Source organism: Mustela putorius, unplaced genomic scaffold (genome assembly GCF_011764305.1).
Source record: "Mustela putorius furo isolate JIRA1106 unplaced genomic scaffold, ASM1176430v1.1 tig00000228_pilon_pilon_pilon, whole genome shotgun sequence".
Lineage (NCBI taxonomy): Eukaryota > Metazoa > Chordata > Mammalia > Carnivora > Mustelidae > Mustela > Mustela putorius.
Window position 1 is genome coordinate 19,164,193 of NW_025421322.1, and position 144,179 is coordinate 19,308,371.

At 37.8% G+C, this 144,179-nt stretch overlaps 2 protein-coding genes across 2 annotated transcripts; one reads left to right on the forward strand and one right to left on the reverse strand.

Annotated features, from left to right (window-relative positions):
* Positions 1-10,283: 10,283 nt before the first annotated feature.
* On the reverse strand, positions 10,284-108,654 carry EIF3H (eukaryotic translation initiation factor 3 subunit H). Its single transcript, XM_004743470.3, has 8 exons — positions 108,476-108,654; positions 80,751-80,907; positions 24,504-24,671; positions 22,870-22,969; positions 21,487-21,636; positions 14,089-14,209; positions 11,974-12,106; positions 10,284-10,510 (listed from the first exon to the last, which is right to left on the reverse strand). Exons 1-8 carry the CDS (start codon positions 108,605-108,607, stop codon positions 10,413-10,415), a joined length of 1,059 nt encoding a protein of 352 aa, XP_004743527.1. The 5' UTR covers positions 108,608-108,654; the 3' UTR covers positions 10,284-10,412.
* Positions 108,655-118,732: 10,078 nt separating this feature from the next.
* On the forward strand, positions 118,733-124,544 carry UTP23 (UTP23 small subunit processome component). The gene is made up of 3 exons (XM_004743471.3): positions 118,733-119,008; positions 122,733-122,907; positions 124,056-124,544. Exons 1-3 carry the CDS (start codon positions 118,821-118,823, stop codon positions 124,437-124,439), a joined length of 747 nt encoding a protein of 248 aa, XP_004743528.1. The 5' UTR covers positions 118,733-118,820; the 3' UTR covers positions 124,440-124,544.
* The last annotated feature ends 19,635 nt before the right edge of the window (positions 124,545-144,179 follow it).

The following is a 144,179-nucleotide window of genomic DNA, read 5'->3' on the forward strand; positions in this document are numbered from 1 at the left end:
TCTAATGCTGTTTAAGCAAGCTTTTCCCAAGTTAACGTAACCGGAAAAGTTCTCAGGATTTCCGCCCCAGGTAGCACCTATAAATATCCCACAAAACTAATCTTCCTTGGGACACATTAGGGAAACACCTCCAGTCCCAACATCCCCATCTAAGAGGCTGCAACATTTCACAGGCACTGCGGTCCCCCTCCCCCCCGCCCCAACACCCAATGCCACGGTCTCCTGCCCCCTTCAGCACGCCCACACAAGTGCTCTGGGCATGCCCGATTTGAGACACACTGCACCTTGCTCCACGGGCAAATGGAACTCTATTTTCACTAAAATAACCTGAATAGTCCATTCTGTTGCTGCAGGCTAATTCCATTTACAGGAATAATGAAACTCCATCCTTGTGTGGCTTCGGATGCTCATTTAATACATTTTACCCATCCCATACCTCCCATTTGTAATGCAAATAAACTGCATCTTCCATCAGAACTGCTCACTCTCCCTCTAAGTCCAAGTTCTTAGGATTTATGTGCCGAATCAGTCGCAGGCTTTTTTCCAAAGGTAGTATCCAAAATCCGAGGCTGCCTTTTAGTCCAGGTCAATTAAACAATGTGCTTGGCTGTTTTCCCCCCACTTTTTTAAAAGAGAGTAATTGCTAGTATATGTAAAGTTTACAGGCAGGGCCTAATTTATTACAAATTTTATCCAGGAAAAATATTTAAGTCCATAACTTATCATAAGCATCCTCCCCTACCCCCTCCTAAAATATTAACTTGGTAGGGAGCTTGGAAATCTATCATAACCAATGACAGACATCCATGCACAAAAATAGCAAGTCTCAAGTTTAATATTTTATTGCCATATTTTGAAACAACTGGTTAGGCAGCTGCTACCGTTATCTTCCAATTATTTCTCATTTTTCCAGAGTTTTAAATGCAAGCTGTAACAAATTAAATCTAAATTTCTATATGCTCCTTAAGGGGAAAAAAAAAAAAGACAGTTTCAGAAAACACTACAAAAAAAAGTTGAAGTGGAGAGAAGAAAGGGATATTGGCAGCAAGAGAGAGAACTCTATTTTTAATGTCTTCAGTGATTTGTTTCGATCGCCTCTAGGTATGTGGCTACGCCTTCCCCCAGGTGGTCCACGAAGCCTCCATTCTGAATAGGCTCTTGGGCTGAGACTTTGCAGTTTGCTAAAAATGCACTTTCCCCTGCCAGTTCCGTAAGTGCTTAAGAAATCCTTTCACTGAATGCTGAATATTTTGCATACTCTGGTGTAACACTACCAATGGTGCTCAAATACCCAAGAAATTTCTCCCAAGATTAAATGGGTCATGTTTTGGCGATATCAGGGCAAACAAAATTGCATGTGATTTTGACTGAACACAAACGCAGAGAACAGTGTGATTATTTTTTCTTCCAACATCAACATGCTTTCATCATAAATTACGGGATTTGGGTCTAACAATTACATTTTTGATAAAAAAAATAATTCATACCTATTTGAATTTTGTTTCTTTTTGAAAAAATCGGGCTCTTTGATCCTAATTAGGGGAAACCGAGGGTGAACACAGGAGGCAGACTGTCACAGTACCTCTCCCTCCCACTGCCAAGATTCAACCCAGATTTCATGTCACTGCAGCTTTGCTGGGCACGGGGCTGTGGAGCGGCACACACTTGCTGTCCTTCTTGCTGTCGCACATGACACAGCCACGTGCAGGTGGCCCCTGGGATCACCGTTGGGTAAACAAAGCCCTGCTATTGTAGCAGGGTCCTTGTGGCTTCCAATGCTGGTGATTCTCAGGGAAGGTCCCCAGGCACAGCTCGCAAGTCTCAGGACCGGTGACTCCTTCCAGCCTTTGTCTCCTCCCCCTCAGGCCTGAGTTCTTCCTGCCTGGCATCCTCTTCCTTCTCCGTGACCTGGCCCATTACCCTTCAATTCCAACAGAAGGGGCTACTCTCTACTTTATTGCAACGTTTTCCCCAAATCATCTCTGGCAACTTGAAAAAACAAAACAGAAAAATAAACAAAGATTCCCAGGCCTTATTTCAGGACCCGACTTTTATAAAACCCTGTGGGCATTTATGACACGAAGTCAGATTCAGGAACCCCTGTTCCACAGCAAACTCCAGCAAGCACCGGGATGACCCAGGGTGGCTGGGAAAGTGCAGGTTTGAGGCACAAGAAGGTGCATTTTGGACAAGCTCTGGGTGATGCTCCTTCAGGGGCCACACTTAGAGAACCACTTGCCCTTGGGTAAGCCCCCTGAGGGGCAGGACGCATAGGACCCTATCATTCCCAGCGCCGTATGAGTATCTGGCTCATTTGTCTGAATGAATGCCGGAAGCTGCTCTAACATTAATACAGAACACAGGAAAACCCAGGGAGGTCACCAATTTTTTTTAAGATTATTTATTTATTTATTTCACACACACACACACACACAGAGAGATCACAAGCAGGCAGAGAGGCAGGCAGAGAGAAGGGGAAGCAGGCTCACTGCTGAGCAGAGAGCCTGAGGCGGGGCTCGATCCCAGGACCCTGAGATCATGACCTGAGCCGAAGGCAGAGGCTTAACCCACTGAGCCACCCAGGCGCCCCAGGTCACCATTTTTTAAGTGTTAAGTCAATGATTCTACTTTCATCCCACAATGATGCTCCACTTGCAGAGCTAAAACCCAGCTGCCAATTTAGACATACATAGAGACTCAAAGGTGCTAACTGGTCAGGGTAAGCAACACTCGATTCTCTTTAAGGAGAAAAGCCACTCCTATTGGCGGGCTGGTAGGTTGGTTGACTTTTCTTCTGAGAGGTAATGAGAGGCAAGCATCTAGTACATGAGATCATCAGGAGAAAATAATCATTTTGTCCAAGTGTGCTTTAAATCGGAAGCAATGATCTACTGCTAACACTGAATTTATTCAGAATCCATGGAGGACGTGCATGGCCAGCCTCTAATCACCTTCAGCAGAGAGCCCCACGACTGCCACAGTCCGTTGACACAAGATGAGAGATTGTCATCTGAGATTTGCCACATCAGGGTCTCATGAAAATACAAAATCGACACCTTCCCTTTCTCCCTCTCCTACCCCAGATGAATTCTGAGTTTCCGTACGTTTGTGAATTCACAGAAGCATGAACAGAACGATGACGTGAACATCACAAATGCAAATGTCTTTGTTCCTAACAAACTGCTCTATCTTCCCTCCTTCCCTAAGTTCTGGAGTGGGAGGGAATGGACTCCACACAGCATTTCATCCTAAGTTCAGAAGGCAAAGGCAAAGTGAGTTCTACTTCTCCAACTGTTTTGTTAGGAGTAGTAACTCTTACACACACACACACACACCCTCAACTTATGCAATGCAGCTTTGTACTCGGGTAAAACTGACATCTGCATCTCTAAAGAAATCCTTTACTGTCAAAAGAATCTAGCTTAGTTTCATTTGCTTGAAATGTTTTCATCTCAGACCAAATTTAGAATACCCTACCACCTGTTTACACCACCAATCTCCAGCAAAGAAACAAGAATTCACCTCTCTTCCATCCACTTCCCAGATGACACAATCAAGGTGACCCAGATATCCAAGAGGTGTTTAATCAACCCCTAACTCCTTCTGGACAGTGTGCAACCTTTGTGCTCCAAACATTGCAGAAACACACATCAGCGCCTCACTGCATCAGAGAGCATTTCCCTAACGGAAAGAGTCAGCGTCTCCTGCGCAGCATGTGAGCTCTTTATGAAATGCCGATGGGGGGTGCACGTGAGCAAAATGGGCATAAGGGGTCAAAAGGTACAAACTTCCAGTTATAAAATAAGCCACGGGGATGACCCATATCGCACGGTGGCTATAGATCATACTATATTGCATATTTCAAAGATGCGGAGAGAACAGATCTTAAAAGTTCTCACCACAAGAGAAGAATTTTCTAACTATGTATGGTGACAAATGTTAACTAGACTTACTCATTTTGATCATCTGGCCATACATACAAATATCAAATCAATAAAAAGAAAAAAAAATACCAAGACACAGAATACTACTAAAAAAGAGCGCACAATCTAGGCTATTTTGGAAACCATATTTAACACTCTTGGTGCCTGTTTCCACATCTGTGAAGGGGAGGTTTGTAGTGGCCAAGAAATCTGGCTAGGTCCCTCCTGCTCTAAAATTCTATTAAAGTATTTGCAAAGTAACCTTTCTTCTCCTATTACCTCTTAAGGCTGCACCTTCTCAAATCTGTTAGGCCTCATAGCAAATAAGCCTTGGAATATGCACGAGTTGGGTGAGGTATTTTTGAGGTTGAAAGCAACAGAAACCAACTCAATGGTGCTGAAGGGGAAAAAAAAAGTGTTATTAAGAAAATTCAAATATGCTTTTATGAGAACCAAAGGCAGGAAGAGAAATGGACAGAATGGGACTAGAGATGGAAAATCCGGTGTAAAGAACCTGGATGCGGGCGCCTGGGTGGCTCAGTGGGTTGGGCCGCAGCCTTTGGCTCAGGTCATGATCTCAGGGTCCTGGGATCGAGTCCCGCATCAGGCTCTCTGCTCAGCGGGGAGCCTGTTTCTCTCTCTCTCTGCCTGCCTCTCTGCCTACTTGTGATCTCTCTGTGTCAAATAAATAAAATATTAAAAAAAAAAAAAAAAAAAAAAAAGAACCTGGATGCAGGGTTTCCTTTTCTCTGCTTCTTCCCCTGTTCTCCGCTGCGCTACTCAGCCCTGTTAGTGCGAATGGTTACGAGGTTAGATATTCATTCTCTACTCAAGATATGAGCCTGAATGGACACTAGCACCCCTGAATCTCATTCTTGTGCATCAATCAGCAAAGGGCCCCATGATACAGACCCTGGGAGCTCACCCCTGGGAGCCTATGAATTTAGAGGCTGCAGTCAATCACTGCAATGAAGAGGGTGAAGTGATTCCGAAATTGGTGAGGGACAGGAGAGAGTGGCTCACCACAGAGAAGATACAATGGGAATCTGTGTGGTGTGGCTTTTTTTTTTTTTTAAAGGATTTTACTTATTTGACAGAGACAGAGAAATCATAAGTAGGCAGAGAGGTAGGCAGAGTGGGGGGGGGGGGGGGTAGTAGGAGCAGGCTCTCCACCAAGCAGAGAGCCTGATGCAGGGCTCGATCCATGGACCCTGAGATCATGACCTGAGCCGAAGGCAGAGACTTGACCCACTGAGCCACCCAAGCGCCCCGAATCTACATTTAAATAAGAACTATTTTCCTCAAGCTGCTGTGTTGTGAAGGGAAGTTGTGCCAAGTCCTGGTAAGAGGACTCAAGACTTGAGCTCCAGTCCACGTCCAGCCACCTAGGAATATGTTTGCTTTCATCAATCACCTTCTTGAAGTCTCGTTTCATTATCTTTGAGCAGGAATTACATGTTTCTCACTCCCTTAGTATTCTTAGTACCAAGCACACTGGCTTCGTAATGTATTTGTCCTCCTTCCCGTTCTAAATGAGAAAATATACGAGCAAGGATTTGTAAAATAATATATTAATGTAGGAGATCATTCTTAAAAGTGGATTCAAGTGCATTATAACTAGTCTACTCACTTGTTTCAAGTATCTGGGTCTTTTGCCTCCATAATAAAGGTCCCCCTCAGCAGGTATGGAATACCAGAGACTATAAGCCAAAACAATACCACCCGGCCATTAAGACCAGACTAGATATTTTATGTAGGCAACACATGCATTCTGTATTTCTTTGGCCCATTGCCTCTTCAGAGTGCATTTCTGTTATAGTACAGTGGGCTAGAAGTGGAAATCATCAGCTGCAATTCCTCTCTGTATCTCATTAGAGGTCTAGTTTCCCCTTAATGCACATGAAGACCTTTCATTAGCAATAATGGGAGCTGCACGCATCAAAGAGAAAAATAGACCCTCACCATTGTGATCTAGGAGATGAGGTTACTGGGACACTTGCCTGCCTGATTGGAGAATTATGACATTCAGAGATGCATGATCAGATCAAGGAAAAATTCAAATCTTTGTGACTGTTTAAAAAAATAAAATGCAATTTAAAAAACCTCAAACTGGAGAAGGGCAACAATCAAAACTAAAAAAATCACAGGCAGATTGAATCTAGGAATGAGTTAAGCAAGTGGAAGCCAAATGACAAGATAAACAAAGGTGGGGAAAGATTACTCGGGGGATCTGACAAAATACAAGCTGTTTCCAATACACACAAAGTAAAACACTGGCAAGAGAGACTATGGTCCAAGAAGAAAATGCAAGGACCATTTACCGTCAGAAGCGGTAAACACTGCTGAAAAGTTAAACAAATCCTTTGCCTCCATGTCCACAAAGGAAGACGGAAGATGCCAGAAATGGCTGTGCCCTGGAGAAAGGTCAATGAAAAAGAATATTACTGAAGGAAACAGAAGTGACACCTCAGTTTATGTCCTGAGGTTGACACAAATGCCAGAAGCGGTATTTTCCTACTGCAATCAAATAAACTTTAAATAAGGAGAAATGGGCCACCCTGTACTGTTACAGGTCTGAGGAAGAAGTGGTAGAGCCCTTCACGTTTGTCCAAATGCAAAAATAATAAATTGGGGATTAGAAGAGAAAGTCATTTTTACCTTTCTTTGAAGTATAACACCAGTGGATTAGGATTTTTTTTATAGTTCCCCCCCCCCCCGAAGGGAAGATACTTATAGAAAGACTAAAGATGTATCTGCAACCTATTGAAAAAGGCTTCCAGCAAGTCCTACCATAAGCTCGGACTCAGTCAGTACCCTGTCCCCTAGGCCCTCACCTCATGAAGGCTCCAGGGAATACTTGAGTTAATACGACCCTGAGACGACATCCAATTTTTTCAATTAAAGAACTGAAAATGGGTTGCCTAAGTCACAGTTCTAAGAAAACGCAACTGATGTCAACATCAATCCTATGGAATCAAACTGACTCCGATAAACTGACCATATGGTGACGGATCTGAGAGCCTAGCAGCCTCTGAGAACAACGCAGGTTATCAAAGAATTCTCTGGGACAGACCAAAGCCCTATGGATCGGCCCAAACTTCCCAAGCTGGGGACGGTGGCTCCCGAGAACCATCTCTGCATCTATGGATTTTATCCCTAAAATCACTACTGAGGCTTCAGTATAGCCATTGTGGGTTCTACTCTAGGGCCAACCAGGCTTAAGGTACATTAGAGTCTTTTTTCTACATAAAAAGAAAGCTCAAGGCAATGGGTATTAGGTCACAGCTGTTTGCTCCAGCAAACAATAAATTCCCAGTGGCTCTGGCTCCCCAGCCCCTCCCTCCCTGTCTCAAGTAATCTGGCGCCAGATCAATCCGAGTTCCAAACCATGCAAAGAGGTTCAGACTCTAATTTGGGAGTCACCACACGGTAAGCCAGCTCTAAGTCCTCCGCTGCAGTCTTGGCTATGCGATGCAGAAACCACCCACTGCTTCTCTCCTCTTTGTAAACACTTAAGCAACTCAGGATCTTCATCCCTCCCCTCATTATTTATCTACTAACTGCTGTCACAACAGAAGGAATCCTTGGTTAGGACAGACCAAAGCAATGTCCAAGGCACAGGGGACTCGATCAGCTCTCTGCAGATGGGCACTGGAATCATTTGCTAAAAGAGAACCCAAAGGCCTTTGACTGGACCCAAGTTTAGTATTACCTCTTTAAATACCCTTGGCCCATTTCTATGCCTGGACTATCACAGAAAAAGTTGCCAATGAGAAGATTAGGGGAAAAATTAATAAATGTCATATACTTAACATGAATGAGAAATGTTTACTATAAAAATGGAGTTTAAAAATCAAATAGTTCTTTCATAACACACCAGAGTTCAATGCCTACAAGGTTTGGAAGTGAAGGATTCACTTGGGTTTTTCAAAGACTGTTACAAAAATACAGTGTGAACAATGTAGCAACATTTTAGAAGACACTAAAATTGGAAATTTCAAAGTAAGTAAGTTAATATTAGATAACCACATCTCAATTTCCAAGCTTCTAAAAATGGAGAAAAAAGTTCTTTTAGTTTACCTCAGTATTTAAAAATCAGATTATCTGGAGCAGCCTACAGATTCTCTCAGGTATTTTCAATTAAGAATAATGCTATGTCGTCCAGAACCTTATAAAGCATTACTAGTGATTACGGGGTCAATTTCAAGTATGTTTTACTGTTCCGGTTTGTCACATTTCATTTTCCATTAGATTAACATGTTAGCTTTTTCTGTGTTTTTGTTCTTGGATAAGTGAATGATTTATTAGACCCAGTACTCAGTTTATGAGCTTTTCTCATTTCAACTTGAAGAAACTGCAAATATTTATAGAAGATGAACCATACGTATTTGTTCCTGAAAAATGTCAGAATATAGCACTCAAATCAAATGCCGAACAGAAGCTATTCCCTAACACTACATACTGTGCATTTAATTTCCATTGACATGTTTCCCTAAACAGTTTTTCCCACTACAGTAATTCCTAACCCCAAAACTCCTGAAATCTTCCATTAAGTGTGCACTCGCATCTTACTCTGAATTACGGGTACCTCAACAGTCATATGGAACTTAATAAGTAACCACCACTTTAAAAAATATAATTGAATCCTGTTATATTCATCTTACACACCATGAGGAAATAGCAATTATGTTTGAACTAATTTCCTTTCTATTTTGCTCTTTGATACTTCAATGGTGTTTTGTTTAACTCACAATAGAATTCCAAATCCAGGCAATTAGAATGCAAGGAAATAAACCAACAGAGTATACAATCCACAAGGACAGAGACCAAGACTGGTTCTGTTTATCAATACATCTCATCGGTGTAACATAGTCACACTCAAATTTGTGTTGACTCAAATAAGGAAGCACTATGAATGGGAGTGCAAATCAGTGTAACCTTGAAGGCAACTTAGCAATAATGGTAAAAAGCCTTAGAACTTTATATACTCTTTGACTTCTATTTCTAGGAATTTATCCTAGAAAAATTAATTCATGTGAGTGAGTACCTGAATTCTAGAATGGTCAAAAGCCACAGCTTTTTAAAAGCAAACCCTACTAACAACCCAATATCCTGAATAAGAACTCAAGAGTGTACCTCTCACCGTAGTACGTACTGGGCATCTCTTACATATCAACCACTGTTCTAGTGCTTTACCCCAATCTTCAATAAACCGCAACACTCATACCCACCCTACAGGATAATACACTTGTCCCCTTCCCATCTCATTTGGAAGACGGAAGTGAAGCACGGGGAGGTTAAGCAACTAGTTTAAGGATACCCTAGAGGGAAAAGAGTCAGGTTTCAATCCAGATGCCTGATCCCAGAGCCCCTGTACTACTTCCAAAACAAGGTGTGTATGGGATGGGGGGGATTTCTCAACTCCCCGCACCCCTTATCCATTCCTTCTGATCTTCCTATGGGCCATGTCTTTAAGGTAAAAATCACAAAATAAAAGTCTCACAGCCATAATCCACAGCTACAGATCTCACTGATTCTGGTGTCAAAAGAGCAGGAATTTTTCATTAACTTTTTAAAAATTTTATTTATTTGAGGCAGAGACCAAGAGAGAGAACACAAGAAGGGAAGAAGCAGATTCTGCACTAAGCAGACATACACAGGACTCGGTCCCAGAACCCTGGGATCAAGACCTGAGCTAAAGGCAGATGCTCAAACAACTGAGCCACCCAGGGGCCCCTTGACTGCCTTTCAAATACGAAAAATTAAAAAGGTTTTTCTCCCTTCAGTGTAGCACTGCTCTTAAACTGTTCTTTCCCTAGTTACAAAACTTGATGTCAGAATTGTATTTCAGTGTATGGAAAAGATAAACTAGAAGTTCTAAATTAAAAGACACACACACACACAATTTCATTTTCAAATAAAATATGGCCTTTTTGATGAAAAAAAAATTTTTTTAAATTCTAGTGGCTGATTAATGACCTATGAGCTTGGGGACTGGCTGACCATCACCTGTGGAAACGAAAAGGCAGACAAGGAGCATGTTACATGATTCCAGGCCTGGGATGAGGGCTGCCTGGGCAAGTGCATGAAACTTGGGCTTCCACGGGCACTAATCTGGGAGCAATGAAGTAAAGAATTCCCTGTAGGTGCCAGGGCCATTCGATCCAGGGTTAGGACAAGCAGGACTGTATGCTGAAAAATGCGGCACCTCACAGGGAGCAGCAAAGGTGATGGAGCCTGCAGGTCTGATGTTGATGTAGCTTCTGGTCAAATCTGTTTAATCTTTTGTAGGTAAACAGTATAAGCAAAACAAAAATAAAAAGCTAGACACAATATGTATAAAATCAAATGAGCAAGCAGTCAAGGTTGTTTTATTTTTATTTCATTATTAGCTAGAAAGACTTTCCAATTGGCAAGTGTTTCTTCCAAGAATTGCCCCACTGTGATCTCAAAAGTCCATGTTAACTCCTTTCTGGAAACTTCCTTTTCTCAGTTGTTGTATTCCTGAAGAGCCTGGGCCATGAAGAGTTTGCCTAAGTTTTGGGCAGTGAACTCCTTGATGTTCTGGCAGTAAGTGTTAATCTGGCCTGTGCATTTGGGAAAGTGAGAAAGAGTCACAATGTTCCACAAATTATAAAATGACCTAGAACATTAGGCAAGCAAGAAAATCCGCATAATACACATTCACCAGAATTTTATTTTCTTTTGTTTTGAATCAAGAGTTTATAGGAGTCAATTCTGTTATCCATACCCTTATAATAAAGAATGCAAATTCTTTGGAAAATAAGCTATCTTCCGCTCTTGGATACATGGAGACAGAAGAAAAACAATAGCAGTTAATTACGTATTAGCTATCAATCAAAAGGTACTGGCCGTGGAGCTCAGACACACGCCGTACTAAGTGAGAAGCAGTGCTGGCTCTCTTCAGTCAGGTACAAAGGAGATAACCAAATCAAAGAACTGCAAACAAAATGACCCACTTGACCCTGATGTGCACCGCCCAGTAGTTTTCAGGCTGTGCTCTGGAGATATTAAAGGTTCCGGTTCCTTTTCTGACCCAAGACAGAGCAGAGGCAGAGAGTCCCCATGAAGAATGGCATCCATCACTGCTTTTTAAGTCTTAAAACTAATGATCTAACCTGATGCAACATTTATGCAAGGTATTTTGTATATATAATACAATTCTGCTTGAATTGGACCTTAAGTAAGGAATATGTCTCGGTTACCCAAATGTAATTGTTATGTTCTAGAATTTGTGTTAAGAATTTGGAATCTGACCCCTCTCCCCGCCCATACACACAACACACACACACACACACACACACACACACTGAAAATGTGTAAATAGAATTGAGAAATGATGGAATATTACCTTTTGTTTGAGTGGGATTTTCATTCTAAAAAATCTCTCACAGGCAACCAGCTGATTTAATCAAACAGTATTTAACATTTATAAAGAAATAAGGTTATCACAGCTAAATAAGAGCAAAATCAAGTCCTAGCATAGGAAACAAGACTCCACCACTGAAAGGCAGTGTTAAATGGCAGATACTCCCAGACAAAGTATATCCAGAACTGCATCCCTATTGCTATAATAGAAGTCAAAGTAAAGGAAATCCTTTTCCTCCAGTCAGAAAACCCAGTTCAATTCCAACACCCACATACAGACGTGGGCTCAGTGCTGGGCTGGAACACGAAAAGTACGCAGCTTGAGCTGAATGATCTTCTGCATTATGGAACGTAAACATTTCTCCCGGGCTTCTCTGAAAGATGACTCGAATAAAACCTTCCCACTTTAGAAAGTTTATGATGCCATCTCAAAAATGTTTAGATAAACACAGAGTGAAGAAGCACTGAAAGGACCTTAGAAATAACAAAGACTGACAAATTCTTAAATTTCAAAATTACAGGTGCTAGATTCAAATTCATCATTCAACCATTTTAAATACACTAGCTTTTATGATGTATTTTTCTGTTTATAAATCTCTCCTTGTCTTCTGCTTCCTACGGAACAGAGGAAACTAGCCACACTCGCACTGGCCAACGATACCTGCAATGAGCAGAGAATCCATCCTGGCAGGAGGCTGAGGGGGTTTGAAAAGTTTGGACAGATCCTCCTCAGGCAGCGGGGGCTCCCCTCGACTCTGGCGCTGCATGTTCTCCTGCTGGCGACGCTGCTGATACTAAGATTCAGAGAAGAAATGATTTGGTTATTTTTCCCTACCTGAAGAGAAAAAACAAGACCTCCATCAATTACGCAATCAGCAAAACCCCACTGCCCTGAATTCCAACAATTTTATTCCAACGATTTTATAAATGGTAATCCATGTAACTCCTCCTTCTAAGAAGTTAATAAATATGGCAACAAAAACCATTTCTTTGTTGGAAACTCAGTGTCACTCTGAGCTCTAAGATACGGAAAAAGCAAACTGGTTATGTGGGAAACTGAGGGCTTAAAGGGCAAAGAAGCTCCTGATTAGTGAGTGAAAGGGATGATTTTACCATTTATGACAACAGGGTAGATGACAACATTACAAGTATGACTCACCTGCACTGCAGTAAGGAAGTAATTAACCACCACACTGGTGAATTTTTTCAACTTTATCCCTACTGACCAAAATGACAATAATGCTGATCATGTTGATATTGTAACATCATCAACATCATCATCACTATCATTATTATAGTAGTAAATACTTCTAATCAGCAGTGCTATTAGCTCTATAGCTAAGAATGAATATTAGCTTAGATAATGCTTCAAAAACTGTCAAACTGTGGCTTCCTAGGATTCTCAGAAGAGAAGGTGGGGATACATCCATAGGTATGGATCAACTACAAACTTACTGAGCAAATTACAATCAAGAGGTAACACTTATGGGTCGCTTACAACGGCAGAGGGAAAATACCACACACAGAGCCTTAAAAAGTCAGGTAATGAGACGCCAAAGTAGGCTGTAAAAAATTTAAGTCCTTGGGTTCCAAAAGAAGGAGATTACCTTGCTTTTTGCAAAGATCTCTATACACATTATAGGGTTTGAGGGTAGAAGCTGGACATATCTAAAAAGGGTTATAAATGGTGTTGGTACATATAAACATCAAATGCAAAATTTTGAGACATGTAACACTAGTTTCCAGAAACAAATGTCTCACAGGTGACAGATTTTCAATTTGCTACTCCAGGCTGCACCCTTTCCCTATGGGAAGAACCAGCAGGAAAATGGAATCAAGCAAGGTCCTTCTGTCCTTTTCCCCACCACCCTTTGTAAGTCTTTCATTATTGCCATCTTTACCACCCATGCTCTTTTCAGTTAAAAAGTATATACTTTATAGATCTATATGTGTTTTTTAAATCCTAAGTATGGTAACAACGAAGTATTCTAAATGATGAACATTGATATTTAAAAAAAAGTTTAGATAGAATAGTCTCAGAGCCGCTTAAATTGTAGTTACACTGAGAACTGTAGAGTTAACACCACCTACTTTAAAGTACATTTTCATGAACACACAGTAGTCATATACAAATGCTTTCACAGGTAAACATTCTGGAATCAACCTATCTATGAATCAAATGCTGGAAGAACACTTTAGAGCAATGCAGTCCAAAAACAATATTCCAGGAACTGTGAAAATCATGTGGCCTTCAAGAAACATGAATAAAGAAAAGGTTAAATGGCCACAGCCGTATATATGTGCCTATGAGAATATTCAGGTAGTTCTAGGGTTTTTATCTGTATTATACTATCTATTTCACAGCAGTTGGTCTATTATTTCCTATCAAAATTGCTTGCTCTTAATCACAATTGCTCAGTTTTTCAAATGAACTGAAGATTGCTAACTACGCTGCAATGAGCCACTACCAAACCAATTATAGTTAGTAAAGAAATGAGCTGTGACACTCCAGAATCTCTTTTGCCCCTGATTTTCTCAATAAATGTATCTCTTATTTGCATAACACTGCCATCACAATCTGAGCTTAATATACTGGCTCTCTTTAAAAAAGGTATTTTTAAGTACAACTTAGAAAGAATATGTGGTAATAAATACGATAGAGTTACTAGTTAACAGTCAATGCTTTATCAAATAGGACTTTGATCATTTTGAAGAAAACTCTAGAAGCACCATACTTAGAAATGAATTCTCTGACAAATTTTCTGGTAACACAAACCTGATGTTTCTGCTGCTGCTGTTTACTCGTGTTCCTCATGTATGTGTTATATTTAACTATATCTTGGCTCATTTCATCCACTCTGTCCATCAGCAACTGTAGATTCTTCCCCAAATGGTTGCTGAAATGTAAAGTAAATATACTGACATGTCATACTTTAAAGCTATAGATCTGCCACTGCTCTAAACTCTTCTGAGATATTAAACTGATTTGCCATTGAGTACAAGAATGGGAGCACACGATCCACATAAATGCAAGGGGACAGGAAAGAATGTGAGTCAGCTTGTTATCAAACTTTTCATTCTGAACCCACACCTGTAGCCACCAGAGTATCCAAAAGAGCTGAGCTTCTTATTATCAGAGCACACATATATCGGAGTAGAAGCTGTTAAACATATCTAGCAGGTTTTCTGTAATGTGTATTTTCTCAACAACGAAGTTTCACCCCAGCTCGGTACTCTTGCACCCTTGTCCTTAGCACCATCCCCTCCCCAGCTGTGCTCAGAGTATTTAAATCAGGAGCTTCGGAAAGGAGGAACCATGCAAAGACACTAAGACTTCTGGTACCTGATTCCTCTATCCAGCAGTTTCTAAAAGAACAATAATAGCATTTTTTCTGCAAAGTCAAATGAAGAAAAAGAGAAAATAAAAAAATCTCCTTTCCTCTTGCCCTTCCTAGAATCTACAGTACAGTCATTCACACTTCTTTTCCTCTCCAGAAATTTCTCTTGCAACTCATTTACCAAAATCATTTTATAAAGGGATGTTCACAGGTAGTGCAATGACCACCATATTCATTGATTTCTGCCTGCAACTATCTCCTACCATGGTCAAACCTGCTACTACAAATATGTACTCTAAAAAGAACTAGTAAACAAACAGTATTCACTCATTCATTTCAAGTAAGTATTAAGCACCTCTTATGTTCTGACTTTAGTGATTAGCAAACAGAGAAACAATAATGAATGAGACATTCATAGCCTCTATCTTCACTGAGCTTACAAATGATCAGGAGTGGGGCACCTGGGTGGCTCAGTGGGTTAAGTCCCTGCCTTCGGCTCAGGTCATGATCTCAGGGTCCTGGGATCGAGTCCCGCATCGGGCTCTCTGTTCAGCAGGGAGCCTGCTTCTCCCTCTCTCTCTGCTTGCCTCTCTGCCTACTTGTGATCTCTCTCTCTGTGTTGAATAAATAAGTAAATAAAATCTTAAAAAAAAAAAAAAAGATTGGGAGTGGGGAGGAGAAAAAAGGTAGAAACACTTTAGGTAGTACAGCTGCCCTATCTCTTTCCCTTATGGAGAGGACAGGCTGAATGCAAATAATTAGAAGGAATCAGCCAAGCAAAAAAGTATTCTAGGCAGAAGACAGCATCAGCATCAGCGCTGAATGCCTGAGATGGGTAAGATAAAAAGAAAACGTCCGGTATGGCTGGAGCACAGTGATAGGTCACAGAAGTCAGACAAACACAGATGGCAAACCATTAGCTACACCACAAAATGCCCCAATAACAGTGTGAATGAGATCCCTCAACTCCAACATAAATGGTGTCTTTGAGTTGTATGTGTTTGTGATATATGTTGTCTTAAATTTTTAAAAAATGACCACTCTGGCTGCTACGCACAGAACAGACTGGAGAACAGAAACCAGGGGATTAGTTAAGAGTCTACTGTGAGTGCTGGCAAGGATGTGGAGAAACTGAACACCCAGACACTGTAGTGGGAATGTGAAATAATGGTTAAGATGGTAGACTTTATATTATGTAAATTTTAGCTCTACTTTAAAAACTACAGACACACACACATTCCCAAGCACACGGAATCTGCTGTGGTACTACAGAGAGAACAGCGGTGGCTTGGACGAGGACGGTGGCAGTCAGCATGGGAAAGCACGAGAAAAACGGGCAGAAAGGAGACAGAAATCAAGGCTGACTCCCACTTTCCTGGCTTGAGCATGCCAGCATGCCAGAAGTTGGTTCTGGCATTTACAGAGAAGGGACAGGCTGAGGAAGGAACAGACTGGGAACGTTGGGAATAATGAAAGTAAATCCAGTTAAGTATGATCCTAAATGGACAGTATCTGTAACCTGGAGAAAATTAGCAAGTTTTGGCTCTTTCTTAAATAGCAGAAGATACAGAAATGGGGTATGTGTGTAAATAAATGTACCCCCCAACCTCAGGTCTGGCACTATCTTTATAACCTTGGCCCAGTGATTTGGCCTAATTTTAATCTTTTCTTCAAATGTTTTACTTTTTTAAAAAAGTGTTGTTGTTTTTTTCTAATTCAGTTTTCATATTTTTCTTATTCCATTTTAATTTTGTGAATCATTTTTTAACTTCGAAATATTTCTTTTTCTTTGGAAACAAGATTAAGTATTGTTTCCGTTTTCTTCTAATTTCTTTTTTTTTTTTTCCCTCCTAATTTCTTAACAGCTTGATTTTAACTCACCTCTAATTAAGTGTCTGGGCCTATGGTAAAGGTAAGCAAATAAAATGATTCTTTCTACCAAGCAGCTAGTCAAATGTCCAGATCCACTGATTATATAGTGACACTGTGTTCTAAACACCTTCTACATTAACATTTAACAATACTCTGTGGTCTAAATGCACTCTTTCAATACACTCTATTGAGTACATACGTACTTTGCTAGTCACTGCATCTGACACTAAGGATTAAACTATGGGAGACATTGCTGCACTCCACCCGTCCTAGTGAGAAGACAGGAATGCACACAGATCAACACCACACAATGGTGTCACTGCTCTAACAGAATGGAAGCATGAAATATAATGTGGCAGAGCCAGATGAGTTTCCAGATTATCTGACTGCTGAATTTAGAGTTTCTGAAGAGAAGCTAGAGACAGGGAAGGTAGGAGGGACATTGCCAGACACTGGGTGAAGGCAGTGTGTTTGGACACTTTGGCATGAAAAGCATAATGCCTTTGAAGAATTGCACAGAAGGGCAGGACTGGGAAAAAAGAAAGCAGTGAAACTAAGAGGCAGACAACAGTCATAGCACAGAGAATCCTGGAAGCCAGGTCTAGAAGTTTGGATTCTATTCTAAGGCCAACGGGGAACCGGCCAAAAAGTTAAGCAAAGGAGTAATATGATCATACAATTTGCATTTAGCAAGATCACTATAACGAAAGAGGAAAAGGTTAAAAGCAGGAAGTAAGGAGACTGTGAAAGTAATCAGGAATATAAATAATGAAGCCCTTGCCCTAAGGTACCAAAAGACACAGAAATAAAATGAAATCACCCCAGAAATGTACACATGAGAAGACAGACACTGAGGAACACTGATCTTCAGGGATGAGCAAAGAGCAAAGAGGAACCTAACAGAGTTGCAGTTGCACAGACTCCAAAACAAGATATTTCAGAAAAAGAGTCATCAACATAACAAATGTTTAAGTGTCTACAATACCCAGTAACACAGTGATAAAGTCATCCTTTGTGACTTCAGTGAGAGCTCTCTAACAACACAGAGTAGATGAAACACTAGGAAGCCTGACTATAAAAACAGATAAATGCAGGGCGCCTGCAAGGCTCAGTCGGTTAGCCACCCAACACTTGATTTCTGCTCAGGTCATGGATCTCGGGGTTGTGAGACTGACTGGGTCCTGCATTACGCTCTGCCCTCAGTAAAGTCTGCTTAAGACTCTCTCTCCTTCTTCCTCTGCTCCATAACCCCATGCCACACTCACTCGCATGCACTCTCTCTCTCTCTCAAATAAATAAATGAATCTTTAAAAAAAAAAAAAAAGTGAATATGAACAAAAAAGGTGAGAGGAAATGGATAATAATGGCATGAGGTCAAAAAGTGCCTTTTTTGGTAACTTTGTTTTTTAAGATGAGGGAGACTTACATTTAAACATCCTCATTCTTGAGAGATGGGTGTTCAAATATTTAGGGGTTAAAAGTCATGTCAGGAATTTACTTTCAAATGCTTCAGGGAAAAAAAAAAAGTTACGCACTTATGTGCAAAGTTAGAGAGCAGGTACAAACGTGGCAAGACAGACCACTGGTGAATCTAGGCAAGAGGTTTATGTGTGTTCATCAGATTGTTCTCTTTCAACCTTTCTGAGGAGTTGAACATTTTCATTTTTTTTTTTAACGGGAAAAACAAGTCCAAAAACCTGCTCTCCAGTATGGAGAGCAAATGAAGGTATCTTAAGAAAGAGAGTGTAGAAGAAGCCAGCTGTATCCTAAGATGGCATGATGGACAGGAAAGGGACAGTCTTAAGGAGGGGCACCAACCCTTTCATTTCTACCAATGGAAGAACTGAGGACCAGAGAGCAAGCAAGAAATGCTATCATTACTAAGCAATTACTTGTTAAATAAGTCATTTATTTGCTTAAGTGCAGAAGGAATTCAGAGAAGAGAAAGAACACCACAAACCCTATAAATGCGCGATTGGGTTGGGGAGAGGGGAAGGTAGTGACACTGGAGAAAAATCACAAAGGCAAGTTAGTTACTCCATACACAAAAAGAGATCGATCTATTATTTGGTCCCACACCTTAACTCCTAGAGACTGACTACACTGATGACAGCAATGAGAAAGGCCTACTAGAATAGACCCTGTCGATCTATACCCAAAATGTCCTTAATATATAGTACTATCGTTATATATTATTAAATATATGTAATTAGTGAAAGAACACAAGCACAAGATAGGTGGCCTTTAAACATTTTGTAACATTTTTATTACTACAAAGTTCTTCAAAAATATACCCAATAAGGAATACTCAAAAATTTGTACAACAGATCTTGAAGGGCAAAAGGAATTAAAATAATACCTATTTCAGAGATAAGATTCATAAATGGACCAACTCTATGGGGATCTTTTCAGTGCCAATTCAGTCAGAATTCTGAACTAGGGAGTTACTATTAGGAGTCTCAATAACACAGCCTTTTCTTTTATTGTCAAGGAAACAAAGAACTGAAAAGCAGCTCACTAATACAGATGTGAATCAAGACATGCAGTGAGAAGTCTGCTCTGGCTGCAGTATCAATTTATCCTTAATGTAGAATGCCCACCCTCAGTTTACTTGTTTAAAGAGGAAATAAAAAGGAATTGTTTCTTCATGTGTGAAAAGCTGAAGGCTTGGATATAAACACTTTAAAAAATTGATAAAGCTGTTATGAAACAGCCATCGCTTAGAACTTCCATTCAATAAAATTAAAACTAAAAATTAAAATTTTTTTTAAATGAAAGGAAATGTAGTATGTTTTATTCACAGCCTAGAACAAATATATCAGGTAAACCAAAAAAGTGGTATCCACATACGGGTTATAAGAAGTAAAACCAAGCAAAACTTGAGGAGCTTCTTGGGCATGGTTTCTGATGTGGCTGCTTAGAAAAAATTTTATGGTGCCAGGCCTGACTACCATCATGCTATTGATGTAAGAATTTAAAATCTGAAGTGCGCCTGGGTGGCTCAGTGGGTTAAGCGTCTGCCTCCGGCTTGAGTCATGATCCCACCATCAGTGAGATGGAGCCCTGCGTCGGGCTCCACCCTCAGTGGGGAGTCTGCCTGAGGTTCTCTCCCTCCCCTGCTTCCTTAGCCCCCTCCCCCGCTTGCATGCTCGCTCGCTCACTAACAAATAAATAAATCTTAAAAATTAATTAAAATTTGAGATGTACAAAGGTGATATTTCCATCTTTTAGACGAGGGCTATCAGTCTGGATGAATGTAACAGCCCTTCAGTATGCGTACTGCTTCAGGGGCTGCTGCATTTTTTTCCTTCCAGCAGGAACACAAATTTACCTTTTAAATTTCACATGAAAAAGAAAGGGCCCCTCTTTCTGTTTCACAGAAAGTACAGAAGAATATAAAAACCGTAATAAAATATTTGTCTAAATCTTAATTGCTATCGCAAACTGGGAACATCTTCGTGGTTATTATAAATGATGTTTTGGACAAACAGACACTACAGACCAGCTCACTGGTAACTGAAAGCACAAAAGGGCTACACTTGTTTTGTATGCTCAATAAGCCTGGGAAAAGCTGAAGGCATAAATTATATAAGCAAATGCTTTCAGGTAGTAAATTTAAAATTATTGTATAACTATATATACTTAATATATCAAATTGTAACCTTGCGTGCTAAAGAATGTTCTTAGTGCAATGCTTTAAATACAGGTGTGCTGAGTGTTTGTAAAAGCAATAAAGAAAAGTATGACCTTCTAAGAGACAAATTAAAGGACTATTATGAATATATGTTTGCAGTCAACAGTACACTCTTCAGTGCCAAATTAGCCTCGCAAGCTGGCTGTATCACTTAGCACTCTGCTTACCATGCAGCTTCCGTCTCCTTCCTCTGCACAGACTTTCCAGCGGCCCTATGATGGAGTCATGCAATACAAAGGGGCACTTCAAGCACGGTCCTACCCATCCCAGAGCAGGGAGAACAATACTAGGCTCTCTGGTCTTCCTGGGTTTACCCTACTTGTCTTATAACAAAGAAGTACAAAGTCTGTATGTTCTTTTGTGCAAGCTTCTCTCTGCATTTAAAGAAATCTGATAAACAACTGAGCCTCTATTCCAAACTGGTTGCGTAAGAAAATATACCTTGTTTTTTTCAGTCATCCAAAAAATGCATATAGACTGACTACCTACTTCATTCTACAGGTCTGCTGCTAGCACTCTCCCACTACAAAGCAATCACTAAGATCAAGCTTAAAGGGCACTTAAGAAGAGCTATACAGATGATTCTGCCTACATTTTTATTAAGAGAAATAAATGCTAGGAAAGGAAACATTAATTCCATAAAGGAAATGATCTGTTTGGAACACCTCAGTCACTTTACCAATACAGTAAATAATACCCAGCAACAAGATAGCTAAAGCAGTCACAATGGACTAAGTTATGTCAGCCCTGTCTAAGATAGCAAAAGCCAGTGTCAGGTTCAGAAAATTCTGATTTCAGTTAAAAATCCACGCTGGAAATTCACTACTAATAGAATCTGCACCTGAACAAGGCAAATGCCACCAGTAAAACAAAGAAGCATTTTCGTATTTTTCCTGAGCATTACTAAATATCCGGACATGATACTATAAAGCTTCCAGGGACAGTATACAATAAATAAAGCTAAGCCCCCCATGAAAAAACCCTCCTCCATGGGCATTTGCCCTATCAAAGCAAAAAATAATACAGCAAAGACATCAGAGGGTTCTTATAACAGGAATTATTAGTATTCAAATACTGTTCCACTTTGTCAGTCTGGTCTTTTTCCTGGGATCTTAGCAGGGCTGGACAAATACTACATGTCATTATGTATGTCTAAAGAACCTAAAAATGTACTTGGGTAATTCTTTTCTTGATCTATGGGTTAAATTCTAAGTGAAAGAATCTTTTGCAGAAAGTGATTTAAAAAGGACTTTACATTAGGGCCACTTACCTGCTAGCAAGACTGAGCAATTCATGTTTATCTGCGACAGCTGACTTCTTCTCAAGCTCCCACATTAGGACGTTGATCAGATGTGAATTTTTAATTACAATCGGCACTTCTTCAAACATGTGCTCAAAGGTGATATTTCCCTTTTTCAATCTGTGAAGCATGTTAAAAATACTTTAGTCTGGTGGTCAGAAATAAGTGTTAAATGGACTATTTCATACATTTTCCCTAATTACAGGCCCTCTCCAGGATCTTTGTTTCAGTAGCACTCTTTAAAAAGGAGAAAGAAACTAGCTTTACAGAGTCAAGCATAAGTCGAATGATTTGAATAATACTGAAAACAATCCAAGTTTGAGCTATAAAGCCCAGAAAACAAGATTCTTGGCAGAAGAAACTATTCTTCCTTTCTAATCAGGTATCTTCAATATTTCCCTGATACTAAAATGTAAATGTCGTGGGAAGTTATGCTATATAATCTATTTCTAAAACATTTAAAGTAAAGAGCTATAACAGAGATGTACTTCGATTCTTGGAAAATTCATTTTAAAAGTCTACCAAATGAAAGAAATTAACAACTAGCAGAACACTCACAGGATATCCTATATACAATGGTTCGGAAGACAGCAAGAATGCAATTTCTCGTTAATTTAGTTGTAACTATCATACCCAGGAATTGTTCATGAGTTAGCATTTAAAATCTTTTGCACCTTAATTTCTTTAGAAGCTATTGGGAAACTAGCAAAAAACTGTCTGCCCTACCAACACCAAAGCCAATAACTTTAATTTAATAAGAAATCAAAATTCCCATAATTAACAGAAAATGAAAGAATTCTGAACTTTTAAAAATTTAATGTAAATATTCCAATGCCATCATGTAAGATCATAAAACAGCTTTACCAATTAATTCTCTGCATACCTATCACCCATAAAATTTCCAAAATGCCACATTCCTTACTGATACCTTAAAAGGTTTACCTCCTTCCCATCCCCACCCCCATGAAAACAGGCGCTCAGAAAGACAGACATACAGCTCACAATCATCCTGACACAGAGCTCTTACAGTCTGACAGCCGCCGGTCACTCATCCCACCTCCCTCTATCTGATCATTATTTTTCCCCCTCAAATTCAGCAGCTAATTAATTCCCACTCCAACTGAATTCAACCCTAGTGAGAACAACAGATGAGACATTCCATAAAGAACAGTTTAAACATGGAAAGGGAGAAATCAAGTGGCACTCAGCCATGCGAAAGACTTCTACCGTCCACATGGCAAAAGCATTACTACACCACCAGCACCAAGGATTCAATAAATGTGGCAAACTAAAATCTTAAAAGGAAAACAGTCAATGCATTACCATACGCCTCATAGGCCCCCAAACACTTACGCTTCAGGAGAAAAATCTTTCTCTTTACAAACTTCCATTAGTTTAGGAGTCAGTCTGTATGCTTTCAGCGAGAGAGACCCTTGAGCAGTTTTTATGGGATCTCAAATAAAGAAAAGAGAAAGAATTTACTAACAATTTGGTTACTGCCCATACTTTGCTTGAATGAGACTGGTTCTAGGCATACTGACACTTACCATACAATCGTTACAAAGTGAAGATCAAAATAAAAGATCAGAACTCAATTTGAAGCAGATTAAAACCAGTATAGCATATAGTTAACTAAGTGAAAATGTAGGAACCCTATCACCCTACTTGAAATTGATAGAATAACTTCCTCCCTAACATAAAAAAAGAAGATTCAAAATGCAGTTATTTTCAAATCTATTTGTCAGCCTGAACCAGAAATCTTGATGAAAATTAAATATCTCGTATGTTCTAAACACCTTATATTCATCTTGTATAATTAGAAAAAAAATACTAATGAATATTAAATGTGAAAATACACTGCATGCATTTGTGTAGTTCAGTCAGCTAATTTAAATAAATAGCCCTGCAAACAAAATTTACCCATCCTAGTAATCACTGTCCAAACTTTTTGGTTAAAACGGCTTCTACAAACGAAATGACTAAAAAGAGCTATCACAAAAGTGTCTTTTTCGTTTCAGAGAAATTCATTTTGTCAAAACTAGCTGCTTACACACTCCATGAGTAAGGGAGCTCAGCACTCGCGGCATGATAACGGCTCCGGCGTGCCAATACTCGCCTAAAACCTGTGTTAACATTCATGTTGTCTGAAACTTAACACAGTGAAACTTTTAGCAATAGGTGATAAAATGAAAACCAAAATAGATTGAAACAAGTGGAAAATTCATCAAGGTCTGATGATGCAATGTTTCCAGCCAATATAAGTACACTTTAACAACTTGTTCTTTACTGTAATCCAATTGTTAACATACTGAAACAATTTTGGGGCAGCTCATAAGATTGATCGTATTCATTAGTATTTTTTCTGACAGATACTCAGGACGTTACATTTACTTCTCAGCTGGAAACTATATGCGAGTCTGCCAGATATGGCAAACTGTGAGTGTTTGGGGAGGGGGAAGGCTATAAAGCTGTTAAATTGCCTACAGTTCTGATACAGCACAGAACATCTGGTCTGGAGAGCTTGAGGAAACACCATTAAACAGGCCGAAAAGAAAAAAATCTTTGTGCTAAGAAACAGTCCAGGTTTTGTACGCTGCTGTCAGAGGTACAAAAAAAAACTTGGCACACTGTGTTATGATTGGTCAGTCACGTACAGAGCCAGACACTCTAGCAATTGGGGTTTGTTAGACATCTGGTCTAGTTCCACCAGCCCCTTCAAATGAGGGAGGGGAGATGGAGGAATAAAAATGAAGCAGCTACTCCAGCATTCCAAAATGTACACATCAGGGCTCTGATAGCAAGAAAAATAAACAGAAAGAAGGAAACCCTGTCTAGACGTAGCTGCTGCGGAGGCTGCTGCAGAAACAGGGTTGGTATTTACTTGGAAAGGCCTGCCAGGCCGCTCGTAGAGGCAAAAAGACAGAAAGCAAAAATAGTAGTAATAACATTAAAGGAAGAAAAGAATAATAAAGGAAACTCCTACTAACCGTAAATGAGAACGACAGATTCTTCAATGGCATGCTGGTAACTGAACTGAGAATCCAGGAGGGCTCGGGTGACGAATGAGCCATAGTACGTGGACTGGTACCAGCCCACGTGGAGGTGGTCGATGTTGACATGGCGGAGGCTGCGCATCATTTCCATCTGATATTGAACTAGATGACAGGGAGGAGGGGGTAAAAGAAAAACTATTTAATGATGCCACAAATAGTAAAAGCGAGCCTTTTGGGAAACAACTTTTTACACAACTATTTATTAGCTAAAGGGAAGAGGTTTCCAAATTTAAAATTCATTCAGTTCACATGTACTGAAAACGAATTTAAGCTTTCAACTCATTTCAAATCACTGAAACTTTCCTTTATTCATTAATGAAATAACATACTGTAGAAAAGTTACTAAAAACACAGTAATAATCCCTGTTCTAAATAAGAAATTATTTATTAAATGTGGTTACCCTCCCTTCTTTATACTCTTAAAAATAGTAAGTGTTTAAGAAAAAATTTATATAATTGCTAAACTAGTTGCTTTTAGACATTTCATTTGAATTAAAAAAGTGAGAATACTTATCAATGTCTTCGTCAACAGTTTTTAGAACTAAGAAGTTAAAATCACCAAGAAAATGAATAGGAAAACAATTAACTACCACATTATTTAAATATGAACAGAATATAAGCTGTAGCTGATTTAAAACTTAAGAATTCATTTTTGCCTTCATCTGGTGCCCCCTGCTGCATATGCTAAATTTTAAAAAGAATTCTTTTTTCTTGTTTGTGTGCTCTTTTCTGTTAAGTAACAGATATTAATTTTTCATTGGAGTTATAGGTTAATCACCATGAAAAGGTTGAAAGACTTTTACTTTCATCAAGTTAATGACTACAATGTATATTAACTTAAAGCAATATTACTAGAATAGGTGCAAACTGAGACTATGATAAGTAAAAGATTTTAAAAAGCAATACAGCCCAATAATGAGTAGCAAATATGTAACAGAGGAGAAAATTCATAGTCAACATAATATCTGAATTATTTCTATTATAATGAATGTACAACTATGTGGAGTGAATATATTTGCTTAACTTGGAATCTAACCTTTCCTTTTTAAAACTCTTGATCAGGTTTTAGCAAAAGTAAAGTTATATGCCTGTCATTTCCTTGGTTGGTTATAGCACTATGGTTTTATAAAGCAAACAAGATTCAGGATCATAAAGCACAAAAGAACCTCACTCAAATGGTCACAATCTTATTTTAAAACATTTGTTACTAGGCAAAAATATTATAAATCTGCTTATTCCAAGGAAGGTTATATTTATCATAATAAATGTGATAGCCAACTTTTCAGATACTTAAGAATTTGTTTTTTTTTAATTTTTCTTCTTATATACAATATGATGGCCTCAAGAAGCAGCAGTAGAAAAATAGTATGATAATCTTTTATCAATTACATTTTATCTTGAATTTTTGTCTCTCTAGGACATAACAGACCTCCTTCCCACCTAGCTTAACAGATTCCTACATATCAACCACATAAATATAGTTTAAAACCATTGCTATGGCCTCTTTCTGCTTTAAAATTCCCTCTTTTAGTAAAATCACTCATTTGACTAATGGAATTTAATCAAATTTAACTTACAAAAAGTTCCAATATCACAAGTGAAAAAGGAGCTAGTACGATCTAGCACGATTCATTTTAAAGGAATAGGGAGAAGGAGATGGGGAGAGATTACCAAGCAACTGACAGTACAAACATGATTTTACAGAATGATTTTTTTTTTTAAATCAGTATTTCCAAACTATCTGCCAATGTACAATTTAGGTATAATATAAGCATAAGTTAGATTCAATTTGCAACAGTAGAAAAAAAAGAAGACTTGGAATCTTGAGATCTAGGTTCTCATACTAGCGCTTAAGATTTTCCCCATGAGGAATCTTGCTGTCCAGTTAATGATCCTTTTCTGATGCTCAGCCTTCCCATCTCCAGAAAGACCAGAGAGAACATCACAGTCAAAATGCTGTGACTCCACAGCGTTGATTAAATATGCTAATTATAAGTAATAATTTTTCTAGAGGCTAAAGTAGAGACTCTAGCATGCATTAATACTTAAAAAATGCATTTCTCTGGGAAAAAGACTGCAATCTTAATATGTCTCTCCCCAAACTGCCTGAACACAATAGATTTTATAATAGCATTTTCAGGATGCAAGAGGTAAAACAAACTCTATGAAAATGCTATTATAAAATCTATTATCACAAACTTATTTCTTATAATTATATAATTATGTTATATAATTATAATTTATATAATTATATGAAAAATTATTGTAGCAAACAAATTCCTTCTTTACCCAGAATCTTTTCTACTTTACAGCCCCTTAGATAAGAATGAAAATGAAGTATTCCTCTCAGCTAGAAAGAGGCTAAGGGATAGGAGGCTTGTCACTCTATGGGAAATACTACTGCTCCAATGTATTTACTTCTTAAGAACTGAGAAGTAGAGAGATAAGCTTGAAAGCCTTTAATAAAAATTAATTCTTAAGGTTATAAGAGTTTTCATATGACCTAAATATGGCAAATAAATACTTAAAATGTAAGGGGCAGGAATAAGACAGCTAAGTAGATAAATTGCTTCTAAAAAATCTGTAAGGCACTGGAATTTCACTATTACACAAAAATTATAGTCTGGGCCTATTCTATGTGAAATGTGCAGATCTTCTCTGTTTTGGTTTGGACTTACCACCCCAACTTTAAAAAATTCAAAAACACAACTTAACGAATGTCCTCTTGGAGGTATCACACACAGAAAGGAAGGATCTTAAAGGACTGCAAGTGATAGGGAGCCTGGGTAGTGCAGTCGGTTGACCATCCAACTGTTTGGTTTCACTTCAGGTAGTGACCTCAGGGTCCTGAGATCGAGCTCATGTCATCACGTCAGGCCCCATGTCAGCTGCTATGTGGAGTTCCATATAGGGCTCCCCACTTAGCACAGTGTCTGCTTAAGAGTCTCTCTTCCTTTCCCTCTGCCCCTCCCGCTCATGCTCTCTCTAAAACAAATCAATTTATCTTTAAAAAATAAAAAATAAAAGGATTGCAAGTGACCTGTTAAAAGATGAGCTTCAAAGTAAAGCTGGGGTGCACTGAGACCCAGTCCTCACCAGGACTATTCATATGAGCCTCCAGTAAGTGCACAGTTTGAAGAGTTAAGTTTAATTCAGTAACAACAACAACAACAACAACAAAACAAAACAAAAAATTAAGTGATATGTTTTTCTATTATATATATGCTGAGGAAGAAAAATAAAACCTCACAGCCTACCAAATAAATTGCTTTCTCTGTAAACTTTTCGGTCTGTGTCTTCCCTTTTAATGGTGACAAATATGTGTGACTTTTATCTCCCTTCACCCAGTGTTTCCTTTCTTCCTCCTCCCAAGTTTCCAAAAAACACAAAACCAGGGGCACCTGGGTGGCTCAGTGGGGTAAGCCTCTGCCTTTGGCTCAGTTCATGGAGCCCCTCATCTGGCTCTCTGCTCAGCAGGGAGCCTGCTTCCCTTCCCCCACCCCCTGCCACCTGCCTCTCTGCCTACTTGTGATCTCTGTCTGCCAAATAAATAAGTAAAATTTTTAAAAGAAAAAAAGAAAAAGAAAAACAAAATCAAACCCTGCAAAGGTGTCCTCACAAATCTAAGTAAGGATAAGAAATGCACCGCAGACTACCCTATTAAAACGGTCTCAAAACCACATGCTGGCAGCTACCACCAATCAAATGATATGAGCTGCCACACCAGCCACGCCTACTTATTTACCCTCTGGCCTATGGAAGACAAAAGGAAAAAATCAAGAAATGACGATGTCCCAGTAAATTTTACCGAGGAAATAAGGAACAAACCACTGCAGATTCTAATCTCCCAGGTGAATGCCATTGCTTTTGTGGCTATGCCAGTTTTTCTCAGGAGTTATACTGGGGGTGGGCACTTCAGGCACACAAAAGAGACCCAATTTAGCTACAACATTAATGTAACAGGGGAGGTGGGGAAGCTCATGCTTTCTGGAAGTAGCTATGAGGATTGAGGATGCCTTGTCCCAGTCCTTAGGTTCTGGGTGAGTGGGAGGTAGAGCCATATTTGCTTCTCCTGCTCAGCTGGACTCACTTGAATGGGCTGGAGTTTCATTCAACAGGACGTCACAGAAGATGTGCCTAGGCATCACCCTTGTCTAGGGAGTGCCTCGCACCTCAAAACTCACGAGAATCACAGCAAAAGAAACAAAAGGAAAAAAAGAGAAGGAAAAGAAAAAATAAGGCTCCCTGATATGAAATACCACAGTTCCCTACTGTTGAGTTAATGCAGGTCAATGAAGTAAGAAGCAAGCATTTCCTGGCATCTTTGTAGAGTTGATTCAGGGTTAGGCACACTTTACTTTTATTCTAAAGTTCTCATATTTAACAAAAAGAAGCCCAAAAGCAGCAATTTCAACCAACGATATTCATTTCTGAATTAATAACCAAATATTCCTGGGGGAGTTCCCAAGGATAAATAGCAAGAGGAAAACTGTTTTGGAGGGGGACTATTTTTAAATCATGGTCATATCCAACAGGGGGGCTCAGCTCAGAACTGTACAGTGAAAATTTCAGGGAATAACTTTCTAATTTTTAAGCATTCTTAGTCTAAAAAGCAAACATGCTACTGACTGAGGAGAAACAGTGCACAGCAAATCAGTATCAGGAACAAACTGGTAGTTACTATTAAGCCAACTCCAATTACTAACACAAAAGCAATACTTAACATGCAGCTGAGGTGGTGCTACAAAATTAGGAAGGATTATAAAAATGAGCTGAAGTTTCATAAATCTCTTCAAGCTCGACAATTGTCTTCATTGGTTAAGCCTCTCCCAAGCAAAGGAGAGGCTGCTTTACAACACTGAATAACTGTTCAAAGTTTGGCACCGGTATATTCATATTCACTTTTTCCAGATATCCTCTTTGCAAAACAGTCAATTTTAAATTGCCTAGAGCTAAAACTGTCTTAACTGAGGCAGGCTGCCCAATAACTATTCCTTTCAAAAATCCACCACAATTTGTTAGGTTTTCCCTTGTTTTTATCTCCAAATATGAAAACACTGAAAATAATATGTTGTTTTATATTTAAATACTGTATCTGGAGTTACACTGGCAAACAACAAAAAAGGCTTAAGAACTGAGTTCTCCTGAAGATCGCTGAGAAGGACAAGAAATTAGAAGCTTTTTAGTTCAGTAGAATGATTGACCAGCATTATTTCTTCTTCAATTCCTTACCCTCATCTTTAAAATCATCTTTTTTATTTTATTAAGTGAGCCTTACTGAAACAGAATTTCTCAGTGAAAAACAACAACAAGGAATTACCACAGTTGGCTAGGCTGAGATGAGCTGAAGGCAGAAAGTTAAAGCTGTAGCATAGTCGAAATCCCGAGATAATGTCTGTCAGATTAAAGGAGGGAAAAGTGTTTTATAGATGTATTCGGGAACTTTTAAAAAGACAAAGCAACCCAATTTAAATTTTAGAAATTAAAGACAATTTAATAGACATATGGTTTCATTTAATAACTTAATACTGTATCAAATAAATCCAAATTATTTTAAAATAAATTATGACAAAATTATATAAAAAATATACATATATATATAGCCTAGAGAGAAAGGGTAGAGCTAAACACCAGGAGAGAAGCTAGCACTTAATGAGCACTTATTATGTCAGACTTCCTGCGAAGTGGTCTACATATGTTATCTGACTATTTCTCACAATAACTCCAATGAGCTAATCACTGTTACTGAAAACCACTTAGAAAAACTGTTTACCACAGTTTGTAAAGTGGCAGGACTCAATCTGACTTCAGACACTCTGACCCCAAAGCCTAGGCAACTACCCACTTAAAGAATTTCACCTCTTCTTACTAGTAGAGTGTAAATTATTTCTGAGCCAATATAGCACAGCACACAACACAACAGAAATACACAATTTCTAGGTTTTGACATAACACAGCTTGTGCATGTCAGACCACTAAATCAACCAATAATTTAGCAATACCAGTAACAGTTTAAGTGATAAAGCTACCTTAAAAGATTTGTAAATGCTGAAGTGCATAGTTATCACAAATATGTAATCAAACTCCTAAAACACTGCTATGTTACTATTTGAAACTTATGCCAATACTACTTTGTAACTAAGAACTGGTTTAGATCACAGATGACTTGCACAAACACATCAAGGGAACAGAGACCAGATCTAGCAGAGGCTCTTTGCAGCAAAGAAACCTACTAAGTTCAATCAAGAGATGCAAACGGTTTTAAAAGCAAACAAACAAACAAAACCGACAACTCTGAAACAAATCAAAGATTTCAACCAATATGACAGGCAAGTGGAATATATCAAAATCTCCTGTTTCAGCTCGAGGGCTATCCTAAGTAAGACTTTTAAGTAAATAATTATAAGCCTCCTTCCCAGCAGCACCGTGGGACACCAGTGAACACTGACAGGCTATGAACTGTGAAGGCTTTGCCTCATTATTTAACAAGACAACTATTCTGTGCTTTCCTCTTCATATCAGACTTTCTGCCAAGCTGCACATACGTTTCAGGCAGTGTTCAAAGCTAGTAGCAGATGTAGATTTAAGCAAACAGAATGTGCATTTGAAAAAAGACTTAAATAAGAGTCTACTTTGGGTGGAGAGAACTATGGAATACACATTTCTTAAAACTTCTATATTTTCTTTACCCGGTCTGTACAATATATTCATTCTTTTTTCCAATTAATACATCTGTTATTAAGGCCACCCCTGTGAATGCTTAAGGATTTTGGTAACAGTTCATTTTTCACATTAAGTGGCTGATATATAGTCTACTCTACCTAAAAACTAATTTGTTTTATTTTAAAAGAAATAAGAAAAATACTGCCTTCCTTAATCTTACAGAAATATTTTTTAATAGTTCATTTGTCCTGAGTGGTTTAATTTCTTCTTTAAAGTGTTTATGAATTTTGACAAATTTCTTCTGAATGCCAAGCTGAAGATAAGGAAATGGGGGGGAGCAATGACTCTATCTTTTAAAACTAGTAAGAGCTTGAAAATTAGGGGAAATCAGTTTTTTTGAGGTTTTAATGTTTCTCAAAAAGTATTTTATGAAATAACTGGATTCTTTACAGAAAATAATATGTATATCCTGTAACAAATTCATATTGTTATCTTCTCAACCAAATCATGAAACATAGCCAAGAGATCCTATTTCTTTTGAGGTTATGAGATTTAAAATGTATGTAACATTAATGCCCTTGGTCATGAAAACACATGCAGGTAAGACATGTATTAGTTAGACAGTAACTAATAAGTTAACTATAGGTCATATGAAATCTGTTTAAACAAAGTGAATCTACCTGGACAGGACCAAAGGCTAGAGACCTCTGTAACCATCACCTTAAGAACTCTCTCCTGAAGAGCAGCCTACTGAGCACTGCTACCTCTTGCTACAATTAAGAGGATGATATGTTAGAAGATCAAAGGAGAACCTCTGGATTTAGAAATATCATTATTTCATACTTGGTTACAGGCTCTTTCCTGAGGACAAGTAATACCTCTGTCACATTTACAGCTATATATATCAGGTACTAGGTTAATACTGGCCCAAAATTAAGTACTGAAAGTATTCACGAAAGAAAAAAAAAAAAAAGAGGGTGCCTGGGTGGCTCAGAGGGTTAAGCCTCTGCCTTCGGCTCAGGTCATGATCTCAGGGTCCTGGGATCGAGTCCCGCATCGGGCTCTCTTCTCAGCAGGGAGCCTGCTTCCTCCTCTCTTTCTCTCTCTCTGCCTGCCTCTCTACCTGCTTGTGATCTTTGTCTGTCAAATAAATAAATAAAATCTTAAAAAAAAAAAAAACAGAATATTCAAAAACATGATTGTTGTTAATGTACTAGAAAAGTCACAATTACTAGTAAATTACATACATGTGTGTGTGTGTGTGTAATTTTATAAATATATGTATGTATCTCCATGTTACTATGTCCACAAAGGACATGAATTAGCTTGCTTTAAAACACACAAAAAAACCATCAGAAATCAAGATTAGGTAAAGAATAAATTAGAATACATAAAGCAGAAATTGCAGGTGAGGCAGAGACCTGAACAAAACAAAGTAAACCACAGATATTTTTATTAAAATACACAAATTTGGCTCTAGGCATTCTGGCAATCAGAGCATTAAGGGAACCCTGGTCATTTACATTATCCAAAGGGTATGAAAAACATCAGACCTCAAAGTCAGTAAGACTTCCCCCAGTACTTAACCCTAATATAAAATTTTCTTGTGGGGTTTCAAAGCAAAACTAGTATGCAATTTTTTGAGAAACAGAAGACATTTCTCTAACAGAATAATCACACTTGATTTACCTTTCCTATAAATCTTAAGTTTTTAATGTAAAACAAGGAAAGAATGGCCTCATGAGTACTTGTTATAACACACAAAATAGTCTATACAAGTTATGAAACAAGAAGAATTCGAAGAAAAGAAGAAGAAGAGGGGAGAGGGAGGAGGAAGAAGAAGAAAAAAATAATAAATGGCTGCCAAAATGAATTAATAGTTTCATCTCCGGGGCGCCTGGGTGGCACAATTTGTTGGGTGTCTGACTCTTGGTTTCCATTCAGATCATGATCTCAGGGTCTTGGGATCAAGCTCCGTTGGGCTCTGTGCTCAGCACAGTCTGCTTAGAGTCTCTCTCTCTCTCCCTCTCTGCCCCTCCACCTCGCACAGGCACTCTCTCTCTCTAATAAATAAATCTGGGGGGGGGGGGTTCAACCCCTATCAGTTCAAACCCCAGTAGAAAGAGATGCTTTAGCAGTGAGCAGGCAATATTCAATATAGAGAATAAATTATCACTTTGGGGGAGGGTACTGTTTGTAAAGTACAAACAAACTGTACTGAAACCATTTACTGAGCACCACCTGTGCTGGGAGCCTCATAAAATTATAGTGACACCATTTTCTAAAATGTACCCTCTTCAATATGACTGCCCAACAAGCTGGTGGTAGTTAATGCATATATCTCTCTGAGCTTTAATTTCTGCAGCTGGAAAATGGTGATTTCCACTTCCAACAGTATGATAATAGCAATTTAAAAAAATTATCTCCAGTCCACATGGCTTTGTGCTTACTGAGCCATTTTCAGGGGAAAGTCTCAGAGATACTACAGATTATAAACCTACATACTGACTTTATCTGTCCCACCTACAAACCCTACTACTTCTGTGTTTTGCCCCCCACTAAGGGTATTTTGAGTCATCAATCTTGACCACACTCAGCTCATATAGCCACTCACCTTCTGAACTGGTCTCAAATTTGTTTTCTCCAAGGCATTTAGAATGTTTCTAAAAAATTTACAAATGGCATGGGAATATGTTCATGAGATGATACTAGGAAACAAAGAATACAAAACTATAAACCATATAAATGCCAGTATGTAACCAACCTGGGTTGCTCCCTCCTTGAAAGGAGAAAGACTAGAAAGAAACGTGCTAAAATGGTAATGGCAGTAGTTCTCCAGGGAGTGATATCATATATGACTTTTGTTTTTACTTATTCTTGCCCCTATTTTCTATGTTTTTTGATAAAAGTGTGCAATATATATGACACGAAAGGTGTGTGTGCATACATTATCAACAGAACTTTCTACTGCTGGCTAACTTGCCTACATTTACCATGGTCATCAAATGACCTGAGTACTACACACTCCTAAACTGTGGGAGCAGGAAGAGAACAGGGTACCAGACTACTCAGAATCTGAAGTAGCCAACCTGGTCTAAATACCATCTGCTACAGACCCATACCAAGTTCTTATGTTAAAGCCCTAATACCCCAAGTTGACGGTATTTAGAGACAGGGTCTTTCGAAAGCAATCAGGTTGAGGTCATGAAAGTGGGACCCTCACAATGGGATCAGTGTCCTTTAGACACCACTAAGAAGAGACACCACGGAGTTTGATTCCTTCCTCCCGTCCCTCCCTCTCTCCCCATATCCATCCACAGGCAGGACTGGGGCCATGTGAAGTCACAGTGAATAATGCCAACCCTGTTGGCACCCTATCTTGGTCTTTCAGTCTCCAAAACTGTGAGAAATAAATTCCTGTTGTTTAGATCACCCAGTCTACTCTGCTTGTTATGGCAGACCAAGCCAAGATACCATCGTTAACACACATTAGTTGTGTAACCTACAACAAAATTATTTTGGTCCAGGTCTCCTCTGTTGTAAATTAAGAGGAAAAAACAATACCTACTTCAGAAAGTAGTTAAAAGAAGATTAAAAGAAATCCTTCACAGCAAGGGTGTGATGTACTAAATAACCTCAAGAAGAATTCAATACATCTTCACCATCACCTATTATTCAGAAGTGCTATGGAGAATTGAGAAGTCATGGCACTTATCTCGAGCAAAGGAAATGTTTTTGGAAAACTGGACTTGATTAACTTGGTCTCCAAGTATTGTATAAGCAAGCCCTCCTTTGCTCATCTCCATATCAGGAGTAGGGGGGAATCAGGAAAACAGAAGGGGATTAGAGGTTGTATGTGTGACTACAAAAATAAAATCTACGAATCTGTAACATCCATTTCATGAAACCAAATTTATACGTACGAATATGAATATAAAAAAACAATCTACCATGAAAAAGGATTACAAAGCAAAAAAATATATACTTCTTAGATACTAAAACTATAAGCTAATTATATTCTGTACAATAAAGAACAGATTCAATAAAGAAAGAGACAAGCTACAGAAATTAGATTTCAAGAAAAGGTAATCTTGGGTGTTCTATTATTACTGTGCATATAACAATATAATTGCATTGTACTATAGAAGTTTCTATCTCCTGATTCCATTTATAACTCTTCCAAAGAAGGAAAATAAGCTCTCCGCCCCTCCCAACAGGTCACTTTAAAAACAACCCTGAGAATGAGGTGGGGATGGACGGTGGAGTGAGCATTAATGCCAGCTTACACGGGGACTAGGTAAAAGCTACTAGAAACACTGCCACCCCAAGGAAAACAGTAAATTCAACCAGATACAGTAAACAGCTGTACAGTATCCCTCTACTGCTAGGGGAGATGATCCACTCCAGCAGCCTCAACTTTCCAAACATGGTTTCCTTTACCTTCCAACGTCAGGACAATCTGGACTAGACAATCAGTATTAAATATGCCATAAGAAGAAGCTCTAAGGGACATACCCTTTTTAGAATATCCTTAACTACATATTAAAGGGAAATCTGGCAAGAATAGCAAATGACCAGAGTTAAAGAAAACATTAGGAAGGGCAAACATTTCCTAGGCATTACTTAAATCAGAGAAAAAGAAGTCCTTATAGCCACACTTTCCATTTACCCCTTTTTTTGTCCCCCACCTATTTCTCTCTATGCTCTACTCCATCCAAATTTATTTTCATAGGGTAAGGAATACAGAGTTCTATGCTGAGAAAATGATCAAGCAGAAATTCTTATGGCAGCCACAATAAATCTGAGGTTAGTAAACCTGTGGCTTACTTTTAAGGAGGCCATGTTGCCTTTCCTGTTACACACTCGTTTTCCCAAAACCACATGCATATGCACTTTTGTGGAGAGTAGATGTAAAACTTTCATCAAGTTCTCAAAGGGACTCAAGATCCAAAAGATGAGTAACAAGTACTGAGGTGTAGTAGAAAACTAGCCAAATACGGTCCCACTTAGGGATTCCCATTTCTCTGTACGTACGGGGTGAGAGGAGAGGCTAGGTGTGAAGCAATAATCAATTCAATTCAGGGGGGAGCCAAACAATACAGACAGACAGCACTGAGATCACTAAAAATAACACTATCCAGAACAGTTAGAATGACAGGCCAAAGGACCAGAGAAAATCCTAGCTTTCAGCAAGATACCCAACAATGTCACTCTTACCCTTGTCCTACCAAGATCAGGAAGTCCATCATGGAGAAAGTCAGATGGAGGCTTCACCTAAACTACTCTGTGAGCAAGACTAGTAATTCCCAAAATGGACAAGAAAAAACACATGCCCTTATCCACACAGTGACAGTGGCTAGGGCTTATAAGCTAGTAAGACTGTTCTAAAGGCAGGGACGGAGCTGTGATCATAACAGAGAGATAAGCCTTCCCTATTTGAGAAGAAGAAATATTTTGGGGAAAGGTTGGTCTCTACCGAACATACTACATTATTAAAACATGTTTAGCACAAATCGTATTCTGTTATGTTACAAATATACCCTGGAGGTATACAGCTCTACAGACACACACTAACACTATCCTTGAGCAACTCAGTACTCCTGTTATCTTTTAGCGTTTTTACACAGAGATCTCTCCATGCCATTACTGAAACATGTCTAATCAGCTGTCACTAAGTAATCTGAAGCTTCTAAAGATGTTTTTCTAGGGATGGCCTCTTGGATTAGGGAAGAAGATGAAATACAGTGTGTAGGGAGAAGTAAAAAATCATTGAAAGGCAAGAAAATTACTACAGAAAGATGTTGGAAGGCTACAAAACAGACCAAATAATTCTCTTCCGCAATTGGCAGGCAAGATCCTGCCAGATGTTTGAAATAGAATTAACCTCTATGGGCTACACTGATAGAAATAAACTGTATAACTATAAATAAATAAATATCTAGGGAAGCATAAATAACTACCCAAGAAGGGCTTTCTTTGTTTTACTTTCCCTGAATTTACTTCAGATAGATTATTTCTCCCAACCCACCAAAAAATACAAAAAAATAAAAAATTTTGTCCCTTACACCAATGTCCACAGATAATGAGAGCCAATAGCTTAATGCCAAGGCTTTTGAAATTGTGCCAAAAGCAAACCAAACAGTGTCTCCTTAAAATGCTGAGTTTAATCAGAGTATTTACAATGTTTCAAAGCGTTTTCAAACCACGTAGTATCACCTTAACAACAACTTAATAACAACAACAACTCTCCTTTATCTCCCAAGGATAGATGGATAGATAGATATTTTTTTCCTTGCAGAAAAGATTACAATAGTCAGTTAGATAAAGGCATTACAAATGGCTTACAGATGCGTCCTCCTCATATTCTGGGGAAGAAAAATCTTTAACAGCAAATTCATGCATTCGTCCCTTCATATATTCATACAAACACATATTGAATCATAATGTGCCAGGGGTTTTTAGGTGCTGTCCAGCACTGGGTGAGGAAGACAGAAAAGGTTCCCACAGTTGACATTCTGGTAAAAAGAGCAGATACAACACACAAAGTGACAGCCAGCATTCCTGGCTCTACACAAATGCCTAAATATTCCCTAAAGAAAATAAATGGGCAATCCCAAATCATTTTCTACACATTTAAAATTAACAAACTTCCTCTGTTAATAACAATCAGGAAATCCAGTTTGGGAGTCAAAGACCTGGCTTGTTACCCTGCCAAATAATGCAGTGCAGGAGCACAGTCACTGGCTAAGAAGACACCTGAATTGCTATTTTGGCTTTGCCAGTCAATACAATAAAATAAAGCAGGGGAAAGCCTCCAAATAACCAAACTGCCCTTAAAGATAGAGTTTTAAATCCATCTAGACTTTATCTCAAATGAAAAAATTGATTTGGCTTAATACTTATCACGTGGTAATGATGACAAAGAGTTTTAACGCAAGGATCAGATAAATATCCTCCTAAGTAAAATTTCATTGGTTTCTTTGCTAAGCTTTGAAGTTGGAATCAATTATCTCTATAGTGCTTTTAGATGCTAATATTCCACAGAGATAAATGAAAAACAGTCTGTCTCACTAAAAAAATATGGTCTAGAAACCCTAAGGACAAGTGTGGTCAGAAGAACGGGACCAGTAACAAGGATCACAGCCTAAGAAGTGACAGGAGTTCTAGACTAACGAGTATATGTGGGTTCCCCATACAGAAAAAAGGGCCTTGGGCTAACCCTGAAGATGGAGTTTCCAAAGAGTCATCAGATTTTCTTCTGAACACTTACTTTATTTCAGACAAATAAGAACTGGAACAGTGTCTCTCAAACTTATAATCATCTGAAGACCACTTAATGGACATATGACCTCGTGAAAACCACTAATTTCAATCTTAAAAAAACTGTTATCCTAATTAACTTAATTATTTGTGTGTATCTGTGATAGAGAAGCTGTGCATGAGGCCCAGAGTTCAAACACACAACCTAGAGATAGAAGATGTGGACTATAGATAATGTGGGTTATAGACAGCAGCCAAGAGGCTGCTTTTCTTATTCTAAGTGTGCTAAATTAGAAGTTCCTTAAGCAGACTTACAGGTTAAAAAAAAATGCAACAAGCATTTTGTTACTATCAGATGATCCTACATATATATGTTTATATATATAAATCTCTGTCCAAGAATACATCATAAATAAAACTTAGTATTTCAATTAGGGGAATTCTGGAAACTAGATTTTAACCCTTGATTTTATAAGCTCTGGAACTATTCATGTCCTACTGACATATTTAGATGTAGTTTTGAAAATATGCACAGCAATCTCATCAACTTCTTCCTCAAATAAATTAAAATTATCAAGGCTTAGTAAAGTGGGAACACTTCATTCATCCCAGTATCACAATTTCAATGTTAAAAATTGTGATTTTTTTTATTTACAAGTAATACTATAAAGCTACTTAGAATATTACATGTTTAGCTAAAACATACTACTTTTAGCAAATAATTTGGAGGAATGGAAACAGCTTTTATTGGCACTGTGTCCGAAAGAAGGCATAAACTGTAATTTCTTCTCTGAAGTCAAAGATTCATTGCAGACATCCTTCTCCTTATAGGCAGTATTGAAAAAGCAGGGTCAGATTTTTCATTCAGCATATTCTCAAGACAAACACTCAGAGGCTGAAATTTTAATTTTATTATTTTCACTATTTTCCTCCATACCAAATTAAGATTAGAAAGGAATTAACATTATTTCATGAAATCTAAAATTCCAGTGAGTGTAGAAAAAGAAGGAAAGAAGGCTGGCAATTTTAATTGTAAGACACCATGGATTAAAAAGTGCAAACCCACTTTCATAGATGTTCAGGTAAAAGAAAGGAGGAAATGAAAGGAAAATTCTAGAGCCAATGAAGCTCTTCCCTGTAAACAAAGATGTATGGGTGAGCACTGTGGTAGCAATGCCCTTTTCCTGCTAAAAACACAATCGTACTCTATCCGTACTGATCCTAACACATTTTTTCTAGTCTATATCATAGCTCACAAAATAATTGTTTAATTAAAACTCTCTCCTCTTCAACCATGGATTTTCCATGATGAACAAGAAAATCACCTAGCACTTCTCTGTTATATAAGAATAACATATATGCTAAAGAAGGAATGCTTCTCTGCACATCGATTGCGAAGCTGAAGGAATATCTAGTAACATGGACACATTTAACGGTAAATGCATTTACATTCTGTATGCAGCTGATATTAGGCAATATTATTTAACAGTCATTTTGTAAAAGAAACAACACAGCTACTCTTGAGATCTCCCCAAACAGTATTTGTCATTAACTCTACAGCTGTTTTACAAGGTTCACTGCAATAGTGTGACTTCTGCTTGTTTGTGCTTTAAAAAAAAAAAAAGTGCTGCTATAAATGATGCTCTGATAGTCTGGACTTGAACATTTTTAGCTATACAATTCAGTATTTTTGGAAATAATTCTTTGGAAAGTATTATTTTACATTTTTCCTGGAAAAAACTTTATTGATTTACAAAAAAGAAAAAAGTCACTGTAGTTTATTTTTAAATACACAATGTTTTGATGGCATTATGCCACTACTTGAAAAAGTTTCATAAATGACCAAACTTTGGGGGCAAGGGGAAAACGACTCAAGAAGTCAATAGAACCTACTTTGTGGAAGTCATAGTAATAATAATTGTGCCACAGTAATTCCTAATTACTTACTGAGCACCTATTATATTTCAATCAATAAATCAGATACTTCCCATATTTCACATTAAGGTAGGTATTAGTTTTTCTATTTGTCATATGAGTAACTTGCTCATAAAAGAAGTAACCACCAGGACTCAAAGCTAGCCCACCTTCTTTTCAATAGACCATGAAAATGTTTATGTCCTATAACTGATCCTTCTGCTAAAAATCAGCAGCAAGATTATAATTCAAATTCAGTAAGAAAAAGAGTTACATTAATTAAAAGTGGTCATCAGAAATTAGACACTACCTAATACATCTAGCAACAGGAAGATTTAACTATGTTACGTTCATGCCTTCAAGTGTTTACAATACAGCTTTAACGTGATGGTGAAGATCATTTAATAACACAATATGAACTATAATGTGAGGCAGATACAAATAGTGAAAACACTAAAATTAAAATTCTTAGGTATTTTAAATTTTAAAAAAGCATTCTAAATTGAAGGAAATATACGAAATTATTAACAATCGCTGTTAAAGATATAAGATGAATAACTTTTCCTGTTTTCCAAATACTATAAAATATTATTCTATTAACTTTTTATAATTCAAAAACATTTAAAAAAGACATAGCAAGAGCTACAAGTTCAAACAGAGTACATTCTGTTCTTCAATTCATAAAAAAATTCACATGCTCACAAAAGTGATAGTTAAGTTTAAAGATACAGATAAGATAGGGAGAGAAAAAGCAAAAAGAGATGCAAGAAATTGAGGAATTCAGTAACAGAAGCATTTCAAGAGGTAAACCAGATGTTCCTATGGAATTGCAGCAGAGGGTCTAAGAGACAGAAATTCATAATGTCAAAGGCTATATTCAGATCAAAGAGCATAAAGTAGGGTCCATTTACTACAGAACTGTCCATTACATGGAAGGGATCAAGCCACACTAAGCTCTCAGCAATATGCAAAATTAAAATCAGTTGAAGGTTGTTGAGTAAGAAAGTACAGGAAAGACGAGAAGAGTGCTCCTTCAAGCATTCCATTGGAGAAAGGAGTTTAGCAATCAGGCTGAAACAGAGAGGTCAAAAGCATAATTTAAGTGAACAGTGCCTCATCTGAGGCAGTAAAAAGTTACTAACAATAATCACCAAATATCTACTTTGATTTCACTGCCACCATGTCCTTCTTTCTATGCATCTCTCTCCTGTTTTACTTTTACACAGATTAGGCAATGTTACAGACACTTTCTCCAAGAACTTCTCAAAACCAGATTTGAAAAATTCTTTAAGAAGATATTCCTATCTCCAGAGCCAGCACAGTTCAAATGCCCTCACAAGGCACTTCACACGTCACATCTGAAGACAGCAGAAGGTACGTCTCTGGCTAAATTGTTCACATCAAGTAAATAGTAAAAAGTACTCTAAGTGATTGGTCTGTAACTAATAAATTTACCTTCCCTACAAAATTAAAATGGAATTTTACTAGAGATATGCCAAGTGGAATGAAACCACTCGAGCAGGAAATATTTGATGTCTTGGGAATAAAAGTCTTACCTTCTAATTGTCTGTTACTTCTATTCGACAACCTAATCAAGAGAATCTATAAAAAATGAAATGCTGTGGGGACGCCTGGGTGGCTCAGTGGGTTAAAGCCTCTGCCCTCGGCTCAGGTCATGATCCCAGGGTCCTGGGCTCAAGCCCCGCATCAGGCTCTCTGCTCAGCAGGGAGCCTGCTTCCTCCTCTCTCTCTGCCTGCCTCTCTGCCTCCTTGTGATTTCTGTCTATCAAATAAATAAATAAATCTTTAAAAAAAAAAAATGAAATGCTGTGGTATGTTGTTTGCTATAGTTGTGATGCATGAACTTTTCCAAGGAGACCTCTGCTCTGATGATAATCATCTGGCACTGAATTATGACTAGTACATTAAATGCCTGTCCAGAGAAATTAACTAAACTTGCATGAATATTTAAGGTCAAAACATCTCACAGTACCTACCATCTACTAAATAATAACATTTTACAGATGGCATCATAAAACAAATAACTTCGATATCTACTCTCCTATCAGAAATAAAAGCAGGTAATGCCATATACCACACAGTAAACAGAACACCTTTTCATCATCCTAGTGCCCTATGTATCTCCTTAGTATGAGAGATTAGCCTACTTCATACCTGACTGTTACCGCCAATTTTGAGCTTCGCTTGTTTATATATTACTCTGTTTGGGCAGCCATAACAAAATACCATAGACTGAGTGGCTTAAATAATAGAACTTTATTTTCTCACAGTTCTGGAGGCTGGGAAGTCCAAGATCAAAGTGCTGGCTCCTTCAGTTCCTGGTAAGAGCCCTCTTCCTGGCTTTCCCTACTTCTCCCTGTGTCCTCACATGACATAGAGAATGAATGCACAGGTTCTCCAGTGTTTCTTCTTGTAAGGACCAAATCATAACAGACTATGGCCCAAGCTTCAGCATTACAACTAACTCTAGTTACCTTCCAATGGCCCTATCTCCAAGTACCATTACATTGGAGATTAGGGTTTCAACATATAAAATTTGAAGGACACAAACAACAAACAAAATTTGTCAGCCCATAACAATTTCTATTTAACTTTCTCAATTTGGCAACGGTGTGTATGCATAGGGATGAATGACATATCTAAACATGTTTAGGTCATGAAGTTTTTTAATAAAAAAATAGTTAATATCAAAATATTACAGAAAAGACTAAAAAAAATTGGGCAAAAGCAAAAAACACAATCTCTAGCTATAATTAAGTTGCTGTTTTATAAATGCTAAGCTCGTACCACCACTGAGTGATTTATATAACCATGCAGGTTACATATGTTGAATTGTTTTTAATTATAGCTGTCTTTATTTTTTAAAAGCCACAAGATGACCTATAATAGCCTCCACTGATTGGTAGCTCATACACCTCTCATGTATTTGTGATAAGCCTTCCAACAGTTCTATGACATGAGTACTGTTATTATTCCCATTTTACAGACAAGGAAAGTGTAATCATTGTCCATTACAGCAGTACAGTTTTAAAATACAGAGTTTAAAGAAATAAAATATGACCTGTCTCTAATAATTCCCTATCTGGAGGGGCACCTAGGTGGCTCAGCCAGTTAAACATCTGCCTTTGGCTCAGGTCATGATCCCAGGGTCCTGCGATGGAGCCCTGCATTGGGCTCCCTGCTCAGTGAAGAGTCTGCTTCTCCTTTTTCTTCTGCCCTTGCCCCTGCTTGTGTGCTCACTCACGCTTCCTTTCTCTCCCTAATAAATAAATAAAATCCTTAAAAATAAATAAATTGAAAATTTTTTTAAGTAATTCCCTATCTGGAAAAAGAACTAATCACAAATCTGTAAATTTCATTTGATTATTAATAAAAAAAAGAGCCTTTGTTCTGTTTTAATCGCAAAGAGAAGCTATTATGCTAAAACCACTGGCGAGAGCCAAGATGAAACTGGGCGGAAAGGATCAAGTTCTCACCAGATGGAAGTCTTGCAGACAGGAGGGTTTTTTTCCAAAATATTCAATTCAAAGTAGAAAGAACAGAAAGTGTTATCTTCTGAAATAATACATCTACTTTAAAACTATTCTTACTCAATCTCCCCTAAAGTGAAGATATAGAATGTACACAAATAAAGTTTCCAAAAGAAAAGTCAGTGTGATTTTTCCCTTTTCTCAATTAATACACATTTTAAAATTACTTTGTGGCTATTCTACTATTCCAAAGAAACAAGACGATGTGTTTCTCCTTAGATACTACTGCGATTTTTACGAAACACACTCCTTAATGTTACATAAAACTGCTAGACCATTATTGATGGGAAGGAAAAACACAGAAATTTAGAATATCATGAAATCTTCTCCAGACTCAAAATTATGACTAGTGCTAAAATTCAAAGATAGAAGGAAATAGATAAGAAAATAATTCTTTTGAACTGTAAGCATACACTACAGGAAGTATGCATAGCATGAAAACAACACAGCATTTTACAGTGTTTATAAATCAACATCCTGCAGATGTTATGATTAAGAATATCCACAATTTGTTCAATTATAAATTGTTTTAAATTGTCAAATTAGCAAGAACTCATATCTACTTCAAATGCTCTTTTGGAAGGAATACACAAATCATAAGTATATGCAGCACAATCAACAAAGAATACTACTTTACTCCTTATTTCATAAGAGATACTTCTTGAAATATATGTGTTTTCCAAACTTTTCATACAGACTGCAAATGCAATATGGACTAGAAAAATATTTATAAAATGTAGCTGCAGCACAACTTATTTGATATTATGCAAATCACCCCATCTTTAAGGTTATAAAAGGCTGTGCCTTTCATCTCTCTTATTTATAAACAACTATAGTTTGTCTAAAATAAACTTCAAATTCTGATTTCTTTGAGTGTTTGATACAAGAAACTAAGCATAAGTTTGCCCTTAAGAGAAACAGAACATCTGGTGAAATGTGTAACGTGCTTCAGGATCACATCTGCTGCTAAGGTTAGTATTCAAATATGATAGCTGTAATCTCCATGCTAAGTGGTACAGGCATAATGAGAATAAAAAGGTATTAAAGAACCTTCTTCAGCCACAGAGTACTTTCTTTTTCTCAGCAATGTGCTAACAACTAGGCCTCCTCACAGAGCACTCGGAGAAATATTTCTGTAATAAGTACACACTTCAGCTCAAAACACATACCTATTTAATAGACTCCAGTCTACCACGTGACTGCTGATTACATCCCTCCCCAAGTACATTAACCTAGGCATTAATCAAGACAGGATGTATGCTATTTCTTGTCTGTGAGTCATCAATCTATTCTGCTTTTATTTTCAATTCACCAGTAAGAGAATCTGGAGTAGAAGAAACAGGAAAGGAAAACCAACAAGTCCAGATAATCAGAAGGGATGGCATTATTAACTCAAAAAAAGGCTGCTTTCATAAGCACACCATGCTCAACAGCCTTTCTCCTCCATTTACTTTTAACTTTCAATTTTCTGCCATAAACAGCAACAACAAAATTCTACGCTTACTGCAGTATAAATTGCCTTACATTTGTGACACTTTTAAAAGCCCCTACTGTGCCATCAAAGGTTCCCAAACAAGGAAAGATCTGCACAGCAGGAGAGGAACCCACTTAGATTTTCTAACAGCTGTGAAGGATCAGTCCCCTAGAGTAACAGAAATCAACTGCAAACTGAAAAGTGTTTAGAAATAAAATGTTTCCATCACCTCACACTATCAGCTCCTTCCATTAGTACTCATGAAAGAGACACTGCATTTTGCCCAATATTTTAATACAATAAACTTTACTGACAGTAGAAAAGAGAACACAATTACAGACTAATCCTACTATTAAACACAGGAAGTTATCAATGAAGAGAATGAATACTTAACTTCCCATTTCTGCTGCTTAACTACTGGACTAAAGAACCAATCACAAAAGCCTTAGGGGATAGATTACAAATGTCATTTACAAAACTTATTTTGGGTTCCATATTCTAGATTAAAATCAAATTACTTAAAATATAAGACATTTAGCATATCAGGAATTGATTTTACACCAAGTCTGAAGTCAATGATAAGCCCTGTGGAGTGAATATTGTTTACGTGTGATGATTCACTGAGTATCCTGACTACCTACTAACCAGAGAGACTACCACAGTCTACATATCCTGGAAAATAAAAAATGAGTGACCAAACGGGCTCAAATCATCCATTTTACATTAAAAGCAGGAGAATGTGAAAAGATAATCAAAATCATTACAAAGTGAATTCCAACTCCCAATTCCAGATGACTTCCACAGCATTTCCTGAGAATTCATCTCTATTTCTAGGTTTCATGGGAAAAGCTGACAGCCAGACAGTTCTTGCCTTCAAGCAGTTCACAGTAGGTAAGAAAGTCATATTAACAATACCCTGTGATAAATTCAATAGATACATAGGGTGCAGAATTAACGCATACGGGACTATGGGAACAGGAGCAACAGAAAAGACTTCACAGAGTTTCAAAACCTATGCAAGTTTCTGAAGGCTGGGAAGAGCTTGCCAGGCAGAAAAAGTGAGAGCAGTATTCTGGCCTGAGAAAACCACTATGCAAAGGCAGAGAAGTGTGAAAGACAGAATTTTCAGGGAAATCTATGAACAATTTCATACTCCATCATGGGCGCAGGAGAAAAAACAAGAAATAGGGCAGAAACATAGGCCAGAGCCAAATCTCAAAGGGCCACAGACCAGGGAGAATTGGCCTTTTACTGTGTAGGCAAGAGGTGCCAGAGAAGGGTTTTAAGGGAAAAGAGAGGGAATGACTGTCAGACTTCTGTTTTAGGACATCATTTTGGAGTGGAAGATGGATTAAAAAGGGAAAGACTTGGGCAGGGAAATCTATTAAGGGGCTACGGTAGTATTCAGGCCAGAGATGATAAGAAAGGCCTGAAGTCAGGTATGTGGACAGTCTGAGCAGTTAACACGAGAAATGGAATATGCTCAACAACTTTTTTTTTTTTTTTTTTTTTTAAAGATTTTTATTTATTTGACAGACAGAGATCACAAGTAGGCAGAGAGGCAGGCAGAAAGAGAGAGAGGAGGAAGCAGGCTCTCCGAGGAGCAGACAGCCCGATGCGGGGCTCAATCCCAGGACCCTAGGATCATGACCTGAGCCGAAGGCAGAGGCTTTAACCCACTGAGCCACCCAGGTGCCCCTATGCTCAACAACTTTACTTGATACCTTTAAAGGGGGCTCATGCGTAAGTAAGTTTGCCATCAAGAAAATATCAAAATTCCAAAAAGCACTTTAGGTTGTATACATATTAATAGATCATCTCAAAACAATTTTAATCCATAAGAATCAACAAAGTTGACATTCAAGAAGAGGACCAGAAATCCACAGCCTGCTTGCCCCATCCTTGGAGCCCCAGCAAGAGACGCAAATCACAAACTGGTACCATAAAATCCACAAATCAACAATGCAACCAGCAAGTTCTCAAACAAATGGCTGCTACAATTTATAATTACATTATTTTGTTACTATATCATCTAAAGAAATAGGTGTAGGAATTCAAGAAAAATTAATGCAGCCATCTGAAAGACTTTATGAAGTGTTTTCTACTTGGCTTTAATTTTTTTTAAGTTAGAAGGGCCAAGAGACCTTTGTTTAATCTGGAGCATTTTTATAGGTTTTTAAAACTGCACCGTTTCCAAACTGTTTTTCCCATGGCTGCTTTCCTTTCTGGAATAATTTTCAAATCTACTGAAAACCACCTAAATTTTAAAAACCTCTATTAATGAGGGTTGCTAAATTATGTATATACTTCATGATTCCTTTTAAAGTTATTAATAATAGAAACTTGGTCACAAAAACAATCATTCATTCACATAAGAAACCTACAATGCCCAAGACACTTACCTGTATATACTTATAATACAAGTTAAGGATAGTTAATGTACTTCAAAAGGTCAAGAGACACATTCTGACCAAAGCTTAAATGCAAGATAACAAAATATATATAAATATATAAATATATAATAACAAAATATTCAGTCCATAGAAATAAAAAAATAAATACCATATTTAGTCCAATTTAACTCTTTATTTCCCTCACTTTTATCTATGATATTCACATTATTGGGGAAAACTAAAATATTTGAGTAACAATCGAAAACTTCCAAAAGTTTTGTAACAAACAACTACTGTCAAACTCACTGTAAACATATTAGACAGTAGTGAAATGCCTTCTTCTGAGTATGCTCAAGTACTAGCTCTAAACACAGAATGGTGTCTAATCTCTCTGGTATTCATACTTTAAATAAGGGTTGTAATTGGTCAACTTTAGCACACAAAATGTCTTGATATGTGCAGTGTTTTTAAAAATGTAGAAATTTCACATAAAAACTGGAAACAATTCAAATGCCCAGTGAGGAAAGAACAAATGCATAAAATGGGATCTATTCACACAACAGAATGCAGCAGTGGAAAATGAATCAACTGCAGAGGATGAAACTCACAAATATAATGCTGAATAAAAGAAAATATATACTATCATTACATTTATAAAGTGCAAAATCAAACAAAACTCAATTCATAATAGATACAGAGCTGGCAAAACTAGAAAAGATGAAGTCCAGATATGTCAGAAAACTAGCTGCTTCCAGACAGAAACACAAGGAAGATGTGATCAGGCACTAACACTAAGGGAGATTCAGTGTGCAATCCATGTTCTATTTATTGACCAAAGTAGTGGTTATGTGGATGATGGCTTTATAATTATTCATCAAATCACGTTTGTTTTATGTACCTCTCCTGTAAATATATTATGCAATAAGCACGCTTTTAAATGGAATATGGGAAGTAGTGATTTTTTTTTTTAAATGAGGCAAAAAGCTCAAAATTAATGAGTACCTTGATTTTCAAAACAATGTGCAAATGGTTCAATCACTTTAGAAATGTCTGGTACTTCCTTAATTGATTAGACATAGTTACCATACAACCCAGCAATTCCCTCCAAAGTATATACCTAAGAGAAATTACAATGTAATGTCCACACAGAAACCTGTATGCAAATGCTTACAACAGCATTATAGCCCAATGGCCAACCACTAATACATAAACAAAAAATACATAAACAAAATATGGACTATTACTCAGCCACAACAAAGAGGTTCTGATAAATGCTACTATATGAATGAACATGACAAAATGCTGAAGGAAATAAGACAGACACAAATGGACAAATACTGTGTGAATCTACTTATAGAAGGTAGCTAGAAAAATCAAATTCACACAAACAGAAAGCAGATTAAAAGTTATCAAAGGTTACAGGGAAAAGGAATGAGAAATTATTGCTAAATAGGCACAGAGTCTGTTTGGAGTAACGATAGTGACCATAATCAATGCCACTTAACTGCACATTTAAAAATTATTTAAATGAAAAAAAAACTATTTAAATGATAAGTTTGTTATATGTATACTTTACAATTTAAAAATATGTATACCAAAAAAAAAAAAAAAAAAGAAGAAGTACTAACACATGCTACAACAGAGATGAATCTTAAAAACATGCTAAGTGGAAGAGGTCAATCACAAAGACCACACAATATATAATTCTATTCATATGAAATGTACAAAACAGGGGCATATATAGAAACAGAAAGTAGAGCAGTGGTTACTTAAGGCTAGAGGTAGAGGGTAGGGGACCAAGGAGATGATAGCTAATGGTACAAGATTTCCTTGTAAGGTAATGAAAATGTTCTAAAATTGACTGCTGTGATGCTGCACTTATCTGCGGATATACTATAAACAATGAATTGTACACTTAAAATGGAGGAATTGTATGATACAGGAATCATACCCCCAAATAGTTGTGAAAGGGTCCTGGGTGGCTCCGGTCATGATCTCAGGGTTGTGGGATTGAGACCTGCATGGGCTTCATGCTGGGCGTGGAGTCTGCTTAAGATTCTCTCTCCCACCCTCTGCCCCTCCCCACCCTCTCTCACTCACTCTCTCTACCGCTCTTAAAAAAAGCAACAATAAGGTGTAAAATTCATTAATACAGATGAAAACAGTTTTTCTAGCCTCCTCTGTTTCAAAGTCATAATACACATGGTGAGTAACTCAAATTATATTTTTAAATGACCATAAATTTCAAAATTAAACAATCAAAAGGAAACACAGCTCCTCTCTTCCTTTATCCCCCAACCTCACTAATAACAGCACTTACTGGAAATATACCAGGGGACAAAAAAAAAGAAAAAACAAGAAGTTTGAAAAGAAATCCTGAGCTGAGGAAACTTACTGAAGGTTGCTATAGCAGACATTTAATAAGCCTAGGAAAGGGAGTACTACATTTATTAACTCTTCCAGATTGCTGAAACATTACTCTCATCCTAACTACCATACCTGGACTGATTTACACTGGGATTTAATTATAACCTATTTTTCTTCAAATTTTCAGTGTACAGAATAAAAATGTCTAATATAATTAGATAAGCAAATACTCGAAGATTAGTTCTGCTCTCTGCATTCACCTTAAATAAAAGTGAAAACATAGATACAAAATATTTTAAGGATACTTGCTACATTAAGCAAGTGCATACAAAACCCATTATTCTCCATATATTAAAGGCTCTGTGAAGCAAATAAAATATGAGCAATATAAATATGTATCATAGCTAAGTCCATAGTAATTTTGATCAAAATTAGTGATAATGTTGTGTCTCAGAGCATATATTCAACCCTAATGCTTATTATTCAGGTAAACTGTTGTTTCCCAGCATTCTTACTTCAAGGAGTAATAGTCCTAGATGGCCAGTCACAATGAGATCAAACATTTGGTTAAATTAAATTAGGAAATGTAAGAACAACTTTCATTTTCCATTTATAAATAACAACCCATTTGCACAGTTTATCTATGATACACACACACACACACACACACACACACAAATATATTTAATGAAATGCTGCTAATATGGACTCCAGTTCAACACCAAAATGCCACCTTTTAGTTCTGACCCACTCCCCATTCTCTACAAGCCTGGGCTTTCAGTAGAGGGAAGATGTACTTAAAAATCTCTGAAGACACTTAAAATATATGTGTTCTCACATGTACTTTTTTGGTGCTCAACATTACTAAATCTGTATTTCCTGCATACCATATTATATTCTTCAACTGTTCGAATTTTGCCTCAAAACACCACTACCAATAAGCTCTACCTACTAAAAACATCAACTTTTTAAAAATGAATCCTACAAAAAATGCCAATAATCAAATAATTAAAAATGCCAATAATTAAAAATGGGGGCGAAGGGGTGTAAAAGTTTCTATTTTCAATTTTAAGGTTTGATAGATTAGACACAATAACTTTTTATTTTGCTTTTATTTTAAATCCAGTATAATTAACATACAGTGTTATATTATTTCAGGTGTACAATATAGTGATTCAAAAAATCTATACATTACTCAGTGTTCATTAAGTAAGTGTACTCTTAATTCCTTGACCTATTTCACCCATCTCCCTGACCCACTTTCCCTCTGGTAACAATCAGTCCTTATAATTAAGGGTCTGGTTTTTGGTTTATATCTCTTTTTCTTCATTTCTTTTTCTTAAATTCCACATGAATGAGATCACGTGTTGTCTTTCTCTGACTGCCTTATTTCACTTACCATTACTCTCCACAGATTCATCCATGTTATTGCAAATGCCAAAAGCTCATTCACCTACATGGCTGAGTAATATTCCATTGTGTCTACATAGCACCATCTGGTTAACAGAATTGTTCTAGTCTTACCTATCCTACTGATTTTCTGTGTACATTTTCTTTTTTTTTTTTTTTTAAGATTTTACTTATTTATTTGACAGAGATCACAAGTAGGCAGAGAGGCAGGCAGAGAGAGAGAGGAAGGGAAGCAGGCTCCCCGCTGAGCAGAGAGCCGATGTGGGGCTCGACCCAGGACCCTGGGATCATGACCTGAGCCGAAGGCAGAGGCTTTAACCCACTGAGCCACCCAGGTGCCCTCCCAAAATTCCTCTTAATGGCAAATTCTCAGTACATTTTAGAAGACCATGAGACTTACAAAAATACAAACTACGTTTATTGGGACCTTGAAAAAAATATATATATATGCTATAATACATGACTCTATATATGTTATAATAAATTATTTTATATAAAATGCTTATATATTATATATAATATTATATATGTATGTATGTATAAGTATGGGGGGGGCATCAGTACAGCTATAAAGACCAGCTACATCCATTAGTTCATAGAAAAGACCCCCTAGCTTATTACCTTTGACTAAAAGTAAATATAGTTTTCAATCTAACCTAACTGGAACTTAGTCAAAACATTTAGAGAATGTTCTGCTACAACAGTAAGAATTAAACCAGGGTTCCACAAGCACAATTAAGCATTCCAGAAAAAATAATATTCTTGTCCATCAAAAAAGAAACCCTTCCCCTGACACTCTCACTGCATTTTCATTTTATACTATGACATCTGTTTAGAAATACTGTTCACAATAATATGCTTAAAGAGTATGTTCTCCAAGGTAAAGTATTAAAAATAGTTCAATATCAAATTTAAGAGACACTAAGAAAATAGCAAGTCTTCAATTTGAATTCTATAATCCACTGTGTCTTCTTAATAAATCCCAAGTTCTTCTACCTGGCATAAAGCTTAAATTAATTTTATCTTCATGTCAATTCCTGCGTACCTGTTTCTACTTGGGAATAAGGTGAAATTAATTTATTTGCCAAAGTAACTAACTTTGTAAAAAAGATTTTTTAAGGCCCGTTATCTTTAAATATCCAAAGTTCATGTCTAGAAAAGCATGCAATTAAACAAAAACGTTATGTCTCCTGACAAATTTCGTTGTTACATTACCAAATAGAAGTAAAGTATATCCAAAAATATACTGAATGTTCAATTTGTGGAAAAGTATATTTTTAATAATCTTATAAGTATATTAGCATCAGTTATATCAATGAATTTTAGTGATAAGTGATAGCTTAACAGAACAGCCTCCCTACAAGTAAGGGGTGGCTATTTTCAGGACCATTTTCCCAGAAATAAATAAAGTTGTAATGCTTTTCAAATGGCATTACCCACGACATGATAATGAACAGAGGATCACACTGCTGCATTGGTAAGTGGATGTTGAATAGGAAACTGGGCAGCCTGCTAGGACAATCCACTAAATCACTTTGAACTCAGGACAGAAGAATTACAAATCTGTGAATGTCAAGAGTCCACTGCAGTGCAGTTTAAATAGAAATTTATATTTTCTTACATAAAATTTGTTTTATCTATTAAATCTCTCCTCCCAAGACACACACTCAAAAAATACAGTTTCAACCAACAAATGGAAAATCATTCATGCTTAAGATAGACACTAAGCAGTAACCAAGGAAACAGCTTGATCCATCAACATCAGAGTAGGTCAACATAAAATTCTTTGCCTACTTAAATTAATTCAATAAGAATTGCCCCAAGAAGGGCACCTTGGTGGCTCAGTGGGTTAAAGCCTCTGCCTTCGGCTCAGGTCATGATCCCAGGGTCCTGGGCTCAAGCCCTGCATCAGGCTCTCTGCTCAGCAGGGAGCCTGCTTCCTCCTCCCTCTCTGCCTGCTTCTCTGCCTACTTGTGATCTCTGTCTGTCAAATAAATAAATAAAAATCTTAAAAAAAAAAAAAAGGAATTCCTCCAAGTTAACATGTCCATGTTTCAAAATTCAGTAGGTGCAAAATTTAAAGTAGATTCTCCTCACACTCCTATGCCCCTCATTCAGACTTAACCCTCTTTCTAGTATATCTATCCTTTAAGAGGCAATTTATATTTATACAAGCCTATTACCTATAAGGATACAAAAATTGATGTATTTTCAATACAAATGATAGCATACCAAAGAGAGCCCCCCTAAAACTATTTCCTTAAAAATATGTCTCAGAGACTTTCCACACCTGTTCATAAAGTTTTTTATATTACTGTACAGATGTGTAGCATCCCAGTGAATGGATATAAAATATTTTAATCATTCTCCTACTGGTGGACATTAAAGTTTTTTCAATCTTCTGATATTATACATTCTTATAATAAATATTCTTGTATGTACATCACTTCACATATGTATAAGAAAATATGTAAACCAAGTTCCTTTAAGGGAAATTTCAAGATAAAGAACTGTGAACAAATATTTCCATTTTTTTAAAATTTTACTTATTTATTTGACACAGAGATCACAAGTAGGCAGAGAGGCAGGCACAGAGAGAGAGGAGGAAGCAGGCTCCCTGCTGAGCAGAGAGCCTGATGCAGGGCTTGAGCCCAGGACCCTGGGATCATGACCTGAGCCGATGGCAGAGGCTTAACCCACTGAGCCACCCAGGCGCCCCCAAATATTTCCATTTTTGACACTGGTATCCCCCTACTTCTCAAAAGTTCATGTTCTCAAAAGATCACCACTGCGCTTTTACAAAACACCTACTAAAAGAAATACAAACAAAATTTTCACTTATACCAAAAACAGGCAAAAAGTAAAAACTGCTCAATAGTTGTTTTGCAACCAGTACCTCAAGCAGTGAGAGTGACATCTCCAAGCTCCTTCCCCAAGACCTACATTCAGCATCCCAGCATCAAGCCGCCATAGCTCTGAACTGAACTGTGTCTGTGAGCATCTGTGCTTTATCTTAACTTTGTGCATCCATTAAAAAAGATGTGTCCTAAAGTATCAAAACAGCCTAAGAGACTAGTTTTTGGGTCTGGGAACACTCAAAAAATTTCTCCATATAAATTAATGGTAATTACTTTTTCCATATCATATCATTTCTGCTTAAAAAGGGTTTCATAGAAACACTCTACTTTTGGAAAGAGGAAGAACTTTATTGCAAAACTTCATATACTTGGTACCAACTTAAGCCCCCATCAGCAATCTAAGAGTAGCCCTGTTTTCCAGAAAGTGTTTGTCAAATTCAGTGCACTACAAAACTTTCTAATCTTTGCAATTCTAAAGGGTGACAAATTTTGTTCTAATTTTAAAATTGCATCTCTTATATCATGAATAAGGTTGACCTATTTGCAGATCTTTTCCTGTGAACTGTCTGAATCATCTTTGGCCCACTGTTTCCAGTGGTCTACTTGTTTTCTTTTCCCCCCATCTGATTTATAAAAGTGATTTATACATAATTAAGAAATCAGCTTTTTGTCAGAGCTGAACTATAAATTGTTCTTTCACTTTGCCATGCAGATGTTTTAATTATTATTTTTTAATTATCAGCTATGTATTTTATGCCTTCTGGGTTCTGTGTCTTACACTGAGACTGAGACTAATCTGAGACTGCATATTATATAAACTCACTATTATTTTCTTCAGTTCTTTCATGATTTTCTTTTTTGTTTTGTTCTTATTACACTGAAATCTTTGGCCTATATGTAAATTATTCTTGAGAAGTTACCTCTGTTGCCTTTCCCTATAAGTTTTTCTAAAACTAAATTATGTTCAGATGAGCTAGAGATACAATGTGATGCAGATAGCCTTAATCATTCAAAGGAAGCATGAGCTCAAATTAATTCATGGAGGTGTATTCCAACATAGTAACAGGGAATGAAAAAATAAGTTTCTCTCCATACTTCCTTTATTCATCCCATGATCATGCCCAGACCATCTTTAAACAAGAATAAGAAAATCCCATCTAATGCAGACCTTAAAAACTAGGATCAACTCACAAATTCTTGTGCTTAATATGCACGGTACGTTTTTTCTAAAGAAAAAGTCCACACCTTGGGGGACAGACAGTTGTACAATGGCCCAAAGCACAGTGTTACAGCCCAAGCAGGTGAGGTAGGTGTCCAAACCTAAAACAGGGTAAGAGAGGCAGCCCCACGAAAGGATGGCCAGCATGGGGAGTCAGAGACTCAGGAAAGTGAGGATGGTAGGAGGTGGAAGACCGATGAAAAAGTCAGCTGAAAAGTCAGCACCTGAGCAGGGTAAGGAAGGTAAGGCAATCCACGGATGGTGTAGAGGCCACTTTAAAGGGAACCAAATTCAGTGATGGAAACCCGAGTTAAGTCTTTACACTTAACTCTCACAGTGTGTTACTCTCACAGTGACTCCCTATCCTCTGGCTGAATACAAGGAGGCTCATATACAACCCGCCTGAAAATACCCATAAGCCCTAGCTGATCAATGGGTTACTTACACCGCGACACATGTACCAAAAAAGGACAATTCCGTATGTTCCCACACCTCCTTTCCTTCTCCCTTTAACTACAAACCTCCCAACCCCTACCACCTTCCCACAGGCAGTCTCTGCTTTGCTGACCTACCCACTGCTTCCCTGTGTTGTATTCAATAAACTTCTATCTCCTTTGTTCTGCCTTGGATGAATTCTTTCACCACCAGTGCCACCAGCTTCCACCAGGTCGCTGCCCCACGTTTGAGGGCCCTCATTCAATCAAGAGACACCCCATTTAGGCCAACACCTTAAATACAAACATTCCCTAACTCTGTCAGTTTAAAAGACCCAGAAAAAGTGATACTCAACAGCAATGAACACACTCAGTGCCCAGTTCTCATCTTGTAAATACCATTCTTCTCAAGGACGGTAAGGGCTCCTGAGAAGTGACTGAATGTAGAACTGTGACAGAAAAGTATAAAATGAGTATGGAATATCATGTTATGTCAGAGAGCAAGGAAATGATGCTCAAATAATTGATGAGGACATTGCAAAGGTCACAGCTACCTTGAATGGGATCCTACTGATCAGACTGGGAATAAAATGAACATCAAAACAAATAGTAACCTATAATATAACCCATTAAATAAAGGAAATCATGAATATATATAGCTATAGGCGCATGATTAAATCAAGTTTTTAAACAGGATGCTTACAAAGTTTCTAAATACCCCCCTACCCCCGCCCCCCCCGGGCCAAATACTCATAAATGGTTCTTGCTGACATTATGCAAAAATCTCCTAGCTCTACTATAATTCATAATTAGGAATAGCGAATAGCGATTGACAGAAGATAAGCAAATTTCATAACTATAACAAGGATCAGATTCCAAGGCACTACAGAAATTGTTTCTGAAATAATCTGTTACTGCCACCTAAAATATAGATTCCAAAACTAGGGCTTCAGAATATTTACAATTCAGTTTATTGTTGTTGTTCGTGTTGTTGTTAGCATGATACTGAATCTCTATTATATACTTATATATTTAATCCTTGTATCATTACCTTGTGATGTATTGTATTTAATCCTTGTATCATTACCAAAGTAATTTGTGAGGGTAAAATTGATGATGTGTAAATCTGACTACAAAATGTACAGGAAGAACAGCCTACCTCTAAGAACAGAATGAAAAGCACAGAGACCAGAAATTTTTTTTCAAGATTTTTATTTATTTATTTGACAGAGAAAGATACAATGAGAGAGGAACACAAGCAGGGGCAGTGGGAGAGGGAGAAGTAGGCTCCCCTCCAACCAAGGAGCCCAATGTGGGGCTCGGTCCCAGGACCCTGGGTTCATGACCTGAGCCAAAGGCAGATGCCTAACAACTGAGCTGCCCCGATGCCATGAACAGAAATTGTGTAAAAGGAAAAAAAGGAAAACAAACATAGTTAAGGCAGTACCTGAGGTCAAACAAAAAAGCCCAGGACACCAACCCTCCCCATATTATAACACATTCGTGCAATAAGGGCACAGAAGTGGTAGTCTCACTGGGGCTTTTCCAACAGGCTGCAGATCCCCCTCACGGGAAATACTGGGCCTGCATTAAAGTTTTTAAAAATGACAGATTTTTAAGTTTTTAGAAAAGTTTAATTTTCAAAAATGCATGGACACCCCTTTCCAAAAAATAAAAATAAAAATAAAAGGGATACTGAAGACCTGTTGTTGCCTTCACCCATCTTCACCAATGCTGACAGATTTGCTCCCTTTCCTCTTCTGTTCGAGTACTAGTAAGTGCCTACACATTGGGAACAAACTGGAGTTCACTTCACCAGTAAGCTTGCAAATTAAACTGACATTATAAGGATGACCACTCCACCAGTGAGCTTGTGAATTAAACTGGCATTATAAGGAGGTTCCTTAAAACCACTACAAAGAGTGAGGTTCCGACTGCATTATATTACAAACTTATTTTTTTGCCCCCTTTACCAGAAACCTCTAGCTAAGTCTGTCCTCCTCACACTGAATTCGTAATGGTTTATGTTTCTTGCCTCAAGGCCTAAACCTTTATTTGTTCCTATTAAATAGCATACTGTTTAAAAATCTAAATTTCAACTTGCCCTGATTACTTTGTATTATACAATGCAAATTAGTCTACTCAATAAGGCTTGATCTTGAAATCTGATAAGCACAATCTCAACTGATTAAATTAAATTATGCTATGGTGGAAGGCAGATCCTGTATATTTCATATGGCTCCAGGCACACAATGAACCCAAAATCGTACCCCAAATGTACCCAAAATTGTGAAAAATAACATCTACTGCTCACTGAGTGTTTACCATGAGTCAGGCACTGCACCTTACCGTTTTACATGCATTTTCACTTAATCTCCAGAACAACCCTGAATGGTAAATGGTGTTATCACACTCACAAATCAGATCAGATTCAAATACAGTGAAGTCTGTTTAACATCAGAGCCACTGCCTTGACCACTACACCAGATGGCCACAACCATGGCCATCGGGTAGCTCTGATTTCACTTAACAAGTAATTCTAACAGCAGCTATTTTTACCATAGCTTTATCCATTTTTTTTTTTTTTTGAAAGAGTGAGAGACAATATGGGGAGAAGTGGTAGGGGAGAGGAGGAGAGAGAAAATCTCAAGCGGGCTCCACATTCAGCACAGAGCCTGACAGGGGACTCAATTTAAGGACCCCAAGATCATGACCTGAGTGGGAATCAAGAGTCAGGCACTTAACTGACTGAGCTACCCAGGCGACCCTAGTTTTTACTACAGCTTTAATAAACTGATCAACCTGATATAAAATAAATGTGACAAAAGCTGATTATTTAAAGAAATAAACCATACACATGTCATTCGAAAGGAGTTTAAGCCACAATTTCCAGATGCTCATAGCCTAGCCTGTAAGTTAGCTGTCACTCACTTATGCGAACCACCCCTTTACTCCGAAGACATCAAATGTCTCTTATCTACCCCTTCTCTTCATTCTCATTACCAATACTCCATTGGTCTTCCTCTAACATTTTTTCTAAAAATAGAACTGAACATTATCAAACTACTCACAAAAAGCTTTCATAGTTGCTCACTGTCAATGTTAAAAATGCCAAACTGTTTAACAAAATGGTCACAACTAAGACACTATATTGTAACAGACAGTATATTGTAAGTCAATTGTCTTCATTTTACAAATGAGTAAACTGAAACTAAAAGACTATTAGGCATCTCTTAAGGCATCTCTTAGTGCCTTCAGTCACCCAACAGCCTTTATTTCTAAATGTCTCCCCCACTACCAGTCTCTTCCCTGACCCCCCTATTTTGAGAAATCCTAATCTCTCATGTCAATTCCTACCTCTTCAATGTTGCCTACCCTTAAATTTCATTGTTCAATAATTTCCACTGAGAGATGCAAGACATTTTTTGTATCAGTAACAGAAGAGTGGCTGTTAAGAATTTAGATATATATTTTACATACACACATTTATGTTATATAAATGAGTTATATGTTGTAAATGAGTTATATAGGTCCACCATTCCTAAGTCACCCAACTGTGTCGACTTAGAAATTACAAAAATTAGTATTTATTTGATGATGTTTATTTCCATTTCCACCCATTTCACAGTTCTACTTCCCAATAATTTTTGTCATCAGTAACATTGGACATTTGAAGTCTCTAAACTCCATAAATTTTTTTCCTTAAATTTCACCAAAACTGCTAATTTAAATGAACACACATGCACTCTGATTATTCTCTTTTAAAAATACATATATATTTTAGGGGCACCTGGGTGGCTCAGTCAGTTAAGCATCTGCCTTTGGCTCAGGTCATGATCCTAGGGTTCTGAGATCCTGCTTTGGGCTCCCTGCTCTGCGGGGATCCTGCTTCTCCTTCTCCCATACTTATGCTCGCTCTCTCTCGCTCGCGCTCTCTCTCTCAAATAAAATCTTTAAGGAAGGATGGAAGGAAAGGAAAGGAGGGAGGAAGAGAGAGGGAGGAAAGGAGGGAAGGATGGATTTTTAAAGATTTTAATTTATTTTTGGGATGAGGTGTAGAAAGAGAGGGAGAGGCTCAAGCAGACTCCCCACTGAGTGTGGAGCCCCCGAGGGGTAAGATCTTACAACCCTGAGATCAGGACCCAAGATGAAACCAAGAGTTGAATGCTTAACCAACTGTGCCACCCAGGTACGCCTCTGATTATTCTCTTTTAAAGATAAAGGCCCTGAAGATCGATCACAAATGACAATGTAGGATTTTTTAAAATGGAAATAATGAAGTGGGAGATAGTATTTTAACAATCTTAAGTAGCCACTGATAATCTGGCCCTGGAGCAAGCTGAGCTGCCTAGAGAAAAAAGCAGGTGAGAATACCCTTGTAGGGTGGTGGTCACAGCAGCTGAAACAGAAGATTAAAGTCAATTATCAATCTCCTAAAGCCTTCAACTTCTTCATGAAGAAACCTCTTCATTTCTTAGCTACTGTTTAGCAAAAACACCAATGGTCAAATGCAAGCACGGCTGACTGTTCCTTTCTAGTGGATCAAACAACATTCTTTTAAAAAACATGAAAAAAAAGATCTAAGAGAGTTTCAAAGGAACTCAGAAAGGCATCCATTAGTAAAACTGCCATCCAATATGTAAGTTAAATTTAGCATGCTTGGGGCTCAGAGTCCATTTTTAATGCAAAAGCTAGGTTAAACATAACATTGGTATTTTTCAACACCTTTTTTGAGAAATGGTAAGGGATTTTTCTATCACTGCTAATTTACTTAGAAATTATACACTTTCCCAAGTTAAGTCCACCCTTCTAAACATAGGGTATGCTCGAAACATTCAACTGGTACTTTAATCATAAAATAAGACTTCTGGTCTAAATGTATTTTGTTAAATTGCTTTCATCAGTATTCCTTCAAAGCTATCAAGAAAAAATACTTTTTTTCTAAATATGTTAAAATTAGGAAAGAATACATTCCCTAATCACAAACAAAACTAAAACAAAGGAAACTAAAACAAATTTATCATATCATTCAAACACTCTTAAACTGCTCCACTCACTATTAGAGGGCCAAGCTTAACTAATTAAGCTTTGTAAAAAATTCACAAACTCAGGTTTCAGTTCTAGCCATTCAATAAATATCTTACTATTTACCACATGCCACTATGCTACATTCAAAGGAAACAACCTGATGAGCATCCAAGCCAGAAAAAGTGAATTATAACTGAAAAGATAATTAAGATATAGCCCAATAGTCCTCATAATATTTATTAACTACTGAGGTGTTTTTTTACATACTTCAGAAATTCTCCGACACTCCTCCCACCGGGAACTGGAATGTAGCTCCCCGCTTCTTGAGAATGGGCAGGACTTATGACTCACTTCTAGGAAAACAGTCACTATTCAGCAGAGAAACCTGGTGGGTGCCATCTAAACCAAGTAACCAAAGTTACTATCACCATGTTGAGTTAAAGTAGCCCCTAATAAAGTGATAAGAAAGTCACTTCACTTGTATTCTTCCTCAAAACCCATAACCTTAATCTGAACATGAGAAAATGTCAAATTCAAAATGACAGACAACAGGCCTAATGGCTAAGAGTACTTTTCAAAAATGTCAAAGTCAGGAAAAACAAGGAAAGATATAAAATGGAGGAGACTAACAAGATATGACAACTAAAGGCTCATGGTTATCTTTGGTCGAATCCTAAAACAGAAAACACAAGTAGGAAAACTGGAGAGAGATAAAATAAAATCTGCAGTTTTGTTTTTTAGATTTTTTATTTATTTGACAGAGATCAGAGGCAAGCAGAGAGAGGAGGAAGCAGGCTCCCTGTTGAGCAGAGAGCCCGATGTGGGGCTCGATCCCAGGACCCTGGGATCATGACCTGAGCCGAAGGCAGAGGCTTTAACCCCCTGAGCCACCCAGGCACCCCAAAAAATCTGCAGTTTTATACCAAATTTTTAGTTTTGAAAAGTGCATCACAGTTATATAAGATGTTAATATTAAAGGAAGCTAGAGGAAGTGTTCCTTTGTATAAAAAACACTGTCAGCCATCAAAAGAAATGAAATCTTGCCATTTGCAACAATGTGGATGGAACTAGAGGGTATTATACTGAGCGAAATAAGTCAATCAGAGAAAGACAATTATCATATGATCTCTCTGATATGAGGAATTTGAGAGGCAGGGTAGGGGGTTGTGGGGTAGAGAAAGAAAAAATGAAACAAGATGAGATCGGGAGAGAGACAAACCGTAAGGACTCTTAATCTCACAAAACAAACTGAGGGCTGCTAGGAGGTAGGGGGTAGGGATAAGGTGGTTGAGTTACGGACATTGGGGAGAGTATGTGCTATGATGACTGCTGTGAAATGTGTAAGCCTGATGATTCACAGACCTGTACCTCTGGGGCAAACAATACATTATATGTTAATAAAAATAAAAATTTTTTTAAAAAGGCACTGTGTTGTGGAAATAAACTATGCCGATAACACTGTGTAGCATCACACATGGGAATGTTAATTACTGTCATCAAATATTTCTGATATTGAAGTGCTGTTCAATATGTTCTCCAACATCTAATTCAGATTCCATCAGAGGTGGATCCTAACTCACCTATATGAAGTCAGACGCCCAACAGTATCTCCAAGACGGTATACAGTATATAAGCAAAAGCAAAAGTATCACCTCATCTGTGTGAGAAGTTACACAGTAAGGCACATAACGTAACATTTACCCACGCTGTTTAAATATTAAACTATTAGGAATACAGTATAAGGAGGATAATTATTCAAACTTTTCTCCAAGAGAGATTTTTCAACCAAAACATTTGTGTCTTAAGGGTTCCCTAAGTTATAATGATTCCTAAGATAGTATAATTCAAAAAGGATAGCAACCACCACCTTACCAAAAGATCAACGTTAGCATCCCTAATGGTGTCATGAGGGCACCATTCTACCCTCTAACAGAATGTAATGAGAAGGCTACTTCATCACTGTGAGGTTTTCCCTCAAAAACTTTAACTCTCATCTAACCATAAAAAAAATCAACGAACTCAAACTGAGGGACATTCTAGAGAACACTTATCCAAAAGCTACTCAGATTATGAAAAATGAGGAAAGACTTGAGAAATGATCACAGACCAGAGGGTGCTAACAGGACATGACTATATGCAGTGTGGGATTATGAACTGGATCCCAGAAAAATAAAGGACATTCATGGGAAAAAATGGTGCAATATAGATAAAGTCTGGAGTTCCATTAACAGTAATGTACCTTATGTACCTTGATTTTTTAATTAGATTAATGTACCATGGTAATGTAAGATGATCACATTAGGGGAAGCCTGGTTGAGGGCTACAGAGGAACTGTCTGTATTATCTTTGTAACTTTTTAGTATACCTAAAATGATTCCAAAATGAAAAATTTTTAAAGTTTTTACTTATTCATTTAAGAGCGAGAGAGCATGCACACATGCACATAAACAAGGGGAAGATAGACAGGAGAAAGGGAAGCAGGCTGCCCCTACTGAGCAGGGAGCCCAACTTGGGGGCTAGATCCCAGGACCCCAGGATCATGACCTGGCCGAAAGCAGATGCTTAATGGACTGAGACACCCAAGTGCTCCCAAAATAAAATAAAAAATAAAGACTAGAGACAAACTTTATGTTTTATGTGTATGAAGGTTATCTAGCAGTCATGGATAAACTTTCTTGGAGTAAACACTATCCCGAATGAATCCAATTACCAAGCTGAGTTTCCATAAATATTTCAAATGTAACAGAAAAAGTCCTGATTAGGTCACACAATTATAAAGAACATGATAATCATCAATTCCATTAGATCACTACATATACTTAAAAATCTTCAACAGCCTCTTGCTGCTGAGTTAATAAAACCCAAACTCCTACAAGGCTCTTAATGCCATAGTTCCTCGCTTCTCATTCAGCAAGACTTACTCAGACACACACTAGCTCTCTGAGAATTGCTAAACAATCCTAAGCTCATTCCCACCTCAGGGGTGGCCTTTACACTTGGCTTTCTTCTACTCCTGGCTCTTCACCCAGCCTATCTTCCCTCTTCTTATCTTTCAACTCAACTGAATATACCTTACCCTTTAGTCAAATATACCTCCATGTCAGAGACTCTTTGAAGGGACCTGCTTAAGGTAGGGCACCACCCATTAAAGCATCTGCTTATTTCTCCCAAGGTTCTTAACGCAACTTGTGATAATTTGGTTAACTGTCTAACATCTTTCTCCACTACTTGTTCATTTTGTTATCCCTCAGTATCTGGCTAAGTTCCTGAGATAGCTAGCACACAGTAAATAACTGTTATTTTTTTTAAAAGATTATTTATTTGAGGAAGAGAGCGTGCACACAAGAGTGCAGGGGAAGGGGGTACAAAGGGAGAGGGAGAGAGACTCTCCAGCAGACTCTGCTGAATAGGGAGCCCTACACGAGGCTCAATCCCACAACCCCTGAGATCATGACCTGAGCCAATCCAAGACTTGAGGCTAAACCAACTGAGCCATGCAGGTGCCCCAATATCTGTTAAATTAATTAATCCAGTAAGTTGCAAAAGTTATCACTAAGAAAGGACATAACTGTCTACAGAATCCTTCCCATGAATGGACTATTCCATTCAAAGAGTGAAGAAGATTTCCTTTTATTCCAATTTTTAGATCTTAGGATGTTTATAATAAATAAAGATTAATCCTCTCAATGTCACCAACTACACTAGACCCCAAGACCTGACCTTTACTGCTTACCTGCTTTACCACACTGACCTCTGTCCCACATTTTTCCTTAAACTCTTCTTTCTGGCTAATCTCTTAAAACAGGCAAATGGAAACCGAAATTACCCTTCAAGTGATAGCCACTGCCCTAACAAGACCTACCACGAACCCAAACCACTCAGACCACTCTGAGCATAACCTGAACTCATGCACAGATGGACCATGAAGAGACCTCCAGAATAACTGACAACTACTTTTACCTCATTACAATACTAAAATTTCTGCCCAAAGAGGAGCACAAGCCTCATCTACATAGCAAGCTATGTATGTAGAGTCACATTTTAAGGTGTATGTACAGCCGTATATCCACCTCTACATAGGGGACAAGGCTTCCCTCTCTAAACCTTCATCCTAATCCTAAATAAAAAAAATCCATTTCCCTTGTTCAAGAAGTCATGGCTTTGGAAGTTATTCCCTGTGATCTCTTTATTTGCTACAAGTAGTTTCCTTTGTGCAACAATTACCCTGGTATAGTTTCTACCTGTGACTCATCAAGGAGCAAACTCATGTTGGTTGGGTTACATTAAGACACAACTAAGAGGGGCGCCTGGGTTAAACCCCAGCATCAGACTCTCTGTTCAGCACGGAGCCTGCCTCCTCCCCTCTCTCTCTGCCTACTTGACTATCAAATGAATGAATAAAATCTTAAAAACAAAACAAAACAAAAAAACAGACACAACTAAGAATATCATTTCACATCTATACCACATCAACAATTCCAAACAATGTATGTATTTTCAAAATGGACTGAATAACTCCATGAATTGAAAAATCTTAAAATATTTAGTATTTTAATAATACTGGTATTGTAAGTGCAGGAATCCCCCTACGGGTTATCAACAGCTTACATTTACTATACCCATCTGCTGTGTAATATGTACCATCATCACAGAATAGGTGCTTTTCACAAACTATTCAAGAGGGAAAGGGATGACAAATTTAATTCTTCTAGAATATTTCAGTTATTAAAGTTATTTGATATTGGAAGTCAAACCCTCAAAATGTGTGTATACCCTTGATCTCAAATCATTTGGCATTTCTTGCATCTCTTTAGTACTCACTCTTTCATTCTTATTGCTATGCCTACACTTCATTCAAACCCTCTTTATCCACCTAGTTTTCCTGCCTCTGGCCACAAAATACTGATTTTATACTACCACACCTCTGCTGGGGAACCCAGAATGATTCACAGCTGCTTCATGCCCATGCTTCTTTTTCAAGTGTTTAAAGCCTTCCATAATTTGACCCTACCTGTCAGACCATTCCCCCGAACCAAGCTTTTGCTCTAACTGACCCATCTTCTCATTTTTCTCTGCCTGTATTGCATGCTTGTTCCTGAATCTGTGCTTCTCTGCTTTTTATGATTTCATCTTTCCTGAATCAATGAGTCACATATCCCTAAATTTACAAGTACTTCCCTATCTACCATAATAAGAATGTTACAAACTCCCAGTAAGAAATTTCCCAAGTTCACATGGTTTCCTATTTTTAATACTTTTCTCCCTTGTCTTATCAGGAAGGAGAAAAGGCTATTAATTGCCATTGTTTCACTGCCAAGGGCAAATAAGATATATTAAAAGAAAACCATTACATTTTTAAGTGCCTGTAACTAGGCTTAAAAGTTACACTGGACACGGAAACTTCAGGCCAAATTACAACAGCTATAGGAGTTCTCAAAAATCGAAACAGTAAAAATTAATGAGCACATGGATACACATACAAAGCATTTTAAATGTGATTTTTCAAAATGATACTTCACAATGATTATTATATATTATGGTAAGGACAATGATACCTTCAATTATTAAATTATCTCTGTTCTCCTCCCTTACTAGTCAAAATGAGTATTTATTTTCCCAACCCAAAATATTTGCTTAAATACATAACAACGATGCCCTTAAACACCTGTGAAAGACTATATAGTAAAGAAAAACAGTGGACAGTCTATTGATTTTGATCACTAAAAATTTCATTTATTTACACCAGACAAAAAGTTTAAAATTTCAAGTTCAAAGACAAAGACAATTTATCAAACAAATTAAATAAATTCTGTGATTGGTATACAATTCATTCATTTGGGTAATATAGTTCAAATCTTTCCATGAATCCTCAAAAATGTTCATCAAAACCGCTTAATAACAGCATAAAGAAAACCGATACCAGTACTATATTCTCAAAGCATAAAACCCATATTTTAAATGCACATATTTATATCTAACAATAATTAATTCAATTGTGTCAAATATCCTTATAGTACTTCACTACCATATGATAAAAAGCATAGGGAGGCCTGGGTGGCTCAGTAGGTTAAGCGTCTGCCTTCTGCTGCCTTCCATGATCCCTGGATCCTGGGACTGAGTTCGGCCTGCATCAGGTTCCTTGCTCAGCTGACAGCCTGCTTCCCTCTCTTCCTCTGCCTGCCACTCCCCCTGCTTGTGCACACACTCTCTCTAACAAATAAATAAATAAAATCTTTAAAAAAAAAAAAGTGTAATTATGATCCACACAAAAAACTAAAGAGAAGCAAGGTCAGACAAGCTTGATATTCAACTGCTCTATTTTCAAGCTTTTAATTTTGTATTTAACAGGTTTTCTAATTCTATGGTTCATTTAGCTGTTGAACTTGCACCTCCCTAGAATTTTGGCTTGGACATAATCTTTCTTTAAAAACAAAAATCTCTTCACAGTGAAAAAAATTATGGTCTAAATCACAAAGATGACAAGAAACCTTAGCAATTTAAATAGACAAGCCTTGAAATAATATTGTGATCAAAGTATCAAGCAGCCTAATAAAACCCAGGTGGCTCAGGCTTATCATATATGGTACTCATTACCACAATTGCACTATTTAATCTACTTCCTGGTGTCAACAAAAACTTTCTGTTATTAATTCCCCCCAGTTATGGATCTGCTTAAGTTACTGCAGTTTTCTGATAAGACAACTCTTCATCCAAAAAATTTTAAAAAGAGAGAGCGGGTCTCCTTTTAAATGTTTTAGAACTGGAGCTATGGTGGGAAAAGCCACAGAAACCACGGTGGCTTTGTATTATTAGTCATCTATATAAGTGTATGTTAATTCCAAAGAAGGTACCAGATGACTCATGGTTAACACAGTTTTATAAGGGCTCACATGTTTACATCAAAAAGGTAACCATATGCACATAAAAGGAACTGTCTATTAGTTATAAACCTCAGATTCAAATAAAGAGATTTATCCACTGACAAAGGTACACAGGTTAGAAACACAGTCAGTTGCTCTCACCCACACAAAACTTTTCCATCACTCATATGATGCTCTGTTGGTTACAATTTGTAAGATTTTGAGGCAATTTTCCTATCTATAGGTCTTACTGACTTTTTTCAGAAGTACTTTAGTCGTTCTCAAGAAACTTTTATAGCATAATTTGTTTCCAGAAAGATTCCATTTAGGCACAGTAAACATGCTAGGAATATTACATCGACCTCAATACTGGTGCCAAACACAAAGCAGCAAAAAGATTATAACCAAAGATAGAGAAGAATAAGAAAAGGATAGCACAATCATAGTTACAGCCCCTAGATTTCCTAGTCGGTCTCAACCATAGGTACATATCATGACATCCAAAAGGTAAACTGTGAGATGTGTACATGTTGCACACCTCCAGTTTACAGGCAGCTAGTTGTACTGGTCACAAAGGAAAACCACTAACTGCTCCGTGTTTCGTTAGTGGCACCCAGCGTTCACATGGATTCCTTACAACTAACTAACGATCCATTTCCTCTCCATGCTCTCTTCTCTTTCATTTCGCTTGTGCAGATGGCAGTCACAGCAGATTGGAAACAGTGCACAACACACTACTTAACAATGCTGTGTACTCAGTAAAGACGGAAATTCACATGACAGTCTTTATCACTACTAAGTCATCTGCAATGCATTCTAGAAAGTCTTCCTGTGTCAGTCAACACTGATTTCCTAAGTTAAATTAAATCATCTATTCAACCTATTGTTTGTGATAGCATTCAGTGGCATTTAATATGAACTATTTTCCTCCCTTAATCTACCTAGATTAATCTGTAATTACTTTCTTCATTCCACTTAGCAAAATATTAGAAGCTATGCTTTCAGTATTTAAATGGGTTTCTATTGCCTGAGCTAAATATATATATTCAACCATCATTAATTTCTGTTGACCTGAAGGTTAGAATTGCCCTTTATTTTTATTTAATAGCTAGTATACACACAGAAACTTGGGAAACTTTCTAAAGTTTAACATTAAATTCAAACAGTCATTTGATTTCAGTAGTGCTGACAGTAACTGATAACACTAACAAGTAAACTTTAAAGTAAATATAAATACATCATGACTGGGGCCCTGGGTGGCTCAGTCGGTTAAGAGTCTGCTTTCAGCTCAGGTCATGATCCCAGGATTCTGGGACTGAGCCCCACATGGGACTCTCTGTTAAACAGGGAGCCTGCTTCTCCCTCTCCCTCTGCCTGCTGCTCCCCTTGCTTGTGCTCTCCCTCTCTCTGTCAAATTATTAAATAAAATCTTAAAAAAAAAAAAATACATCATGCCTACAAGTTACAATTGCAGGCATCCATATCCCTCACAGTGATTTTGACAAAATACCGGGATTATTAACAATCTTCCTACCTAAACAGTAGTGGATTATACTTTTTCATGTTGGAGATTCTAGTTCTGAATTTACTACTAATTTAAAACTTGGGCTTCTCTGAGCCCCAGTCTCCCATCTATTAAAAGAATTACAGAAGTTCTTGTTATGATCTACTCTGCGAATGTGAAAACTGAGGCTGGAGAGACCCATGATTTCAATTAGTAGTAAGCCATAACTTTACCTGAACTTTAGCCAGAACTCAGTCTAAATGACCTTCCCTGTATGCCTTTCAAAAAAGTCTGCAAGATCTATGAATGATTTTAGGAATTAACTAGGACTATAATAGTATTTATATGTATATTTATATATATATATAATATATATATTTATATATATGTATACATATATTTATATGTATATTTATATGTACACACGTCGTATGTGAAATTGGCTATTATTTTTTATCAGGCTGCCCAGAGAATAAAGAGACAATTAGAAAGAAATTCAAGCCTGGATTCTGACAAAATATCAGTGTCTCACTGCTAGTTATAGTTATGTCAAATATCTCCTAAAGGAACATGAAAATAACCCAGATACGGTTTACAGTGATCTTAGTATTTCATATTATGACCATACCAACCCATTCCTCATGCGATCACCAGAGAAAATGGCTAAAACCCATCAAAGTATTATGTCAGCACTCTTCATAAAACCTTTCATTCTCTTCCGGTACTAAATATTTTTAGTGTTTTATCTTGACTATGTTTTCAGAGCAGGAGTGGTGATGGGAGTGACGAAGAAATTTTAAATCTAAGGAAAATAATTCACATTACCAAAAGAGTCTTGATAATAGACTTTTTAAACCAAGTACAATTATTTACAGAATAAATTACTGACAGAAAAGCTTTCATCTAAAATTCTGGAGTTGCTACTAAATGAGATCAAAAGTAAAAATAAAATATTTTCACTATGAAAGTAAAGAATACATGATGATGTATAAATTTTTAGGAACAAAATTACTTTAACAAAACTACAGGAACACTCTGAATTGCAAACCTGGAGATACAGATTTGCCACTATACACTTACAAACTCAAATGATTCTTCAACTACACAAAAATATTTTCTAGACACTTTCACCTGAAGAGGAACTTAATCTTTACTTTATATTCATAATCTAATTCACTAAAATAAAGTGCTAACAAATCTTCCCATGTTTCAAGTCAAATATATGCTTAGAATAGCTAAGTTCTTTAAATAATAAACACTTCAGAAAACATCCTTAGTAGAAATAAATACATTTACACAACAGCCAGTAGAAATGCCTGGCACCTGGTTCCCACTGAAATACTGATTTGATGAAATGAATAACAAAGGAATAAAGAAAAGGAAAGGGGAAGGTAAAGAGAGAGCAGATAAGCTTGGAAGCCACAGTGGCTTGAAGGCTGCTGCTGCTCTGCTGCCTGCTGGGGTTAAGAGCTGCTGCAAGTCCAAAGAGCCCCACACAGGACTCTGCTGACGGACTCCCATAGCCAGTTGCTAGTTGTGGGATTAGTAACCTGCCATCAAAAATGATCTCTATTAAGTCAGTACCATCAAATTCTAGAAAACAGTCATTAGACAGATATATTTCTGCAAACACCACTGGAATAATTCTGTGATCTTCTTACCAATCAAGTGGGGAAGAAAGGTTGTCTGTATTAAAATGTCTCCAGGTTCAATGTTAGAGAAAATAAAGGGTGATTGTGTATGGGGCTGAGGGTAGTGGGGAGATGTAGGGTTGCATTATAATGCATTAAGTAACTATTATATTGTTACTTATACCAAAATAAAGGTTCCCTTTGTTTTCAAATATACTAGAAAGCATCTAAAATGCACTGGGTAAAAATTACTACCCAAAGTAAAAGCAGCATATAACCCCCAAGGTGGAAAGAGATAAAGGTATGAAACCACCACTCAGGAAGTGGTAATAGGTAAGTCGTGAAGAATAATTGAAAATGGATAAAAGTTTCAAGCTTTATGAAAATTTCACCTAGTGAGATAAGCTGGTTAGCATTTCTGGGCAAGATAGGAAGCAAGCTGAACTGTGTTGCTTAGGACAATTTTTGGAAAAACAGAAACAGCAAGGATCTTTGGTTACACACTGTAACTGTGGTTTTTCGACATTTTAATTAATGCCAAACAGTTCATTTTTAATGGTTATTACCTTAAAGTTCAGTAATAAACTCAAATATCTAAACCTAAAGTTGTTGTGGTTCAAAAGTAAGACAATTTTTATTTAATTAAAATGTAAACCACTGGGAATAGTAATTTAAGGATTACACTTTTAGACTTGGGAAACTTAGGAATTTTAAATACTATTTAAGTACTGGATCCACCTGTAATTTTCAAATCTTAAAGTATTACTTTAAGTCTGCACAAAATTTGAACACGTTTTACTTGGCTTCTTTCCAAACCATAGCACTTACACTTTAGGGACCAAGGGAGGGTATAGTGTAAAGCGCTTTAATTTCTTTAAGCATAAAAATCTTTTACCTTGACCACATTTTCAATAGTATATATCCTTCCATGCACAGGAATTCCTCAACTCATTTAAAAGGGAAAAAAACCTGTATTTTAAAACATTAAATAAACGCAACATATTTCTTCAAACTTTTAAAAGCTAGACTTTATTCCTACTTTTGTATTTAATATCTTAAGACACCCAAAGTAAAGGAACAAAAAAGACATAAAAACATTGGGATTGATGCTTCACATTTGGATTGTGTCTCATATTCTAATCACCTTAATAAACCAAAGATTAAACATATAAAGTAAGACTCTTGAGTTAGTTTCAAATCGCAAACCACAGGCTTTCTGAGCAATCAAAATAATTTAAGTAAGCAATAATCTAAAGTTCATTGCCCTGAATATTCAGTGATAAGCCATTAAATACGAATGGTTTAACATTTTCAAAATACTACTATGAATATCAAAAAAGAGATCAGTACCCAGGAGAATTATATAACTCAGTGTACAGATTCTCTCTAGTTACCTACCTACACACTGTTTCATTTAAAATGAAATATATATGAAATGTTTTATTAAATATTTACAATTCATTAAATATTGTATTTAAATATTTATTAAATATTTTAAATAGAGCTAAGTGCAGCATGCGTCCTAGGTTTCTATAAACATGGCACTAAATTATTGTCAGGAATCCTTTATGTATCAAAACAGCCTAGAAAGCAAAAACAGCTTCCCTACCTGGATATGAAATCAACAACAAAATTTGAAAAATATTGTCAAGGAACATAATTATCACTGAACAATAAAGGTGCCAAGTTGAATATATATTAAATAATTTGTTCTTTGTCTCTAGAGATGCTTGTTATTCATGAGGGCCCAGAAATGTGAATAATTCCAACAAACTCACAAGATACAATTTCCTTAAAAATCACTTAAAATACAAACAACACCCACTTACAAAGTCAAACTTCACCTCTCTTACGAAGTCATAGCCAAAAGGAATTAGAAGCTGGTACCGGAGTGTTCCCCTCACTTTTTGTCCTCCCTCACTCTAGACTTCTATCAAGTCGGTTTCACAATTCTTTACACATCTCTCCCACTTAAAATCGTTCAAAGCAGTAACCAGGATTTCCTATCTTTGGATCTTTTCCACCACCCATTCATGTAATTTGCTGAATAAATGTCGAAATGAATTACTAAGAACTAATTTTTTTCTGAGATATCTGAAACATTTTATCATACCTCTTAATGATCTGAGGTCACAAAGTAAACACCCTCCTACTTCTCCAATAAGGTTCAAAACACACTCCAAACGGTCTGTATATATTTCTAACATTTGCACCAAGAAAAGCTCTTTGAGAAAAGTGCATAACAGGATTTTTTTAAGAAGTGAATCTGTCGAACAGATCACAATGATCACTGATTATTCACAGATAGAAAATAATACAAAATAATAAGTAAACATCATATCCTGTCACAAAATGTCCCTATCTGCGTTTAAAAAAAAATACGAAAGCTTTCTCTATCCTGATTCAACTCTTCCTGGAACCCATAAGCAATACAAAGCCGAAACTGTAATTATTGGGGAGATTTCAAGCAGTTCTGCCCTGGGTGTGGACTACAGGCAAACCAAGAAGAAAGAGAAGGAAAGTGAGAGTTCAGGAAGCAAGTGATTAAGCAGAGATTTTCCCCAATGCAAACTATGGCTTACTTACATGGAGAGTGTTCCAAATAAGGTAGTTAGATAAAACCTACTCTCTCTGAAGCCAGTGATAGAAAAATATAACACCTATGCAGTGAAAAATTACTCCCAGTACATCTTAAGGTAAATTCTGGTTTTGCCAATTCGTATTTAACCTTTGAAAAGTATGTTTAATACTCTACATGACTGCTTTTCTTTTGGAAGTTTAATGATAACAAAATAATTATATTTAACAGTCTAAAGTAGTATCTCTTATCCTAATGCCAAACTTAAATATAAAATAACTTTCAAGTACCTGAAAATGAACAAAAAAGCCAAAAGCTATCTGTTTGTCTATATCACGTCAATGTGTAGAATAACTCCAGAAATTCTACATGCCACACACGTTCATACTGTCTGAGTAAGTGAGGCATCATTTCATTCCCCTAACTGCATTTTAGCAGTACAATATAGTCTTCATGCTTCGTTTTTGAAGAAAACTTATTTGAAGTCTCAGGATCATCCTTTGGACTGACTTAAAGAGAGCAGAATAAAAAATCTGTCCATTCCAAATATGAAAATTATGGATTTGGCTCCAATGCTAAATAAAGTAAGCTTCTTATATCACCTGCAATATTAAATTGATTTAGTCTGCTGAAAAATAAGACAGTGAGTTATTGGATCTGTGTTTAATTCAGTGCACTTTATAACATATTTAAGGAATTCAGTTGTATAAAACAGTATCTGAATCTTATCAGATGAAAATATTTTTCCCTTTTAGCAAGCCTCGGGTTGCATGTCTGAGAAAACAAATTAGTCTCCAGTTCTCCTAAGCTTGATAATAGTGCCCCCTAATGGGAATTTTAATATGAGTCTTTCTACTCAGTTTTTAAAAAAGCATATATTCTCTAATATGAGCAAGTTATCTTGCTTTTAACTACAAAGTAAATCCTGTAATATAAGTATATCACGATTTAAGCTACTTAAAGGAGAGTTATCACATGGGAAAAAACAAAAAGTGAATTCATGGAGAGAAACATAAAAAAATTCAAGCCACAACAGTTTCCTTGGTTTTCAATCACCCTATTGTAACATAATCCAAGGCGGCACTGATCTCATAAAGAAATTATCCTTCAGCTATGTTTCTAGTACCGAGTAAGTGAGCAATTAACATGTGCTAAATGAAAGGTAGTACAGAGTCAGGAAAAAACTAGTTCAGAACTGAAGTCATTCAATGTCACACAGGTCTAAGTATAGAGCTGGGATTCCCACCCAAGTTTTTTGGCCTCATACCATTCATTACCTTTCCATAATACAGGCATACCCTGCTTTTGGAAGTTTGCGGTATACCACTTCATTTTTCTGAAAGACCTACTGAAAGAAATCCAAAGAGAATTTTCACTTAAAAAAAAAAAAGACAAAAAGCGAAAATAACATTTGGCATTTGTTTTATGGTGAGCTACTAGAGGCAGCACACATGCCAAGCAGCGAGAGTGGCCCTGACAATCTTCCCCAACAGCAAGCCACCCTAGTTCTGAACTGTGCCTGTGAGCATCTGTGCTTTTTATCTTGAATTATCTTGTGCATCCATTAGCAAGATGTGTACTAAGGTACAAGAAAAGCCTAACAGAAGTTATTTTTTGGGTCTGGGAATGCTCAAATGTTTTTCCATATAAATTAACGGTAACTGCTTCTTCGCTTTGTGACAAAGGTTTCATAAAAACACTCTACTGTCGGGCGCCTGGGTGGCTCAGTGGGTTAAGCCGCTGCCTTCGGCTCAGGTCACGATCTCAGGGTCCTGGGATAGAGTCCCGCATCGGGCTCTCTGCTCTGCAGGGAGCCTGCTTCCCTCTCTCTCCCTCTGCCTGCCTCTCTGATTACTTGTGATTTCTGTCAAATAAATAAATAAAATCTTAAAAAAAAAAAAAAAAAAAAAAAAAACACTCTACTGTCACACAAACCTGTACCTGACTCACAAGTCTGCAACTGAATTAAATGTTTTTCTTCCCTAATATCTATAGAGAGTTCCCCAAACATCAACAACTCAGTGGGGGTTGGGGTAAGGTAAAGGAAAAGTTCATTAACAACTCAATGGGGGGTTGGGGGGATAAAAGAAAAATTGATTAAAAAAAAGGAAAAAGCTACATCTTCTGATACTTTCCAGATGCACCAGTAAAACATATACCCATTAATACAGTGTTTTTATTACAATGACCATAATACTTTCTGGACTCACAGTTAGACAAGTTAGAAGGGATAACCAACAAACAAAAAGTCATCTATTTATGATAGAAAGAGACAACCTATTACCTTCCTCTTTAACCTGAAGGGAGAGGAAAAATAACATTATACACACACACACACACACACACACACACAAACTGGTCAAACTTTCTTAATGGGCTGGACAGTTAAAAAAATAATTCAGGTTTGTTGCCCATATGGTCTCTGACACAACTAGCCAGCTATGCCACTGTAGCAGGAACACAGCCACAGAAAATACATAAATGAATGGGCATGGCAGCGTTCCAATAAAACTTTACATGCAGAAGCAGCCCCACAGATTGTGGCTTGTCAGCCCTTAATTTAAAACATTTCACTCAGGGGCCACAGATTTAAAAATCTCCACTTTACATGAGGCACCAAAACAAAAACAAAGAAATAAACACCTAAGCAACTCAAAATATGTAATCATTAAAATTACAAAATATTTAGTGAGAACTTTACTTCCATAAGGTGAAAGGTGAAAAAGGTTCTCTCCCTAAACAAATACTAGTTTTAGTAGGCATAAATAACAGAAAAGGAGTATGTAAAACAATGGGTGTTTAGAATGATTTAAAATAATCAACATGCAGGGCTCTTCTATTCCAAGATATATCCATATAATGAGAAAATTTAGCTTTTACCTAGGTTTGATAAAAATCTAATGGTGACTACATAGTAAAGGCTATTCAGGTAAATAAATAAATAATGTGAGAGAACCTAAAATTACAGACTGACTAAATAAGGGTAGGAAGAAATAAAGAATAATATCACAGATTTTTCACATGCGTAAGAAAAATGGCAAATCCTACTCGCTTCTAAAGATAAATCAAGAAAAACAAATTCAGTTGTTTTACCCAAAGAGCAGATTTCACTTACAAAATATGATGCTCCCCATTCTATATCCTTTAAACACTGGTCACTTCACTAAGTGTCCAAAAGCAGTAACAGGAAAGTCATGAGACGGAATCAGGCAGAGAAAGATTTCAAGCCCTGTTCTATAAATTCCCAGTTAAATGATTTTTGACAAGTTATTTGTCTTATTGAGGATCAGTCTGCTAATATGGAAAATGGGACTGATAACCTTCAAATGTGCAGAATAACAACTAATTATAGGCAATGTACACATAGTACACAGCACGCAATGTCCAGCAATTTTATTATTTAACACTAAATTGAAATTTCTTATGCCCATATTGTTAAAACTTTTTAATGAGCTTCTTAAAGTACGTGTTCATAAAATAGCATACTAGTCAATTACCTGAAAGCCTGTAAGAGAAGTCAGCATCCAGTGATCAACATCTAAAATTAATAATACATTCTGCTTACACAAATTCTAAATTGAGATTTTTATAAGACAAAAGTAATTTTTTGAGGTAACTATGTGACAATATAAACTGTTCCAGAAAGGATTCCACTCCCAACTATGCCACTAACACACTGAGTAAGCCACTTCAAGTGAACCCCTCAGACTCATCACTCCCAAACCAAAAAAGCTATGTTAGCAATCCCTTGTCTTCTTCAGTCTTCTAGCTCTAAGAGTTATTATTGCAACATAATTAAGCCTTTCCATATATGCTAGTAAAGAAAGGAACTTAGATATCCTAACACTGCCAGAACGGAGTGTAGAGAAATCCCAATCGTAATCTGATAGCATTACAGTAGTTCAGATGAAATATTACAGTGGAGAGCTTGGCCGGCTTAAAAACAAAGAGGTACATATTGCACAAAAGTTTTTAAAAATATAAATACTGAAAGTGAGCCTGGGTGACTCAGTGGGTTAAAGCCTCTGCCTTCAGCTCAGGTCGTGATCTCAGGGCCCTGGGATCAAACCCTGCATCAGCAGTGAGCCTGCTTCCTCCTCTCTCCCTCTCTGCCTGCCTCTCTGTCTACTTGTGATCTCTGTCTGTCAAATGAATAAATAAAATCTTTAAAAAATCTTAAAAAAAAAAAAAGAAAAATATAAATACTCAAGTGCCTAGAATAAAATAGTTTTGGTTAGTTTCTAAAGATATTACTTTAAGGAAAAAATTATTTTTGTAGACCAAACTGCAATATCAAGGTACTAACCTTAGCAAGAACATGTTTTGTATCTATTATATCTTCAAGGTACTATGAGTATGTGAAATCAAATTACATAAGTAACATTTTATCCAAGTGAAAAGTCATCAATTAAAAACTGCATAGAAAACAAATCACAAAAAGAAATATTCAATAGCACCAAAATGAATAAAACACCTGGGAATATAACTTGTATGCTGAAAACTAGCAAACAGCTAGAAGAAAGTAAAAACACCTGTGTTTATAGACGGAAGATTTAATATTGTTAAAATGTCCGTATTACCCAAAGTGACCTACAAATTCAATGTAGTGCCTATCAAAATCCCAATGGCATTTTTATGGAAATAGGGGAAAAAAAATCCTAAAATTCATATGGAATTTCAAAGAACCCTAGAGAGCCAAAATCTTGAGAAAGAAAAACAAAGCCGTGTGCCTCACACTTCTTGATTTCAAAATATACTACAAAGCAACAGTAATCAAAGCAGTATGGTACCAGAGGAAAATGGAAGATGTTTCCTATCATTGGTCATGGCAATAATTCCTTGCACATTACACCAAAAGCACTAACTACAAAAGCAAAAACTGACAATATTGATTACATCAAACTAAAAAGATTCAGCAAAGGAAACACTCAGCAGAGTAAAAAAGTAACCTACAGAATGGGAGAAAATATCTGCAAACCACACATATGATAAGGTGTTAATATCCAGAAGATACAAAGACCTTCTTCAACTCATCAACAATCCTAAAAACCGGCAAAGGACCTTAACAGACATTTCTTCAAATACAGACAGATAACTTGAAAAGATGCTCAACATCATTATCTATCAGGCAAATGGAAATCAAAATCAACAGTGAGATGCTACCTCACACCTGTTAGAAGGATCACTATCAAAAAAATAAATAACCAGAAAATAAAAAATTTTGGAGAGGATATGAAGAAATCAGAACTCCTGCACACTGCTGGTAGGGAATGTAAATTGGTGTAACCTCTCTGAAAAACAGTATGAAGTTCTTCACAAAATTAAATACTTAATTAAAAATTAAGTATGAAGTTCTTCACAAAATTATATAAATTAATTATATATAATTACTATATATAATATATAATTATATATATATATATATATAATTATATATATATATATAATTACTATATGATCCAGGAAATCCCATTTCTCTGTGTGTGTGTGTGTGTGTGTATGTATAAATATATATATATATATATATATATATATATATATATATATATATCTCCAAGAGAACTGAAAACAGGACCTGGGAGAGGTATCTGCAACATTACTCAAAAGAGCCAAGAGATGGAAATAAACTAAATATTTATCAACAGACAAATGGATAAAGTGGTATATATATACCACTGAATATTATTCAGCCTTAAAGAAAGGATATCCTGTCAAATGCTATAACATGGATGAACCTTGAGAACATTAAGCTAAACTAAGTGAAATAAGCCAGTCTCTAAAAAGACAAATATTGCATGATTTCACTTTTATGAAGTATTTAAAAGAGTCAAACTTTTAGAAACAGAAAGCAGATGGGACACCTGGCTGGCTTAGTCAGTGGAGTGTGTGATTCTTGATCTCAGGGTCACGGGTTCTGAATTCTATACTTTGGGTATAGAGATTACTTAAATATAAAATCTTTTCAAAAAACAAAAAGGAAGGAAGGAAGGAAGCAAATAAACAGAATGGTGGTAGCCAAAGGCTGGCAAGGGAGAAAAGAGGAGGAATTGGTCAAAGGATGTAGAGTTTCAGTTTTTTCAAGATGAAAAACTTTTAGAGATCTGTTCCAAAACAACCTGCGTACAGTTAACACTCTATACCTTACACTCAAAAATGGTTTAGGATGATAAATTATACTACTTGTTCTTACTATAATAAAAAAACATTATACAGAAAATGACCCTTCAGTGTTCAGACAAGTGGGAAATTATTTTTAACTAGATTTTTAAAAAAATCTCTCAAGTTATTGACCTTAGCCTTTGGTGTGAACTTTAACTAGTAACGGCCTTTGTTGGCAAAGCAATTATACCTGCAGTGCGCCATACACATGCACACACACACACACACAAAGACTTCCTGAAATTCTCAGTGTCTTGTTTCTGAAATCGATTGTTAAACTCATCTTAAAAGTCAAGTCAAAATACTACAGAAGAAAATGAATGCTGGACACATAATGCTGATCCCTACCCTTTACAGTTTAAGTTATTTGAAAGCTGGTTTCATCGTGGTAAAGTTAAGAAAAGCACAGCTCCTATCTAAATTATTAAAATCAGAATCTCAAATTCCACATAAGGCCAAACTAATGAAGTTTTTTTAATATAAATCTTCATTTCAAAGAATTTGCATAAGTTTTTCAAGAAACTCAGTAATCAAGTGAACTAGGCTGGCGTGACTCCCAGTAAGAAATAATCGAAGGTTATGGTGAGAACTATATTAAAAACCATTTATGGGGGTGGCGTCCAGGTATTTCAGTCCATTAACCATCCAACTCTTGATTTCAGCATTCTCAGGGTCATGGGATCAAACCCAACACTGGGCTCTGCATCTGGCACAAAGTCTGCTTCAGACTCTCTTACTCCTCCCCACTGTGCCTCTGCTCACTCGCATGCATTCTCTCCCACTCCAAAATAAAAATAAATAAAATATCTCAAAGAAATAAATTTAAAATAAAAACCTTTTGTATGCATTGCAAAGACACATGAAAGGAATACCCTTACCTTCATCAAAGTCAGCATCATCTTCTGTGTGTTGTGGGAAAGGAAAGCAGTTGGTAATTTCAAGACGATCTTCTACAACCAAGCCCAAAAGCACTCCTTGAACCACTTCAGTTCCTTGTCCTTCTTCCTGATAATGTTTTATTATTTTTAATACTACCTAAAAGAAAATAACAGAAGTGAGCTTAACAACCATCCTTACAGTTTGCATTTCATTTCAAAGGAAAAAATGAACCATACTATGGGTCTGCAAAAATCATAAAATTATATAACAGAACTAAGTTTCTTATGAATCAATTCCTTTACTCTGATACAAACAATAAAACTCACATAATCTAAATGTATATCTGTAACTTCTGGAGTTTGAAGATATGTCAAAAATGTCCACATACACCACTCATGACCTTCAGGTCAAGGCTTCCAAAAGGTCTGGCATCCAGGAGCTCCTTCAAACAGTATTACCTCAATCCAAAGTTATTACAGAGGAAGTGCTCCTATTAGTGTCTGTTAACAGCATGATAATTTCCTGACAGAGATAATAAAACCATCAATAACACACAGAGATAAAAAACTCAATTACCTGAAAACCTGAAAGCAGACTGTTCCCTTGACAACTTCTCAATACCTCAACATGGATCCTGAACAGAGTATCTCATTATTCCAAATAAGCAACAATGGGAACGTTTGGTAACAAAGAAAACAAAACAAAGACTCTAGCACCACCTGATTTTCCTCAACCAAGATACACCACATAACCTCTAATGGAAAACTGGCTCTTACATTACTCTGTCCTTTAACATTTCCATAAAGATAAAGTGGTAACACTCTAAGGCTGGAATACTTTAAAAGTTCACAATACCAATAATCATTAGTTATAACTCCTAGAAAATAAGGTTTTTAATATATTAAGTGCTTTGAATGGCACTTGGCACACAGTATTTAGGAACAGTAGTAGTAACAGTATTTAGTATAAACACATGGCCTGAAGACTAAAGGGCAACACGATCTAAAATACATAAGTCCTCAGAAGGAAAAATAAGTCTAACAAAAAAATGCTAATTAGTATTTCTTGATTAGTGTTTTACTTAAAACACATTTTGACAAAAATTAATCACCAATAACCAGTTAACTAAAAGGTTACAATCAGTGAACATTATGTGCTAGGCAACATTCTAATTATTTCATGTGTATCACCCAATCATGTAATTCTCAGAACTATGTTAAAAGAAAGGAATATAATCATTCTACAAGTAAGACAACGAAAGCAGTGGGACACCTGAGTGGCACAGTCAGCTGAGCATCTGCTCTTGGTTTTAGCTCAGGTTGAGATCTCCGGCTCATGGGATCAAGCCCCATATGTGGCTCCATGTTCAGCGAGGAGTCAGCTTTAAGACTGTATCTCTCCTCCCCTTTCCCCCTCCCCTCTCTCACTTTTCTAAAATAAATATTTTTTTAACTTCACTTTCTATTTATTTTTTTATTAACATACAATGTATTATTTGATTCAGGGGTACAAGTCTATGATTCACCAGTCTTAACACAATTCACAGCACTCACCATGGCACATACCCTCCCCAAATCCATCACCCAGCCACCACACTTCACCCAGCCTCCTCCCCCCCCAGCAACCCTCAGTTTGTTTCCTAAGATTGAGTCTGTTATGGTTTATCTCCCTCTCTGGTATTATCTTGTTTCATTTTTCCCTCCCTTCCCCTATGATGCTCTGTCTTGTTTCCCAAATTCCTCACAGAGAGACCATAAGATAATTGTCTTCCTCTGACTGACTGACTTTGCTTAACATAATACCCTCTAGTTCCATCCACATCGTTGCAAATGGCAAGATTTCGGGGGTTTTATGGCTGCATAATATTCCTCTGTGTGTGTGTGTGTGTGTGTGTGTGTGTGAGAGAGAGAGAGAGAGAGAGAGAAAGAGAGAGAGACACATCTTTATCCATTCATCTGATCCATTCATCTAATGATGGACATCCGGGAGAGAGAGAGAGAGACATCTTGATCCATTCATCTGATCCATTCATCTAATGATGGACATCCGGGCTCTTTCCATAGTCTGGCTATTGTGGACATTGCTGCTATAAACACTGGGGTGCATGTGCCCTGGTTCAGATCACTACATTTGCACCTTTACGGCAAATGCCCAGCAGTGCAATGGCTGGGTTGTAGGATAGCTCTATTTTCAATTTTCTGAGGAACCTCCATACTGTTTTCCAGAGTGGCTGTACCAGCTTGCATTCCCACCAGCAGTGTAGGAGGGTTCCCCTTTCTCTGCATCCTCGTCAACACCTGGCGCTTCCTGATTGGCAAATTCAGCCATTGTGACTGGTGTGAGGTGGAATCTCACTGTAGTTTTGATTTGTATTTCCCTGATGCTGGGTGATGTTGAGCACTTTTTCATGCATGTGTTGGCCTTTTCAATGTCTTCTTTGCAGAAAGGTCTGTTCATATTTTCTGCCCATTTCTTGATCAGATTATGTGTTCTTTGGATGTTGAGTTTGATAAGTTCTTTACAGATTTTGGATACTAGTCTGATCTAGTATCTGATATGTCATTTGCAAATACCTTCTTCCATTCTGTTTTATTTTGGTTTTCTTGTTTCCTATGCTGTGCAAAAGCTTTTGATCTTCATGAAATCCCAATAGTTCATTTATGCCCTTACTTCCCTTGCCTTGGTGATGTTTCTAGGATGAAGCTGCAGCAACTGGGGTTGAAGAGGTTGCTGCCTGTGTTCTCCTCAAATTTGATGGACTCCGGTCAAACACTGAAGGTCTTTCATCCATTCTGAGTCTATTTTGTGTGTGTGGTGTAAGAAAATGGTCCAGTTTCATTCTTCTGCATGTGGCTGTCCAATTTTCACAACATAATTTGTTGAAGAGACTATCTTTTTTCCATCGGGACATTCTTTCCTGCTTTGTCAAAGATTAGTTGACCATAGAGCTGAGGGTCCATTTCTGGGCTCTCTATTCTGTTCCATTGATCTTTGCATCTGTCTTTGTGCCAGTACCATTACTGTCTTGATGATTACAGCTTTGCAACAGAGCTTGATGTCTGGATTGTGATCCCGCCAACTCTGGTTTTCTTTTTCAGCATTCCTCTGGGTATTTGGGGTCTTTTCTGGTTCCATATAAATTTTATAATTATTTGTTCCATTTCTTTGCAAAAAGTTGATGGGATTTTGATAGGGATTGCATTAAATGTGTAGATTACCCTAGGCAGCATAGACATTTTCACAATATTTGTTCTTACAATCCAGGAGCATGGAACATTTCTCCATGTGTCTTCACGGGTCTTCCTCAATTTCTTTTCATGAGTATTCTGTAGTTTTCTGAGTATAGATTCTTTGCCTCTTTGGTTTGGTTTATTCCTAGGTATCTTTGGTTTTGAGTGCAACTGTAAATGGAATCAACTCCTTAATTTCTCTTTCTTCTGTCTTCTTGTTGATGTATAGATATGCAACTCATTTCTGTGCGTTAATTTTATATCCTGACACTTTACTGAATTCCTGTATTGAGTTCTACCAATTTTCGAGTGGAGTCATTTGGGTTCTCCACATAAAGTATCACATCATCTGCAAAGAGTAAGAGTTTGACTTCTTTGCCAATTAGGGTGACTTTTATTGCTTTTTGTTGTCTGACTGCTGAGGCTAGGACTTCCAGTACTATGTTGTATAACAGTGGCAATAGTGGACATCCCTGCCAAGTTCCTGAACTTAAGCTCTCAGTTTTTCCCCACTGAAAATGATATTTGCTGTGGGTTTTTCATAGATGGTTTTGATGATACTGAGGTATGTACCTTCTATCCCTACACTGTGAAGAGTTTCGATCAAGAAAGGATGCTGTACTTTATCCAATGCTCTCTCAGCTTTTTTTTTTTTTTAACTAATGTATGACATTGATTTGCCGATGTTGAACCAACCTTGCAGCCCAGGAATAAATCCCACTTGGTCGTGGTGAATAACCCTTTTTTTGTACTGTTGGATCCTTTTGGCTAGTGTTTTGGTGACAATTTTTGCATCCATGTTCATCAGGGATATTGCTCAGTAATCTTCCTCAGTCTCTGTCTGGTTTTGGAATCAAGGTAATGCTGGCCTCATAAAATGATTTTGGAAGTTTTCCCTCCATTTCTATTTTTTGGAAACAGTTTCAGGAAAACAGGTGTTAATTCTTCTTTAAATGTTTAGCAGAATTCCCCTGGGAAACCGTCTGGCCTGCGCTCTTGTTTGTTGGGAGATTTTTGATGACTGCTTCAATCTCCTTACTGGTTATGCATCTGTTCAGGTTTTCTATTTCTTCCTGGTTCAGTTTTGGTAGTTTATACGTCTCCAGGAATGCAACCATTTCTTCCAGATTGTCAAATTTGCTGGCATACAGTTGCTCATGATATGTTCTTATAATTGTTTGTATTTCTTTGGTGTTGGTTGTGATCTCTCCTCTTTCATTCATAGTTTTACTAATTTGGGTCCTTTCTCTTTTCTTTTTGTTAAGTCTGACCAGGAGTTTATCAATCTTCTTAATTCTTTCAAAGAACCAGCTCCTAGTTTCATTGATCTGTTCACTGTTCTTTTGGTTTCTATTTCACTGATTTCTGCTCTGTTCTTTATTTCTCTTCTCCTGCTAGGTTTAAGCTTTATTTGCTATTCTTTCTCCAGCTCCTTTAGGTGTAGGGTTAGGTTGTGTATTTGAGATCTTTCTTGTTTCTTGAGAAAGGCTCATATTGCTATATACTTTCCTCTTAGAACCGCCCTTGCTGCATTGCAAATATTTTGAACAGTTGTATTTCATTTGTTTCCATAAATTTTTAAATTCTTCTTTAATTTCCTGGTTGACCCATGCATTCTTTAGTAGGATGCTCTTTAGTTTCCATGTATTTGGAGCTCTTTCCAACTTTCCTGTTGGGGTTGAGTTCTAGTTTCAAAGCATTGTTGTCTGAAAATATGCAGGGAATGATCCCAATCTTTTGGTACCACTAAGACCTGATTTGTGACCCAGGATGTGATCTATTCTGGAGAATGTTCCATCTGCACTAGAGAAGAATGTGTATTCTGTTGCTTTGGGATGGAATGTTCTGAATTTATCTGCGATGTCCATTTAGTCCAGTGTGTCATTTAAAGCCTTTATTTCCTTGTTGATCTTTGGCTTAGATGATCTGTCCATTTCAGTGGTAGGGGTGTTAAAGTCCCCTACCATTATTGTATATTTGTGGCTGCGTTACTTTGATTTTGTTACTAACTGATTTATATAATTGGCTACTCCCATGTTAGGGGACAGATATTTAAGACTGTTAGATCTTGTTGGACATACCCTTTAAGTATGATACAGTGTCCTTCCTCATCTCTTATTAAAGTCTTTGGCTTAAAATCTAATTTATCTCATATAAGGATTGCCACCCCAGCTTTCTTCTGATGTCCATTAGCATGGTAAGTCGTTTTCCACCCCCTCACTTTGAATCTGGAGGTGTCTCCGGGTCAAATGAGTCTCTTAAAGACATTAAGACTTGTGAGTTTTCAGGGTGCTGGGTAGCTCAGTAGGTTAAAGCCTCTTCCTTTGGTTCATGTCATGATCCCAGGGTCCTGCATCGGGCTAACGGCTCACCAGGGAGCCTGCTTCCCTTCCTCTCTCTCTGCCTGCCTCTCTGCCTACTTGTGATCTCTGTCTGTCAAATAAAGAAAGAAAGAAAGACAGACAGACTTGTGAGTTTTACTACTAGATGATGGGGTATTGACCTATTTTTATTGACTGGGCAGGGGTGGGAGGGGTTCTCTGTGCCTCCTGGATTTTTATGCCTGTGTCCTTCCCCAAATTAGGGAAGTTCTCTGCTGTAATTTGCTCCAATATATCTGCTTGAACTTCTGATATTTCTGGTGGTAAACTACATTATGATACTAGGTATCTTCAGGTCAGTAAATACTGTATGATTCCATTCATATGCAATTCTAGAAAATAAAAGAAATCAGACTAGTGGTTGCCTAGGGTCAAGAGTAGACAGGAACAAGGAAACTTTCATGGATGGTGGAATTTTTCTGTATCTTAACATGGTGGTGGTTACACCTGCAAAAATACAATGCTTTGTTTTAGTGTCCCGCCTGATACATTCTCTTTTTTTAAATTTCTTTCCTTTTTCAACCAACTTCTTATCAATTCTTTTTATAAAATCTTTTTTGATTTTCATCTTTATAAACAAATCTTTAAAAACAAAACAAAAGCAGAGAGAAAGTAAACAGCTAAAGGTCACACAATCAGGAAGTGGAAGAGCCAAGATTTAAACCAAGTCAAGTTCTAAAGCTGTGTGAATATTTTAACTTTAATAACATGGAAAACGATTTTCACGTTAATAATTCAATAAATAATTAAAAAGTTAGTTGCAGACTTCGTGATAAACAGACCCCAAGAAGATTTCAAACAAGTAAGATCCAGAAGGACAGCACGGAGTTAGCAGGGAAAAGACCTTCATGTGGAAGAAAACCAACCAATTAAGACCTTCAGCACTGTGAAATGTATGAAGTGCACCATATTATACATCCTTATATAAAAGACCTTTCCACTTTTGAAAGGCACAAAATTAAGAGTCATGCGGCTTTGGGTAAGAGTTCCAGCTCCAACATTTTTTTACTAGCTGTGTCCCTAGGGAAGCTATTTGTTCTTCCTAAGTCTTTGATTTCTAATTTGCATCATGGAGTTATTCCAAAGCAATACCAACACTATCAGATATGAGACAATGTATGTTAAATACTTCACATAGGGTCTGACATTCAATAATGTTCAATAAAATATTATTGATTATAAAAAGCAGAACTATTTAACTTCTATTCAGCTTATCTCTCTGCAAAGTGCAATTACTGCATATTTAAAAAAGAAACATGAGTGACTTAGAAGGGATAAAAAGAACTAATTAAAAGTCGTTACAAACACACCTACCAGCTTGTCTAAGTTGCCTAGGTTCCGAGACACTTAACCCTTTAATGAAATCACTGAGTCATGTTGAAGTCAAAGTAAATGAGATCCTAAAAGACAGAGGAGCTTAATGTAGACCTTCAGACAAACTCTAGAACTAATTTCTAAACAGCAGGTGCTTATGTGTGCAAAAAGAAGTGTTGATGACTAAGACCCAGCAGTTTCACAAAGAAGCCAGGCCAAAATAACCTCATTTCCTTTTACAAAGAAAACTGAATTTTAAATAAATTATTATATTTAAAAATGAGTTATTACAGTAAGTAACTTCTAATGAAATGCAGTCTTAACTCTAAAAAAAAAAAAAAAAAAAATTGTAAAGAGCTGGGGGTAGGAGCGCAATGTAACCAAAAAGCCCGGCAGCTTGACCCGTCTGGCCAAAGAATCAATGCAACTTCATACAGCATCAACAGAAGCACCGTGCTCCAAGTCAGAGAAATTATTGTCTCACTCTTTTCAGCATCACTGACCTGTTCTTTTCAGTTCTCTGGGAATGACCAGAGAGAAAATTTACAGGAACAGTATCCAACTGAGAGATGGGAGAATAATGGTGATTTAACCATCTGCTAGAAACAATCAACATAAGTAAGTATACAAAGAAAGGGATAGTGCTAAGAGAGAAAGCTTAAAACCCTGTGATGACAACTAGTTCAATGAATTCAAAGCTCTCTCTAGAGTAAAGACCACCAGGAAGCACACTTTCTAAAAAGTGAGGCACTAGAGGATGTGCCTTACTTTGAAAGGCAAACTAAGGACTCCAGGTGTAGTCTCAGGAAAGAAGGCTTAAATTTTGTGGATAAATTCTCTCTAGCATTTAAGGCTGCCCCAAATAAAAAGACTTTAGTGATCACTAAAATAATTTTCCAACATTTACAATCTTGCCATTATAATATAGTCTGATAAAGCATCCAAAAATATGAAAAAAAATTATCAAAACCAAGCTAACTCATTCTTCAGTTTGATATTTTACGACCTTATTTCCTACATACATACTAAAATCTCAATTCTTTTGCTCAAAAAGTAAAGTAATGGGCTTGCAATTCAAACTTTAAAGATGTCAAAAGAAAATTCCCGATCAGAAGTAACAAATTCACATGCAAGTTTTTGCTATCTTACAGAAATAACTAAGAATTTATAAATAAAAACATTCCACGGATGTTTTATATTTACAAGACAAAAATCCGTGTTCTGCTCACGGTCTCCTCTCTTAAACATTCTCCTAGAAAGGAAGAGATGTGTTATTCATATCTCCAATACCCAACACAGGTTCTGGCACTTAAAAGACACTCAGAATCTATTTGTCGAAGGAGTAAACATTAAACATTTATGGATCACTTACATCAAGCACTCCACAGTGCCTTACATGCAAGACTCGTTCAATCCCACAAATACATTAAATGAGAAATAGTATTTCCTCATTTATTTGCCAGATGAGGAAACAATCTGACACAAAATTATTAAATGAGGGAGGTGAGATATGGCTTTGGACTTCAAGGTACTTGTAATTACTTCAAAATAACTGAGTAACTTTGTAATAACATGGCTGAAACAGAAAGAATGCAAGGGCAACGGCTCTGGAAGAAGCAGCTGTAGCTAGGCTACAGAAGCAAGGTTTCATGCATAAAGTAGAAAAGTTCAGTGTAAGGTTACAGGGTCAGGAAGCAAAAGACACTAAAGGGATGGTGCTAGAGGTCAAAATTTTTGTGCCCTGAATCACCAGAATCAAGTAGCATCAACAGGAAACTGCCCCTAGTTGCTACAATGCAGTACAGATTCTAGTCTTGACAAGCACTATTCGCACAGGCCACAAGATGGGAATGTTCCACCACAAAAGTCCTGTTTCAGTCAAGCTCATCCCCTTTCATTTTCTCTCCCTCCAACCATATGCCTCTGTCCCCTAAAACAGTGCTGATATATTTTTAATCAATCCTGTTTATTTACATCATGCTTCCTCTTCCTTTTAAAAAGACATATATATATGGGGACACCTAGGTGGCTCAGTTGGTTAAGCGGCTGCCTTCTGCTCAGGTCATGATCCCAGTGTCCTGGGATGGAGTCCCACATGGGGGGAGTGTACTTGCTCAGCAGGGAGCCTGCTTCTTCCTCTGCCTCTGCCTGCCACTCTGTCTGCCTGTGCATACTCTTTCTGACAAATAAATAAATAAAATCTTAAAAAAAAAAAAAAAAGACATACATGAAGCTCAATAGTCTCCAAAACAAAAAAATACTCCTGTATTTTGTTTATAAGTGTCACAAGTGATTCCACATGCTCAAGAGCTCTACATTACTTGTTCTCAGCTGATTATCAAAATGGCCTACAGAGCTTTTATATATTTTTTAAAGATTTTATTTATTTATTTGACAGACAGAGATCACAAGTAGGCAGAGAGGCAGGCAGAGGGAGAGAGAGGAGGAAGCAGGCTCCCTGCTGAGCAGAGAGCCTGGACCCTGAGATCATGACCTGAGCTGAAGGCGGAGGCTTTAACCCTCTGAGCGCTTTAACCCTCAGGCGCCCCCTGCAGAGCTTTTTTAAATAAAAAAAAAGAGAGGTCTTCAACCTGGCTACATATTAGAGCCATCAGTGTTTAAAAAAAACAAAAGGAAAAAACAAACAAAAAATACAAAATCTAATCGCCTAAATCCAACCTCTAAAATTCAGAGTTAATTTATCTGGGCTATGAATCCTATATTGGTGTTGGTGGGCATTTTATTTCTTTTCATTTTCGTTTTCGATTCTCCAGGTGATTCTAACATCCTACTTCATTTTAACTTCTAATAAGTAAGTATGGACCACCCTTACTTTTTCTGTTTTTACTCCCCAGAGGACTACAGTGCACATAGCTGGTTAAAATTAAGTTTCCTTTCCTGTGTTTTAAGACTCCCTGTGTTGATGAAAAGTGAGTACACTGAGAAACACAGACCCAAAAAGTGAACATTTTATTTAGCATAAATATCACCCTCTAGTAAGAGAACTCAAACCCTACTGGGAAGAATCTCTAGAGCATAGAGGTGAGAGGGAAAGTGATGCCAGCAATCCATCTGAGAAGCATCATGTCCTTTAAGACAGGCTTCATAGCTTGACCCCATATTTAAGACTGCTTATAACCAATGACCAGGTTTGTTTATCCTGTAAATTCATGGGTAAATCATGATTTTCCTACATATTATGCCTAAAGGAGGGAAACAAACTGGCCAGTAGAATCCTAAATTACCAAATTCTTCCAAACAATGCCCCCCGAACCTTGTCATACTCCGGGTCTGAGTGTTTATTAACATAGTTGATTTGCCCTGCACAGTCAGTACTGGTCTCTGAATACATCAACTATCTCTAAAACAGTCTCCCAGCTTTCTGAGATTTGCACACTCTCAAGTTGGGTGGATCTTAGTAAAGAATAGTAAACATATGTCCGGTCTGCTGAATTACCCTAGGGGAACCACTTTTTCTACTACTGTTTATTATTCAGTGCAATTTGAAAGAGCAATGCAGACCATTTTATAATCTCTAATGAGCACAATGCTATTTTTTAAAAGTGACTTTTTACAAAATGAAAACCTAACCCTGACTAAAAGGCTAAACACAACACGGTATTTTAACTTCGAAGACACAAAGTACTCTCAGTACTACAGGACTATTGAATAACAATCTAAAATACCAAATAAATTCATTATACCAGAAGTCAACAAACCTAAAATTTCAGTTAATAAACTGGATGAATAAAATGTTCCATCCCCCTTAAAATGGAACATTTAGCAGAATCTCTAAGACCTCTCTATCAAAAACCTATCAAAAACTTTCAACTCCATACAAGGGAACAATTTAAATCTGACCAAAACAAAGATTATGCATTCTGATGAATCAGAGTAATTTTCTACTAAATATGATGCCCGCCAAGACCAGTTACTACAGAAAGATTTGAAAGCTGTGCACAGAATCACCAAAAGTCTGTTATTTTTGGCTTCCTTCATTCACTCATTAATTCATTCACTTAGGTATGTTTTGAGTGACTTCTACAGGCCAATTACTTCTGACAGGCCTACTGGGAAAATGAAAACTAAAACACAAAGGTCTTTACTTTCATGAGCTTTATATTTTAAAATACGAAGTCTCAAAAGTTTTTGATCCTGAGACCCTTTTAACACTCTTAAAAATTACTAAGGATGCCCCCAAATTATTATATTGATATTTACATATTAGAAATTCAAATTGAAAAATGTTCAAAATATTTATTCACTTAAAAACAATAACAAATATATTACATGCTATCATAAATTAGTTATGAAAAATTATTTTTCAAAATAAAAATCAGGATATAAAAAATGACACTGTTTCACATTTTTAAAAAACATTTACATTTTCAGGGCCCCTGGGTGGCTCAGCTGGTTAAGCACTCTTCAGCTCAGGTCATGATCCCAGAATCCTGGGATCGAGTCCCACACTGGGCTCCCAGCTCCATGGGGTGTCTGTTTCTCCTTCTGACCTTCTCCCCTCTCATGTTTTCTCTCTCCCTCAAATAAATAAATAAAATCTTAAAATAAAAAAATTTAAATCTTAAAATAATAAAATAAAATTGGGGCACCTGGGTGGCTCAGAGGGTTGAGCCTCTGCCTTCAGCTCAGGTCATGATCTCAGAGTCCTGGGGCTGAGCCCTGCATTGGGTTTCTCTGCTCAGCGGGGAGCCTGCTTCTCTCTCTCTCTTCCTGCTTCTCTACTTACTTGTGACCTCCATCGAACAAATAAATAAAATCTTAAAAAAATAAAATAAAATTAGGCATAGGGTGACTTTTAAAAAAATTTACATTTTCAGAAAAATTTTAATCCGGATAATAACATTGTGGAGCGCCTGGGTGGCCCCAGCAGTTAAGCATCTGCCTTTGGCTCAGGTCATGATCCCAGGTTCCTGCTCAGCAGGGAGTCTGCTTCTCCCTCTCCCTCTGTGTTCAAACACACTCACACACATGGGCTCTTTCTCTAATAAATAAATATTTGAAAAAAAAAAAAAAAGAATGACACTTTCACATTTTTCGTGACTCCTATTAATATCTAGTTTAATAAAAGGCAACTGGATTCTATTTGCTTCTACATTCAATCTTTTAATATCACACAGCATGTAGCATCTAGAAACCTCCATTAAACACTCATAAAGAATGAGAGTAAAAATGACAAATAGGGATGCCTCGGTGGCTCGGTTGGTTGGACGATTGCCTTCGGCTCAGGTCTTGATCCTGGAGTCCCGGGATCGAGTCCCGCATCGGGCTCCCAGCTCCACTGGGAGTCTGCTTCTCTCTCTGACCTTCTCCTCGCTCATGCTCTCTCTCACTGTCTCTCTCTCTCAAATAAATAAATAAAATCTTAAAAAAAAATGACAAATAATGTTAAATCTTACTATGAAAATAGTTTTGACCTCAGAGACCCTCTAAAAAAGTGCTGGGGATTCTCCCCCTTTATGAACCACTATTCCAGAATGATAGTTAAAAAAGTGAATGAAAATTATAGATAGTGAAGCACACTCTGAAGAAAATAAACAGGGAGGTAACCTTAACTGGCACGACCCAAGAAAGGTCCCTCTCTGAGATGACACCTGAGCAGATGAGTGAAGATCAAGCAGTCAGCTTGGGCGAAGAGAATACCTGCCAGCTATGGATTTCCAATTAAAATGCTAATATTTACTTTTCATGAAGTACACAAGTCATACATGAGCAGAACTAAAAGGCCTAGAGATGTATTAACACTAGGATGGGAGGGGCACTGGACTTTCACGTTTTTACCAAAAGCGCTGGCATATAAATAATAAATCCAATCTATTCACAGAAATAGCTATGTCTTAAGATACCATTACATTAATTGAAGGTGAGCAATTTCATATAATTTTTGTTGGTGATTTATAAAATACAATGTATCAACAAAATCCTTTCAGGAAATAGTACAATGACTTTTAATCAGAAATGTTTTTAATACCAGTGTCAGAACCAATCTTTACCTGGTAAAATAAAGTCTATGAAGATACCAGACAAAATTCCTCTATTAAAACAACTCTAATAAGGTTCAGGGCTAAAAAGTAAACTATTTAAGAAATATATCTGGAATTTTGGGGCCAGCCTTGAAATATGCCAACTTGAAGTACCTGAATCCCCTCTTCTCTGGCAGACATACGGAAATGCTGAATACACTGCATTTCTAAAAAGTTTAAATAACTGATCAAGACAAGTAAACCAGGGGCGCCTGCATGGCTCAGTGGGTTAACCTCTGCCTTCGGCTCAGGTCATGATCCCAAGGTCCTGGAATTGAGCCCCACATCGGGCTCTCTGCTCAGCAGGGAGACTGCTTCCTCCTCTCTCTCTCTCTGCCTGTCTCTCTGGCTACTTGTGATCTCTGTCAAATAAATAAACAAAAATTATAAAAAAAAAAAAAAAAAGACAAGGAAACCAACAACCAGAGTATTAACCTTGAGAGTTAACACGGCATTACCCACAAGTACAACAGACCTAGATATAAAACCCAAGAGCTAAGCGCTGGATTGCAATCCATTCTCCGTCCTGAATCAAAAGATGGTCTCCTGAATTTCTGAGTCAGGAAAGGGGAACCTGACACCTTTCCAAAAACTTAGAATCTCATGAAAAGTGTTGGTGGAAAGGTAGAAAACAGTAATTGCAGCATCTTTTGGTTAAATACAAACTTACTACATGACCCAAGTTCCTACTCCTAGGAATTCAGCAGGAGAAATGAAAATACTCCCACACAAATGTATGTCCACCATCGCTCAGAACAGCATTATTCAGAGCAGCTAAAAACTGAAAGCAACCCAAAGGCCACCAAACATAGATAAACAAATTGTAGTATGTCCATTCTATCTACTATTTATTACTCAGCAATAAAAAGGAACGAAATACCAGTACAACAGAGAGGAATTTCAAAAACATTAATACTAACAAAAAGAAATCAAACAAAATGCTATATGCTATCTGGTTTCACTTACATGGAATTTTAGAAAAGGAAAAACAAAACTCCTAAGTCGCTGCCTGGGGTCAAGGTAAGGAGGACGATTCTGACTGCGGGTCATCAGTCATTCTGACTGCGGATCAGCACACTCTACAAGGTGAAGCAACTATTTTACACTTTGATGTGGCGGCAACTGTACAGTTGTTTACAACTACAAAAGATCATCATAAGATGCATTTAAAATAGGTGGATTTTCTTCTGTATAAATAATACCTTAATTTTAAAAACCTATACTCATTTCTGAAAAGCAGCAGAAACAATTCATATATATAAACCCACAACCAATTTTTCTCAATTCAGAGTTCAAAGATCTCCTAAAATGCTTATAAGGAACTAGGTAAAAACCCACTGCTATATCCCTGTATTATGTATAACATATGTTTTATATAACTATATATAAACTCAAATTTATAATAACTCACATTTTTAATAAGACTAGGCAATCAAGAATAAATTAAACTGTACTGTTTTAGGAGCCAAAAGAGTATAAGATTTAGAATTTTGCCATTATTTTAAAATATTCTGGAATTTCACGGGACTAACTAGGTATTTTACTGATAATTTCTATATAATTAAAGGCATTTTCCTGGAAGAAAGGTCTGTGGCATTTGTCAGAGTCCCAAAGAGCCGCAACACACAAAGGGTTACAGTTTTAAAACTTAATAGTAATAAAAATTTATTACATACATGCAGTTATGCTTTTATGTCTGCACGAACAAGAATGGTATGGAAGGACATATCTATTACAAATCTTTGTTATTATTTAGTTATAATAAGCATGTACTTGTTTTCAATTCAAAAAATATCAAAAGTTAAGAAAAAGTCAAAAGATTTTAAAACCCAGCAATTACAACAACTTACCACATCAAGTTTCGCCAAAAAAAAAACAAAAAAAACCCACTAATTTCTTTTTGACAACATCAGTGAGTTGACAAAATGATGAGGACGTATCTTGACTTTAGCATGTTCTTTTAGGTATGTTAAAAGGGGGGGGGGGTGAATAAGTAGCTTTGAAAGGAGGAGAAAATGAAACAATACAACTATAAGCCTGAGCACCTGCTGACTTTAAATTCTAACCTCTTGTTGATATGGTTACTCTTCACCTCTATTCACAGATATCACTGCATTCATATACACAAATGACTAGACAATATTCATATGTACACACCGCCAAGGTCAAAGAGGTAACTTCTGGATATACAGACTGGTTTTCAACAAGCAGAGAGATCTGTTTAAGAGAAGCCTAACATAAGCCAATTATAAATGAGCAAAAACATCAATTCAAACTTTGAGCAAACTAACAGCAATAAATCTTCACCAAGAAAAGCAGCAGGTTTCCTACTGTCCCTGTAGTAGACATAAAAAGGATCTGTTGAAAGAAATCCCAGTTAAAATTAGGGACATATGTAGTTTTAAACTGTTGGAAATACACCACCATTTTTAACCTTCTTATATAAAGCCAAATTTGTAGGGAATGTTCAGAGGTTGCAACCAGTGCTGTGCACCAAGAGGAAGAAAACACTAAATCCACTTATTCATCTTTTTTAAACAGCTCATAGATAAAAAGAAATATTGAAAGTATTTAAATGTTTTACTACTAAAGCCAATAATAGAAAGGTAAATCTAGTGGTACTTAATAATCACAGTAGTATTTTATATACGGTTCTATTAAATATTATTAGACTCTGGTTACAGGAAGACGCCATTAGCTAAAACAGGTATGCAAATAGTTTGTAACAGGGCTTCTCGGACTATCCGCGGTGAAGAACTCATTTTCTTCCAGTCCCTCACAGACCAGTATTACAGTAAAAAAATAACTTACAAGAAAAGTGACTTTTTTAAAAAAGAGAAAATACAAGCTTTGGGATCACGCTCTTGGCTATCACAGCAATATCATACTGCTATAAAAGTATCTAAACACTCAGTCACAATCCTGTGCTTATCTCATACAGACAATGAACAGTTCACAAACCTTATCCATACTTAGGTAGCACTGGTTTACAGAAGCTGTAACATTAAGCAGGTAGACCATTCTTTCCTAAGTCCAAAAGTTGAACATTCATATACATTACTGATATGAATTCTTTCAAAATATGACAATATTTCAATAGATGTGAACTCCAAACTGTGTGGCTACAGTTCCTCTACCACCCTATGCTGCTTCTACAGGAGAGGACAGGCATACACCACAGAGGGGGTCAAACCGCTATTCTCTTAGCTCTGATTCCAATCTGAACATTCTATTTTTAAGAGAGGTAAAAAACTTATTTCAGCAACAGGACCCCACTTTGTTTTTTTAAAGATTTTATTTATTTATTTGACAGACGGAGATCACAAGTAGGCAGAGAGGCAGGCAGAGAACTCAAGAGGAAGCAGGCTCCCCAGAGAGCAGAGAGCCAAATGCAGGGCTCCATCCCAGGACCCTGGGATCATGACCTGAGCGGAAGGCAGAGGCTTTAACCCACTGAGCTGCCCAGGCGCCCCAACAGGACCCCACTTTAAATCCCAAGCTCTGTAAGACAGAAGTAAGAAAGGGAATTATTTATCCAGTGAGTGAGCCCAGCTGAAGTACCAACATTCAAATGTTGATTTGCTGTCTTCCATTTGTTGTACATAATAACTCTAGAACTAACCTTTATTTCTTTGTGAAAAAAATAATGTTCAAGTGAGAAAGAAAGCTTTAGTATAAAACCTTAAAAATTAATTCTGACTGTACACACAAATGTGAACCTCTGGTCTGTACAAACAGGAAAATCGTATGGCATAGTTTTAGAGGCTGGAGCACTGGAATCCAAAATAAAATTTGCCAGTTCTGTGGTCTTACATAAGGTGTCTTAACAATCCTAGCCTCACCTATCTCCTTAGAGATTAATTCAGTAAGTGCCTATCTCACAACACTATCACAAGGATTAAAAGTTAATCCACCCAAAGTATCTAGAACACAGTGCCTAATAAATTCTCAGTAACACATTGGGCTATTATAATAAATATTTCACCTAATCCATTGGCTCATCCATCCACCTATCCAACAAATATTTAGTGAGTGGCTAGAATATGCCACATATCTTCATGGCATTGACACACTTGCCTTCCCAGAATCTTCAATTTATTCTTCAGAGATCTTTTTCAGTCTAAGATATAAGTATAACTTACGAAAAATCAACCACCTGACACCAAAAACTTCCAGTTTTGTTTAGACTTATCAGTCATGTGGATCTAGAGCTATTTCTTATGACAACCAATACCACAGGATTTCAGAACAAGATTTTTAAAATCTGCATCAAAAAGTCAAAGTTGAGAGTAAATGGTCTTTATTCAGAATAGTGGTGTATACATGTGTTTATGTATGCAGGTTCTCTTAAAAACATCATTATCCTGCTAAAAATAAAGACTAGATCCACTTCAACAGTGTCTTAAAAGTCTGCTGGCCATTTGGAGAAGAGGTCAGGCAGGATGCATGACTCCAAGGCTGGCTTCATTCCATTTTTGTAGATTCTGGGAGGTAAGGTCCACAGCCTGAATTTCTCACATCAATCACTGTCAAAGAACAGCTATTACCATAGAAGAATTTTAGTCTCAAAGAAACTGTAATGCCACAGAATCTCCCCTTAGCATATTCTGTAAAGTCAATAACTAGACTTTCATTTAATTCTGGCTTCTTTCACTGACTGATCTGTGAACTTGGCAGTTTTCTTATTTGGTTAAGCCTAGATGATTTTTTTTCTAACACTGAACAAAGAAGGTAGTTACTGCCAAAATGTAAATTCAAAAAGCAGAAAGCAGCATTAGTCTTAAATTTAACACATTTTATGGCTCAAGTGGGATAGGGGTTCCATTTCATAACTGGCTGAGTCAAATAATAAATAGGATTTAAATCACTGCTGTTCAGTTTTGATGTGAAAGAAATTTAAGTAACTTCAATAGCAAAAAAGGAAAAAAAAAGATATTTTGCTCCTGACACATATGGGATTAGTTGCAATGCTCCAAAACACTTAATCAATATCACGTCTATAATATTTCAGTTGAAAGAGCATATTTTATTATTATTCTTTTGGATCTAATGCTCATCAATGGTCCAAAATTTTAAAGTTAAATCAACTAATAATTGTTGGGAAATGGAGGAAAAGGGCAAAGTCTCAAGAAATTCAAGAAATTCTCCTCATAAAAATTCGTCATGAGATAGTTCAATGATGGTTCAATGATGTAATCAAATATACAAATGTATAATCAGAATTAAATGTTAAGTGATGGTGATGTTTTATTCTTAACATTGTTTTTACTTTACCAACTCAATACACATAACCCATCTGCAAATTTTCCCACATACAGCTGGAAAGTAGTTTTTCCAAAGTAAAATGAGTGATTTAAAAAAAAAAAAAGCTCTGCTGAGACAAAATTAATTTCCTCTCTCTTACAAAACAAACCAAAAAATTATTCAAAACTGTTATGAGCTATCTACTCCTAACATGTTTCAAGTCTATTATATTGAGAAGCGTGGACTACTGCTTAATTAGAAAGCCTTTAGGTGATTTGGGGGCACTTCAATTATAGTCTGTTTCTGATTCCTTCACAGGAGACAGCGCTTGCTAAAACAAGTCCAGAAGGAAACATTAAAAAGAGTAACTGTGACTGCCTCTGGAAAGAGGGTGGTGAAAGACAGGGATGAAAAGTGAGAGCTTTTCACTACATACTTTTTTTTGCTTTTTGATTTATGTACCTTGGGTACCCAAATAGCTGTTTAATTAAATAAGGTTATTATATTAAAAAGACTTCAGTTTTTAAAAAGCACACCACAGTAACACCAGAGGAAGGTGATTATTCACTTTCTTCCTCAAGAGGTCTCTCAGAATCGAACTGAAGATTATACATTTCTGCACAAAATGTAAAACAGGGGGTTTCTTCTATTCAAAGGAAAATATTTTGGTTTTAATTGTTTTAAAGGCTATCCTTAAACTGAACTTGGAAACAGTTACCTACAAGCCTTCATTTGGAGGCTAAAAACAGTCAGTTTATCAAGTTTGATTTGATTTTGTATAATGGGGATTTTCCAAAGGGTTTCTGTATTCTAGGACTACAGCTGTCCTATAAAATAACTATTTACTCAGCATCATTGTGTGTGATGGCCAAATACAAAACAGAATCTGTAAGACCTGCCACATGAGACTTCTGCAATAATTCAGAAGGAGAGTGAGAAATGAATAGTGCAGACAACACAATTATAGACTCACAAAATATGTAAGTGATCCTAAGAGAATCCAAGGGAAACCCTACAGAACAATCAAAGATGATATCAGAAGTCTGGGTAACTTGGATAGATACGGTATCACTAACAAAGGACAAGAAATTCTGTACTGACTTGAATCATTGCAACAAGTATGTTAGCATACTAACAGACACCATTAATTTTAAAAATAAAGACTAAGATTTTTAAAGATCATTACTGTTTTGGCAATGGTGCCAAGAAGCAGCACTCTAATATTCTGTAGCCGAGAAAATAAACTATTATAAACTATTCTGGAGAGCAATTTGGCAACATGCTTAAAACCATGCATAACCTTGAAGCCATTAACTTCAACTATAGGTATTTATTAAAGCGCAGGAAAAACACTAGAAAAGTAAACCCCCAAATTTTAATGGTGCTATCCTACCCACCCTCATGTTACGAGTTTATAAACCAAGTTATTTTCTTTCTGGTTGGTGTGTGTGTGTGTGAAAGAGAGAGAGAGAGAGACCACGTGCATCCGTGCTCAATTTCTCCAAACTTTCCTTACAATGAATACATACGGTTTTTGTTTTAAAAAATTGTATTTTAGCACATTACTATAGTCCCATATGAAACTAGCTGGGGACAGGTATAAAGGTATAGAAGACACTAAGAAAACAACATTCATTATTAATCATCAGGATACAATGAATATTTGTGGTGTTTAAGTATTATTTGGAGTAAAACAAAAGCCTTAAAATATTATGTCAAAATACAGCTGACGAATTCAGACTCAAAGAGTAAAAAAGTTCTATATTTTGACTAAGTTAATACTGAGTTACCACTCTTTTGCTGAATCAATTTTTTCTCCTCTATTTTTGGGCTTGGTGCCAACATTAGCAAAAATACAGGGTACTGCTCTTGCATACGCTAGTGTCCATTTCAGCTCTTTCAGTTTTAACAAAACAAGAACACTTTGTCACCATATAGATGGAGAGGTACATTACACTGTACTTTTTGCTCTTAAATCTAACCTTTACAAGATACAACCATTTTACAAAATGATCTTCTACAAACAGTTTATGGGAAAAAATAAAGTTACTTTCTCTTTAGGTATATTTCCTCATTCATTGCCAAAGGAAATAATATCCAAGTACCATAATTTCAGTATTTTACAAAAGAAAAATTATGAACTAATCTCCAAGAGAAAAGCAAATGCAACCAAGCTTTCGTGTAAGTGCTGAAATCAGAAGCTTTCATCTAAGGAACTATGGCAGACATGGTGAAGTACAAGTGAGAGTATTTGACCACAAAATAAGACCTGGCAAAGACCCCAAACAAAGGCTAATGCTTTGTAGAAGCTTGTTTCCCCAGTATCAAAGCTAGGACTGACCTAAAAGTCAAGAAAAATGCTAGGAAGATTTAAGATCCCTGGTGTTACTCAGCAAAACTCTGGAAATCTCGGATATTAAACTGAAGATCAGAATTTATAATACATAGGAGCTAGCTGAACCCAAAGGTGACAAGAAAAGAAACCTGTAAATACTGTGCACCCATACCCTTTAATATCAAAATAGGCATGTGAAGAGTACATGTGCCATTTCATCTGGGCCAGATAAGCTACAACTGAAGTTAAGATTTTTCACTATCTTCCATTTACTTGGTAAAGCATTGAGTTTGGAATCCCCCTGTCACTATTAAAATCAATACCAACTACTAAACCTGTTACTACAATAATTAAACATCAATAAAAATAATGTATATTAAACTTCTATTCATTATAGCAGGAAGGGCATGCATTATCCTCCTACTAAAGAAGAAACTAAGGCCCAGAGATGCTAACTGACTTATTAAATCATCTCCCCCATGAGAAATACCACATATGCTATGCTCCTTAAGTTATCCCAAGATAGCTACAAGAAACATTAATACAGTTCGTCATCACTGATGTATATGCCATAAACACAGGAAGCACAATCAGAAAGCTTTCTCAAAAAGGCAACAGATTTCAACAAGACCTCTAACCTTAAGGAAAAGGAACAAAGTCCAGGATGTCTCCAGGGTTATAAGAATCTTAAAAGCATCCTGAGAAGTGAGACAGACAGGCAAGTAAGGCAAGTAAACTGACTTACTTAAGAATACCTACCGGTACTCCTCAATTCTCTTTAGCTTACCTCCTATTTTCTTCAATGTTGATTCCCCAATATCTTATATCTGTGCAACCCAGTAGCTAAAAGTTGTCCTTTTCCAAACGAAAATATTTACTAAATTGATTTCTATTAACTACAAATCTTCTTCTCAAATATGACAGATTATTAAATATAAAGATTCTGACATATTTGCTTACTTGCACATTTTAAAGTTTTAAGTCTGTAAGAGACCTAAGCTTTGGAAAATGCACTTTCTGATGCCTGAACAAGAAACACTGGATTAATGCTTTTGTGAACACTACTTCTATTTCCCTTATCCTGACATTCATCAAATCACATAATCTATATGTATATGAGCTTTCCCATTTGTAAAATGGGGGATAATAATGGTTCCCTAATCAGAGTTGTTATATAGCTTCAGTGCTATAATACATATAAAGTATTTTGAATAGTACCTGGCACATAGTAAGAGCTAACATCTACTGAGTCCTTACAATGTATGAAGCAGTTACAGTAATAGAAAGCAAAATGAATCAAAGACAGCAATTTGTGATCTGAGTCCGAACTCTAGAATAAATTCACCTTATGCCCCTGAAAAGCCACTCATCTTCTAGGAGTGACTGAATCATACATATAATCCAGCTAATAATCCAGTTCTATCAGCTTCTGGAGTTCCTAGGATATAATAACATATGTCAAATGTTTTTATCTACTTTAAAAAACTACTACTTACAATTGGTAACAACTTACTTGTCAAAACAAAAATATAACTAAGTGGTCAAAATTGAGACTGCATACTCAATTTAATCCTCATTCAGAGTGTACTTAGCCTCATATTAAAAATTAGCCTCATGTTAAAAATAATGCTAACAAGATTGCTTATCTGGTTTACCAACCATAGCAAATGAGAGGCTGGAAATAAAAGGGATAAAAGACCTATAAAAGTTTAACAACAAAACAGCAGGAAAAAAAGCCAACTAGAAAGACAAATTACTCAAGGTACCTCGAAGACAGGTGACATTATAGAAATAAACAGATGTAAACACCCAAAGAGATTCTCCAGGACTACTGTCCAATATGGGGCAATAAATTATGTTCTTAAAGATAATACTACAGCTTCAAAACATGGCTAAATCTGTGTCCAATGTTCTCCGACTAAACAGGCAGTAATTTACATAACACACTTCAGATTTACAATTAAAATGGCTAAAAATGTAAAAATTTTGGTGCTTGAAAGAATTTCAAGCTATCTGACTGAAACACCCACACATGTGAAGCAACTCTCTATTGAAGTCAGAAAGCTGAAAGAGGGAGCCAAGAGCCACATAATTTTTTTGTTGTTTAAACAATAAAAGGCCAAACTGTATTCTACTTGAAACTTGGGATTTTAGATGAGGGCTTCCATTCCATAAGCTACTATACAGTCTCTAGAACTTCGTGTTCTCTCTCTCTCTCTCACACACACACACAAAATACACAGTGATATAGGTCATAGCGTAGTATAAGCCCTTCACAAATTTGAATTATTCCTTTCAGTTCACAAAGCACTTCCACCAGTATTTTCTCATCAGCTCAGAATAATCACGAGATAAGGCAGATAACATCTACCTTTAGAGCTGTTGTAAGAATCAGACATAATCTAACCAAACTTTCCTTCACAGGGTCTTGTAAACAGCAGGTGCTCAATTAACGTTAGTGATTTTTCTTATAGAACAGACACTGATGCTTTAAAAAAAAAAAAAGGAAAAAATTTGAACGAATTTATAAAGCTCACTGGTCTCCCAGCCTCACTTCTTGTGTTTCTCACCAACACACCATTTCTACAAAGCATTTACTGACACAGTTTCCTCATGATTCATTTTCAAGAAAATTTCTTGTACCAAGAATTGTATTAAATCATTCACAGTATCTGAGTGCTTTCTATGTGTCAGTCACTGTTAATATTGCAGTGAACAGACCTGACATTGGCCCTGCTCTCAGGAAGTTGAAGTTGTAGTGTGAGAAGACAAGCAACAAATAAATAAGTAAGAGAATTTCAACAGTAACAAGGGCCTGACTGGGTGATAAAAGAGTCAATGAGCAGTTGGAAAGTACTTGTGAGGTAACATGTGAATCACACCTAAATGACAAAGTATATAGAACTCTGACTTTTTCACTTATTAATAACATACTTTACCTTAAATCCAATAAAGGAAGAATGAGGTAGCTAACAATTGTAAACTATAAGATAACTTTTTACATAAAGGGAAAAACAAAATTTAAAAGGAAAAAAATTCGATGGTAATCAGTTTTAAGCACTGAACTATGAAAGAGACAAGTATTTTACAATTTGGGGCACTGAACTATGAAAGAGACAAGGATTTTACAATTTGGGGCACTTGGGTAGCACAGTGGGTTAAGCATCTAACTCTTGGTTTTGGCTCACGTCGTGGTCTCTGGGTAGAGATCAAGCCTTGTGTCTGGCTCGAGTCTCAGCGCTCCCCCACAGTCTGTCCTTCCTCCCCCTTGGGCCCCTACCCCACGTTTGCTTGCGCACATGCATGCACACTTTCTCTAAAATAAATAAATAAAATCTTGTTAAAAAATTTTACAATTTTGTCTTCAAATTATCATCTCAGTGAGAAAAGAAAAATAAACAGTAAACCATTAATGAACAGTCTAACATCATGTGCCAAGATGAGCGATACAAGCTGTCATCATTAGCTGTTCAAACGAAAAAATCAATGTGGATCAGAATAATACTTCTCAAATATTAATGTGCTATAAATCACCTGATATAGGAGATCAAGACAGGGGCCTAAGATTCTGAGATACTGAATTTCTAACAAGGTACCAGATGAGGCTAATTCCACTTGTCAGCTGACCCATGGTACGATTCAAACTGATTTGGGGGAATGATTCAAACTGATTTGGGGGAATGACATGGTTTTGGTTTTTTGTTTTTTTTTTTTTTTATGACATGGGTTTTACATGAAAAGTTCAACAGGAAAGATTAGTTTGCTCTTTTCTAGGAACAATGAGATCACCTGAGTGCTAAGAAGAGCCACTCCTCCATTCCAAGAGGACAGATACACTGAGCACTGACTCCACACAGGAGTAAAAATCTCATTGGCAAGTCTAATGGAAGAGACAATTAAAAGATTCTGGGGAAATACCATTTCACACAGGAAAAACAAGCCATCTAATTGTCCATTAATGGTCAGATGAGGACTATTATGCCATATTCATAAAATGAGGCACTCTATAGTAATGAAAAGGAATGAATGATAGCTACAGTCTAGAAGGGACTAATCTTGAAAACAATGTGAGATATACATTTATGACTCAAGACACAGGAGAACATGTACTACAATTTAATTCATATTTCATTCATACTATTAATATAAACAGGCAAAACAAAACAAATTATTTAGAAATACTCTGTATGGTCAAACTATAAAGAAAACCCAATCTCTGAACTAAGGCTCACAATAGTGATTACAGGGTGCAGATTAGGGATAGGAGGAAAGGATGAAAGAGGGGAAGCAGTTTCAAAGATACTCACAATGTTCTATTTCTCACGCTGAATGGCAGGTAACTCGTTTATTTTGTGATTACTTAAATTATGTATCATAGATACTATTTTGCATATGTGATATATTCTAATATTCTGTATAGTTCTTTGCTAATGCTATCAATAATTTTGATTATTAGGGAATAATAATCAAAATTATTAGGGAATTATTGGTGATGGAGATTCTAACAACAGTGAGTTGAATAAATAATGGAAAACCATAATTACAGATAATTCTTTAACCGTTAACTTCAAGAGGAAAAAAAGTGGCAACTAAGAATGGAACACAGAGCTATTAAGTGAAAAAGAGAACTAAACATCGTAATATGGTAAAGTCCTGACAATGTTCACATGTTAAGCAGAAGATGATATTAAAGATACAAAAGATTTGGTGAAGCAGAACCAAAGGTAGGAAAGGAAAGGTTCGATACAAGAAGAAAAACAGGTCTCGGCCACTAATAAGATGCCAGGAACAAATGTGATTAAACATCAGACTAACCAAATAGTCCTGTGTTGCTGGAACGTATACTTCCTATGAGGCTTGGAAATAGCAGGAAGTTAAAATCTTGGTAGGCCTTGAATTCATTGCAATATCACTGTAAACATTTCAGGAAGGAAGTTAACAAGATCTAAACCTTCACAGTAAGTGAAATGTTTTTTTTTTTTTTTAAAGATTTTTTTTATTTATTTATTTGAGAGAGAGACAGTGAGAGAGAGCATGAGCGAGGAGAAGGTCAGAGGGAGAAGCAGACTCCCCATGGAGCTGGGAGCCCGATGCGGGACTCGATCCCGGGACTCCGGGATCATGACCTGAGCCGGAGGCAGTCGTCCAACCAACTGAGCCACCCAGGCGTCCCGTAAGTGAAATGTTTTAACTGAAGAATGATTAATAGACTGAACAGGGCTAAGAGAACAAATCAAGACACCATTAGAACAATCTATAAAAAATATCAGGACATGGAAGTAGGAGCAGTACAAAAATGAAGGGCACCTAGGTGGATCAGTCATTAAGGGTCCAACTCTTGATTTCGGCTCAGGTCATTATCTTGAGGTCATGGGATCAAGCCCCAAGGCTGGCTTACACTCACTGGGGAGTCTCCTTCTCTCCCTCTCCTCCCGCCCTCCCCCACACCCTGCTCACATCCCCCCAAAATAAATAAATAAATCTTTAAAAAAATAAAACAAAATGTTTTGTTCATTCATCTATTGTATATTTATTCTATATATTCTATATTTCTTCTATGTATCAGTTAAAAGGTTCTGCATTGAAAACATAACACGTGAAAAAGCACAGTCCCTTGCCTGCCATCAGTAGCTTACATTCTGGTGTGGAGTCAAACAAAAAAACAAATAAGACAGTTACAGTCAGTGGAAAATGCTATGAAACAGAGTGGTATGATGGAGGATGATGGGGAGTGCGCTACATTAAACAGGGCTGGTAGGCAAAGCCTTTCTTAACATGGAGCATTTAAGCCAAGGACCTAAAGAATCAAAAGAAGCCACCAAGTAGGAAGAATACGTATTTCAAGAAGAGGAAACAACTAAAATACTTGTGAATGAAGCCTAGAATGAAGCAGGAGGTGAGTCTGGAGAAAGAGACAAGAGTCCCAGGACCTTAAGAAGATGGTAAGAAGTCTGTATTTTATTCCAAGTGGATATGGTTGATCGCACACAGATAGATGAGAAGCAGATGAATCTGATATATTTCGGAGGTGGAAACAACAGGATTTGCTGAGGGGGAAAATGCAGGTTACTGCCTAGGTTTTCTAACTTGTTCAAATGGTTAGATGGTAGTTCCATTTACTAAGACAGGAGAGCCTAAGGTAAGACCAAGGATGGGGAGAGAGGAAGAAAGGGAAGATGGCAATAATCTTATTTTGGTCAAGTTAAATTTGAGATGCCTATAAGATACCCAAACAGTGATGTCAGGAAGGCAGGGGTATTTAAGAATTGCAAGCGAAAACCAAGTCTGGCAAGAAATAAAAACTAAAGATTATCAGAATATAAATAACATTTAAAGCCATAAGAAAGGAACTTGAGGATCTACTACTGTAACTTCTTGTAACACCAATAATAACACTGAAGCAATTAAGATTAAATGGTAACTTACTATGACTCAAACACTGTTCTAGTTATTGACACATATGCAGCCAATTTCAATCCTCAAAACAACTAACATAAGTATAAAGAGATTAACTTAACTAATGTCATTCAGCTAATTTTAGAGATAGGACTCAAACCCAAGCAGCCTGGCTCCAGCAGTGTGCTTTTACCTACTTTTGGTATACCATGTAAAGCAGAGACCTGATAGAAGGATGCCTAAACCCAAATCTCGAGGCATTCCAACATTCCCAGAGAGGGAAAGGAGAAGCCCATATAAGAGAGGTTTATTCCCACTACGTAGTTTCAGATAAACGCTGAACCAGCAGACTCCGAAGTGGCTATAAAGTAAATCTCCACTTGGGAAGTTAAGGATGTCAGGTCCCAGCTGAGAAGCAATGAAGTTTACCCACCTTCCAAAAGCCCTAGATTCGCAGATCCTTCTCGACATCTCCTTCACCTATTTGTCCTCCTGAAGAGTCTTTCTCCAAATACAGACATCTCAAAACAAGACCCCAGGAATCTGTCACACACCCCTAGCCTCTGTTCCCTGTCTCAGCCCTCAACCCCCCCCCACCACCAACAGGTGGTAGAGAAAGCTGCTGCGCCTCCCAGCAAAAAGTGAAGATGAGAGAGATTTTAGGAGAAAACCTTGTCCCAGTCTCACCCGGCCCAGGGGGAGGCTGCCAAGCAGCGCTTCTGGCGGGACTGAACTAAGGACTGAGCTCCCCACGTGGGCCTGGGGAAACGGAACCCCACTCACCAAGCCATCTATCTGCACTTGCTTCACAGCCGAATCTCCGGACCCGCCTTTGCCTTTGCCTTTCCCCGCCGGGCCGGTGGTGGAGCTGGAAGAAGTGGCAGCAGAGCCGGTGCCTTCCTTGCGGGACGCCATCTTTCCAGCCAGACAGGAAAAAAGAGAAACGTGAGTGACCGGAAGCGGAAGTCCGGGCTTTACGTGACGTCACGCACAGTCCAAGGGGCGGAGCTGGGAGGAAAAGCCGGAGCAGAGCTCCGCCCCGCATCTCCTTTCCAGCCTGGCCTTCTTCGCGGAGGTAATTCTTTGCGCATGAGCGTTTTGCCTTTGCGGCTTCTTTCTCGCCAAAGGGTTTGAGACAAAATTAGACTTTTTAGAATCTTTTCAACCATATGTTTAGTCAGTCGCCATTAGTCAGTTGACCATAGCAACATTATAGCTCTTGTTTATTGTAGCTTCTCACCTAAAAACGAGTTCACTTTTTTTTTAATCAATCCCCATTCCCAATCTTCTAAACTATGAAGAGCTGTACAACTCCCATCACACATACTTGGAAACAGATTTGTCCAGGTCATCCTGTTATTAGCAGTGAGCTGGTATTGTAGTTTGTTTTAGGTAATTTTAGGTAGCAGTCTCTAACCACTTAGAATATACAGAAATTAATTAGACTATAGGAACTTTAATCAGAATAACGAAAATTAATAGTCCTTTGCTGCTATTGATTGCATGCAGGATTTACATGAGGAAAGTACTAAAGAAGCTATTTTATGTACCGTGTCCAAGGATAATGCAGAGCATACTCTTTAAAAATAACGCCGATTGGGGCGCCTGGATGGCTCAATGGGTTGAGGCCTCTGCCTTCAGCTCAGGTCATGATCTCAACGTCCTGGGATCTAGGCCCCCATCCGGCTCTCTGCTCCGCGGTAAGCCTGCTTCCTCCTCTCTCCCTCTCTGCCTACTTGTGACCTCTGTCTGTCAGATAAATAAATAAAATCATTTAAAAAAATAAAAATTAAAAAAATATGCTGACTTACAGTTCTCTGAAGTACAGAACTGAAGTCTTTAAAACAATATGTGACAGCTTTAGCAAATCACTTTAGATAAGGAGTTTAAGACATTCCTTCCAGGTTTCCAAATTTAGCCAATTGCTTATTTATGAAATATTTAATCATTCAGTAGATGTCTATGCAGAACTGATAATTCCCAAATTTATTTTTCCCTAGACCTCTCCACTGAAGTCCACACCAGCATGTCCATCTGCCTATGCAACTTCTCTACATAAATGTTCAATATGCACCACCATTTTAGCCTTTCCAAAACTGAGCTCCAAATACCACCTCCCCCCACATAGTCTTCCTCATGTCATTTGGTGACAGCTCCATTATTCCAGGTGATTAGACCAAAAACGTTGGAATTATCTTTGACTTCTCTGTTTCCCTCACACCCTTACGGGAAACCCTAGCTCCCATGTGCAAGAAAGGGAGTCCTAGGAATTATGATTCCAGCTTAGAGAAAGTTGACATGGTACAAATCCACCCCAACTGTAGGACTACAGGCTGTCTAAAAATCATTTCAAATATAATGATATAGGCACATTGAAAGTAAAATAATGGGAAAAATATATCACGTAAATGTTAAGCAAAAGAATGCAGAAGTGGATATATTAACACCAGATAAAGGAGAATTTGGAGCAAGGGAAATCACCAGAGATGTTATATAATGATAAAAATAGCCAATCACCAAAAACACATAGTAATTCTAAATGTGAATGTCCTAGTAATAAAGCTGAGTTTCTGTAAAGAAAGAACTCCTAGAACTCAAAGAATAAATAGACAAACACATAGTCATAGTTAGAGATGTCAACTCCCCTTTCTCAACAGTTGACAGAATAACTAGAGAGAAAATCAACTAGGATTTAAAGGAACTCAGCAATACCATCAACAGGATTTATCAATAATATAGAACATTCTACCCAACAACAGAATGCACATTCATTTTGTTATTTTCAAATGTCCATGGGACATATAAACCATATCCTGAGCCATAAACAAAACTCAACAAATTTAAAAGAACTGAAATCGCACAGAATATGTTCTCCAACCACAATCGGTTCAAACTAGAAGTCAAAACGTAAAGGTAACAGAAAATTTTCCAAATACTAGGAAACTAAACAACATGCTTCCAATAACTCATGGATCAAAGAAGCCTTAAGGGAAATTTAAATACACACACACACACATTGCACTGAATGAATATGAAAATATAAAAGGTCAAAAATTGTGAGACACAGCTACATCAATGCTAAGAGAAAAGTTTATAGCTAAATGTATACAATATGAAAGAGGAACTATCTCCAATCAATAACCAAAGTTCCCTCCTCAAGATCTTAGAAAAATAAGAACCAAATATCTCTAAACCATACAGAAAAATTTAAATAACAGATTGTAGCAGAACACGGAATTTTCTATACTGATCACCCAAAGAAGGTTAGTCAAAGTCATTAAATTGTATTTCTGCCTCCAAAATAAGCAGTTTGATGTTGCAGGTACTAATGCCATTGTAGCTATTCATTTATAGGCCAAAATAAATTTACCCTGTGTTTGTAATAATATGTTCTTCATTTTTTCTGTCACAGGAACGAAACTTTTTAGCATACTTCTACATTTGTTGAAAATATTTCAAATTTAGTCAGAGACAAAATGAGAGAGGATGGTGAAGGCCTTCCAAAGCAAGCTGTGGGCTGTGCCCATGGGTGACTACCACCTAGGGACAGGAAGCAAAGAATAGCTTGTCATACCTGAATGAAAAAATGAAAAAATAAACAGTCTGACCAGTTCTGCCTTTGTGGCATGTAACTCTACCCACTAGGAAAACACAGCCCAGTGAATGTCAGACTGTGACCAGTCCAGCCACGCCTTAGAACCAGCCTGTGTTGAAACTGCCTTCCTTCACTTGGCTAAAGCTTACTTAAACCCCCTTTCAATGTAGTAAACTGAGAGTCAAGACTCCAACGGTGAGCCAAAAGGATTTTTTAAAATGTCACTTTATTCTTCTTTGGTATACAGATTAGCCAAAGGGTTTTTTTTAATATCAGTTTATTTCTATTTAGTTGTTGCCTGCTTCCAGATCTATATGGAAGGCAAGGTTCCTTTGGACATCTGAGCTGAGCAGCACTCTTGGTCATGGAGTAGATAGGTATAGGATGGACTCTGTGTCTATGTCTGCTCAGGGCTCACAGCTAACCTTTATAGGATCAACTTGGCATTTGTTCTTGCTTTTGAGGAAGGAAATGGGTAGAAAGTAATCTGATCTTACTATTTACTGTCCCTTTGGGAAGTAACTGTGTATTCATGACATAGAGCTAAGGGGTCCTCCTTCTCTAGTACCCATTGGAAACAAAAGAAGCAAGGAAACTTTCAAAGCTTTCAGCATAAGATTCTGTAAGGTATATGTTCTTACCTCTTCTATATATGTTATTTTCTAGCAAAGGAGCACAAAGATCTTTTCTTCTCTTGGGAAAGAGATGTGATTATGTGATGGTTATGAGATCTCCAAAAAATCAGATTATACCTTCCTTCTTTTAGGAGTCACAAATATCAGGGAATAGAGAGAAACAGGAAGCCTACCCTCCAACAACAATCATTCATGAGGAGGGGATCAGACTCCCTATTCTATGGAAATGGGAGGGAAGGGCAATTTCTCGCCCTCCCTAAGAGACTATATAGTGTCATCATAATTAACAAACCAGGTCTACACACAAAAATTAGAAGTTAGCAAAGCCAGAAGAAAAAACATATAAATAGGGAAAAACTAAAGTTCTGGATTAAGTTAATATACTTTTTAGAAGTCCACAAACATTCATTTGGCCAAAGAAAATCATCTGGGGGTGCTGGATTTAGCAAATATTCCAACAGTTAGGTCACATTGGGCTGCAAGTAACAAAAAACAAGTACACAAAAACCCAATTTTAATTATTTTAAACAAGAAGGAGATGTACTCTATCACATAACTAAATATTGCAAATGCAATATTTGCATATTGCAAATAAAGTAACATAAATTCTCCAGTTCCATATCATTATGATATCCTTGACTCTGGTTTCTAACATGTTTAGTTCTGTCCATAGACTGGTTACCCCCATAATTTCAAAACAGCTGACAGTAGCAATGGACACAATGCACTTCTTTTTTTATGTTTATTGCAAGAAAAAGAAAACCTCTCCTCCAGCCATGGGGAAAAAAGATCTTTCTCTTTAGTCTGATTGGGATCAATTTAAATCATGTCCTTCCTTCTTTGTACATGTGGACTGAGACTTTGTGAGGCCATTGTTTGAAGAGCTAAGTAATTTGCTCAGCATCATGAAAGGAACAATAGAGGCGGTAAAGACAGAGTCAATAAAAAGAAAATAATATTGATTTATACATATGACCCAGATGTGGGCATTTCCTATATGTTTGTTAAAATAATAATTTAAAAAACAACATTTGGCCTTCTTGTCCCAGTATTTTGATATATGAATTACCAACTAATATTAAAACAAGGTGATATAGCATTGAAAATATTTGCACAGATTCTAAGAGTGATTTTTTTGTATAATATAACATAATTAATACCTTGTATTGGTGTAATTTAATTATAAATATGAGACTTTGAAATAATATTCTACTGGATTATTGAAAGTCTCTTTAATTTCTTGCCACCAGGAGTTCAGTTTCTGCCCTGAAGTCCTCCTGCTGCTTAAAAATATATACGAAACCATGAGTGAAATGGTTGTCTTCAACATTTTTTTCAATATAAATAAATAGTGTTTGTAGAAAATCCTTTTAATGCCATAATCTGACATTATTTTTGGTCTTTAAACTCCTTTAAGTAACAGAAATAATATTTGCTTACCCAGAGTAATTTTACAAGGATTCATTAATCTCCTAAAATGCTTGGTAAGTTAAAATGAAAGCCCCCATACGGTCAGTACGAATTTCCCTACCAGTTTCAGTTATGATTTAATTAAATTTGAAAGGCAAGTTTGTTATGCATCAAAATGAAATAGTTTGCACATTGCTGCCACTTTTTAACTTTTCCTCTTCTCTACCAGTTTTCAGTTTTACCACTTTAATTAATACCATTAAACATTTTGTAGTAACATTCCAAGGTAGAACCTTGTTTAGATCTGTTATAGTGAAAGGCTGAATTCCTTTCAACTTAATTCCCAGGGTAGTAGTTGTTCTCTGTACGATTTCATTGAAATAGACTATTACAGCGAGTAAATTTGCTAGTACAATATTACGGCCATCTGATAACCAATGGTGGACTTCCTGACTACTGTCTGGTAGAAAAATACCATGGACAAACAGAAACCCCTTGACACTTTTTTCTAAGAGACATTTTCTTTATTGTCATATACCCTGAAGGAAGAGCTCACTGGTACTAGCTGCACCAACAGACTTGCTGTCTTTAATTGACAACTGGGTAGCATTAACATGTCCTTGATGTTTCTTGCCCAAGCAGCTGGTGGGGGGGGGGGTCTTCATAATTAACTAACTTTACTCAACAGAAGTTTCATCCCACTGACATACCCAGTTCAAATTAAATTGTTTATACTTGCAAAAGAAAAAAAAAGTCAAGATAGCTTTTATTGTATGCAAAAAGGATTTAATTTATTTTACTTTGAAAAAACATTGCACCCTTTACAGAAAACATATACACTGGGATTTTGAGCCTGTTCAAAGAAAGGGCACTTGCATTGACAAACACTAACCCGCATCAAAGTTTCATCAAAGACATCTGCAGATGTAAAAGTCTAGCTGTTTTAGGACTGGGTTTGGCTGCATACAAAAGAAACTGAGTGTGCCATTGTAGGTTCATCCTGAGCTGAAAAAAATAAAGTACCATGCTGGTGAGTGATGTGGATAATAGGGAAGCTGTATATGTGTTGAGGCTGAGTGTATATGGGCAATCTCTGGATCTTCTTTTTAATTTTGTTTTAAATACCTTGCTGCTCTAAAATAAAGTCTCAAAAAGTGAGAAAAAAACCTTAAAATAATATTTTTAAACTAAGGTAAAAGTTTATTTTTCTCGGGGCGCCTGGGTGGCTCAGTGGGTTAAAGCCTCTGCCTTCAGCTCAGGTCATGATCTCAGGGTCCTGGGATCGAGTCCCGCATCGGGCTCTCTGCTTGGCAGGGAGCCTGCTTCCTCCTCTCTCTGCCTTCCTCTCTGCCTACTTCTGATCTGTCTCTGTCAAAGGAATAAAAAAAAAAAAAGTTTATTTTTCTCTTATGTACAACAAGTCCAGACATAGAAAGCCTGGATTTGGAAAGATGGTTTCACAAATGACACAGACTCCTTCCTTTAGCTGCTTTGCGTGCTTAGCACATGGCCTCCATGCTCAAGGTTACCTCATGGACTAAAATAGGTTCTGGTGTTCCATTCATCACATTCAAATTCCAGTAGGAAGGAAGGAAGAAAGTGGAAAAAAACCCAAGTGCCAGTTGTTGAGCTAAGTTGGCATCTTTTAAGCAGCCTTCCCAGAAGTCCTTTGTAACATTTATACTTATGTATCCTTGGCTAGAATTTAACCATATGACTATACTTAACTGCACAGAAGTCTAGGAAATGGATTCTTTTTTTCTGACCACATATTAATGTCCAGAATAAAATCGAAATTCTATTACTAGAAAAAGAGAGGTTGGGTGACAATTTACGGTTTGTATCACATTCACTCTGTATATATATATATGATGATTTTGTGGGAAATGTCATGCAGTCATTAAAAATAATGAATGAGAACTATGCCAATTGACTTGGGGTGTGTGGTGGGGGGGAGGATTTCCACAAGGGTTGCTGGGTGAGAAAAAGCAAAATGTATAGAAGTGATAAAATATGATTCCATTTTTGAATCATCTAAAGGGGCAAAAATCCCTATGTATAGGTATACAAGTGAGATGTAAGTATATGAAAATGGGAAATTGCTAAAGGATACACAGTAGGTTGTTAGTGTTTTCTCTGGGCAAGGGGAGAAGGGACGAATACCTTTGTGGTGTTCCATTGTTTCACTTATTATGATAGGAATTTTTGTAATTTGAAAAATATAAAAATGTTTTAAAAAGTGGAGCAGCCTCAGATCCAATCTTCAAAGCACTGCCTGCCACATATGGAAGTTCACAGGAAGCAAGTCCAGGATGGAGTCTGTCACAGAGGATCCTAGTGATGAACTTAGTAGGTCCTCAGTACAGTTTACCCAAGTTGTTCTAAATGACTTATTTAGGGAAATTATTTACTTAGAACACGTGTTAGCTACATAATGTTAGATAGAACATTGTATCCTTTTTGCTAATGGGTGTTCACCAATGTTTATAAATATTTAAATATGAGTATAAGGTACAATAATATCACAATGGATCTTTGTGAATTATCTGGAATACTAACGTTTATGAAATTAAACAAAATAACCTTTATGAATTGTATTTAATATTTACCTATTTAATTCCATTTAGGCCATGAATCTTTCATGAAAAAGTCTTGTTTGGGAATTAGGCACACCTTGCAAGAATAAATCATTCTGTCAGCTTGGCTTCCTCAAAATTTCATGAAGAAAAAACTTCAAAATCATGTACAACAAATCATATTATAAGTTATATTTGATCCAGACATAATAAAGAATATGAAGAGCATGAAAAAATAAAGAAAAATAAATTAATTCCCTACCTACCTGAGCTGAATGTCTATTTGGCATGGAAAATGTCCAGTGTAGTGACCTAAGAAAAAGCTAGCAGCTAGGAATGCTGAGATATTATTGTTCCAGTACTATAAGGTCAAAATTATTTTCAATGGCTATTTAACAGTGATATCATAATAATTTTGAAAGTAAAATTTCAGATTTAAATTTATATCTGAATAGTTCAGCCAATAATAGCAATATTTGTCTTTTGCCTTGGTTGTGGCCAAATACTGATTTTCTAATACTAGGTCATTGACCATCAGACCAAAAAGTATTCATTGGAAAATGTCCTATTGAATAAACAGTGATGCTTGACTGCAAACCTCAGGAACATTAATATGCATAATAACAACTTTGGAAGATTGTAATAAACGTCACTTCCTTTCTGAATAGTATCCCTATCCCTCAATACATATTCCGAGCCAGAAATGGGCATTTTAAATAAGCAACAGGGGCTTTTTCGGCATGTTCCAGGATCATGTTTTGAGAAATACTGCTGTAACAGAAAGCTCTGTTTTAAACTTGGTAATCACCATCATAGACTGCCTTTATGTTTGTGAAATAAAGATCTGGTATGCAAATGGCACTGTCATATACACAGAGCTTAGAAAATAATTATGCTGTAGTTTAATACATTAAAAACAACAAAAACAACTAGAATAGGACTCAAAGCTCTAGTCCTGCACCATATTTTTCTCACTGATTAAGCTTGAATATCAAACCAGTTATTTTAAGCCACTTTTTTCACCAAGGAAAAAAGATGGCTTTATTCAGAAACAGAAGACAAGTGCAATACCAGACAAGGGAGCTAGCAACACCATAGGCAAACCTGGGGGACAAAGAAGAGGTACTGCTCTTTTATAGAGATAATGGGGGGGTGAGTTTTGGAAAGACTGGTACAAACAAAAAGTCGGTTGGAGTAAACTGAGAGCTTGTAGGGGCTTCTCATTGGCCAAGTTGTGACCATCTCTCATTGGCTGGGCTGTTGGTGGGGCACTGAATAAGGAAAGCCTTTCTTCCTCCTGCTGGAGTAGTAATGTAATATCTACCTACAAGATCTGTCTCTTCCTGTTGGGCCTGTTACTGAATAAAAGTAGTGGGGTGTGAGATTCTCTCTGCCCAACTTTCCAACTCCATTATAGTGAGGTTTCCCTTTATCATCACAAGTGAAATATAACCAATGAAATGGAGCTGGTAGATCAAGCTGGGTATCTTATTATTATTATTTTTTAATGTTTTAACTGATTTGTAAGACGAGGTTGGTACAATTTCTCTGTGGTGGGAGTATAGCTGGGGTGGGGAGTTGGCATGCAGGAATAAAGAAGAATAAAACTGGAAAGCAGTGAGCAATTATACTCAAGAACCATGAATCCAGTCCCATTAATAACACCTTATAGCTTCCAGTTTCTAAATTTATTTTCAGTGAAATAAAAGCACCTAAGTGATGTTGTGCTGGGAATCAGAATCTGGGAACCATTATAGAATATCTTAGTTCCAATTCCATAAACCTCTATCTTCAAATAAAACCCCAAATGCAAATCTTAATAACTTTGTAAATCACTTTTTTTGTATTGGCTCTTTCTCTCCATTGTTAGCCAGAGCTAGATATGGGACAGGTTCCAGGCCAGGACAAAAATGCAACATTTTATCCTCCCCATGCTTTGATTATCCTGCTCTGAAATTAAGCAGACCCTTGGCAATTAATTACCTGCTGGGGAAAAATTTTTCTGATTAACTCTTCATTAATCGAGTTGACCAAGTAACTTGTAAACTTTTGGTCTTTTCCCCTTTTGCTACTAGCCCAGTACCTACCTAGTCTTCGAATCTCAGACACCATAAACATAGAAAGGGTTCTTGAAAAGTCTGGTCCTGACAACCAGTTTGACAGTGCGGAACTAAAGCCAGTTTTTTTGAATTGTTGCTCAAAGTGAAGTTGGCTTGGGTTAGTGGTAGAACTAGGACTCAAGTTTCGGGATTCTGACACATAAAAAAATGAAGCTCTTGGGCGTTTTTTTCCAAAACACCCTGTGTAAGTGATTTAGAATGGTCTTAAGGGGAGGAGGAGATGCAAAATGGTGCCACCTTCTGCCCTAAGTTTGGCACTCGGTAACAGTTCTTATGGAGGGTGGGTAGCAAGAACATCTGAACTACAGGCAGCCCTTAACTTCAGTCCTGGTTCCAGTGATAGTTGTAACACTAAAGACCCACGTGCCCTTTGCAAAAGTGCTTAATTTCTTTGAGGGAAGGCAACTAGGACACACCTGCTCAGAGTTGTCCAATTACTCTGATCTCTTTCTTTCCCCCACTTGGGAATTGTAAACATGAAAGGGAATAGTATATGGGAAATTACTTAGAATAATGTCTGTAGCGTATCAAGGTTCAATATTCTCGTTGATTATCAGATCAACGAGATCTGATAGTGCTAGGATCTGATAGCGCTTGCGCTCTGCCAGGCACAAGCACCGCCCCCGAGGCGCGCACCTTAAAGCGCGCGCTCGTCTGAGCTTGCCGTGCCCAGGGCGGCCCGGCAGATGGGGGCGTTTGCTTCCGGGGGCAAAGGCACTTTACTTCCGGCAGGAGCGGGCGGTGAGGTAGACGGCCGCGACTACCGCCTGTGTCGGTCCGTTTAAGTCAGGCATGAAGATCACGAGGCAGAAACATGCCAAGAAGCATCTCGGCTTCTTCCGCAATAACTTCGGAGTTCGCGAGCCGTACCAGATCCTGCTGGACGGTACCTTCTGTCAGGCGGCGCTGCGCGGCCGTATCCAGCTGCGGGAGCAGTTGCCCCGCTACCTCATGGGGGAGACACAGCTGTGCACCACCAGGTGGGCCAGGCGGGTCTGGAGAGGACGTCCGGGGAGGCGGCCCGGGGATCCTGCGGGCGTGGTGGAGGCGAGGCCGCGGCGGGCAGAACGCCCCACCCGGGAGGAACTGACAGTGGAGTGGGGGGCGCGGAGGAGGTCAGGCGGGCGTCTGCGGCGGGGGTAGAAAGTACAGGGTCCTGCGGTGCTTCCCGTCGTCGGCCTGGCAGATGAGCCCAGCTGAGCTTTCTAGTGCGACCCGGCTTCGAATCTAGGTCCCAGTCCTACCCGCTTTGTGATCTCCTGCCAGTTCATCTCCGAGCCTCGGACTTCTCTTCCGTGAGGGAGAGACCGTACCTCAAAGGGTTGCCGGAAGGATCAAACGAGGTATCGTGTAGGTAGAGCCCTTGCTAGTATCCGAGACCTAACCCCACCCTTTTTTAAAAAATTTATTTTCAGAAAAACAGTATTCATTATTTTTTCACCACACCCAGTGTTCCATGCCCCCCCCCCTTTTAAAAGAATTTATTTATTTGACAGAGATCACAAGTAGGCAGAGAGGGAGGAGGAAGCAGGCTCCCCGCTGAGCAGAGAGCCCAATGCGGGGCTCCATCCCAGGACCCTGAGATCATGACCCGAGCCCAAGGCAGAGGCTTAACTCACTGGGCCAGCCAGGCGACCCCAAAACCTGCCCCCTTTTAAATGGTTGCTCCCTATTTGCCTCGCCTTTTCTAGTGTGAACGAAAATTTTTCAAGCCTCACAACTGGCTGTGTGAGCGAACATCTTCGATTCCCAGAAAGAGCATTCACAACTCGAGGTTAAGACCTCTGCCCGCGCTCATTCGTTTATTCGGCTGTCTTTATTAAGCACCAGCTGTATGCCGGGCAGCGCTCTAGCCACTGAGGATAACTTGGTGACCAGGACAAACGTCCAGCCCTCACGGCCAGTAAAGTGTGTCAGTCAACCTCCATGGGTGTGTTTTGACTCCAGTGTGTTGTGCCTCCCTCGGTGTGAGAACGCTTAGGACGGGGCCTCCTGGACATAGGAGGGAGGATGGAATCATGGGAGGTTTCATAAAGGAGATAACTTTGGAGCTTTTCTTAAACTTTTGAGTTTTCTTAAAGACTAAAGGGAGCGAGGCAAGGTAGAGTCTGACAGGGGCTGGCTGCAGCTTAAGAAATTTTTGACTCTGTATTTATAATTTATTTCTGCTTTTCTTCCTCCCTCCCTCTCTCTTTCTCTTTCTCTTCTTTTGTTTTCATCTTTCCCTTCTGAGGGGAAGGACTATTTTGAGTGACAGAAAAGGTAGAAGTGACTTGTGGAGGCCTCTTGAATAAAGAAATGGAGCTGTCAGATGCTTGGAAAGGAGGTTAGAGCACAGAATGTAGTTGGAAGTGAAGCTGGGAAGAAGGTAAAAACTCAACAACATGAACTGCTAAGAAACTTAGGGGTCCCCGTTCTCATAGTAGCTATTTACTTTAAAAAAATAGAAAAAGAAATTAAAATGACCCATAATATCACACCAACAAATTACCACTGTCAACATGCTGTAACGTCCATCCAGTTCTTTCTATATACACATGCGCACACACACACACACACAGGAATGGGCTCTTACTGGGCGCACAGTATCATTGCCCTGCTTTTCTCACAATAGTATTGCTCCATGAAGAGCTTTCCATATTCAAGTAGCACCTCAAAATCATTGTTTTTTTATCCCATGGATTTTTATCCCCTTAGCCTTTAGGGCTGCCGGACAAGTCGTTAGTTGACTTGTGCCCTGAGTTCATCACTTACGGCTACACAAAACCTATTCATTTACCTCTGTGTGCCAGAGAAATATTAACATTTTTTTTTAAAGATTTTATTTATTTATTGGACAGAGACACAGCGAGAGAGGGAACACAAGCAGGGGGAGTAGGAGAGGGAGAAGCAGGCTTCTCGAAGAGTAGGGAGCTGATGCGGGGCTTGATCCCAGGACCCTGGGATCATGACCTGAGCCAAAGGCAGATGCTTAACAACTGAGCCACCCAGGTGCCCCGAAATATTAACATTTCTAATATAGTGCTATAACAAAAAAAGTTTGGGAAGTACTGCATGAAATTATACTCTATAGCATTTTTTCCCTAAAGAAGTTATTTTAACTTCCAGAATATTTTATACATACACAAAAGTAGAGTAGTATAATGAAATATCTTATCACTCAGCTTTTGGAATTGTTGACATGTCCAGTCTTGTTTCATTTATCCACTCCTACCACCCCCAGCACAATCTTACTGATGGTTTATTTTAAAGCATATTATTTTGTATTCTGTCAATTCTTGATGTGCATAATGAAGAGAGAAATGCTATCAGACCCAACAGCTGTCTTTTAGAAAAGCTAACTGCAGAGGTGTGAGGGCTAAGTTGGAGAAGCAAGAGCGTGATGGCAAGCAAACTCATTTGGTGGTTGTCCAATCCAGAAGTAATGGGAGCCCCAACTTCATAGAGGAAACTTCAAAGAGAAACTCAAGAGTTCTGCAAAGAGACATTATGAGACAGATAATAACAGCCAAGAGTTAGAGTTAGAACTCTAACAGCTGATGGGGTAGGGGTAGGGGTGATGAAGAAAAGGTCAGTTAGGATTTCTGACTTAGGCCCAGCTTCTGGGAAGTTCATGTATTCAAAGAGATCGCATGCCCTGGAGAAGTTTGGAGGCAAGGAAATACTTTGATTTTAGACATAAATTTGAAGAGCTGATGTACATCCGCAGGAAATAGTCAATAAATACTTGGTAGTTTGGGCCTGAAACTCCTAAAAAGAGTTCATAACTGATGACTAAGAAAGCAGAGTCTCTCTTCTTGAACAAAAACTAAACGAATGATAAAGGGAGTGAGGCAAGGTAGAGTCTGATAAGGGCTGGCTAGAGCCTAAGAAATTTTTGACTCAGTATTTATAATTTTTTCTTTATTTCTCCTTTTCTTCCTCCCTCCCTTTTTCTTCCTTTCCTTTTCTTTCTTTTCTTTTCTTTCATGGAAGAAGTGCTTGGGGAGCTTATTAGAAGGCTAATATTTGACTCCTCAAGAGGTGCAGATTTGGGGATGAGAAAGGAGTAGAAATTATGCAGTTAACCCTATGTCTTTTTGATTTGGGTAGTCTTTAGCTGACACTTTGCAAAGCATTGACTTATATTAGTACGAAAATGCAGAGTGAAAAAGGAAGTTGTGATTGTTATTAAGCTGGTGACGTGAACATTTTTACTTTTCTGTGCTGAAAATAGTTTAAAGGTGTACCAATTTGTACTTGAAGTAGAAGCATATACCACAAAGGTTGGGGCAAGGCATCTGTTGTCAACTATTTGGATTCACATTTGGCTTAGTGCTTATTAGCTGTGTTTGAGCATGTAACTTGAAATCTCTCAGAATGAGTTGCTCTAAAATATGGATAATTTTCAAGTAAGGGGCCTAACTAGAGCTGTTTTGAGATTGAAGTGAGTAGTTATGGAAAGACATTCAGCATGCTCTCTGATACATAATAAATGCTCAGTAAATTTTAACTATTATTCCTTCTACTCAGTGGTTGTATTTTCCAGGTTTCTTAAAGAGTGAAAAAGATATCATATGACTGGGGCCAACATATGACAAATTCAGATTGTAATAGTATAGTTTTAATTTGTTCAAAATTGGGTAATTTTTTAGTACTTGCTTTATGTGAACAATTGACAGTATCTGTTACAATGGTGAGCTGCTAATAACATTTTTTCTCCAGGTGTGTGTTAAAAGAATTAGAAACGTTGGGAAAAGACTTATATGGGGCAAAACTGATTGCACAAAAATGCCAAGTCCGAAACTGTCCCCATTTCAAGAATGCTGTGAGTGGATCAGAATGTCTATTGGCCATGGTTGAAGAGGGAAATCCTCATCACTATTTTGTGGCAACACAGGTGATACTGCTTTTAAAACCAGAGTCAATTTTAATCTTTTAATCATTTCTATCTATATTTCTTTTTTTTTTTTTTAAGATTTTATTTATTTATTTGACAGAGATCACAGAGAGGCAGGGAGAGAGAGAGAAGGAAGCAGGCTCCCCGCTGGGCAGAGAGCCCAATGTGGGGCTCAATCCCAGGACCCTGGGATCATGCCCTGAGCCGAAGGCAGAGGCTTTAACCCACTGAGCCACCCAGGCGTCCCTCTTTTTTTTTTTTTTTTTTAACCTTTCTATCTATATTTCCTTTGGAGCTACATATAATCAGGAAAACTTAGGTGAAAGTGCATTGTCAAAATGTTTAGATTTTTTAAAATGCAGACTTTTAAGTTAATTTGCAGTCAATAAAAGCAGTTGTCATTGGAGAATTTGAGGAAAGAACCTTAAGCTTTTGATTTTTCTTAAGTTTTTTTTTTTAAATAAAATTATTGACAAAGAGATGATTGTATGTTTCAGGGTTCTTAAAGGGAAAATAAGTAGAGCAAAAATTTTATATTCTATATTCATCAGTGTTTTCTTGTGTTCCTGTATTTCATATTTTTTCTCAAAAAGTCATGTTTCATATTATTTGAAATTGTGCTACCAATAAGGAACTGTTTTAGACTTTTAAAGATCCAGGGCGGAGGAGTGGGTGTTAGGAGAGACTCTCAGCGTTGATATTATCCAATAATTGCATATACATACAGATGTGCTTAAATACACTTTTAGAATTATAAAATCACACAGTTAGATGCAGAGCTAATTCCAGAATCTGAGTCAGCCAGTTCTTACTTTGTTACATTTCCTGCAACCTGTGTTAAAATTCCTAACCCTTTTCAAAGATATGGAACATTGCCTAACATACTTACCTTTGCCTTAGTTTGTAATTTGTGGTCCTAGAATATTGGTAAGTCTCGTTCACCTTTGTTGGCATTTAACTGTGCTCAGATTTCATGTCTGTCGTCTTCTTCTTCTTTTTTTTTTTTTTTGTCATAAAGTGTATTCCCTTTAATGAGACATACCGATTTGAAAAGTAAAACTTGGTGATCTCTTTTATTTTTTACTATTTAAGGCATCTTATTTGACTGGCATATTTGAACTGAACAATTCTTTTTTTCCTTTTAATAGGATCAGAATTTGTCTATGAAAGTAAAGAAAAAGCCTGGAGTTCCTCTCATGTTTATTATTCAGAACACTATAGTCTTGGACAAACCTTCTCCCAAAACAGTTGCCTTTGTTAAAGCAGTAGAGTCAGGTCAGCTTGTCTCAGTGCATGAGAAACAAAGTATCAAGCAACTCAAAGAAGAACAAGGTTTAGTGAAAAACCAGGAACAGAGAAGAAGAAAAAAACGCAAGAAAATAAGTGGCCCCAATCCTCTTAGCTGTTTGAAGAAAAAGAAGAAAACACAGGACCCAGAATCATCTGCCTCTGGAAAGAAAAGAAAAAGAAAAAGAATCCGGAACAGATCTACCTCAAAAGTACTTTCTGAAAAGCAGAACAATAATGAATGAATTCTTTGAGTACTTTTAAAGACATTAAAATATGAAAAACAAATTTCTTTTTAAAACTTATAGAAGTACTTACAGTAAAAGACTGTGATTTTTATAAATACTGACCCATAAGCCTTCACCTAATATTTGTTAAAGAAAGAAAGGAAAGGGAAAAAAAAGAAAAAAGAAAAACCAGAGTAGATGGGTTTAGGCATTTTTTTTTTTTTAAGATTTTATTTATTTATTTGACAGAGAGAAATCACAAGTAGGCAGAGCAGCAGATGAGGGTGGCGGGGTGGGGGAAATAGGCTCCCCACTGAGCAGAGAGCCTGATGCAGGGCTCGATCCCAGGACCCTGAGATCATGACCTGAGCCAAAGGCAGAGGCTTAACCCACTGAGCCACCCAGGTACCCCTGGAGATTATTTTTTGATGTGTAAAACTGTTGTCTCTTTCTGTCTCACCATTGCCCCTACCCCCCAACATTATATGCAAATAGTGTCAAAAATCAGTCATACAAAACCTTTGTGACAAGAGGTTGTGTCCTTTCACATTCGTAGAGGAAAATTCTTTATTCATGTAGCAGTTGTAGAATTTATAGTTCTAAATAATATGAATATACTGCTACCTTTTGGTTCATCAGTTACTTGACTTTGTACTAGAAAGTGAAAATTTTGTTTACTTGTATGACTCCTCCATTTTTCTGATATATTAATAATTCAGTCTTTATATATCCCAAATAAAGTATTTTCATTATTATGACTGTAAACTGTTCTCCATTGACCCAAGTAGCCATGACATGATTGAATTTATTTCTTACACCAGTTTGTTGTTATTCCAGAAGTTTATACTGTCCTCATTTTCTTGAAGCATCTGACTTAACTCTGTAAAGGAACTTAAAATTTTCTGTATGATGATATGTGGTAATTCCTCAACCCTGGAGATGCTTCTAAAGTCCTCTGTCCTCCAGTGTGGAACAGTTTTCTGCCGCGTATGTTGCTCACGTGTCACCCGTGCACTTCTTGCCCTTATCCAGAAATTTGCTTTTGTTATTTCTGTTTCCTAGATTCATTGTTTTACTCTTTTTTGGTTTTCTCTTTTGCTGTAATGAAGCATGGATTTTGTAGGAAGTAACATTTTTTGAGGCTCAGCCAGTGTTGTTTACCCTCATATTTGTTGCACTAATAATTTAGCAAGATAGTTGCTTGTTAAAAAATTTTTAAGTAATATCTACACCCAACATGGGACTTGAACTCACAACCCTGAGATCAAGAGTTGCAAACTCTACCGACTGAGGCAGCCATGCTCCCCTCGCAAGATAATTCTTGATTGAAGATCATGTCCCTCAGTTCCCCTAGAGAGTCTCTTAATTTTTTTAGTTCCATTTGTCCACTAAGGAGGATGATTTTCTTAAAAGCAAATGTTAAATTCAATAGCAAAAATTCCAAAATAACAGTCTCTTTAAGATTGGCTTTGAATGTTACTTAAAAGGTATTTAAAGGGTTACCAGAATTTAACAGGTTATGTAGTAAATATATTTTTAAAATTTTTAATAAAATGTCTAAAGAGCTGATTTTATTAGGAATTGAATAATCAAATTTGTTTTTCAGCCATCTCCCCAATTGTTTGAGTTGTTCTTCAATTCAAAATTACAATGTTTCTCTGCTGTAATATTGAAGTATAAAATTGGAAAACTGGATTTTGACTTTGGGCTACCTGTGACACCTTTGAGTAGTGGTTTAGAATCTTTATCATTAGGGTTTCATGATCAGGTATGAAGTACATCATGAACAAATTCTTGTAATGGCTAAAATAATCTTTCTTAAATATGAGTCCATTTACATTTTTACAGAAACATTTTCAGTTGAATTCAAGAGAAGCTTTTTTGGGTGGAAGCTGAAGTTACCTCCTTAAGGGCACTAGGAATCACACAGGTTGTATTACCTACAAGCCAGGTTAGTGCTTTGATATTTCATGATTCTGTTTTAAATTCTTAACAGGAACATTTCTTTTTTAAAGTAATGTGTACTTTTTTTTTTTTTTTAAGATTTTTTGTATTTATTTCACAGAGCACAAGTAGGAAGAGCAATAGGCAGAGGGAGAGGGAAAAGCAGGCTCCTTGCTGAGCAGAGAGCCCTATGTGGGGCTGAATCCCAGGACCCTGAGATCATGACCTGAGCTGGAGGCATACGTTTAATCAACTGAGCCACCCAGATGCCCCTTAACAGGAACATTTTTTAAAAAGGCAAAGACACTGGGAAAAAGTGAATAGAACTCTAGAGTTTCTGTGAGGGAAAAAAAAATTGTCAAGAATGATGAGAGTTAGGGGGGTACCTGGGTGGATCAGTTGGTTGAGTGTCTGCCTTCAGCTCAGGTCATGATCTCAGGGTCCCTGAACGGAGGCCTGCAACAGGGCTCCCTGCTCTGTATGGAGTCCGCTTCTCCCCATCCCTGTGCACCGCTGCCCACCGCCGCCCCGCACTTGCATGCTTTCTTACAAATAATGAAATCTTCAAGAAAAAGAATGGTGAGAGGATTACCAAATCAAATGTAGACAAAATGTAGGTGAAATGTACACTGATGATATTTTCAGTATACTAAAATGAATAAATTTTAGATATTTCTCTTTAACAAGGCTTATTGTGATTGATAATAAGTACATATATGTTTGGTTTTTGTTCATGGTTCTTGGCTCACAGCTCCCAAAACTGTTGGAATTTCCCAAGTGATGAGAGCTTAAAGGTGTCTCTTATGTTAGTAAAATGGTTTTGAAAAATACTGAGGGATGATAGCTGGTTACCTTTGGAGCGAATCGTTCATTGGAGGGTTGGAACTTTCTGTCCCGACCCCACCCAACCTCTGCATTGAGGGGGAGGGGCGGGAACTAATCAATCACGCTAATGTAATGAAGCCTCTCTAAAACCCTACAGGGGCAGGGTTTGGAGAGCTTCCACGTTAATAAGTGGAGATTGGGGAGAGTGACCTACCTGGAGAGGGCTTGGAAGCTCCTGCCCTTTCCCCATACCTCGCCCTATGCATCTTCCATCTGGCTGTTCTGAGTTACATCCTTTGGTAATGAACATGTAATGTAGTAAGTAAAATCTTTCTCTGAGTTCATGAGCCATTCTAGGAAATTAGTTTAGTGGAGAAAAGTGTTGTGGGACCTTCTGATTTATAGCCAGAGGTCAGAAGCACAAGTAACAGCCCATACGAGTCTGATGTGTGGGGGGGCACAGGGGGGTGGGGAGGTGGCAGTCTTGAAGGACTGAACCCTTAACCTGTGGAATCTACTACTATCTGCAGGTAGATCTTGTCAGACTTGAGTTGAATTGTTAAATGTTTAGCAGGGCACTGCTTGTATGTGTAAGAACTAAACCTGCAATACACATTGAAATTGGGTCCAGAAAACCAAAATATTTATACTTATTCAGCGCTATCTGGTCACCTATTAATAGTATCTGAACTGGAGAGCTAGGAAAGTCAACTTATTTTTATAAAATAAGTAAAAATAGTAATTTTTAATTATAAAAAAGTAATTTATAAAAATAGTAATTTTTAAGTTAAAATATTAAAAATACAATGTATTACAATAATATTTAGTATTTTAAAACTGATTCATCAGATATATAAATTTATATATTTATAAATTACTTTTAAAAGGTTTTAACAGAAGAATCTCATATCTTTGTACAATTCTTTTGTGAATAGTGTCCTCCTAACACCACCCCGGAAATCCTTAGTGCTTCTTGCTTTATTTTTCTCCGTACAACTTAGGAAAGGGAGCATGCACCATAGGAGTGTACAAAGTGCTCATAATCCATTTTGCAGTTGGCAAAAAGAAAATGTTGAGAACCTCTACTTTAGAGGGTAGCTACTAACCTTGTTGGGGATGAAAGTGGAGTTCATGTGCTTTTGAACTCTGAAGTTTGCCAGACTAAAAAGTAGTGTTTCTGAAAACCACTGTTTTTTAAGAACACTTCAAAAAAGTATTTGTAGTTGAGTTTGGGCACGATTCTGTATTCCCTACATTTTCGAAGCCCTACAGCCATTTCTCATCCCCACAGGTATGTAAATTAAAACGAAGCCACTTCAGAGCATCTGAGTTTCACAAGTAAGATTTCCTGTTTTCTATTTATGCATAGTTAAGAGACAGTATTTTATGTCTCTGCACCTGCTAAAGCAAGTTGGCTGTGATTTGACAGGTTTAATTAATAGATTTTCATGGGTAGATAGGATGAATAGGTCCTATTCTTTAAAATCGTTTAAAAATGTGTCATTGTACTACAGCTTTTCTTAAGAGTTCTTAGTTTAGATATAAATGAAAAAAATATAATAACTTAGTATAATTCTATTTGTCTATATGTTTTGAGATCCAGAACTAACTAGGAATAAAGGCAAAAGAAGTGTCTTGACTGAGCTTAGGAACTGATTTCTCATATGATCCTAGATTGGTGGCCTCTGAATAATATAACATACATCCTTGTCAGTGAAAGAACTTCTGCATATACCTATAAATGTATGCTTATAAAATACATAGGTTTACTACTATACATTATAAAATACACATAGGTAAAAAACCCAAAATGTGAAGGATGGTGAAGATATTTTAAAATATTTGCCATTAGATGGCTTCATTAAGCTGATATTTCAAGACACAAGTTTTATCAGTAATACTAGATATGAATCCACTTGAAGTACTTTTTACAATTACATTTTTTTGTGAAATCTGACTAGATCATTGGCTTTCCTTCATAATATTTGTGCCAGTGTACTAGGCAAAAAAGAAAAAAAAGTATAATAAGAGTACTAATAGTATGTACTAAGAGTATACTAAGAGTAGGATGTGTCAATACATATTTGTCAAATATGTGAAAATAAAATCACATCTATCAGGAGGATAGCTATAGCCTCTCATTCAGTTTCCAGATCTAAATGAGTTCAGAGGCCCAGAGCCCTTCAATTTAAGGGGAGGCTGGGTTCTTTTGTGCAAAGACCTTGCAGCACTGCTATTGGTTTCCCTGTGGCCATTTTCTAGAGTGAATGTGTACTGGGGAATGGAAACACCCAGATTTTGGGGGGATTATTAGATACCGTTTCTCATTGATGCTAACTGCTAGAGACCCAAACGTTGAGGCTCCAACATTTGAAGCAGGGATTTATAGGGGTCAGGTGATTGATTGAGCTATAGGCCAAGTTTGAATCACAGTGGGCTCATGGATCTGTGTTTTCTCCCCAGCTCCAGAATGTATAATTGGGAAAGACATAGTAGGCAACAGGTGTGTCCCTATGTTAGCTCCCTCATTTATAGACTAAGGGTCATTAGGGTATAAAGAGTCTAGGGGGGCTGTTGGAATTTCTCCTCCCTACCATGATAGTAAACTGAAAGAATTACCATCATCAAACACTTGATTGATGCAGAAGTGTTGATTCCTATTACATCTCCATTTAACTCATCTATTTGGTCTGTGCAGGAGGCAGATGGAAATTAAAGCATGACGACATTATTTTAGTGCTGATCAGAGGGTGACTCATTTGAAGTAGCTCTTCCAGATGTAGTATCTTCCCTGAAATGAATCCACCCAGCTCCTTGAACCAGATAAGGAAAATGCTTTTCTCTCCCCTGCCCCCTTAGATTTTAACCATTTACTAGGACCACCAAAAGCAGTGTTTTCCCTTGACAAGAGTCCCCAGTACACCTTCAGGGTCTTGCTTCATGCTAAGTCAGCTTACCTGCTCTTGGCCATCACACAGTCTGCAGAGATCTTGATCATCTTGACATTGCATAAAACATCACCCTGACCCAGGACATTGATAGGATTATGCAAATCCAATCTGAAGAGTAGGATGTAGCAAGTACTACAAATGTCTTTCTGAAGCTTTATGAGCTAGAGGGCGGGAGGTAGACCCTATGAAGAGTCAGGGGCCAGCCACCTCAGTGACATTTCTGAGTCCAGTGCTCTTTAGCATGTCAGAATAACCTCTGATGACACATTGCTGCACCACAACCACGTATCACCCTAGAAGGGGTGGGGAGCATGAAAGCTTGGTAGGCTATTCTGAGTATTAGAGGCAACACATGCCACCCAATTACTAAGTAACCCCATAGGACTGAGAGTTTGGGGACTACAGCAAAATAAGGCTCTGTAGCAAGTCTAGGCTGCAGTGCAAGCTGTTTTTCAGTTTGGGCCACCAGATCCAATGAACTCAAAATGTCTGCAGCAGCGTGAAGTCTCTGCCAAGTACAATAGGAGAATCACAGCACACACCTCTAAGGTTTTGGGAAAAAGATTCATATCCCCTCCTGCAGGTAATTATTATCCTTTGACAAAGAGCTATAAGCTTGCTGCTGGGTCTTAACCGTAGGACATCACATGACCAGGCAACCTGAACTTCCTGTAATTACCTGGACGTTATCTACGCATTGCCATGAGATTGGGCATGTGGGTCACATGGAGATGGTGGTGCGAAAGAGATCCAGCTTAGGTAGGTACATGTGCAAGTAAGATGTGTGTTTTCTCATACTCCTCGCACCAACCTGTGCTGCAGTGCCATTTCTCCTTCAACTCATACTTATGACCTCAAGGAGTTAATCCTGTCATCAGTTGACTGAGAAAGAAAAAAACTTAGCCTGGTTTTAGATGTTTTTGTAATATACGCTGCCCCAAACCAAAAGTGCCATTAAAGCCCCGTTCACTGATGGCCGATAAAGACAGTGGCAGAGAGTAATGCCCCTATTGACAGAACTTTGAACAGTACATTTTGCCCCACTTTGTTTGGATTCATAAATGGTCTATTTACTCTTTAAGTAAGAGAATTCTAGATGGGACTGAGACTGAAATTGAGGGGTAATTCGTATAGCTCAAAGATAGCTACAATGACCATGAGGATGTTGCATCTTCTCATTTTGTGAACAGGGTGGAAATAACTTAAGTTGTATGAAAGATCATTACATCACATTAGGCAACACAGGGAGTTGTTCCATTGTTACATGAAAATTAAAATTTGTACAGAAGGGTGTATATGGATGCTGAATAGCCAAAAGGGTTTATTGTGCCAGCTCCAAGCCTGCCTTTCTATACTCTACATGGTGGTGATGGGGTCGGGACTCTGCAAACCACAGTTCTCTGGGGGCAGCTGCTTTCTCTTAGATTCTGCCAATGCGGGTGCCACAGCCAGGACCTGGCAGGAGGGTAAAGGAAGGAAGAACATGCTTCTTCCTCGGAGCTTAGTGTAGACTCCTTGAGGCTTTTTAAATTTAATTTAATTTTTGTGTGTGTGTTCCAAAATTCATTGTTTATGCACCACACCCAGTGCTCCATGCAATACATGCCCTCCTTAATACCTACCACCAGGCTTACCCAACCCCCCACCCCTCACCCCTCCAAAACCCTCAGTTTGTTTCTCAGAGCCCCCAGTCTCTCATGCTTTGTCTCCTCCTCCAGTTTCCCCCAACTCACTTCTCCTCTCCAACTCCCCATGTTCTCCGTGCTATTCCTTATGCTCCACAAGTAAGTGAAACCAGATGATAACTGACTTTCTCTGCTTGACTTATTTCACTCAGCATAATCTCCTCCAGTCCCGTCCATGTTGATACAAAAGTTGGGTATTCCTTCTTTCTGATGGAGGCATAATACTCCATTGTATATATGTACCATATCTTCTTTAACCATTTGTCCATTGAAGGGCATTTTGGTTCTTTCCACAGTTTGGCTACTGTGGCTGTTGCTGCTATGAACATTGGGGTACACATGGCCCTTCTTTTCACTACGTCTGTATCTTTGGGGTAAATACCTAGTAGTGCAATTGCTGGGTCTTGGGTAGCTCTATTTTTAATTTTTTTGAGGATTCTTCACACTGTTTTCCAAAGTGGCTGCATCAACTTGCATTCCCTTCAACAGTATAAGACGGTTCCCCTTTCTCCACATCCTCTCCAACACTTGTTGTTTACTGTCTTGTTGATTTTGGCCATTCTAACTGGTGTAAGGTGATATCTCAGTGTGGTTTTGATTTGAATCTCCCTGATGGCTAATGATGATGCACATTTTTTCATGGGTCTATTATCCATCTGTATTTCTTAGGAGAAGTGTCTGTTCATGTCTTCTGCCCATTTTTTGATGTGATTATCTGTTTTGTGTGTGTTGAGTTTGAGGAGTTCTTTATAGATCTTGGATATCAGCCCGTTGCAGTGTCATTTGTGAATATCTCCTCCCATTCCATGGGTTTCCTCTTTGTTCTGTTGACTCTTTCCTTGGCTGTGCAGAAACTTTTGATCTTTATGAAGTCCCAAAAGTTCATTTTGGGACTTGACCTTTGAGGCTTTTGTGAGTGTCACTGTTTCACTGTAGCAGCAGCCATTTCTTTCTTACCAATGGCCCCTAAACCCAATTGGCACCACTGACCAACACAGCTATATTGCCTCCACCCCTCTTCCCCAAGAAGATACCACCTTACACCAGTTAGAATGGCCAAAATCAACAAGACAGTAAACAACAAGTGTTGGAGAGGATGTGGAGAAAGGGGAACCGTCTTATATGGTTATATACGCCTTATACGCGTATATACGCGTTATATACGGTATACGGTTATATACGCCTTATATGGAAAAAATTATCTTCCCCAAGAAGATACATGCTAGCTGGCTGGAGCCCATTCTTCTGTGATCTATCTGCCTGGTAGCAGACGCATGGGTCTCCTGAGAGGAGCTAAGAGGCTTCAGGACCAGTGAATTAGAGCCTACCTCCTCAGAGGTTTCAGCTCCAGAGGGCTCCTTCTCCAAGTTTTTAAGTTTTAATAATTCTAACTTCTTCCCCCTTCTCCCCTTGCCCTAAGGGCAGAACCTGCCTCCTATAAGTGCTTCCTCCAGAATTCTTAGAGTTCTCTTTTTACCTGTGTAGTTACCTGGTTAACTACTTGAGTACTACTAATACCTGTTTATATTAAATTCTCTCTGTTCACATAACTGGTGTGCTTTCTCTCTCCTGACCAGACCCCAATCTAATACAAGGGTTCCCCAATTAACCAACCTGATTCATGTGCCCATTCAGGAACTAGGGGAAGAGGTCAGCACTACTCAAATTATATAGATTGGGATTGGACAAAGGATAGTCCACCAAAGAAAAACATGGGGTCCTATTACAAAGAAAGGTAGGAGGAATCAGGCAAAAAACCACAAAAAGTCACATCTAAACGTTCAGATAGTCTTTGGAGTTTATAAAACACTGCCTCACGACCCTTCTCTGCCCTCCAAAAACCTTCTTAATAAAATCATTACAAAGGTAAAGAGACAAATGGAAGTGAGATGCCATTTCACACATACAAAGATGGTCAAATAGAAAATAACACGTGTGTCAAAGATGTGGAGAAATTGGAACCTGCGGACATTGATGGTGGGAACATAAAATGGTGCAGCTGCTTTGAGAAACACTCTAGCAATTCCTCAAATGGCTAAACATGGAACTATCATATTATCTAGTAATTCTACTCCTAGGTATTACCTAAGAGAAATGAAGACCTGTGTCTGTGCGGACACTTTCACAGGAGAATTCTTAGCACCATTATTCATAATACCAAAAAGTGGAGACAACCCAACAGTACATTAACTGATGAATGGATAAACAAAATGTGGTGTATCCATACAATGGAATATTATTTTGTAGCCAAAACAAATGAGATAGTGATACATATTACAACATGGATGAAACTTGAAAACATGCTAAGTGAAAGAAATTAATCACAAAGGCTCACATGTGATTCCATTTATAAGAAATTTTCAAAACAGACAAATCTGCAGAGACAGACATAGATTAGTGGATACCCAGGACTGGAAGATATGGGGGCAATTGGGGGGGGTAAGGGGTGTCAGTTTTCTTTTCAGGGTAATGAAAAAATTCTAAAGTTGATGGTGCTTATGGATGTATGTACAACAATGTGACTATATTAAACCATTGAGTTTTTACACGTTAAGTGGGTGAATTGTGCTTTGTAAATTACATCTCAACAGCGCTGTGTTTATTTTATTTTTATTTGTAGAAGATTTTATTTATTTATTTATTTATTTGTCAGAGAGAGAGAGAGCACAAGCAGGCAGAGTGGCAGGCAGAGGCAGAGAGAGAAGCAGGCTCCCTGCCAAGCAAGGAGCCTGACTCGGGACTCGATCCGAGGACCCTGGGATCATGACCTGAGCTGAAGGCAGTGGCCTAACCGACTGAGCCACCCAGGTGTCCCAGAATGCTGTTTTGAAAAGTATATACCATAGGTGTATGTTGATGCTTATTCATGAATTCATCATGTACCTAAGCGAATTGAACAAAATATAGTTTTGTACCTTAGATGTTTTTAGTGGCAGCTAAAGAAGAGAAGAAAATGCATGTTTCCATTCTCTTAAGGAAGAAAATTGTTGACAAGCCATTTGGGTTATAATGCTTCATTTCTGTTCCTCCTATGAATTAGTCTCAGGTGGATCTCTGCCAGCCGCCTAGCACTCCCTGTCCACTCCCTGATGTGGTCAGAGAGGTGCCATCTGTTCCCTTCAGCTGCCAAGATTTTTATAAATTATCTAAAGCTTTCTACAGCTAGCAAATGCTGAAAAGGTAAGCCTTCCGATCGCTCATCACCTGGCACAACTATTTCACAATGATGTTTTGTTCAACTTGAGGTGAAAATGATAATCCCTACGTAATGAAACATTTTGATCTCCAAAACTGAATTAGCACATGTAAATCTTTCACGTGGTGAGCAATGTGAACACGCTGTTTAACTATATGATGCTGTTTAACTATCATAGTTGCCATTGATAGAGTTTCCACATTCAGAAAGAGCAGAGGCATGAAAAGAAACTGTGAAGGAACGGCACAGCAGTTTAGAGACCCATGTTTATTGGAGCACGTAGTGTCCACATGGGTGTTCCCCTTAGAATGATGGTGAGCCCAGAGTGTGAGTCAGGTAGGTAGAATCCCTAATCCTGACAGCTTCTGAGTTACTCTGTCTCATCATCAATTCCTGACATAATACATTTAGACACTCAGATCTGTCATTGAGTTTTTCTTTGGTTAAACCTCAAAGCCTTTTATTTATTTATTTATTTATTTATTTTTTAAAGATTTTATTTATTTATTTGACAGACAGAGATCACAAGTAGACAGAGAGGCGGGCAGAGAGAGAGGAGGAAGCAGGCTCCCTGCTGAGCAGAGAGCCCGGTGCGGGGCTCGATCCCAGGACCCTGGGACCACGACCCGAGCTGAAGGTAGAGGCTTTAACCCACTGAGCCACCCAGGTGCCCCAAACCTCAAAGCCTTTAAAAAAAAAAAAAATTCCACTCTTGTTTTCATGGTCATGCGTGATGTCATTTCTGGCACCTACGTACTTAATAAATGTTGCATGAGTGAGTTGATGAATGAATGAATGAATAAATGAATGAAACTAAATCAGATGAAATGAACTCTTCCATTATACCTGCGTCCAGAGTCTCTTGCCTTCCTAACTCACGACTCTCAGTCTCATGGTTTCTTTGATGTCGGACAAAATTAGGGCCATCTCACTTAACTTGCCAATGCAGCACACACATTGCTCAAAACTTGATTCCTTGACCACTTTGGAATTTAGAAATAGCCATAAGGGGGAAAAAAAAACCTTACATTTTGGTGAAAAGGAAGAAATATTTAGAAATATATTGGTTGGCAAAATATGTGCCCCAACTGAAATACTGTTGAGTTTATCTGCCTCTTAACATTATTGCTACTTTTCTCATCATTGTTTTATGAATGATTCTGATTCAGGTCATCAAATGCATGTGTCTGGAAGGTAAGAAGAGAGACTGCGAGACTGCATGTACACGTGTGGAGTCTGTTGCCCATAAAACACATTATTTTTTAGAACAAGCGTGGTTACAGTGTGAGGCTACAGGCTGGGCAGGCCCCTCATCAGTTCTAAAGTTCTGTTGCCCAGAGGTCACTGCTGATTCACAGGAGGCAGAGATACACTGTCTTTCCTTTCTGTCTCTGTTGACCCAAAACAGCTGATAATAAGGGAACCATCCTCAGACCACATGCAAAATTACTGTCCGGTTCAGTGTCCCCTCAACTGGTCTTTTCTCACTGCACGGATACACACACTGTTCTGATCTCCTGGGAGAACAGCCCCTTACCACCCCATTACTTCTCACTGCAATGAGAAAGTATTCTAGCCTTTCTTTCTTTTTTTTTTTTAATTATTTTATTTATTTTATTTGACAGACAGAGATTACAAGTAGACAGAGAGAGAGAGAGGAGGAGGAAGCAGGCTCCCTGCTGAACACAGAGTCTGAGGCAGGGCTCGATCCCAGAACCCTGGGATCATGACCTGAGCCAAAGGCAGAGGCTTTAACCCACTGAGCCACCCAGGCACCCCTATTCTAGCCTTTCTGAATGTAATGTGCCCTCATCATGTATCTTCTGGCCCAAACCACATTCTGGCTAAATACATTCTAGACCTTCTGAATGGTTTCTTAGTGACTTTGGTGAAGTAACAAAACAGGGAAAAGAAAGTGACTCCGCTAAAACAAAAAAGGAAAAAGGAAGTCAAAAATAGGTATATATCCCAACAACATGAGAAGCAGAATGTTCTGGGGCAGTGGGTCTTAGCTCTTACTTTGAATTAGAGTCATGGGGAATAGTAAAAACAAAGAAACAAACAAACCAAAAACAAATAGATGCCCAACTCCCACCCAAGAGGTTTAGATTCCTTTAGTCTCCTATGGAATCCAGGCATTCATTCACCTATCCATCCATCCATACATACATGATAGATTACTGGTTTATTATAAAAGGATATCACCAGGAACAGCCAGATGAAGAGATGCGTAGGGCAAGGTATGGGGAAAGGACAGGCGCCTCCAAGTCCTCTCTGAGCATGGCACTCCCCAAATTTCTCCATGTTTACCATCTGGGAAGCTCAGATTTATGTCCTTTCAATTTCAATTTCATTTCAGTGTTCCTCAGGTGTTTCTCATAAGTGGCCAGACAGAGAACATTTGGTACAGAGAAGAATTTGGGTCTGGGAGTCAGGCAGTTCCAGGTCCAAACAATTAACAGAGCTTCTCTCAGCCTCCGTTTTCTTGTGAGTAAAACAGTGACTATAGATTGTAACTAAGATAGTGTCTGGCACTTAGTATGTGTTCAGTAAAATGTTCATAGATTGTAATGGAATATTATGCAGTCATCAACACTCATACGTTAAGAAGGCTACTTAATGACCTAAGAAAATGAATGTTCCCTTACCCCTATTCTCCACTCCCCCAGCTTCTGCTGGCAGATACCTGGGCCCTATTTTCCTTTCTAAGGAAAACATTATGATACAGGGCAGCTTTTCCCATCTCTCAGTGGCAAACTTTTCTCTAATGAGATGTTTCCAAATACCAGATGAAACTCTCTAAAGGAGGTGCCCGAGCTTCTGAATTTTTTAAAGTTTCCCAAGTGATTCTAATAGGTAGTGAGAGTTCAAGAGTACTAAAGAAGGGGTGGATTGGTGTGCCCAAGAATCATTTGGTGATTTTATTAAAACTCGGATTTCTGGGTCTTTCCTCTGAGTGTCTGATTCAGTGGGTCTGGGGTAGGGCCAGACTTTGCATTTTTTATGTTTTTTTTTTTTAATTTAAATTCAATTTAGTTAACATAGAATGTAGTATTGGTTTCAGGAGTAGAATTTAGTGAGTCATCACTTAGATACAACACCCAGTGCTCATCCCAACACGTGCCCTCCTTCATGCCCGTCACCCATTCAGCACATCCCCCCCCTCCACACACAACAAGCAACACTCTGTTCTCTATAGTTAAAAGTTTCTAATGGTTTGTCTCCCTCTCTGTTTTTATCTTATTTTCTTTCCCTTCCCATCTGTTCATCTGTTTCGTTTCTTAAATTCCATATACGAGTGAAATCCTTTCACTTAGTATAATGCCTTCCAGTTCCACCCACCTCCTTGCTCCAGCCCCGAGGACCAGCAACAGTAGCATCAGCTGAGAGCTTGCTAGAAATGCAAATTGTGAGCCCTGCCCCAGAAGTACTGGTCAAAATCTCTGGAGGTGGGGTCCAGAAACTTCTGTTTTAACAAGCCCTCCAGGTGATTCTTGTGCTGCCAAGATTTAGGAGCCACATATCTAGATAAAAACAACACTAGGGTGAGAGAGACGGCTGTTCCAGGAATCTGGCACTGTCGTCAGGATTTCAGATCTTTGACACAGGGACCCGATTCTGAGGTCAACGCTGGAGAAACCACAAAGAAGTAAGTATAAAGAGAAGAGGGCTATTACCAAAATAAGGGGAAAGAATGTTAGGTTAAAAAAAAGAAAAGAAAAGAAAACATAGCTATCCCCTATAAACATGGAGTGATATAGAGCCACGGCACTGTTTTTGAGAAAGAAATAAAATCATACATGTGAGGGGTGCCTGGGTGACTCAGTGGGTTAAGCCTCTGCCTTCAGCTTGAGTCATGATCCCAGAGTCTTGGGATCGACCTGCATCTGGCTCTCTGCTCACCAGGGAGCCTGCTTCCCTCCTCTCTCTGCCTAATTGGGATCTCTCTCTGTCAAATAAATAAATAAAATCTTTAAAAAAAAAAAGATTTTATCCATTTATTTTTTTATTTGACAGAGAGAAATCACAAGTAGATGGAAAGGCAGGCAGAGAGAGAGAGAGGGAAGCAGGCTCGCTGCTGAGCAGAGAGCCCGATGCAGGCAGGGCTTGATTCCAGGACCCTGAGATCATGACCTGAGCCGAAGGCAGCGGCTTAACCCACTGAGCCACCCAGGCGCCCCAAAACGGAAAAAATCTTAAAAAAAAAAAAAAAACACAAAACACATGTGAAAGTGTTTTTCAGTGCCTGGCACATAAGTATTTAGTACATTCTATGAATTACTTTTAATAAGAGCATATTGTGAGCACTCAGTATAATTAGATTAGGAAATATAACCGTTATATTTCTGGTGTTAAATGATGAAAGAAAACCATTTAGGTGATACAAATAAACTTCGACACTTCTTGAAGACGACCGTCTCCTCTAGGGCAGAAGGCAGAACACTTGTACAGGATAAAGAGTAAAGAACAAGGAAGAGAAAAATCAGTATCTGGTTGGTTGGGACCACATAGTCAACCTTGTTTGGGGTGAGAAGGAACAAGGAAATAAGTAGAGAGCCCAGAGTCGGCTTGGTGTCTTGGAATCCATTGACTGGATTTGCTGTGTTTTTGGTTCAGGCTAATCATTTATTTACAGGGACAGGAAAGTTACCTAAGTCTCAGGCTACTTACATGGTGCCCCGGCAGGAGCAGCTTCGTCTTGGGCCTACAAATTTATGTCAACACTGTGTTTTTTGTTAGGTCTATGGCCCCTCTTCAATTAATTTTTGCGTATGGAATGAGGGGGGTCAAATTCCTTTTTTTGTTTTTTCCCTCTCTGGATACATCCAGTTGTTACAGCGGCCTTTAAAAGAAAAGAATTTATTTTCTCATTAAATCAACTTTGTTCTTATTTCCCGTTTAATTGCATACTCCTGGAGGGCTTGGACTTTATTTTAGCCTCCTTTGTATGTGAATTCATTAGAGTTTGGTTAGTTTCTAAACCGTAGTCAAAATGACAGTAGCTTAAACAAGTGTATCAATTTGGTATTTCTATTTTTTTTAATATTTTATTTATTTATTTGACAGACAGAAATCACAAGGAGGCAGAGAGAGACAGGCAGAGAGAGAGGAGGAAACAGGCTCCCCACCGCGCAGAGAGCCCGACGCGGGGCTCGATCCCAGGACCCTGAGATCATGACCAGAGCCGAAGGCAGAGGCTTAACCCACTGAGCCACTCAGGCGCCCCTCAATTTGGTATTTCTAAATAACAAAGCAGGCCAGAACTCCTTGACTATATGAATAACCCTTTACATTTAGTGGCTGTGGTTGTGCAGCCTAGGCTGAACTTGACGGGATCCTTTTCCGGTTGCGGCAGCTGAGGCACTTCGCCTTCTCCCTGCAGGTCTGTGGCTAGCCTGGGATGGCCTCCTCCCTTCCTGGGTTGGAGAGTGAGGGGCAGGCTAACCAGGATGGCTCTTCTGGTAAAGAAGGGGACCAAAATGGCAAGCAGAAATGCTCAGCATCGTAAGGCTTGGACTCCAAACCAGCATTCCGTTACTTCCATCCACGAAGTGTTCATACTGGCCAAGCCCCTGTTCAGGTTGCAGAATGCACTCGGCCCGTGGTGATGAAAAGGATCTAGATATAGGGAGAAGTGAGGAATGAGGGATACATTTTCAATCTGCCACAACAAAATGTAAATGTATTTATCATCTGTAAAAAGCCAGAGGTAGGCAGGTGATCCAGGGCTGGCATGGTCCACAAAATTCTCAGGAATTCAGGTTACTTCTAACTGTATCACTGTCAAATGGCTTCTCTAGCTCTAGCCCTCAGGAGGGGGAGGGGACAAAGGAGAAAGAGAACGACGATATTGAAGGGAGGTGCCTAGAAGTTGCCACATGACCCTTCCACCACATGTGGCCACAGCTCGTCATAAGGGAGACTGAAAATAATAATTATTCCAGTTAGCCGCATATCCCAGTAAGTCAGAAGGTCCCTTACTAGGAAAGCAGAAAAGAATGGATATTGGGGACCAAATAAGTAATAATTTATGCATATAACCTTGTATAACATATGGGTTCAATAAGTATTTGTTGCTTTGATTTAAAATTTTTTACATGTTACAGAGACAATGGTTAGTGATTTTCCTGTGGGAGAAGAGAGTAGTCCTTCTCTGTAACAAAACAAGGGAAAAAAATGTGTTTTTAAAAATACAGTGATTCAAATTTGTCTAGCATTTTATTTTATTTTTTTTACTTTTAGATCCTTTTCAGTTTTTCTTTTTTTTTTTAAATTGTGTTATGTTAGTCATCATAAAATACATCAGTAATCTTTGAGGCAATGTTCCAAGATTCATTGTTTATGTACAACACCCAGTGCTCCATGCAATATGCGCCCTCCTTAATACTCACCATCAGGCTCACCTAACCCTCTCCCCCCTCCCCTCCAAAACCCTCAGTTTCTCAGAGTCCACAGTCTCTCATGGTTCATCCTCCCCTCTGACTTCCCCGAATTCACTTTTCCTTTCCTTCTCCTAATGACCTCCATGTTATTCCTTATGTTTCACAAGTAAGTGAAGCCATATGATAATTAACTTTCTCTGCTTGACTTATTTCACTTGTCTAGCATTTTTTAAATTAAAAAAAATTTTTTAAAGATTTTATTTATTTGACAGGGAGAGAGAGATCACAAGTAGGTGGAGAGGCAGGCAGAGAGAGAGGGGGAAGCAGGCTCCTCACTCAGCAGAGACCCCAATGTGGGGCTCGATCCCAGGACCCTGGGCTCATGATCTGAGCCAAAGGCAGAGGCTTAACCCTCTGAGCCACCCAAGCACCCTTGTCTAGCATTTTAAATGCTTCCTTCTGATCCCACAACTGAGACTTGCTTCTTGGGTTCATAGAGGCAGTATTCTCTCTAGATCTCTAAAGTTGACTCATTGGCTTCAGTAGTAGTAGTAGTAGAAGTAGTAGTAAAACTAGTAAAATTCAAAACCACAATGAGGTACCACTCTACACCTATTAAAATCTTTATTTTAAAAAACCAAAGCATGGCAAGGGTGTAGAGCAATGGGAAGTCTCCTACATTGTTGGTGGGAAAGCAAAATGGCACAGCTACTTAGGGAAAATAGTTTGACATTTGCTTGTCAAGTTAAAACATTCACTTACCAGGGGCGCCTGGGTGGCTCAGTGGGTTAAGCCGCTGTCTTCGGCTCAGGTCATGATCTCAGGGTCCTGGGATCGAGTCCCGCATCGGGCTCTCTGCTTGGCAGGGAGCCTGCTTCCTCCTTTCTCTCTCTCTGCCTGCCTCTCCATCTACTTGTGATTTCTCTCTGTCAAATAAATAAATAAAATCTTAAAAAAAAAAAAACATTCACTTACCAGGATACCCAGTAATCCCACTCTTAACTATTTACTGAAGATAAATATGGACATATGTTCACACACAATCTTGTATGCAAATGCTTACAACTGGAAACAAGCTGAAGTGAGTATCTACGGGTACATGGATGAACATGTTCTGTTACACCTACAGAATGTAACAGGATGTAACAGAATGCTATTAGCAACAGAAAGAAATGGATTCCTGATACATGTAGCAATGGGAATAACTCTTAAGTATGCTAGGTGAAAGAAGCCAGAATAAAAAGGCTACAAACTTTATGATTTCATCTATATGACCTTCTGGAAAAAGCAAAACTATAGGAATGGAAACAAATCCATGGTTGATGGGCACTGGGAGTGAGGGGGAGATTAATGACAAAGGGACAAAGGAAACATTTTGGGGTGATGGAAAGATTATTGTTATGTGGTTGTTACAGAACTGTGTTCATTGACAACTTTCCCAGAATTGTACATCTCCATTTGATGAATCTTACTGTGTATAAATTACATCTCAATAAATCTGACCCCCCCCCCCAAAAAAATACAGTTCTGATAAAACTCAGAAGGAAAAATTGGTTCTGATATAAATGGGTGTTTGATACTTTTTTGACTAGTGAAATAGTGAAGTTATTGCCATAAAGATTCATGTATAGCATGGAATTAAATCTAGCTTCAAAGAATTAATTTCACACTTCCATTTTAGTCCCGTATCTGAAACTGCCCAATGTGGAACAGGCAAACCTATTTGGGAAAATGCCTCTCAGCATTGTTTGACTCCAGTTATTCCCATTATATTCTGTTGGGTACTGAAGGGCTAAAAGAAATAGTATTTGTAATGCTAAGGATCTATCCTAGTGCCATGGAAATGATTTGGGGAAATTCCTTAAGAGTAATTGTTCTCTTCTGGTAGAAGAAAAGATTAATAATAGCTCTCTCACTGATTCAAGATGCAGTCCTTCGCTTTCATTACCACCTTACTAAAAACTAGAACCAAAGAATTTCCTGGAAGAGGGCTGAGGAGACCAGGAGTGAAGAAAGAATCACCTGAGGGGGTACTAAGCATAAAAGAGTAGGCAGAAGGGATGGAGAGGGTAAAGGGGATAAGTTAGTCTCAGCAAAGCACTGCTCTTTGAAAGGTTGTGGTCTGATACTACATGAAAATACACATTGACCAGTAAGACAAGTGAAGTGTGACAGATGGACCGACATGTTTGGTTCCACCTCAGGGTGTCTTGGAAGGCACATGGCTTCACAGAAGAGGTCATTCTAGAACTGAGACTGGGCACTACAGCTCTGGAGTAGACAGTTGAGTGGGGATGAGGTTTGGAGAACTAATGGAATGTGGCTGTAGAGGAGGCTGGAACATTGAAGGAAGTAAGTAGGCAATGGAGGACCCCTGTGGCAAGTGAGGTAATAATACTTGAGTTTCAAATAAATCCCACAGCTAACTGAGGAATTGGGGAAAACGCGTAGGGTAAGAGTAGGGGTGGACTGTGGAGGTGGTCCACTGAGGAGACTGTTGTGATAGTCCAGGGAAGAGAGGAGGGTGGTCTCTGGAGTGAGAGACCATAGCCCTTGGGTTAGAGAGGGACAGTTTTGAGAGCTGTGTCGTCTCTTCCTCAGAAGAGGGTTGTTTTTTAACACACGACTTAAACATTCTATCCTCAGTCCTCAGCTGGGTCCGACTTACTTCTGGAAATTCTCCACCCCCGTGGTGTATTTGTTCCACATCTTTTCTGCCTCACATATTTTTGTTGGTTTTATTCTCAGCCCAAGTCTCTAGACAAGGCCAGAAA

Excerpts from the sequence above, each read along its gene's own strand:
- EIF3H (XM_004743470.3), bottom strand. The coding sequence starts at position 108,607 with ATGGCGTCCCGCAAGGAAGGCACCGGCTCTGCTGCCACTTCTTCCAGC. Across the intron at positions 21,637-22,869 it reads AAAGATTTTTCTCCTGAAGC|ATTGAAAAAGGGAAATATCA; the intron begins GTAAGTGTTTGG and ends CATGCTTCACAG. Across the intron at positions 12,107-14,088 it reads AGCAGCAGCAGAAACATCAG|TATCAGCAGCGTCGCCAGCA; the intron begins GTTTGTGTTACC and ends TCTGAATCTTAG.
- UTP23 (XM_004743471.3), top strand. The coding sequence starts at position 118,821 with ATGAAGATCACGAGGCAGAAACATGCCAAGAAGCATCTCGGCTTCTTC. Across the intron at positions 119,009-122,732 it reads ACACAGCTGTGCACCACCAG|GTGTGTGTTAAAAGAATTAG; the intron begins GTGGGCCAGGCG and ends TTTTTTCTCCAG. Across the intron at positions 122,908-124,055 it reads ACTATTTTGTGGCAACACAG|GATCAGAATTTGTCTATGAA; the intron begins GTGATACTGCTT and ends TCCTTTTAATAG.